Genomic DNA, 144,179 nt, shown 5'->3' with positions numbered 1-144,179 from the left:
TTTAATTTTCACTTAAAGGAAGAAATATTTATTGAAAATTTCATTTAGATGAGAATGAAGTTATTTACTTGACATCATTTGAGCCGTGTCATGACAAAACCAACATTGTGCGTTTGCGACCAGCATGGATCCAGATCAGCCTGCGCATCCACGCAGTCTGATCAGGATCCATGCTGTTTGCTGTCAGATTCTCTACATGTAATAAAGTTTGTAAGCGAACAGCATGGATCCTGATCAGACTGTGCCGATGCGCAGGCTGGTCTGGATCCATGCTGGTCGCAAACCCATTATGTTGGTTTTGTCATGACACAGCTCATTTTATTTGTTGATGCCATAGGACATGTTTCTTATCACTTCTTAAAGCATTCTTAACATTGATTGTATATAAATTAATGCTGTCATAGTCTTTATTAGACGGAGTTCTGGTAGTATATAATAAATATTTCTTCTGAAAAAGCATGAATTTTGATAGAGTATGATATTGTTTCCTTTTTTGTGATCAGCTGATTGAGATATTATTCTTTGTATAAAGTCATAAGTAACAAAATAACTTCAAGTAACAAATATGAGAATTCTATGGACACAACTTATTACTATGCATTATAACTGAGTTTTTTTTATATTTTACAGGATTGATTCTTGCTGGACAAGGTGTTAAACATATAATTTTGTGGATTTCCATGTGAATTGATACTGTGACATTAAACATTGTAGTTCTCTGGCAACTGATAAGGATGTGGAGTGTCAGTTGTGTGTTATTGGACTAAATCCAATCAGTGGCTCCAGTAACTTTGACTATTTATATAACTGACAGTATAACTTCACTTATTCCATAGGCCGTCCAGTAAGCTCAATAGGTAGAGCGCTGGACTGTGATTGGGCGACCCGTGTTCGATTCCCAGACGGTGCAGGTCACTTTCGTTGTGATTGTTCATGAAATCAAGGAACAATGCGGTGGCCGAACTGTGCTCTGGTAAATTCAAGGTGGCTAAAAATTTCTGCTGTGATCCGGAATGAAAACTACCAACACCACCACCACCTTCACTTATCCCAATGTTAGTGCGTGTTGTAGCATGTGGAGTGAAGCATGTTATTTGATGTGTTGCATGTAAAAAGAAAAATAGTTCCCATTTAGACATTGTTTATGGTTGGTATTGACCATCAGCTAGAGCAGTTTTATGAAATTTTATTGATTAAACATTATTGTTATTGGCCTTTTGGTAAAAAATAAGCTTTTGTGCACTGACTTGAAGACAATAATTTTGTTCTATCACATAGGGCTAACAAACTAATGGAATTGGGGCAAATACGAAAATGAAGCATTTTGATTGTTTTAGAAACAAGGCTGATGCGCATGCGCAATGTTTCTTTTTTTCTGAATGTGTAAGAAATTTAAAATTCTGTTTTTTGTTGTTGTTTTTTTTGTTTTGTCTTTTTTCATCAAAAATCTAACATTATAATCCGAGCACGATAAACAGAAGTTTCTTCATATTTATAGTACGGAACAGTCCGCGCTAATACCATATAGGTAAATTAATTGTTGTACATCCTATTGATTGAGCGCTTGACTGATAATTGTAAAAGTAAGTAACAAATGTCGCAATAGCTCAATCGGTAGAACGCTTAGTTCAGAAGGAACCTACTGAATGGCAGAAGGGTAGGTTTTGAACAGTATATTTCGTTTTTTATTTTTTTTTATTCCCCCCTTTATGTACAAACTACATAATGCGTTTTTATTTTGATTGATTCATTTAGGTAACTTTTTAATTGAAGTATCTTCATCTCATTTATTCCAGTTTCTTGCATATTAAACTGATGTTTCCGTTAGTTTTAATCATGCCGGCAATATTGTCTGGTGTGGCGTGCCAGATGAGTTGCGTGTTGTACAATGGCACGCTTTGGATGACGTAATTGCCGTTATGAATGAAGTTGTAGTTTTATACGCTGTTGTAAGAAAATAGTTACGAGTGTAATGACATAAATTTTAATAGAAAATTGTTTTTTTTAAGGTTAAGAGTTTAAAAATAATAGAATATGGTAGCATATGCAAGAAAGATATCTGATATATATGTTTGCGGTCCTGATCAGATTATCCGTTCCTTGGATTTCTTATTATTTATTTTTTAATTTCTTATTAATAATATATGAATACTTCAACAAATTTTAAGAGAGACAAAATACAGTATCTTTAAGTTCATATGGGTAATCAAATTTTATTTTGTCAGCAATTAAAAAAGTACTAGTAATTAAGAAAAAAAAAGAATAAAAACTTTAATAAATAAATGATACAGTTTCCCCCAGGTTTCGAACCCACTAGCTGAATTTACTTTTATTAGCTCACCTTGCACAAAGTGCAGGTGAGCTTTTAGGATGGCCAACCAAATGGCGTCTGTCGTCAGTCGTCCGTCCACATTTTAAATATTCTAAGGACATCTTCTATGATACCGCAAGGCCAATGTTAATGAAACTTGGCAGGAATACTCTTTGTATGAAGCTCTATCAAGATTGTTCAAAGAATTCCATTTCATGCAGAACTCTGGTTGCCATGGCAACCGAAAGAAAAATCTTTAAATATCTTCTTTTAAAGAACCGTAAGAGCTAGAGCTTAGATATTTGGCATGAAACATCTTCTAATGAGTGTCTACCAAGTTTGTTCAAATAAAAGCCCTAGGGTCAAAATTGGCCCCGCCCCAGGGGGTCATTGATTTTCCCTATATGCATATAGTAAAAACTTAAAAAATCTTCTTTTAAAGAACCCAAAGAGCTAGAGCTAAGATATTTAGCATGAAACATCTTCTAATGAGTGTCTACCAAGTTTGTTCAAATAAAAGCCCTGGGGTCAAAATTGGCCCTGCCCCAGGGGGTCATAGATTTTCCCTATATGCATATAGTAAAAACTTAAAAAATCTTCTTTTAAAGAACCGTAAGAGCTAGAGCTTAGATATTTGGCATGAAACATCATCTAGTCAATGTCTACCAAGTTTGTTCAAATAAAAGCCCTGGGGTCAAAATTGGGCCCGTCACAGGGGGTCATAGATTTTCCCTATATGCATATAGTAAAAACTTAAAAAATCTTCTTTTAAAGAACCCAAAGAGCTAGAGCTAAGATATTTAGCATGAAACATATTCTAATGAGTGTCTACCAAGTTTGTTCAAATAAAAGCCCTGGGGTCAAAATTGGCCCCGCCCCAGGGGGTCATTGATTTTCCCCTTTATGCATATAGTAAAAACTTAAAAAATCTTCTTTTAAAGAACTCAAAGAGCTAGAGCTAAGATATTTAGCATGAAACATGTTCTAATGGGTGTCTACCAAGTATGTTCAAATAAAAGCCCTGGGGTCAAAACTGGCCCCGCCCCAGGGGGTCATTGATTTTCCTTATATGTGTATAGCAAAAACTTAAAAATCTTCTTTGAAAAATCCCAAATAGCTTGAGTTTAGATATTATACATGAAACATTTTTAAGTAAATATCTACAAAGTTTGTTCAAATAAAAGCCCGGGGGTCAAAACTGGCCCTGCCCCAGGGGTGTCATTGTTTTTAACTATATGTGTATAGTAAAAACTTAAAAAATCTTCTTTTAAAAAACCCAATGAGCTAGAACTTAGATGTTTAGCATGAAACATCTTCTTATGGGTGTCTACCAAGTCTGTTCAAATAAAAGCCCTGGGGTAAAAATTGGCCCGGGGGGGGGGCTATATACAGGTGAGCGACCTCAGGGCCATCATGGCCCTCTTGTATTAATAGGCGGTCTTACTTACTGTGCTGTATAGTCAAATGAAGATAATATCTCTTAGTGCTCGCCAATTTTTTTAAGCCAATCACCGCTAAGAAATAATGCCATTTATCTAAATTTTAATTAAAATAATACAAATTGTGTATTTTAGAGCGACGAAATTCTGAATGCAATAAAAGACTTACTGGAGTTAGATTTGAATTCTCTATTGTAATACATTAGTACTGTACTGTACATGTAGATTTATTTGATGATTGCAAGAGCTTCCTGGTCGCTATAAAAATGAGTCCAAGAAACTACTCTTGACTAGATTTATACAAAAATAGTGTTTATCAAGTTCCACTGAGTGGAGGAGGAAAGTGGTAAAAGTAAAAAAAGTCTCAATCTGCAGGTGAGGTTGTGGGTTCCAATCTGAGCTACAGCTGGATTGCCCTTTGACCTCAGCATGACTTACAGGTGCCATTATTAGCTCGACTATACGAAGTATATGGAGAGCAGTGTCCTACTCGCCCCGGCGTCGGCGTCCGCGTTAAAGTTTTGGTGCAGTAAAATATTTTTCACTATAACTTTGTCATTTCCTTAAGGTATCAACTTCAAACTTCAAATATATGTTCCTTATCATCAACCCAATCTTATGTGACAAGGTTCATAACTCTAGCACCAATATTTTCAGATTTATCTCCCCTTGAACTAAGAATTTTCCTTAAAAAATACTATTTTTTACTGTAACTTCTTTATTTCTTAAGGGATCAACCTCATGCTTCAAATATATGTACCTTATCATCATCCCCATTTTATGTGACAAGATTCATAACTCTAGCACCAATATTTTCAGATTTATCTCCCCTTGAACTTAGAATTTTCCTTAAAAAATATTATTTTTTACTGTTACTTATTTATTTCTAAAGGGATCAATCTCATACTTCAAATATATGTACCTAATCATCATCCTCATCTTATGTGACAAGGTTCATAACTCCAGCACCAATATTGCAAGAATTATCTCCCCATAAACTTAGATTTTTTTACTAGAAAAATGTTATTTTTACTATAACTTTTTTAGTTTTAAAGGTATCTACCTGATTCTTCAAATACTTATTCCTTATCATCAATTACATTTTATGTGACAATGTTCATAACTCTTGAAGCAATATTTACAGATTAATCTCCCCTTTGAACTTATGATTTTTTTTAAAAGAAATATTTTAACTTCTTTACTTTTTAAGGTATCTACTTCAAACTTCAAACATATATTTCTTATCATTGCACACATGTTGTGTGACAAGGTTCATAACTCTAGCGTGACTATTTCTAGAATTATTCCCCTTGATCTTGGATTTTATGTTAACAAATGTTATTTTTTTACTATAACTTAATACATAATTATACATAATTGATTTTTCTTTCATAGTTTTGTCCTCCTTACTGCGTCCAGTATTTTATTAGTCGAGCTTCGCTGTCTCCCTTGACAGCTCTTGTTAGTTAAAGCCATCAATGAAAGTGCTGTTTCAAGAGAGCTGAAGGTAATTCAAGCATTTGAAGTTTTACGATATCTACATTATGTGGTGTTGGTATTCGCATTTCACCCTCTAGATCACGACAGGGAGCCACATTGAATTAACCAGAGCACAGTTCAGCTACCGCAATGATTCCTGGGTAAGCTGTCAGTACTAGTACTGTAATAGTTGCCTTCACTTACTTGAAGAACTGATAACTTCTGTACATCCTAGAGCAGAGGTACAGTGCTAATGACGATATACAGGATCAATTACAAATTTTATAGAGTAAATCTACACCGTCCAGGAATTAAATTGGGGTCACCCGATTCACAGTCCAACACTCTGCCTATTGACTTATCCTGACAGCTATAGTGTCTACATTAGTATAATGTATTAGAATTTAGATATAGAAAAAACAACGTTAAAAGATACAATAGAATCTACATGTATAGAATTAGCAGAGACCGAAAAGCCCAGGCCAATTCTGCAGATGTATGGCTCAATAAAGGGTTAAACGCTCGACCTATCCCTGAAATTATGACTTGATGGACTTTTTCCATAATATCCAAAAACTTTCATATCTTAAATTTAATGAATATGAGAGTTAAAATTGTTAATTGGAGCCTGAATCCCTTTTTAAAGCCGTGATGCCTCGAGGTTTTTTTTAAAGATCTGTGTATAGTTTTAGATTACATTAGTACTGTACTTCACATAAAAAAATTCTGTTTTGTTCTGTTAAAGCGACAGCTAGGCGGTTTGAATGTCAACATGAACTACAATTTACTGTGTATACATTTTTGCTTGGATATCTATCTCAATTTACTGCATACCAATTCTCTACTGACCAGCCGTATTAAGAAGATCGTCATGTACATGTATAAAATAAATGTAAGAAATGCTTAATGATAGACACATTTGTCCGACAAAAGGTCTTGGTCCGAATGTGGTTTCACGATAGTATCGGAGATACATATAAGATTTTATTACCTTCATAAATTCAAATCAGATTAATTTTTACAGGATTAAAAAATACATATCGCACAATTTGCGTTAACAAAAATAATTTATAAAGTATAACCATACATAATTATTACCAATCTGCGAAATTTGTTTAAAGACTTCTGCCACGAGTTGTTATTTAAAGACTCTTGCGGATATAAGCCCTTAATCAGACATTAAAACTGGATGCTTGATGTATCAAGTAAAAATTTACTATGATTTTACCAAGATCGCCTTATAAAAAAATCCCGAAATGCAGAGATCCCTTGTAGGCAATGAAAACAACAATATTATATGAGCCGCGTCACGACAAAACCAACATAATTGGTTTGCGACCAGCATGGATCCAGACCAGCCTGCGCATCCGCGCAGTCTGATCAGGATCCATGCTGTTCGCTTACAAACCATATAACAAGAAGAGAAACTGATAGCGAACAGCATGGATCCTGATCAGACTGCGCGGATGCGCAGGCTGGTCTGGATCCATGCTGGTCGCAAACGCATTATGTTGGTTTTGTCATGACACGGCTCATATGAAAATTGTAGGCTCAGTTTGATTGAGTCTGTTCATGTGAGATAATGTTAAATTGCAACATCTCTTACGTCCATAGAACCGGCAATCTCTGTAGACTGTAACGTGCTGAGATCAATGATCCCGAAGGACAAAAAAAAAATGACAACACTGAAAATGTTTTCTGCAAGTTTGCAATCCATCGAACAAAATGAAAATTGCAACATATCCGTTTACAGATTACTTTTCATGTAGTGATCTAGTTGTACGAAAAGTGACGTTCACGAGCATGTACGTATAATTTCTCTAAGTATCACTCGAGTACCACATCTTTGTGGAATTTTTGTTTCAGGTCTAACCACTATATATGTGGGCATTATTGTTAATGACACGTCAATGCATTTCTTTAAACATGCATATGATTGGTTATTGATGTACTTGGATGCAATGTATTTGAACAAGTTTCCATTAACATCCTTATGTTGACTTCTAATCAATTGCCTGCCCTACCGATACCACGTTAAAAGTTACCGAAAATTAACAAAAGGTAGGCAAGTTAAGGTTGCATTTTGGTCCACCAGTTGTTGGATGAAGGTTCATTAATCAAGAATGTCGGCACATGAATAAATGCACGGAAGGATACTAGAGTTCTTCCTGCACAAACAAATATTTGGGCTATTTAACATACTAAAAGATGTAATATAATCATATTTTCTTATTAGTTCTATTTATACAGGCTGTCGGGACTTACCCATATTGGCCTGAACGTAGACCTGTATCTTACCGGTCCAGTGCTGTTTTTCGTCGGCGGCTTATCATGCAGTCGATCTGCTGTCGTAATTTATTCTGCGTTCGTTGGCGGTATGTATAGACGATAACCCCATCTTCAGAACGTCCCTTTGTAGCGCCATTCTCCTGTGTGGGCCATAAATGTCAACCAATGATCCCTGGTACTAAGGTTGATTTGACACTTGCTTGCCGTGTGCTTTCTCCCCAATAATATAACGCCTCAAGAGGGATTTGGAGGTCATGTTCGAGGCACGCGTTAGGCACATTTGCCATGCCAATAATGGTCAAATTATAATAAAATAATCACCCCTTGATCATCATACTTTATATAAATGTTAACCGTGTCAGGTGAATACGCTGCGTCGAGTTACATGCCTTGAACATATTTTATATACTAGTAGTAAACGGGTGCTGGATAGTAATTTTGGTCTTAATGATTAAGGGGTGATTATTTTATGATAATTTGACCATTATTGGCATTGCAAATGTGGCGAACGCCCGAGGTTCGAGGGGACTATAATTAACCTCTTTGGGAAAGTGCTTCAATTTAAGATTAATGTACATGAGGATTAAACACCCATATGACGATATAGTAGTTTCGATATTTCCCCAATGATAGTGTACAATGTACAATTGCAGTGATTACACATGTATATGCATTCTGTATGAACTGCTGCAATTGATATTGTTCATAATTTGGCTTTTAAAAGTCGTAACTAGGATATATTAAGTCCCAAACAGGAATTACTGTATCATAAATTTTAGGCTTTTGTCCATTTAAAACGCGTTTCCATGCGAATTCAACAACATTAAAAATTTGAGTGCTACCGCAAACACGTTAATAAACGCATATGTTACTTGTATTCTTTGTTATAGTGCTGAAATAAGGCTTTTTCACCTGCAGATGTCATGGAACGTGTACACCGACAGTTCATAAAGCCATTCCTAAATGTGAAATTATCAACAAGTACCCATGGCATATACCGTGAAACGGGTATAGGCATCCACTATTTCTAAACATAAAAGTTCGAATTATGATTGTAAATTTTGGTTGAAACTATTACACAACGAACAACGGAACTGTATTGTCTGGAATGTATATGAGCCAATGTTGCAAACAGCTGAAAATGGACAGCAAAACTGCGCTGCCAACGTGAAGAAACTACTAGATGAATATGACTTTGGAGACGTATGGTTATATCCGCGTTCGGTAGATATTAACGCATTTATGTCAATGTTCAAACAAAGAGGTTTACGATGAATATGTGGATTGGCAGAATACTTAACATGGCTAGAAAATAAGTATATAGACATGTGATTACAGAAAAAAAGGTTGTCCTCTCATTGCATTGAAATTGAACACGGTAGGCATAGAAACATTCCTAGGAACGAGCGTTTGCGCAAATTATGCCTTCAACGAACAATGGAAGATGAATTCCATTTCATATCAGAATGCCCAGTGTATTATAACATAAGAATCCAACATATATCACAGGCCACATTTAATTATATTCACTGAGTTAATATCGTCCGGTGATGTGCATCTTTAATATAACCTGGCAAAATATTTAATCAAAACGTTTGAAGAAAGAAAAACTGTCTTAAATACAAACTAGACAATTAAGATACTGAATTCAAATATAGTGTTATATTGGATAACCATTACCATGTCTAACAGTTCCATAATCATAATTGTGTATGAATAGTTAGAATCTCTCAAATTTACCACATATATAGCTAGGCAATGTATATATCTAGGTCAATTCATTTCTTGTATATGCTCTCATTACATACTTTTAAGAGATACATGTAAACTCTTATTGTTTAATCAATGTGCTGTTCGCATACGATTTATTAATAAACATATGTTCTGTCACGTTATGTTAAAGTAAACTGCACTTAATAAACTAAACACGCTTCTGCGCACGTGCATGTCACGTTTTTGACAAAAAATATTAATATTCAAGGTAGGGGACATAGACCACGTTTTGCATGCACGATACATATAATCACATAACCAGGGTCACAAATTATGTTGTGTTTTTATTTTTAAGTTGGTCACGCATACATTAGCATGACTCCCTGCACACCATGTTACTTTTTTGAATCAAGTGCTCCACCGGGCACGTTTATGTCACACACCACCCAGTCTCGTTTTCTTGAGGTTGAAAGACCCCTGCTTAGTGCATATTCCGACTGAGAGACTGAACTTGCGGGCCGGGGTCTGAAAAATTGGCAAACTTAAGAAACTGGAAAAACAATACTAATTTGAAATACGCATAACTGATACAGACAGATCAAATCATACAGAACAATGTACATTCGTGTTCAGAAGATGATACAGTTCTGAAAAATCTTGTGTCAAACATTCATTTAGTCGTCTTAATCGGTAAATTTTCAAATGCTTACATTTGTGCCTAAAGATAAACTTATTACATTACTCTAAAATACCGTTACATGGTATAACATACGTTCTTTCGGAAAGTGGTAATGTTCACACATTATAATTCCCGGTGAGTTCATGCAAATACAAAGTGTTTTGGAATCAAGTAAATTCTTTTAGAAAATAGCAACAAACGAAGATAAGATGCATTCAAATTAGGTGATGCAGTCCCGAACATAAATATTTTCGTCCGGACCGCGCTTAAATTTTAATGTTAGGTTATAAGTTCGTCTTTTAATTTTCATGACTATATAAGTATTTCTGGTATTATACTCGTTGATATTATATACATGTAAATGACACATACATTTTGTTGGTTTGTGAGTAACAGTAAAAATATCATCCCGAGGAAAATACTGTTACCCGAGGAATGATAGTTTTCCTGTTACTGTTATTTTTTTATTATCCCAAACAAATATTTCATTGGGACACTGTTTCTATTGCTATAGGGTTTTATTTTTTCAGATTTTTAGTGTGATAAAGTACTGTTATCTATTTACTTACAAAAGCGATTATCTATGTAATTACAAAAAAATAGGGGTAATAACATTTTTATCAGTTCTTCAGATAATCAAAGGGAGACAAATCGAGTATGACAATAGTCATGACTTTAAATAGAACTAGTAGCCAACGTAATGATACTTTTTGTCTTTGTCTTTTAATCATTCACAAAAACCTTGGAAAAGGGTGATCCCTCGGAAGCAATGAAACAACATACATGTACATGTAATTACATGAAAACTACATCCAGACTCGCCTTGATCGATCATTTTCATGATACAATGCAAGAGTTAGTATAGGTAGCTGCTAAAGCCACCAAGATGAACAGAACTTCGGAAAGACAAAAAGGAAAAGAAAACCTACAAAGAAATAATATGACACCAAGCAAAGATATCAAATGGCCTTGATACATGCCATATACATGTAGATGACCAATAATTTTCAAGAAGTTTTCAACCAATTTATCACAACACTTTTATCAAAAGAAAAGAAAGTAAGCATACGTATAAATTTTAATGAAAGTTAATATATTTTTTTGAAATAACAGAAAACAAACAGGTAACAACACTGTTCACGTGAATAACGTGCATAATTTCATTGAAGTGAAGCGTAGATATATTTATTATCGTAAAATAACACAACAAAAACCACTTGTGGTATACGCTGTGCGCAACCCCTATCCCCTCAGCGATTCTTGTCTACGACAGGCATCTGAGACGTCAAATATGCACGTGAATTACAAATGTTGGCGAAAGTGTGACGTCACTCACAACACTGGTTATATATTATTAAATGCAATATTGACTTGCCAATGTAATCAGGCCATTCTGTAATTTGATACAGACTGACGGCACTATTCTGATTCTTATTTTAAACATTTAAAAATCCCGCCTCATTAACGACGAATATTTCCATATTCAAAGTACATGTACTAGTAAGGCACGTTTATCATGGTAATGATTTTTTTATATCCCTATTTCTGATCCTTTGTCGTATTTATAACAACTGGTTTCCGGGATGATAAATCAGTTATAAACTCTTTAGCCTCCAAATCCTCCTGTTTTTCTTCTAAAATTGTAACCGTTGATACGTTCATAGGTAATCTTTGGTGTGTCCGCCTGTGGCTCAATGAGGAGTTGAAAAACTGGGTCAAATTAAGTTTATTTCTCTTTGCTATTGATTCAAAAGTTTCATATTCCGTTTTCATGGATGCCATTTCCGGTCTCGGTGTCAACTGATGGACCCCGATCGGTTCTAAGTTCCTACTATATTTGTCCGTTGCAACGCGCGTGACAATTGGCGCCAATTTTCGAGGAGATGTGCGCGGAGCTATTTTTAGCCTCGGAATTCCGTGTTTGTCGTCATGAAATAAAGACGGTCTGTTCGGAAAAGGGGCGGGACCTTGATTCACTTGCGCCTCCTCCATGCGCGTGAGAGAATAAAGAGGGTACTTTCTACGGTATTTTGATTTATGTTCGCCTCGCATTTTGTCGATCGTAGATATGACGCGTTTGTCATTATGTTCGAGTCCTCGGCGGAGGTCGTAAATCCGTTTCAGGTACTCCTGTTGTTTTTGACTGACTTCTGTGTACTGGTCAAGCCACTCCGAGAGCTTCTCCGACATCTTTCTCTGTCTGAAAATAGAAAGTAAAATAAAAACATGACTATGAACCTGTTATAAACGATATTTGTCGGTCAAAGCTATACATAGCTTATACTGTTATATAGATGCCAAGAAAAAATAATTGACTTGACTTGATTTGACTTGCAAATGTTATGAAACAGATTGCACATACAGTATGAGTACGCAGAAATGACATACTAGTACTTGAACTCTTATAATTACTTTTCGCTTTATGTTTTGTACCATTGCTTAAGTAAGTGACAGAATTTGATAAATTTCTGGGTCTTAATAACAGTATATTAGAGATGTCGAGCTTCCAATGTTTGACAAAAGAATCTATAGATTCTAAAACAGTGAAAGGACAACATTTAAATACACCGTTTTCTTTCAAAAAGTTTAATATACCATTTCTTTTCGACAAAGCTGACCTTAAAGCTTAATTCGCCCTTTTTCCGACAGAGCATACTTTTCAGGTCAACTTACTGTACCTTATCCTTTTCCAAACAAAATATACTATCCTTAATTTGACAGAACAAAATTTTAAGTTAATGTAAACACAACCTTAAACAGAAATACTAAATATATATACTATGCCCATACAATATATACCTATAAGCGAAAGAAAAAGAAATAAGCAATTATCAAAATCAATCAATGATGCCACTTACATACCAGATGAGTTATATCAGAACTAAAATAAATATCCTTTAATTGAAAACTATCACATTTTTTTTTTTCAACAATACTTCCCAATATCATACATTTTGTTGAACTTTTTAGCTGTTTATCTTTTTAGAAAATCACTGTTCGGGTCACAGCTACACACGTAATAACTTTAAAAACACATATCATTTTTCACCAATAACGCGGTTAATTACACGCACGTTTTAGAAGTGAAATTACGATCAATTAGAATATGTTATTATGAAATTATCTTTAAAAGAGACATTCTTGCATGGAGTTTGTCTTAACCCTGATTGGTAACAATCGAATTATAAAACCTCGGATAACTCGAACAATAGAAATATATGGATTAGTAACAAATAACAAAAGAGGGAAATTGATTTAAATAATTGCTGGCTAGGTTAAATATCGTATTTCTAATTGCTGGACATGTGATAGTTGAATGATGATGCCAATACTTGACAACAGATAAAAATAACTTTGAGAAATTTGCTAGCATTTAATAACAAAGAACGCTCTATATAGGGAAATAACTAGATGCTATTTAAGTGCTTTATTGTGTATCAGTTTTAATGTATGGTTTGAAGTTAGGACAAACAATAATCCATTTAATTCATAATATGTGTCTGAATGATAAATTTAAAAAGCATCCGAACGACAAGTCGTGTACTATCAAACGGTTATGTATTAATAAGTTGTCATGGTTTGGAGTAAAAGATCCTGTATGCTGTAATTAAGGTTGTTTCCACACTTAAGTGAAATTTTATATATGTATATAATTATGCTTCAATTTTCAAACATCGAAGAATATGTAAAATATGTACTGCATATATTTGTCCGCATTATATGTAACCATTAAAATATATTTATTCATTTCTTATTGAAAAAAAAAATGACTTAAACTTTATAGAAAATAAAATTTAAATTTACCTCCCTTTATTAACATGCAATGTAAATGCGGTAATCTCTTTACATATAATGCTTTTTGGAACATACTGTATTGATAAATCTTCATTTGAGCCGCGTCACGACAAAACCAACATAATTGGTTTGCGACCAGCATGGATCCAGACCAGCCTGCGCATCCGCGCAGTCTGATCAGGATCCATGCTGTTCGCTTACAGACCCTATAACAAGTAAACAAACTGATAGCGAACAGCATGGATCCTGATCAGACTGCGCGGATGCGCAGGCTGGTCTGGATCCATGCTGGTCGCAAACCCATTATGTTGGTTTTGTCGTGGCACGGCTCAATTATGTTTCTCAATATAACAGTCGACAAAACTTAAATTAAATCAAAATACTTGAAACACACATGTGCTCTATTTATATGAACTAAGAGTTTAGCTACCAAAGCCATCTGATGTTACACATAGTTCTTTAAATTCTATATTATAGAAAGTTATTTTGTTGTTGCTTTTGTTCTGGAATATAAATGCGTTATGCTCGTTTAAAGCAGCATGCCTCCAGGTTCATGACAATTTTGAAAATGTATTTTAAAGTACACTATTGTGAAGTGAACACAGCTGTTAGTTTACACATTGCTAACGGCGCTTACAATCCACGTAAAATACCAGGTCAAAAATATGGAAAAAATAGCCCTTACTGCGTTAGTTACCCACTAGAAATATGGTGATAAATACTGCAAAATCAGTCATTAATCACACACAAAAGCTTTCAAATAGATATAACTTGGCTTTTATGCCACACCTAGAATCAAGAATAAAGCAAGAAAAATGAAATTCTGTTATTGTTTTTGTTTCTATAAATTCACTGAAAATTGATAAAAACTTTAATTAATTTTCTTAAATAGTTTCACATAAAAGTACACTTACTTTGCTTTTCTGAAAATCATGGTTAGAAATCTTACAAGTCGATTGTTATAATTTAAACTCCTAATAGAATAATGCTATCATGGTAAAGTTTATAAATATCTTGTAAATTGTCTGTTAAAATTTAACAACCAGGTTATGTAAGACTTCAAGAAAACCTACTACCGTTAAAATCCTAATAAAGTCGCGAATACATGTATACTGATATTGTAATGAATCCATAGAAACAATGTTTTTTTATACGTCAATGCAAGACCAAAGCCATAAAAAAACTATATATTTTGCACGATGAATAAGCGCTGCATTGGCCATTACCCGTGAGTAAATGCTTTAAACGCCCATAATGAACCAGTAATGATTTAATCTTTATTTCTTAAAAGCTGTTTTTGTTTGGTGTCCTATTATAGCTTTCAAAAAACTACTTATTGGCCAATTAAATTACCGTCTTGTTTTGTTGCGTTTTTTTTTGCAATTAGTACAGTTATAGTAACTAGGTACTATGTATGATCCAGTCAAAATACTACTTTGTTTATGTTTAGCTACTTTTATGACAAATAATTTTACATCTTGCGCTAATTTCTTCAGATGATAAGCACGTAACAAGCTCTAAAACTATTATTTTAACGTTATAAAACTCTAGTTTGCTTTTCGGAAGAAAGAAACCTTTATTCGTTTTTGAGGCATAATGTGCCTTTGGATGAAACGTTAATAATGACAAATGCTTATTTCACCATAATTATAGAGCCAGGTCAGCATACCCTTACACGCAGTCTGGCAAATTCTACACCCTAGATTAACAATACCACATTAAAATTAGAGGAATACTTAATATAAAACTAAATTGAGGTAAATAAGGTAATTCTTACATTTCTGACTTGTATTACAAAAGTGATTTATCTATCAAGCTAATGGTTTCATTTGAATTATAAATAGGACGATTTGTTCTCAGACGATATTATGTTTAAACATTCTCTTTTATGTATCTACTTGCAGAGAGCACCTTCTAAGGTGCTTTTAATTCTCAGATTTGCTTTTTCATGACAAAAAGGAAAACTTAAAGCTAATTCCTGCAAATATAAAGAAAGAACGAATTCCCGCTGCTGAACTTTTGAATCATATTAGAACCTTCAGGAGAAATGTCTTTTTGCAACTTTTTCATTTATTTGCCATAGAGGTTTTTATATACTGTTTAACACGAACATCGGTTATAACAATATCAACATAGTTGTTATATGGAGTTATTCGTTTTATCGATATATCGTAATAAGTGTAACTGTTGTATACGTTGTAAGTCGATTTTTAATTAGTCGAGAAAAAGCAACATATTTCCACGTTTGATTGCAGCAAAAAATTTAGCATAATTTTAGGTTCTTATCAATCGCAACTACTCGGCCCTTTCCTTCAGTCTTCGGATAAGGACCTCGAACACAATAGTATGAATACACAGAACGGATGTGGTATTTCGGTCTAACCTACGCTAAGAAACTAAACATGTAAACAAATAGTAATTTAATGCTGGGAGTTGTTGACAAGTTTATTTCCAATAAATGTAGTAAAAGTCCACCTAAAATAAGTGAATTCATAGGTACAAAAGCAAACAATACATTATTTATATATTTATTTTTATGGTTGTAGAAACCGAAAGTACAAAAAACAACCGTCGGATTTGTTTAAAATTGAACATCAGTGGGGCATATTTAAATTACAATTAAATTGTTGTCAGACTTATTTTCAAGCAAAAGAGTACCGGAACAGACATTAGATGTCAAATATATACATTCGTTTTACATTATCTCTGTTTCTGTTTACATCTGAAACCACGTGGTAGAACTACTTTCAATCCGTATTGTTTCCGAGGTTATGATAGATAATAGCCGAGGCAGTTCCGAATGGGTTCTTATATGAAAAAAGTAAAATAAAAATGGTACAAAAATCAGGGAAAATGTCAATTTGTCTATGTATGTTAAAAATAAGCCCATTCATTGGGCAATGACATATTGTCAATGTTCAATGTCTTTATAGCTTTATCCTATTAGTAAATATGATATCTTTATCAATATCTTTAACCAATCTATGAAAAACAGATCGTAGATTAAAGGTGAAAGGTATACGGAGATAAATGAAATCATTTATAAGAGAGATTTTCAATACAGTAATGCACTTGATTTAAAAGTATCCACTTTAATAAACTATCGTGTTAAATTGTCAATATTTTCGTAAACATTTATGGCTTTTTAAATACCGTATTTACCATAATTATGCTCATCGGCAATATCTTCATATACTCACATATCACATATACTCACATATCACATATACTCACATATCACGCTTACTTGAGCGAAAAATATTTTAAAACGTTTTAACCCGTACCCATTTGAATTTGTGTGCTTTGAAAGTAGAGCATAAACGAAATAATCTAAGAATTTGGCGTCAAAACCACCCGCCTTGCAACATACAGTATCGTGTCCGGTGTTAGTTATGCCGTTTTGTTTTTGCTTAGCTCTGAACAACAGTCATAGAATTATATGATCTCCGTTAGCTTCTTAACAGTTAACAAATTATTATATTAAAAACATTTGTCCTGTATGTAGTATAACTATTCTTTAATGTTTTAAATGGACTGTGCATGCTGAAAAGATAATTAGGCTCTATTTAAATATAAAGTAACTATTATTTAATTATTTGAAAAGGACTGAATAGATGTAAATCCAACGTTCGCGCCTAAATCGAAATATTTCATTTCTCAAATAAACCAAATAAGTGTCTCCATAACATAAAAAAATGTCAGCGCGTAGCATGTCTACAATGGATACAAGCTACGGAAATTGACGAAGAAAATGACGAAGTTGGCCGAATGTTTCTTAATTTAAATTTGGCAAATGCACGATGTGTGCACCTATATTCATATATATTTTTTTCAATGTGCATGTCATTTACCTGAAATGATTAATTTCTCTACGAAATGCACTTGAAATCATGCTAAGATTAGACATAAAATATGCGCAGTTAAACTATTTTGAATAGATTTATAGAATGTAATTGAATTTAAATTTCTGACACGAAGACCGCAAGAAAAAAATCGTTATTGAAGACTTGACATAAAAGGAAAACTTTAAATATCGTATCTTGGCATTTTAGAATGTTTAAAACAAAGACAAGGGTATATTTTATTAAGACATAATTTAAGTATGAACGTTAACGTTTGATAATATTGTCATTAAAGGAACTCCACTGAGGTCCAAACGCCTAGCTAAAACACAAAATTTGAATTTCTTACGTAGATCTGCTGGGGCACCTAAAACAGAAAACTAAGCAAAATGTAATTAAGAAATTCGTATTTCTGTGCCGCCGTTAGCTCGATTAAAGCGTTGCAACGCTTTTCAATTTTTGGTCATTTTTCACAATCAGTATGATAATTCTGGAAAAACGGAGCAAGCGAAGGAAATTTTGCATTCAAGTAATTGAGCCCAACCTACATCAAAAGGAACACTGTTCCTGAGAAAAATAAAAGTTAAGTTGAAAAGTTTCAAACATACTGTTTATTAAAACTATAAGTTTATAGTATATTGGATGCAACGAAAAAGAAACGCCACCAAGAAAACATCTAGATTAAGCCAATATCGATATCTAAGTTCATTTTAACTTTTCATCCCTAGCATAAGTACTGGAAAGTTTCGTAAGTCTGATTAAAGTCCGTAATAAATGTACAATGCATACAATTTATGTTATTACAAATTGATAAAAGTCTGTCAGTGTCAAAATCCACAATTATAATGGTTAATTCTGTTTTACATTTTAATTATTTGTTCTCGTATTATATTAAATTGCTAAATGTCATAAAAACTACACCTACCTAATCGTTATCATCTTTTATTTCCAAGCCTGATTCGCACTTAAAAAAAAACAAATTGTACAATTTCTCGCCCTTACTTCTCTTTATTTTAAATTAATATCCACGTTTCAACGGAATCAATACTTGGTCAACAGTTATTTTTGCAATCATTTTCGTTTCTGTTTGTCTTTATAATATTAATATGTTAAGTCTAATGTACCTTTACAGACGATAACCAATCTGCGCGTTCTTTTTCAAAATAATAAAAAAACCAACTTAAAATCAATAGAATATTTCCCATTTATTTTTTTCAGCCTATCTTTATATTAAATTCTAAAATATCTTTATCAGTAACAAAACCTGATAAAGATTTTATTGAAGTTTCAAGCATTCTTGTAATAAAAAAGGAAAACCATAAATATTTCACAATTCAATTTCTGACATTATAGCCCGGTATATTAACATTTAAATCAAACTGTTTTCTAAAGCAGTTGACTTCACTTTCAAGATACCAATATCGATTGACTGCAAATCAAAAGATAATGTATTCATCGATAGCAAGTTTAATATGTTAATATGTAATTTATTTGTTTATTATAAATAGACTGCTTAAAGTGGTATTTTCATATAGTTAGTAAGTAAAATTGTTTATTAAAATGATATGTGTTATTTACAATATAGATATAATACAAATATTTTAATTAAGGAATTAGAACACATGGCCCCATGGGCCTATAAGTCACTTTCGAATTTAATTTAGTATCTTTATACAGTTCTCAATTATTAAACACTTTAGTAGTACAAGTTCAAATACATGGACGATGTACATATTATACTATATTTTTACTTTCTTTATCAAGCAAGATATTAAAATTAAGCAAACAAATACATGGAATAATGGATCTAAAGATTAGTAATACACATATATATTTTCTTTGCAAATTGCCACGAGTATATGAAGTATATAAAGCTTGGCCTATGCACAATGTATTTTGCTCTTCTTTTTGAATTTTCATTTATTAAAAAAAACAACAACATATAATTGTAAATAAACGTTTCATCTTTATCTAACTTGCACAATTATATACCTCATTTTACTGAGTATTCAAGAGATACACGTATTTTATGAAATACTATTGTCCTTAATGGACCTTCAAGATGAATTAATGTTTATTATTTCTTCAATTAATTTTAATATGATGTAACTGCGTGCAATAGAGTTTATAGGTTAAAACAAATGGTTGTGAGGCAATGGAAGTACAGTGTTCTAGCTCTCAGCCTTTAAAACATTAATAATTGAATGCCATCACTTTATAAGTAGTTGTCAATTTTGAATTTTGGTGTAGAATTCTAACGAATAGCAAACTATGAAATCATATTTAAACAGTTTCATTTCTTTTTTTCTGGTTTATTTGATTTTGTTTTCGATTATGTTGCATCAGCACTTTTAATGCCGTATAGCAACTTTGCCAGGTGACTGAACACTCCATCTGCGGCGGTGCCGCTTTACTTAGCGACAGATGAATAATATTATATTATTTCAAAGGTTTGAGATCTAGCTTTAAAATTTTAACAAAATGTTTACACAATGATATGATCTGCAAACAAAATCTTTAAAGCTCTAATCTGCTAATTCTTTTCAAATCTAGTGAAAGTCAAGTCCTTTCTGAGTTATCAAACATGACTTAAATGCAGTTTTTCTTTTGTAAACAAGAACACACGATCTAAATCCCTGCTGGTTTTTGAAATTATATTTACATTTTTTATAAAAGCAAATGGCGGATATATTTGAATACACTTAGATGTTTTTTGTTTTCGTTTTATTTTTTTTAAATAGTTCTATTAGTATAACGTTCTATATACTCTCCAATTGATACTGAATTATTGATATTCAACCCATTTTGTTATTTAATGTGATTACAATGTGATGTTTTAAAATTAAAAATTTTACCAGATCATGTTATTCTGCTTAAGCCGGTGCTAGCGGGGGGGGGGGGGGGGGGGGGGGGGCATGGACGGTAGATTGCAATTACCACTTCCGTTCATAAACAGCCTTAATCAAACCGAGCTTGCTTCAATTTTCAATTTATTCGTGTTGTGCTTTCTTTAGGGATTCTGTTTATCTCTATTTTCTCATTGTACAAAAGTAAATATTTGTAAAATTCTAGACCTTTAAATTACAGTGATTAAAAAATGATTCCACAAGCATGTTTCAAACCTGTACACAGGACCTATGCACCAATATCTTAGTTCTGATATTAGCCACATTCAAATTACCTAATAATACTTTTACTTTGTAACTTGTGTCTATGGCCAATTTGTTAAATGAATACTTTAGCGAGAACAAGGATACTTCTTTTTAGGTTGATTACCATTGTTGCTTACGTTTTATTTTAACTTGCCTTTAATATTACAATGGTCGTTCCAAAAATAATAAAAATAGCCAGTTTTTTAAATAAACAAAAGTCATGAGATTTTTAAATAACATGAACTTTAATATGTTGATAGGAATGTCAATGGATGCATTTCCACTAAAGTACAATAATGCGGTCCAAACTTGATTTGGTCACTAGAGTTTCAAGACCGGTCAAGTATCTCTACCTTAACTATTACAGTATTTATAAGGTGTTCTTTATTTCTGCCTGTGGAATTGATTCGACCTATATATTCCCAAATATAGTTGCTATTGATTGCCATTCTTGGTATTATTTGCGTCATGTTGTTCAGTTTGTTTTATTTATTTCACTACAATTGCTTAACTTTCTTAAATCAATTTGTTCTCGACTCTGTGTCACTTTAGGGAATAATTTATGACCTTAAAACAATCAGTATATAATTTTACCTACCCTAATGTCTCCACAATTATTGACACATTATTGTTTAATTTTTTGTATAAATTATTGTGGAAAAATACATTAATAATACCACTCTACAGGGTATAATTTGATATTAAATGACACACAAAGAAATAAATAAAAATATTATAAAAAAATAAGAAATATATAAATAAAAATTATACAACACACATTTTAAAAAGTGCAAAATGATGGGACCTTTTTTTGAAGAAAGCTAGCTTGTCCCGATATAAAACTTTCGGCTCCGCAAGAATAAGAATTTAGTTGATGATTTGAAGAGACAGAAAGAAAAACTGTAGTATTCCAATTTGTCATATTATCTATGAGACGATAAAGACAGTCTGTAATTTGTATCCTCGATATGAAAAACGTTATTATAAATTGCTGGTGAATGATTACCATGAGTTCTAGACTTTTGAATATAACGGTCGGTTTCTAATGTTGTTTTACGTGTAATGCAAGTCAATTTCAACAATAAAAGTTTAATTACAAATTCGAACCACTACTAGTATATAAACTCATAGCAAGTCGATTTTGCTCGAAGTGACATCATGTTTATTTTGTCATTTTCCAGTTTACCTGAATTGACTATATATTTCAAATGATTGACTTTCACCTGTTCACTCATTATATTCCTTTAGATGGGCAAAATGTTAGGGTTAAAATTTTGATGATGGTATCTTAGTTATTTTCTAAGTTTCAGGCCTATTCATTTTTGCTTCTTCAATTCGGTCAATTCCTACGCATCAAAACTCCAAACCGGTGTTAAATACCGCTCAGACCGATATTATTCCTTAAATCTTTGCTTTTAAAAAATGCCTTCTATTTACGTATTTGATTTTAAACAATATTTTGGCACACATTTCAAATGTTGACCTTAATCTTCTGATACTGTATAGCCGGAGATTAATATTAGAAATCGGGTCTCAAAGTTCAAGTTTAATGTTTTCATTTAGATCACCATCAGATTAACGCGAATCCTGAACAAGAAAGGTAATGCCTGCCTTTCTTTGTGACTTTATGATCATAAGAGTGGCCTCCCTTTCTAAGAACAAATTCTCCGATTAGTTATACATAGAGTTCTTTTTCATACAGGAATAAAAAATATTGATTAACGGTCAATTTTCGTTTCATAGACTTGGCTATATTTTTTTTCATGATCATGAACAACAACATTGAGGAATATACGATTTTTTTATACAAATATAGAAACCAAATCACGATGATCTACGAGAAAACATATTAACAAAACACGTATGAAAGAATAATGACTGATCTTTTAAAGATTACAACGCTATTAATGTTCAGGACATGTACGTAAATTAAAATAAAACTTATTTATTGGGTTTGCCTAGACTGGTTATCAAAATTGGTCCAGTGATTGTGAGTGCCATTATCCTTGTAACTTGTATACAATAAAAACAAAAATACCCCCCCCCCCCCCCGCACAAAACAAAAGTTTAATGCAAATTTTATTTCCCTCCTCACTGTTGAGGCTTCTCGACTACTAGAATAACTATTTTTGTTGATACACGGTTAATTAGTCGCAATATCCCCCGTACCGAAATGAATTTGTAAATACTCTTAATGAATCCAAATAAGTAATACTATATTTGTGAGGTAATAACAAAGACAAATTCGTTTACTTCAACAAAAGCTTACGAGTACAAAAACATTTGATAACATGATTAACTAATCTCTTCAAAATCTGCAGATTAGTCTAAAAGAAATCAAATGTGCAATGACATTATGTTTAAGGTGTAACTACTTATTCTTTCATTATTGCGGTCAGTAATTGATCTGTTATTATATATTACGAAATATTTTTATTGTGTTTAATTTCAATTTTTACTTTTGATATATAACCTAAAACAGTCTTAAGCGCAATATGCTGAAAATGTTATTTTAAACACCGTCTTTAAAATGAGCCGCGTCACGACAAAACCAACATAGTGGGTTTGCGACCAGCATGGATCCAGACCAGCCTGCGCATCCGCGCAGTCTGATCAGGATCCATGCTGTTCGCTATCAGTTTCTCTACTTGTAATAGAGTTGGTAGCGAACAGCACAGATCCTGATCAGACTGGTCGCAAACCCACTATATTGGTTTTGTCGTGACGCCGCTTAAATACTAGTATCTTTATTTACATAGTCTCTGAGCTTTTATTGTATAAATTGATAAAGCGCAGTGATGTTTATTGTTGCTTTTTTATCTGTTAATTTAAACAATATTTTTTGTTAACTTTTATTTTACATACATGTAATAAATTACGTGAAAGTACATTTTACAGCTCCGTTGTATCTGTTAGCACGCATACCATTCTTCTTTTCCGTACATAAACATGCATATATCTTTTGTAGAAAATAAGAATACAGTGTTTGCATAATGCTTGCAATTTTAGTTTAATAATATTGTATTCCTTTTTTCTTTCTATACTGCTTGAATTTTAAGTTTGGCTGTGGTCATATACGAAAAAATAAAGCAAGTTTGAACAAGATGCACTAAAGTCTAGTTATATTTGTGTATTTCATTGAACGAAGGACGATGGAAAATGGCCAAGTGTATTTGTCCTCAAAACGAGAAAAAGAATTGATCTAACTAAATAAACGAAATGATCATTTTCACGTGTACGAAAATATCTTGAGAAGAAGTACCTTCTTATATGAATTTATTATTGATTTATCAATGCAACGGTAAGAACCATAGTGTTGTGGCACTTCCGATTACAGAATATCTCAATTTAATATATTTCAATTTGTAAAATGTCAGCCTATAACAAGTGAATGATTTCTTTGTAACGTCGCAGATTGCATCTGCATCTAAATCACTGATAAGCGAGTCATATATCCGATCAATTTTACCTTCAATACGGTCTTTCATATCTTACAAAAAAAAAATATATTGCAGTTACCTCCACAACATCCAACATTAGTCCATGAAGTTGGCAGAATAATAGCCTTTAAGGGACATTATGCGTCAGAAATCAATAACTTTTTAATTCTTTAGAAAAGTCAAATAAAAAAATATGTGTATAATAATGTTTTAATAATGAAGATAGAGAATAATGGATGTTAAACAACTGAAGAAAGTAGCACAAAAATGCAGTATTATAATATCTATACGGTTGCAGCAAGTTTATGAATTTCATTTTATATCTTTATTTAAAAAAGCAAATGCGCATTATGAGTACGTTTCAAAACATTTCACAAATAGAATAGTCTAGTATAAACGCATAGCTTGCTTTATCCGTTTATACTAGGCTATATTATCTGTCAACAATACTTACAATATACATGCATCATAAATTTTTAAACAGGGTTTTTAGTGCATGTTTTAATTAAGGTTGTTACCACACTTAAGTGAAATATTATATATGTATATCATTGTGCTTCTAAAACAATTTTCGAACATCGAAGAATATGTAAAATACGTACTGCAAAATATTTGTCCACATTATTATGTAATCATTAAAATACATGTATATCCACTCATTTCTGATACTGAAAAATTTGACATAGACTTTATAGAAAATATATTTCTAATTACCTCCCTTTATTAACATAAAATGTACATTCGGTAATATCTTTACAAATAATTCTTTTTGGAACTTACCAATTTGATAAATATTCATTTGAGCATTGTATTTATAATATAAAACCATAAAAATTGAGTTACAGGATCTTTAACCAAAATAACAAAATAAACAATAATGGCCAAACATGTTTTAAATTATGCTTATTTTTGGAGCGACTTCGATCACTAATTAACTTTGTCTGGTACCGGATGTTAAAATACGCATGTCTGGCGAGCGTCAATCGGAACATCCTCGGCTATTATTATAAATATAACTCCGAGGACTGACAGCAAGGGCCAAAAAATTGCAATTGGGTCGAGCGTTCAAGTTTTCGTTTATGTATTGTTTTGAAATATGGCGGCGATCAAACTAAATTCATAATAATGCGGAGCACACGTGTAACCTTTCGCCGCCATTTTTGAACCGGAAAAACGGTGGCTTCAGTCAAGTCCGACCATAGTTACCGAATGGCGCCACTATAGTCAAACTGAAGACAGTAATTTTTTAGTTTGACCAAGGATACCAAGGTAAGTGATTGAAGTCGCTCTTTAAAAGATTTATTTATATGACCTGTCTTACCCCTTTTCTTCCAGTCGTATCCGGTGTATTAGGTAGTTGTTGGGAGAGATCATTTTTCTTTTCAGTTTAATGATTCCCACTGGCTCAACCGACTTCGGTCCGCATAATTTTTCAAGCAGATTTTTCGATGGTGGTTGTCTAGGAACAAAGGCTCTTTCCCGCTTGTCCAGGTTTATCGACCAAGTGAATCCAAGCTGAGGGCAACTCTGTACTAGTTCAGGAGATTTTCCGTTAGGTGGATAATTTTTCCGAGGTGTTTTATCATAGAACACCGATCCCGTATCACTTAAAGGGGAGTTTCGTTTACTGTCGTGGATATCCGGTAAAGGCTTTCTGCGTTTGTTAAAATTTGCCCCATCATTGGTGTCTTTAAATGTTCCAACAGGCTCCATAACAGTTGGACTGACATATTGAACTTCGTCTTTCTTGTCGGGTGATACTGATTCAGATTTCTTTCCATCTAAACTGACTTCATTTATGGTGTATTGTGGGATAGTTGCACTAATTAACCATACGGATTGTTTAGGTACAGATGCACCGCTATCTGAAAAAATATAAATTGACATATACCTATTGACAATGTACTGTATAGGAAGAAAACTAGATCCATTAGCACAAAATGGATGCTTATCCAGTAATACATTGCAATAATCATTATCTAAGTAAAACATGCACAAGAATCTAAAGATGTGTGTTGTTGAGTACACTGCATTTGTAAGTAACTTCTTTATTGTACTTATATACTTCATTATCATTTTTAGGAAAACATTAGAACAAATTGGCAATATACAGCTTTTGGAATCTATGTTTTCTTCATTCAGTTCCGAATATTGCGCAAACAAGGTTTACTTCCTAAATTGTACATTCATCATAAGCAACACCGGGAAAAATGAATATTTGAAGCTCTTGCAAAGGAGAGTTTACTGTAAATATAAATGACACAATTGTGTACAACATATCTTTAATAAGCATTTTATTAAATCTTATAATACATTATATATAAATAATACTTTGAAAAATAGCTATAACATGTGTAAGAAAAAACCCCAGACGTTTCCCCCTTAATTCTATAAAGACGTATTACAAAAGAAAATCATGAACTTACCTTCGGAGCGGCGACCGCCATTTTCCCTTTACACTCCACAAATGATCTCAATTATGATATATTTATTGCGCCGTCCAATTATCTTCTCTCTATTCAAACATAATTTTAAACTTTTAAACAAATTTATTTTTCAGTGGCAGTTTAAAAAATCGAAGTATCGAGTGTCTAGTCCTTTATTAATCAGGATATTGTTTATTTTGTTTGCTCGGCATTGAAACTGGATTCAATTTTCACTGTTTAAAATAGAAAGCTTTTATCGCTTTTCAATACATGTTATTTATAATAGCGATATTTCACAGTTTGCCGTGATTGAATTTTTAATGACTTTTGTAGGTTATTAGTTCTTTGTTAATCCGCCGAACCGAGGTCAAAGTTAATTTTATATTATAAACGTTCATATAAACTGATTAAAATATTAAGAAAACAGCTTTTCCATGTTTAAGTTTCTTTCTTGTTATGTGTATTGAACTTTTGCTCTTTCTTCTGTCAATATTTCATAAACATGTAAGCTTTTAAAATAAACTATTAAATATTGTTATTTATATAATGTCGGCGTTCGATAATCTTAGGGAGCAATCAACAAAACTAATTCAAGATTTTGACTACAATGTATTACGTAACTGTGATGATATTATGTTATCAATGTGCAAAATTTAATTTAAAGGCCCATGCAGCCCCGCACAATTTTCAAAACTTTTTATTTTTTGGTGTCCTGTTACATTTCACGAAACGTATAGGCCATATTTATATATATAAATGTTTATGTTAACGTTTGCCTTTTCAATAAGTAGAGTTATAGTGCTTAAATATTTTGTATGGAAGTCAAAATATCTTAAAACAAATGCCGTCACTCGGTGTTCTGATAAGAGCGCAATTGGGTCGCGGTAAGGATGCCGTAGCAACCCAGTACCATCTACTACAACGCAACAGAAACGCCATGAAAACGCACACGGAATAGAATGGACATAGTGGTTTGTCACCATTGTATACACATAATATCAGTAAGACCGGTGTACACAATGATTTGTCACAGCGCCTGTACAGAGATTGTGCGGCGTCTCTGTCGCGCTTATACTGCGTGTATACGGCGCTTTTACGGAGCTTTACGGTTTCAGCGCGGTGTGAGCACCGCAAATGTTTCACATGAGCACCGTGAAAGCGCAGTGAAAACGCAGTCCTAGTGCAGACAATCGCCGATTAAAACGCCATAAGAACGCATTACAACGCCAAGGAAGCTCCAAGGCAACGTCATGATCGCCACGAGGACGCCGTGAAAACGCCGTGATGTTTCCATGTCTTCAAAAATATCAGATTTTCTTGCGATCTCGCGGCGCTTTGTTACATTTAAAAAGCCGTGCAAACGCAGTCAAAGCGCAGTCAAGTGTAACAATGCCTTAAAGGGAAACTGAATGGATATAGACGAGCGACAATTTTTAATGGTTCCAGTTAATAGGATAAGTGTAATATGAGATAGAAATGCGAACAATAGATAAAATACATTTTTCAGACTATTTCTTTTTATTACAATTAACGACATTTCAGATACACAACTATTGGTCGACTATCTTTAGTTTATAGTTTGATAAATAAAACCTGAATTTTTATGTCATTTAAAATCACTTTGATATCACATTGAAGCTACATATTGCTTTCCGTATTTACTACACAAACTATGACTGGGTAATATGACTTGACACCACTGTTTACACAATAGTCTACACGCAGACGATCTCATTAGGACATGATTGACTATACTGGCATGACCTTCCACCCGAACAATAACCGTCAGCCGGACATGGTTGGCATTGGTTACCACTTCCTCCGGTCACTGAAAATATACGAAATAAACTTAAGGTTTTAAAAACTCTAAAATTCCTTTGATCGATTGCTCAGGACAGCATATCAATGCTTTGCCTGTGTGGGTGACCCTTTATCATCTCTGCGTGCAGATACTTATACACATGAAAATAGAATCTATATTCTCTAGGTTGACATAGGAGCTCAAGTTTCACGCACTAAAATGATGTGAAAGGCACACGTTTAAATGTTATAATTCTAGAAATTATAACAATGACTTTCTCATATTCTGGACGACGCACTGTCATTCACATCAAGGCAAATATAGAAAAAAAATGTAGAAATGTATTTGCACGTTTGTTATATAGTATTTTTTTTATAAATACCAAAGAAAAGTTTTACGTAATTTAAAAGATTTGATCATTTCTTCTTACAGTTTTCCAGTCCGTCTTCGAATTAAACAAAATGAATAAATCATTAAACAAAATGAATAAATCGCATCAGCTCACTATTTCTGAACTACATAATAATCTTAAAGATAAGTTATCCAGAGTAACACGTAATGGAATGTTTTTGATACAACATGACAAAATAGGCATCACATAATTTTAGAAATACCTTGATTTACAGCGACGTTATTAGACCCTGTTTGAATTCGTTGATTGTTATTGCTGTTATGAATATTTATATGCTCTACTCTGTCACTTGATTGGTTATCTATAACAGCTGGGCGGCGTCCGTCTCCTACAAGGCCAGTAACCACGCCTCCTGTAGGGTAAACACCTCCTGCGTATGGAAGTACGCCATCCCCAATGTAAGGATCGGAATAAGGATCACCTATAATCCCGGATCCAAAGACAGATCCTCGAGAGAAAGGATCAACGAGATGACCATGTCCACCAGGGTATCTTGGGTAAAACGGCCGAGGTGCAATGAAACGTCTCATCCCGTACCCACCTTATTAATTGAAGAGAAAATCAACACATTTTAAAAATTGTTTTGAAAACCATATTGATGTCAAAAATAAGCGTTAAATGTAAACATATTATGAAAGTTGGTGAAAAATTGTAAACAATAATGAATTTCCCTAGTGCAATCTGTTACATGTTCGATGAACGTACATATTTTATACCTATCATGCGTACTCTTTTTGTAATCAGAATACTCCGCAGTTAACAATGACTTTACGTTAACACCATTTGCAAAAGGATTCTTGAAATTAGTTAAATATTACCTATTTATGTAAAATTAAATGTTTTGTTGCACAAGAAATGCTCTATTTCAGAACATCAGTATTCTAATCTAGCAGACGCATGAGATACAAGTAAGACGACATTTTGTTTAGCCCGATTTTGATATGTGAGATTAATGTTCAGTATATTGTGACATCTTAGATACTTTGAGTCATACAAATAAAGCCTAAATAAAACACTTACGTCCCATTCGACCGTATTGCGCATCTGTTGGCGCCAGTAATCCAAATACCACCTGTATGTACAATTAAGTGTATGAACAATTCAGTAAATAATTTGAGTATAGGAGAAACTACTAATGTTGTAAAATACTTTACTTTACTGAGTATCTTATTGACTATTCATGATAGCTGACTTGTGGGACCATTTGGCCGAGGTTCCTATTTATTTTATTTTGTGTTCAGTTTTATATCGCGCTCACACAATAGAGGTCACATGGCGACTTTCCAGTTTTTGTCAGTGTGTGTGTGTGTGTGTGTGTGTGTTTTATTCAGTTTTACGTCTCACCGACACACTTCGAGGTCATATGGCGACTTTCCAGCTTTATTGATAGAAGGAGACCTTAGGTGCCCCTCCTTGCATTGTTTCAGGCACAAGTGGACATAAGAGTAGAATCACAGACATTTCGTAAGTTAGTAGGATAGCTTCCTCACATTACATAATCCAAAGTGCATAATGGCGGGTTTCGAACCTACAGCGGTACCTATGTTGATAAAGTTAGATATTTGAAATGCAGCATATGCCATTAAAATGGGAAACGTTCTCAGTTTCTTTTCTGGAAATAGGGGACATAATGAAATAAATAAATAAATAAATAAATAATATAAAAATAGATAAATAAAAAAAAACGAATTAATTAGAATAAATAAAACAACATAAATAAATAAACAAATAAATAATAAATAAATAAATAAATAAATAAATAAATAAAATAAATAAATAAATAAATAAATAAATAAATAAATAAATAAATAAATAAATAAATAAGTAAATAGGATTAAAAGATTGGATGAAGAAGTACCCCTGTTTCCGCATTTTCATACGTTTACATATATTAGATATCATAGAAAAATGAAAGATTTTGCAATGCCCGATGGGAATTCAAAGTTCAGTTATATTATCAGTTGGATTTTATTAACAAGTCATTATCATTTTGGTTATGGAAATATAAGATGTAAAAACAAACTTACCAGCAATAATATGAAAAGTGCTCGCATATTTCCATCCATTATAAAATATAAATTCAAGGCGGTCTCTTCTTTCATTTATAATTAAAATGAAGTAGATTTGCACGCATTATTAATATATCAAAAATGTAAAATGAAGTGTCTTCTTTAAAAGTTTTTATTTTTGTAGATTTAAATAATCTGACTGATGAATAAATTACAATGAATTAACATGATTTAAAGTAAAAAAGGTTAATGTGCTCTTTCATTTATTTAAAACAACAAAAAAGAACCAACTGTGATCTGTTATCCGATGTTGTATCAAATACAAGACTTTCTAGGCTTTGCCATACATTTTGTCCGATTTTCATACAACGAATTTTGCAGGTACCAAGTTTCATTTAAGCAAGAGCTTTTCGCAGCTCGCCCCACTATTGTCAGTCCTTACAAAAAAGTAAAAAAGGAGGCATAACCCTGATTAACTGTTTGGCAGACATTTTGCCTTTATATTTAACAAGTATTTCAAGTTGGAAGTGAATATTTGTGATGGTTTTTAAGAAATAATAAAAAGGGAGATTATTGAGCTAGAATGCCTTTTATAGAGATCAGTACTTAAGAAATGCAGTGAACAAATATACCAAATCTTTAAGTGAATAACTGTGGTAGTTTCCTTTTTTTTAGAAATTAACCTGAACAAAAAGATAAATCGGGGAAAAAGAAACAAAGTGGGCATAGCTTACCGAATTATAACTTTGGAATTGGTCAATATTGACCCCACCCCGGGGGTCCCGTAGTCAATATAGTTTTTTTTATTTGTTTGGGCCGTCAGCTAGTATTTGTTCCGTCACTTGGGCCATTTAATGAATATAGTCTTGTATGAGAAAACATATTTTGTGAAACTACAATGCCTGGAGTTTAAATATTTGGCATGCAGCATTTCTTTGTTGACTTCTACAGAATTGGTGTCAACATTGGCTTAACCGCGGGGATCAAGTATTTTATATAGACTTCTAAAGGAAAACTTATATGGACATTCCGGGAGTCACTTTATTCATATAGACTTATATAGAAAAACAGCAAGATTTAAGTCTTATTGTTTGAAACTACAACGCCAAGAGCTAAGATATTTAGCATGTAGCATTATTTAAGGTAAACATCTGCAAAACTGATATAAATTATGCCCCTGGGACCAATATGTGCCTGTGTCGGAGTCATTCTTTTTATATAAACTTATACAGGAAAACACATTTAAGTAGTATTGAGTGAAACAACATACCAAAGGGCTTAGATATTTGGCATGCGGCGTCAGTTTGTTTATTTCTACAAACGTTATATTAATCATAACTGTGAGGTTAAAGTTGGCCCTGCTTCTGTAGTTACTTGTTTTATGTAGACTAGGGTATAGAAAACACGTCTTATCTTTTTTGTGGAAGAATACTATGCCTCTATATTTGGCAAATAGCACTGCCTAGTAGATGCCTACACCTTGATGTCGTGAAGTATCATAAAGTTAATTAAGACATAACATTTTTCAAGACAAGTTTCTTGATTTGGTCTCTATCCTAGTTGTATGATTGTTTTTGATTACTAAAACAAATTTACATTCGGGCGAATATTGCCCCACCTTTGCGATGCTCTTGTTTCTATATGTAAAATTTACTTACTCAGTATTCATTTTTTTTGTGCTCGTGCATGCTTTCTTCTTTTTCGAGAAGTTTTTTTAAACTCGCAAACACAGGTGTGAAATACTGTATGACATTTGTTACGCTTGTCCCGTACAGTATATATCTCAATATTGTGCAAGTTTTATACCCTACAGGATCATTGCTGCTTATATTGTTATTTACTTTTCATAAACAGACTATATCAAACCGATTCTTCAATGTTAACATTTATTTGTATATGTTTTCAATTTTACCGAAGGACTTCTACCTTCTATGAGTTTTTAGACATTAATAATTATGAAGTTTTTCTTCCGCAAGGGTCTGTAGGAAATATCAATACATGTATAACTGTATTAAAATTTAGTTTACTTAGATGTTGACTAAACTCATAGGAAACATACTTTGATAACATAACGGTAAAACATAACTGTCTGAAACCGCTTTTATTGTAATACACCTAACTTACAGAGTTTAAGAATGGTGAGTACTTTGAAACCATTATTTTACATTACGTTCTGATCAGCATTACCATTTTGTCTGTAATGCTTCCTAATTTGTGAGCTTGTCATATTTGATTTTATCTTGATATTTGCATTTCTGATTGAAATTTCTGCTACAGTCATTGTTTAATAAAATTCTATTGCAATCAAAATGTAATTAAGTTTTATACTGCAAAAAAGATTTTAGATTAAAAAATGAATGTTTTGTCAAACTTCTAAACTCTTTTCTGAGAAACAGATTCTTCTGAATCGTATAAAAAGAAACATTACGCGAAAAGTATATGAACTTTTTTGGCTACTGTCAAATCAAAAACAAAAAGTCGTTAAAGTCATAATTATAATTATTTTGGCGAAATATTTACGTAAATACGTTTATCCACATTTCGCGTTCAAGTCGTCCTCTTAATGACTTTGTTTTGATAACATTGTCAACTGAATGGGATATAAGGTTAGTTGATCACTGTACTAGATCATTTATCACAATCGATCATTTGTGCTTGTTCGCATAAGCTAGAAAACACTACGTCAAGCGATCGTTTAGACGGAAAAAAACCCAACAAACTAACAAACAATTTTGACCGATCACTCACACTGGTGCTTATGAAGCATAAGGTTATTAATAAAGTAGCAAACATCTGCTTTGAAAACCGATGACACCTTTAATTTTTAATAAATATGTGGTCAGGACAAAAACAAATAGAAATGGAAATATGAGCAATTGTGCCTCTTTAGAAAATGCTGGGTATTCATTTCGTTAAATGCCTCGGTTTCTATACACTGGCTTCTTGAAGTGTTTGGAGGTGAAGTAGAGAAAACCCCTGTTAAGAAATAGAGAAAAACAGAATCCTTTAAGAAAGCCAAACACGACAAAACTGAAAATGTTCCAGGCTCAATTTGTTTGAGCCTGTTCATGGACGGTAGTGGTAATAGCAAGCTACCGTCCACGCTCCATGGCACCGCAAAGAATCGTAGATCTTCTTGCAACTACGTACTGAGATTGTGTCTTATAAGTTTATATGTTCTTTAATATTGCAAAAATGTGTTTATGTTACTTCAAAAATGTCTTTCATATTTTGACGAAAGGGCAATGCATTTTGCATTTTGCTTTAATAATTGCACACTAAGTATTGCTTAAATGCAAAGCTGAAGATCTTTAAAAAGTATATAAAATAATATTGTGTTGATCTCTTATGCTATGAAAGAGAATTCCAATATTTCAAGAATTTAGACCAGTCTTATCTTTAAAAAGTACACAGCATTTAGCTCGGTTGTGAAGAAAACCTTGACTTTAACTGAAACACTCTCGGATTGGTACTCTAGAATTAATACACTTATGCTATCTTGTAAAAAGATAAATGAACGATTGCACATATTTACTCGTATATTATTAATCAAAATGCACTGTAATGTATTTTAGAGTAAAATTGTTATGATAAATTTCATTTTCAAAGGCAAATATTCTGAATGAATTCTTTTCTGCACAAGCTTCAATTAACAACCAAAACACTGGATATCCTAGAAACCTTTGCAAATCTCCAAAAAATAAACTAGAAATGCATATCCCCTCAAGATGTAGAAGACGCTCTAAGATCTTTAAAAAAACAAAGCTTCAGGACCTGATGGAATAAATAACAGAATACTACGAGAAACTGGATCTGTTCTTAAATATCCTCTGTGTTCTCTATTCAATCAATCTCTTCAGTGCAGTACGGTACCCCTAATGTGGAAAGATGCAAATGTATGTACAGTCTTTAAGAAATGTGACCCCTCATTACCGAACAATTATCGACCAATATCTTTACTTTGTTGTAAAGAAAAGGTACTTGAGTGTATTATATTTAAATATGTTTTTATCTTTTTTCTTGATAACAAATTTCTTTCTTCTGTACAGTCTGGCTTTACACCAGGAGACTCAACAGTTAATCAGCTTACTTATTTATACAATACCTTTTGTAAGGCTCTCGACGACGGATTAGAAGCAAGAACAGTATTCTTTGGTATAAGTAAAGCTTTCGACAAGGTATGGCATGATGGTCTTCTCTATCAATTAAAAAATGCTGGATTAAATGGAAAATTGCTGAACTGGTTCTCTGATTATCTTTCAAACAGACGTCAATGTGTCGTTCTTCCTGGAGCTCATTCTAATTGGTCTACTGTAAATGCAGGAGTTCCTCAAGGATCTATTCTTGGGCCTCTGTTGTTCCTGGTATACATTAATGATATTGTTGACGATTTAAACTCAAGCATACACCTCTTTGCCGATGATACTAGTTTGCACATAATTATTGACTATCCAATAGCTGCCGCGAAAACTCTTCAATCTGATATCGAAAACATTTCAAGTTGGGCTGATAAATGGCTTGTAACATTCAACCCTTCTAAATCGGAAATTATGATCATGTCACGCAAAACAAAAAAGCGTTATCATCCGCAACTTCTAATGCATGATCAGCCTATCTCCTCAGTAAATAGTCAAAAACATCTTGGTCTTTACTTTTCAGATGATTGCTCTTGGCATGTACATATTAATCCTATCAAAGAGAAGGCTTGGAAAAGAATTCATATCATGAGAAAACTTAAATTTACACTAGACAGAAGATCACTAGAAGTTATATATCTATCATTCGTAAGACCTCTCATTGAATATGCAAATGTAGTCTGGATCAATTGTACACAATATGAAAAACTTGAACTTGATAAAATTCAACACGAAGCCGCCCGTATAGTTTCAGGGGCCACTAAACTTGTATCTCTTCAGGAACTTCAAAGAGAAGTACTTTTGGAATCCCTCGAAAGCCGTAGACAGAATCACAAACTTATTTCGTTTAACGGTCTCACACCAGATAATTTATCGTCCTTAGTTCCACCATCAGATGGAGAAACGTCTAAGTACAATTTACGAAATGCTTCTGACATGCAAACAATACGTACAAGAACTTCTCTTTACCATAATGCATTTCTGCCATCTACTTTGAGAGATTGGAACTTACTATCAACAGAGGTACAAAACTCAATATCTTTGTCCTCTTTTAAAACGCAACTTAAAGGTAATATAAAAATGCCCCAAATACTATTACATAGGTGAAAGAAATAGGCAAGTCATGCACACACGGCTCCGAACAGAATGTAGCTTTTTAAACCATCACTTATTCAGAAAAAATATGTCCCCTCACCAAATTGTCAATGTGGACTCCTGGAAAGTAACCACCACTTCTTCTTTGAGTGTCACTTATATAATGATATCAGACTCAGACTATTTGATGCTGTTTCTAACATCTGTATTATAACACTTCATACCTTACTAAATGGAGACCAGAATCTTAGCCATGACATTAATTCTAAAATTGTTCAAGCAGTTCATGTATATATACGTGAAAGTAACCGATTTACATGAGCTTAGATTCACAAAACAATTTGCCAACTTGACCTTCTTTACCTTCTTTCTTATTCTTTTCAATTATTTATATTATTTAAAAAAAGATTTTTTGAACAACAGCTTAAATCTTCGATTTTTTTTTCGTTTCAAATATGTTAAAATTAACTTCATTGTTTCAAACAATATTGCAAACACTGTCATAATTTAACTGCATTGTACAAATATGTAGGAGAAGACCTTTTTAAGCTTTATAGCTTTCGGCTCTAATCCTTTTTCAATCGTGTATCTAGTTATTGTATTAACAACATGATGTACATGTATCATTGTTTGAAATAAACTATGTTAAAACTAACAAAACCTTGACTTTAACTGAAACACTCTCGGATTGGTACTCTAGAACTAACTACACTTATGCTATCTTGTAAAAAATAAATGAACGATTGCACATATTTACTTGTATATTTTTTAATTAATCAAAATGCATTGTAATGTATTTTAGAGTAAAATTGTTATGAAAGACTCATTTCAAATGACGACTTCATAAAACGTGCCAAGTTTTGTCATAATATTGTTGTCAGTTGTGGCCATATGAAACTGTAAAATAAGTCAGTTATTACAAAATGTAGATTGTTTGTTTATGCCTTGGTAATCTGCTAGTTAAAGCATTGTCAAAAGTTTCGTTTTATTAATGTTAAAGCAAGATAACATTCTTAGAGGCTAAAATAAAGCTAAAGTTTCATTTATTAATTAAATCACAAGAAAATGCGTTTGGGAATACACATAATCCCTAAGTTTTGAGATTTTATGATATGACTGAATTATGTAGCCACTTTACATTAATTTCTGATCTTTTATCTTATTTTCTTAAATTTGTTGCAGCCATAATTTTTTACAGTATATCATTTCAGTATATTGAATCTTTTTAGACATACAACTTCATTACGTAACTTTTCTTTTAACATTAGTCATGGGAAAAATAAATACCCATGTTTCCAACTGCGGCCTGATTTAAAGATACACTATGCATAATTTTGATATATAAGTTGCTACACAGTCTCTTTGCAAATATAAAATAAACATGTTTTGACTTTTACACCAAGTAGATATGTTATATTTAAAATTCTACTCACTAGAGGTGGTCATAATATAAATATATAGATTCATTAAAAAAAGAACTTGCCGATTTTTCAGAAAAGACCCCTTTTACTTGACCTGTAATAAGGAACGCAGCTTCCCATACATTGTTTATTCATTCTTGTATTCAAAGAAGACATAGTCAATAAGAATTTCAAGAAATAAGGCGTTATAAAATCAGACAAGGGATAATACACGAAAAAAAAATCATATTATTAAGAGAAAGGAGTATTTAGTTTTTACGTTCGCTCACTGGCATTTACGATTACGGTATAACAACCAGAATAGTTTGTGCATATGGCTATGATATAAAATCTAGTACTCAGCAATTTAATCATAGCAAAGGTCGCTGCTTGAAAAGAATATGATAAGTGCATTACGCTTCTTTAATGATGAAGCTATTATATGTTTAAAAGAATCTAAGTGAAAGTTAATTGTTAACTGTGATTTAGATTATATTTGACATTTAATAACCAGCCAGGTGTTTTTCATTTGCAACAAACAAGAATTCGTGAATGAAGTAAGGTAAAGCCAACAAGTGTGAGCGACAAATCATTCAACGCAGTCTACAGCACAATCATACTTAAGTTCAAATCTATTTAAGTTATTTTTTGCATGTAGATCTAATTGCCACCGTATTTGTTCCGCCTTTATGTGATTTGGATTTTCCGTGAAAGCTATTTTAATCCTTGCAACCAACCCGTCCTTTCCAGATTAGGTATTAGATAAAGTATTATAGAAAGTGACATCCTATTTGTGCCTATTAAATCCTAATGCGTAGCTTTAATTAGAAGCTGATTTTAATCAGATTGCCCAAAACAGTACGCAGCTACACAGTACCACCGTTAAGTCACCAAGCAGGGGAACAAACATAAAGGAGGGAACAGGAGAGCAAATCATTTATAACTAAAATTTACACTTGAATTAGGAATATTATATGACTTGTACGTTAAATTATTCAATTATTGAATTAATTTGATTAAACAAAACCAGTTGAAAAAAAGAAATATTTTCTTCATCTCTTCCGTTTCTCAAAACATTGCAGCTGGTACATTATCTAAAACTGCAATACTGAATAGAAAGCTATTGTGCAAAATTATTAATGCACATGCGTATTTGTTAAGCATTGATCTCTAAAAGTTTTTGACAGTTTAAGTCGTCATGGATATTTTAGGAAATTTTAAGGGTCAAGTGATCTTTTGATTATGAAATCCTTAAAGTTTTCATAGTCAAAGCATGGCAAATCGAATAAAACAATGGGGTAAATGGAAAGTACAATTGCGTTGATCACCAACAACCTTCGGTTTAATATAAACTAAAATGCCATTTATTAATATAATAACTGTTGCATATGACCTGTAACACATTATATATTGAGGTAACAAATGTACAGTTATATCATCATAATTCCTTGTCCGCTACCGCATATACCATTGCCTCCTGCACCTGAACAACTACTGTCCGGGATACACACTTGTGGGTAACATTGGTCAGGCATTCCAACATAGCAAGAACAACTTCTTCCGTTAGTTGAAACTGAAACAAAAACGGAATATGTATATGATATAACTATATGGTTTTGACTGATTTGGTTTAAAAAAAACAACAAAAAAACAAAACAAAAACAACAACAACAAAAAACAAAACAAACCGAAACAGAAATCTAAACCTAACCGATGGTTTTCGTGTTTTGTTTAAACGGCGATACTGACACATTGCTGGCCCCACCGCGACTAACACTATGATAAGTATACCTAAATGTGTTGGTGTAATCATGGTTATTATTAAAAAGTCCTGAAAATGGATGATCCCTCAGAAGCATTGAAACAACAATATTATATAAAAATTGCAGACTCAGTTTGATTGAGGAGAGATAATGGAAAATTGCATAATCCTAAAGCTTAGCAGTAGCAGCTTTAGAATCTTCAATACTAACGTGCTGAAAACAATGATCCCGAAGGACCAGAATAATAGAACATTGAAATGAAATAAGGGCCAAACTTTTACAGGTGCGACGCAACACTTGACATCTATGGTGAAGTATTAAAGTTTAATAAGCACAATTGACTTTATCGTTATAGTGTATTCAAGAATTGTAGAATTGTAGTTTTCACACATATTTCTTCCCGCATCTTAAGTCGTCCTTTAATATGATCTCATTAAGCTACAATCTCACTAACATCCTGGCAGAGCTCCGGTAGAGCCCCGGTAGACGTCCGGGGTGATCTGGGAACGACCGGGGTACGACCGGGAACAACCGGTGTACATCCGTTACTCTGCCGGCAACGTCCGGGATGATCCGGGAACAACAGGCATTCGACCCCGGATGGAAATCACCGCGATGATCCGGGAAGTATAGCTTTGCCGGCTTCATCCTTAGCTCTGCCGGGAACGACCGGGGTTACACCGGGGAAGTACCGAATCTCTGCCGGCACACACTGGGGATGATTCGGGGCATGATATAGCCGGTAGAGCTACGGTAGAGCCCCTGTGAATGCTGGCAGAGCCCTGGTGGATGCCGGCAGAGCCCCGGTGAATGCCGGCAGAGTCCCGGAAGATGACGATGGAGCTACGGTTGATCCCGGTAGAGCCCCGCAAAACCCGTTCATTTCAAAAAATATCACGACAATTTGCGATGATTTCACTTCTTTGTATTAAAATCCTTCCCATTTCCCTTTTATCCAGTCTTGCATAAGAATTTTTCAGAAAATCATCATGAAATACTGTTCCGGAACAATAGATATAATATTAAATTAAAATTATGTATCAATGTAATCATTTTCGCGCGTTTTAAATTTACCGGGGTTCTACAAGGACTCTGCCTTGATCGTCCTGGCCTCTGCCGGGGCTTTGCCTGGATCGACTGGGGCTCTGCCTAGGTCGACCAGGGCTCTTCCGGCGTCATCCGGGAACGACCGGAGAAACACCGGCATACACCGTAGCTTCATCTGGGATCTGCCTGGATGGTCGGGAGAGCATCCAGGGTGGTTAGCTGGGAATTACCGTAGTGCTGCCGGGTTAGTGTGACCGCAACAATAATTTCACCCCGGATCATCCCGGTAACTTACCGGGGTGGCCCTGGGCTCTGCCGGGAGTAAGTGAGACCGCAGCTTTACATGTATTGCATGTTTATATATACATGTAAAATATTTAGTATTAATTATCAGGGATTGTCATGTTACAACACTACTGCTGTCAAATATCCATGTTTGGTGCAAAAAGTATTTTTAAAAATCTTCATATAGATAAGGATTTTGAAGAAAATTATTTATATTTAAACATTTGATTACCTTGATTTATGACGACATTACCAGATCCTGTCTGAAAGCGATGATTATTATTTTTGTTTGATACATTTATAGTCTGAACGCTAGTACTTGACCGATCTCCGACAATCGATGGGTGACGTCTTCCATCAAAGATGCCGCCAAGCATACCGCCTACCGGGTAATTTTCTGCTGGGTAAACTGGTAACGCACTACCTCCAACAGGTATCATACCGCCTCCAACAGGTAAAACACCGCCCCCAACAGGCATCATACCGCCTCCAACTGGTAAAACACCGCCTCCCATGTACGGATCGGGGTAAGGATTACCGTAGGGATCGCCTGTGATTCTTCTACTGCTCATAACAGACCCTTGTGAGTATGAATCAACAAATGGACCCAGACCTAGAGGATGTCCAGGTGAAATTATTCTTCTACTTCCGTAAGACTCTGTAAAATGTAAAACATTACACGTTGTATATTTCTTTTAGCCATATATATTGTTTTTGTCGTCAATTTGGACAATGCCTTACATATATAAATTTCATTGAAATGTTAATATTTCAACATCTTCAAGAAAAGTGCATTTTTTCAATCTCCAGTACACACAAATCGTTCAGATATACTTCTAAAAGGTTTCAGCAGTGAACACAAACATAATGAAAACTATAAAAAGGAAACAACAGTTTGAAAATCCAAATAATCTAACTTAAAAAGACACGTTAGTAAACACATGTGTGGCAAAAGTCGTCACTAACGTCTTATCAGGGTCATATATAGCTGTGGAGTAAGTGACACATAATGATCTTTTTCCAAGAAAATATGTTTTATATATACAAAAGGGTCATACAAAGGTAGTTAAAAATATACCACTCTAGCAGCAAACATTGAATTTGCTAGCTTTAAGACTTTGACCATTTCCATTTAGGAACTAAAAGTGCATAAAATACAATAAATTGTAATATAAACATATAATATATTGCATTAAGTTTCATAATTCCTTAAAGTACATGACTGTCAAATGTAAACGCTTTTTTAATAGACTGCACACAATAAAAAGAGACTTCACATAGAATATTCAAATGAACAAATTGCATTTCAAAGTTGTCAGAAGGCGTCTGTGTTGACTCTGTGTAAAAGATTTGTTGATAAAAGCATTAGCTTATTCAAGACTTACCTTGTGCAATAATTTGTCCATTAGTAAGAATCAGCACACCAAAAACAATCTGAAGAAAACAAGAAAGAAAGAAAGAAAGTAAAGAACAAAATTTCACACAACTTTGAATAGGTACTGGATGTATAACATAATGGTCCGATTTCCAATGATTAAAGTAAATGAGATTAATACTAGTAGAACATCCGAAATGACTGTATTGAAACTGTTTCAGGCTCTGTTTGTTTTAGCAGTCTATCACTCACCCTTTCATTTTTAGCATCAGTAAGTCAACTTTATCAAATAAGAACAAATGCTATCAATATTATCAAGACAATTTTTAACTAAGATACATTATTAACTTACCAGAAATTGAAAGAAGTACGTTTTTCTATCCATTTCAAACTAGACCAACGCTTTTCAGTAATATAAAACAAATAAGGAAACGAAAGCAAATGTACACAAAAGTTACGTTTGAAAAACAATTTAAGACGTATTACTTTTAAGTTAATGAGATTTTAGTTCGTATATAATTAAAGAAAAAAAGACGAATAATTAACATGAATCACCATTACTTACGAATAAATAAACATATTAACGCACGTTTACCAGTTTACTTACGTATATAATAACGGCTATTTACATGGTTTTTGTTACTTATCATTTTTTTCACAATTTATTACTCGCCTTATGTTACTAGTTTTCACTTTATATTGAAATCGTCCTATAAAAAGCACTTTTATTTTGAGTATTAGTCTTCAAATTTTAATTTCTGCAATTATTTAATTTGAACGGAATATGGAATATGTATTTGGTTATTTAAAACGTATTAAACTTACAAACGACATTACAAGTAAAATGGTTTCCTGCGGTGAACATTTTAATGATATAAAGATATTTCATTTCACTATTTTCAACATTATTGGGGGGGGGGGATAAATAAACGTTTGTAACAGGAATATAGTTGACAATAATCGAACAATATAGAAGAAGGTCTTTGGAAACTGCATGTGACCGTTGAAGACCGGAGAAGGTCGAACATAAAACAATTATTTCTTTTTAAGAAAATGATTAAATAGGCCTACCATTTTATGAATAATTCCGAGCAAAAAATAAATAAAGTAAACACACTAGTTTACGCAGAATATATCTCTATTTATTATGGCAGATGCCACTACGAATATTTTAATTTTGTAGATTTTCAGTATAAACAATTTATTGTATGTAAAATTTGAGATATTTATTAAAGAAACATTGATAATTTTCAAACACATCATTCAAGTTTTTCCACCTTAAACGGTAAAATAATTATAGAAAATTAGAAATATCACGTAATAGATTTTTGTTCTCAATTAGGTGTAATTCGGACTAATTCCCTACAGGTAAATCCGTAACGTACCGGCAAACGGTATTTAGCTTGGTTTTCGAAAAGGTCAATTAACCAATCATATACGGTTTACAGATCACATGCTCCTCCATGTACCGAAAACATGCCACGTGCTCCTCCATGCCTCAAAAGTTAAACGCGTACCAATACCCTGCGGTCTCCAGACCGCAGGGAATGATATTAAAGTAAGTGACACTGCACACGTCACATAATAATTTTTACTGCGGTATGAATTGACCTTTTATTTTAAATGACTAAAAGTAACATACTATAATCTCTTGCACGGACACAAGAAAAGTTTACTTATCAGAAATGTTTAATTCGGATGACCATAATTCTGTGACTTGTGCAGTGTGAAGAAAAATGACCGACCCTTAGTTACACCTAAGTGATGTTCTTCTTATTGTCCCCTTTGATATATATAGCTATTAAAACTGTGTGTGATCAATTACGCCGGGTCTTATGAGCATCTACAAATATATATAAAACATATTTACTCATTCAGTAGATGCAATTGTCCTTATTTACTCTTATTTGATATTCATATATTTCACGATCATTTCGCAGGCATACTTAATTGTTCTTATATATTTTACTTTAACGTATTCTGTTGAACATTTCATGGTATTTTATTTAAAGTTTAAAAACAATTCATTTTTTTTTGTAATTGTCCTCGTTTATGTTCACTTGGAAAATTTATAAGCTAATTAATGCCATCCAAACTACATGTTGACGTTTGTTTAAACATGTTGATGGTGGCCACACAGTATTTTCTTAAGCGCTATTAATTTTGATTGAATACATTTTCATGCTTTGATGTGAAACATAAATTGCGAAAGAACAATAACATTTGACAGCTGATGAGGGAATATGGTCCTTATGTTGTTTATTTAGTAAGAAAATAATTTGATGAACGTTATTTTTGTTTTGCGTCTGTGGTTAAATCGAAGTTTACGTCAATGTCACTTACAGCCAATGGGGAAAGGGAACGAATACTTTATTCAGACCATTTAATTAACCCTGCTCAAATGCATATTCAGGTATCTTTAATAATGTGTCTATTCTTTAATTGTTAAAACCATAACCATGGCTTATTTGGCCTTATTTCATTTTATTTCAATTTTGTAAAGGCCTATTTCCCCAAGTTATTATTTTATTTTTATTCCTCAAAGGCATTTTGTTTTGGGGCTTCTGTTATAGTTAGTTTCCAAAAAGTTACTCATTGTCAATTATTATCAGTTGCTTCTGCTGCGTTTTGGCAATTAATACATTAATAGTGATTTAGCAGTTTGTATGTTAGTCAAAATACTCATTATTTTACATTTTGCTACTAAATAAAATCAAATTCAGTGCTACTTTTTTCCAGATGTTGAGCATTTAAAATACTCTTAACTCATTGTTTAAACGTTATTAAACTCGTGTTTCCCTTTTAAAGAAATAAAGAAAGAAAAAAAAGAAAGAAAGAAATAAAAATGTATTCATTTCTGATTCATAATGTGCCTTCAAATGACAGTTTTAGGAATTAAGAATGATTTTTTTTTGAAAAGAATAGCAATACAACTGCCGAAAAGTATCGAGCCTGGTCCCGTGTTCACTATGATACATGTACAAAAAGATTTGGATCACGATCAGGATCAAAATACAAATCACAAAAATTCCCCGTTATTAATTCTACTTGATTTACTATTTAATAATATAACAAATCATGGACTTTCACAGTTGATCAAAATAGTAATGGATAATTGATAATATTTGCATAGTAAAATATTAAATTAAACATAATAGACGTTTTCCGGAGGTTTTCCCAGCAAACTAACTTTTACCTTTATAGCTTCGCTTCCCTAAATACATGAATTCTTAATTCCGGAGTTAGTCTAAATTGCAAAATTAAAGTCATTTTGACTTTTATCTGTGCACTCACCAATAACACTTGGATGTGTATAGTGTCACTCTCGACCTAAAAAAAGATAAATTTCAGTTTCATACAGAAATGAACATAACATCAGGATCATTTGGATCCTGATCCAGATTTTTCTTAGTGAACACGGTACACGGGTCAGACTGTACGAAAATCAGCTAGTATTGACATTATACTTAGTAACATAGACCTATCATTAACGTTGATGGCTTACACTTTTAATATCTGTCATATGTTGCAGTTCGTCCCGGGGGACAGATATTCCATGTACTGTCTTTTTTTTTTGCATATTTAACCATATTCTATCTTATTAAAAATGCTTTTCACAATAAAACAATTTTTCAATAAAAATTGATGTCATTTCATTCTTAACTATTTTCCTATTTTCTCACAATAAGGTATACAGCGAAATGGCGGCATCTTAACTTGGTTCATTCATACTTAAACATGACGTAATTTATAGCAAGCGACACATCTGACATCTCTTTGGAAGATACACTTTTCGGCATGGGTAAAACGAACAAAAAAAACAACATCAAAAAACAGTCTGATATGCAAATCTTTGTACGTTTTTTCCTCAATACTTAATTCTTAGTTGTCAAAAGTAAAGCTTGTTTCTAAAGAAGCGACACTAATGATTTAGGATTTCTCAATAAACGTTATTGTTTGTTACATTATGTCATTACATTTCTTCTAAAATTGTCATGTTTTACAACTGGGCCTCCAATAATACACATACTTCCTGGAGGATAAAGATAGACCCCACCTTCAGGAGTATCAGTGTGATAAATTTGTATATTGTGCATGTCATAAACCTTAAATAAGATGAGGCTCTTAGGTATGCTGAAAACTAAGATATAAAGTAACTTTTGGTGAGTGCAACACTATAGTGTTCACAGAAGGTCGGTACCAATTCACAATTATGACATTGTTTTTTCATATTTGATTGTTTGATATATAAAGAGTAATGCCTCAGTGCACGATGCACATTAGCGGTATTTTTACATTGACAAATTTAAAGCTCGAAACTGTTACCTAATTTGCTGAAGTTTACGTCGCGCAAATAAAGTATAGGTCATATGGCGAATTTCAAACTTGAATTGTGGAAGTATAGCTCAAGTGGCCTTCCGTGCATTACTACATGCACGAACGGGCTCCTGAGTAGAACCACCGACGTTCCATTTTAAAAGCTAGCTGGAGGCTTCCTCATATGAAAGATTCTAAAGCCCTCGACGGGATTCGAACCTACCGCGGTGAAAAGTGTGTAATGTTACCGACCTATTGTCAACCTAGTACGTGGTGTCTTCATATACTTTGCATAACAAAAGAATCATAATTGGAACACATTTATAGAAAGTCACTTTCATCACCTTTCGAGATATCTACTAAAGAAAGTTAATGTCTTTGCTCTTTAAGTCATTCGAAAAATAGAAAAACAAATTAAAGCATAATTATACATTATTTTATTTAAAATATTATTTCATTTTAAGTCATTGTGCAAAGGTTTAGATAATTCTACACAGCAAATATTTTCCTAGGATTCAACGAGAAAAAAGAATAGTATTTAAAAAAGATTAAAGTCAGAGTGTTCTAATAATGTATTATTTTCTTACATATTTATTTTCCTTTCACTTAAACTAGAGAAAATAAGAATCCCTAAAGAAAGCCCAACACGGCAAAACTGAAAATGTTGCAGGCTCGGTTTGATTGAGCCTGTTCATGGACGGTACTGTCAAGTGCGAACTAACGTCCACACCCCCTAGCACCGGCTTAGGCAGAATTCAACATTAAAATGAACTGGTACAATTTTGAATTTTGAAACAACCGCAGATGTGTTCATATCACAGTTATCATGGAACCTTCAATGTGACACGTAAGTGCCATTCATGAAAACCGGCATATGGTCCCCAAGTAAAGAAATGCGTGTACCCTAAACGAGAAAGCAATGGGCGGAACTAAATAAACTGGAATTTCGAAAGGGGATCAGAGGTTATGAAGCCTGCATATCACAGATAAGACGTCAAAAGACAAATTTAAAAAGCAGGCCACATATCCTAAGGGTGATTCAACAGTATTCAAGTGAGGAATACTGGAACCACCCAACAAGAAAATAGCCGAATAGAAAGAACTAAATACGAATTGTTTTGTTTTCTTGACAACTGTCGCTTCCCAGAATTTACAAAACTTAATTTGTTAAAAGAAGAACAAATAAAAAAACCAGCAAAAACCTAAGTGATTATATCCATTTCAACCGGATGTGTATTCATATTCAGTAATTTTAATTACGTCTAATTTGCATAAACGTATGTTTACTAACAAAACTATTTTGTTATTTGCTTAAAAGAGTGAAAACAATAACAAATAAATAATTTAAACTGTTTTATTAAAAATAATTTATTGAAGTTATATACATTTGATACAGTTAAACAATCCTCATTCCACCATGACCATGACCATGTCCATCAACAAAACCACCAGGGCCTCCCATGATGGGACCGCCAACGACGGGACCACCCACAAATGGACCATCCATAAAACCACCGCCCATACCAGTGTCTCGACATACTCCGTTTCCTCCTCCGCCACTACATGAACTGTCTGACACACATTGTTGATATGGACCACATTGTCCTCCCATTATATGACCAGTTTGACACTCACAAGTCCTAGTGTTTGTAACTGGAAAAAAATACAAAGGAATTGTTTATTAGAACTCGAGTGATGCTGAATCTTAAAATCATAAGTAGTTATCGTGTTGGCTACCAGTAATTATTACGTAGGAAATAGATGATAGGAACTGATATATGCTGTCTGTGATTCAAAACAAAGTTCCGAAATAATTATTGAAATGGTTTTTTCAATGTTGTTAGAATTTCTGAAATGTTTTATACCAGTCATGCAAATGATGTTTCAATAGCTCTTTTGTACCAAACTTTTCAATCCAATATTTTAATGAGTTTATTATATACTAAATTTTACACATCTGATTTGCTTTAAAGTAAATAAATGACTTGATTAAATAAAACATACTTCTGATGATTAAAACTGACTGATGACTCTTTATTTTTACATCATTGCAACCTTTATAATAAGAATGATAATATTGGTAAAATAAGCGTTATAACACGGACACCATAAAGAATGCGGGCACCTACCTTGATTTACAACGACGTTATTTGAATCTGTACGAACTTCTCGATTAACATTATTGTTTGACACATTTATATCCTGAGCATTTCTTCTTGAACTGTCATCAACGACAACTGGGCGTCGTCGACCTCCAATAACGCCTATACCTCCTCCAGGATAGATTCCACCTCCAAGTGTATCAGTCCCAATGTATGGATCAACGTAAGGATCGCCTATAATAGATCCTCTAGAATATGGGTCAATCATACCACCACCCATAGGATATCTTGGGTACATTCTTCTCGGTATGATTCGTCTTCTCCCATATCCCCCTGAAATGCAAGGTTTAGTTATGAGACACAGCTCTACTCAAAAAAAGCGTATAACTTAGACCAATTGTAAGATTAATATGAATATTTATGCCCCAACCATGTTATGGTAGTTCCGTCATACCGTCATTCCGTATCATAAGTTTCCGTTCATTATCTTAGCAGAAATTATACTCATTTAACTCAAATTTGACATATCTATATATCATAACAAAATGCAGGTCAAGTTCGAATTTGGTCATGGTCCTTTGATTTTTAACAGAGATATGCCCCTTAGAGACATTCTCAGTTTGCGTTCATTATCTCTTTAACAGTTATGCATATTCAACTCAAGTATGATATATGAATACGTAAAAGGAATGTGCAGGTCAAGTTTGAATTTGGTCAGAACTTGATGTTTTTTTGCAGAGTTATGCCCCTTTTCTTTGCAAAGAATCAGAAATTTTCAGTTTCCTTTCAGTTTCTCTCCAAACTTTGTACACATTTAACTGACATTTTTTTTAACATATTGATACGTCAAATAAATGCGCAGATAACGTTCGAATTTTGTCATGGTTTGATGATTTTTGGCAGAGTTATGCCCCTTTTACTTTGAAAAAATAAGAAATTTTAAGTTAATTATCTCCCCAACAGTTGTATACATTCAACTTCAATCTATTATATGGATATGTCATAGGAATGCGCAGGTCAAGTTAATATTTGGCCATGGTTCGATGATTTTTGACCTCTTGAACTTTGAAAAATGTTCAGTTTCCGTTCAGTATCTTCCCATGTACACATCCAACTCATTTTGGACATATGGATATGTGATAGAAATGCGCAGGTCAAGTTTGTATTTGGTTATGGTTCGATGCTTTTTGCAAAGTTGTGTGTTTAATGGAGGAGGACAAAATCTTTGTTTTGAACTAATATAAATCTGCTGTAAAGAAAGATCATATTCATTTTAATTTGAATTTTAAAAGAATTTTACTAGATATATCTTGAATATATCACCTACCGAATTGTCCATTTGTTAATGCAAAGATTCCGAGTACAATCTGAAAAAAAGAGAGTTGAATATTTAAAACATTTTCTCGATAGTAGAATTAAACAGCAAAATATGACTTGCAAATATTTTTTTATTAAATGTGGATGCCCATTTTATGATTTAAATTTTTACTTATTTAATAAGTTGTTGATAAATGTTCTTATTGATTTATATGAACAACACGGTGCGTAATCGTTTCGGGCTGATTTGGAAAACTTCCCCGTTCCTGAACTGATTTGGATTTTTTCACCGGATTGACAGAGATAAATTAGATTTTGAGCTTGACTATAAGTCTTTGAATATTCTACTTGCACGGAACATTGCAATGTTTAAGGCAATAATATGTAACTTTATAAGGTTTGTTAACCCATTACTTCATATACACGCCTTTTAACGCCTTTTTCACCCCCCCCCCCCTTTTTGTTGTCTCAAATGATGAAAAAATGCCTTATTTAGGCCCCAAACACTTGTTTTTGTTTGAGAAATGTTGTTAAAAAAGTGACCTCTTTTTCGGCGCGGCCCCCCAACCAAAAGATACATCAGGGGGTTGCCAGAAGGGGGATGTGCCCCCTTCTGTTTGGGGGGTTTGAAGGGGGGCGGAGTCCCCCTCATCGCCAAGAAAATTTTGGACTTGTGAGAGGCTGTAAATGACCCCAGATTGATCATAAGGTAACGTGTAACCAACGCTGAAAAGCATTTGACTCTATCTCAATCCATTGAGAAGTTGCAGCACTTTGAAATCAATTTTGATGGAAAAAATCAACGCAAAATAGTGATTTTTGGCAATTTTGAGATGTCCCCTCGTTGCCATGGTTACAGAAAATTTAAGCCTGAGCATGTTGTTGCAAGGGCAATGGTCCAGTCAACATTTGTGCCAAGTTTGATTAGTGTTGAAGCAGTTTTTATAGTATTATAGCAGTTTGAACTTGTAACGGGAGACTTTTCAATGAAAACAGCCATTTTTCACAAAATGCTCATGAAGTAATGGGTTAACGGTCTTTTATCAGTTGGAATCGAAAAACAAATTTCACATGCCAGTGAAGTTGTAGTAAACACTAGTATAAAATTGCCAAAAAGTCATTATTATCTTTATTTTTTCAGGTATTTCATGATCATATTATAGAAAAATTCAATCCGCAATAATTAAATGGTTTAAGTAAAATGATTTGTCCGGTAATGAATTTGTATTACGTAAGCCTACAACTTACGAGGTTGTCATAAAAGTACATCCTAAAATTCATAACTGAACAAAACATTTTACAAAAAGCACTATATTTTGAGAAAATCAGTTCAGGAACAGGGAAGTATTCCAAATCAGCGTCAGCCAGAAACGATTACGCATCGTGAACAAAGTTGATATATTTTGTATTACATTTATCAATGATTGTTAAATAAATGAATAAAGAAAAAAAAGATGCTTAGTGGAAATAAAATCAAATTGTTGAATACTGACAAATTGTAATAAACATTTTTTTTTTAATTAGGGTGATATTATATGATTGTTTAAGTAAATTAAATAAAAAAAATTCGTTGCAGCAATTTGTCATTATATTACATATTGTTTACTACTAAAATCATTTTCAAAATGTCGTAAAATTTATTAACATTTATATTATCAATCTATTCACAAAAAGTAAAAATTAATACTTACCATAGCTCGGAAAAAATATATGCTAAAAGTTTCTTCCATTTTTTATTTTTAAAATGTATAATATTTACTGTAGTAAGGAAAAATGCTTAATGTTGAACGTTTCACAATACAGCTTTATATATGTATACTGTTTATACAACTTTTATAAGATGTATCGGTTTAATTAGGTTGAAATCGTGTTTTTACGCATAATTATAATCTTAACGAATAAATTACCACTCATTAACATGATTTAAAGGTAATAAACGGCCAACGTACTATAAAAAAGCATCTTAAGAATAAAATATGAATACATCAAGTTGATATACAGAAACCAAAATAAAAAATATGATTACGTATCTTAAATGGTTAGCTACGTAAGAGAATCATTCATGAAATGTATTATTTATAAACCACGCGAAACAAAAAATGCTGATTTCCGCCTGCGAAAATTGTATCTAAATTAAACGTAACCTCATATGATTTTTCCAAAAGAATGACCTCGTTGAAAATCACCTAAACAATTCACAATGATATCTATATTAAAGAATGATGAAGCTTATGTATTTTATAGATAGTTTAGATTATTTCCTTATTTTCTTCTTGATGATCTTTGCTTTTTTACGTAAAACATGGTCTCACCATTTATTCAATACTCTGGAAATTTCAAAGATAATTCCTTAATATGATATTTAATAATTGAAAACAATAGCACTTTATTATTTTCTAAACGCTATTTTTTTGTTAACTTGACATGGCGTTACAGAAGAGGAAATACCTTGAAAGTTAGGTTTTAATTCAATAGATAAAATATTTAGTTTATTAACTTTGATAGATTTTCTTTCTTTTACTTCCATACTTAAAAGTTATCGTTATATTGTAGAAACATATGACTTTCTGTAGACATAATAGGAACGTCATTCTCATTTACGATCACCCGGGATTTTCATAGTTTTGCCGGCTCGCCAAGGCGAGCCGGTATTACGTTAGGATTTTACTGCAAAACAACCTAAAACTCCGAATCCATCCAAAAATTTAATCGAAGCTTGGCTTCCAGCTTTCTACAGAATTTATCTATCAGGGCTAGGATCCAAAACTATTTAGCCAATCAAATTTAATCTTACATAGCGTCAAAAAACCTTCAATTTTCACGCCATTTTTAAAAAGCAGCAAGAATTATTTTGAGCGCAAAGATATAATGATGATTAAAATGTTTGTTTTCATGAATTCTTTAAAAAAAATCATATTCACACTGACTTTTTTTTAGCGATCTCACCTGTTTCTCTGTATTAAGTTTTCGTTTGGTTAATTAACATAAGTGTACATCTGGTTCTGTACATTTTTTCTTTTTCTTTTTTTCCGGTCATTTTATCCTTTATCGGTATTTAGTGTATATATTTACTGGCCGGGGTCCGGGAGGCTCTGACTGGCTGGGATCCGGGATCGTATAAGATATAGAGGAAAAACTAATAAACTATATTTGTGTTGATCGTAATGAAAGGACATTAAACGTTAAGTTTTTTTATTGTATGTAATGAACGTTAAATAAATCAAACTTAGGATAGTAATATATTTAGAGGTTTTTATTAACAAACTGAAAATGCGGAAATCCCATTACTTATAATATATATGCCTATTAATTGGAAAAATCAAAGACTACATTCTTGAATTGGTCAAATCCCGGGATCCATTTATGTTTTAATGCGATCCCAGCTTTTCTGAAAACTATATTCTTGAACTGGCCAATTCCTTGGATCTCTTTATATTTTAATTCTGAAAACTATATTCTTGAACTGGTCAATTCCCAGGATCCCTATATGTTTTAATAGGATCCCGGCTTATCTGAAAAACATCTTAGACTGGTCAAAATCCGGAATCCCTATATTTTTTTAATAGAATCCCGGCTTTTCTGACAACTTGTGTTTACTTTAGGACTTGTGTCTGTCACTCATTCCAATACTAAATAACATATTACAACTTAACTTCGTATAAAGAGACATCTTTATGAATTCTACCTATCTAAGATTTTTTTGGTCAAAGTCAACAGGCCATACAGTAAATGTGCATAGACATAGGGACTTCATTCTATCTGTTTACATGCATCTTCATATATACTCATATTCCTCTTTGTTAAACTTAGAGAACTGGCTTCCATAACTTTATTTCACTTTTACGTATTTTGATGTTCGCTGAAGTCTCTTAAGCTAACAGAACTATCATTTTTACATTTAAACGCGTCCCTGGAAAAAAATTACGAAGCGAGTCGCTACTAGCTTTTTTAAAAGATAACCTTGTATAGCACACGCACAGTTACAATTTGATCATCTCTTGGCTATTTTATCTGGTGTTACGCAATAAGTTTATTTTTTGACATTTATATAATATGGAAAGTAAGAATCATTTAAACTTCTGAATAATTTTCTATCGGCCTCCTCTCAAATCGGTGTAAAAAAGGATTTTTTAAGCAATATTGAAGATTTCTGACCGCTGTTTCATAACATCTGTTTCCCTTTTAAAATTCTATTTTAGTTTTGAGTTTTGCTATTTTTTGCTCGATTATGGTACACGCATACATGCTATTTGGGACCATATGCCGCTTCTAATGTATTGGCACAAACGTGTCACATTGAAGGTTCCATTATAACTACTGTATAAACACATTTGCGGGTGGTTCATAATTTCGTCATTTGATGTTTAAATTTTGAATTGTTCGTAAACCGTTCCTAGCGAAATAGGACGGTAAATGGCAAAATATCACTACCTTCAAAAACAGGCACAATCAGAGTCTGAAACAGTATTAACTTCCTCATTATATACGTTGCTTCAAAAGTGTTGTTCACTGTTCTCAAAACATATTAGAAATGAATATCACATTCTCTTAAGGAGGGTCCGTGGTGATGGCGGAGGTGAATTTGTGTATCAGTTACCTATCAAGCGGAAGTTGATCTATTCTTGTGGCTGCTGTGTTTCGCGTTATGTATCGCCGTCCTTTTTAATGCCCATGCATATCCTAACTATGCAGATTGATTCACTGACGTCGTCTGGAGAGGAAAAGGAATCTGGTTATATAACACGTACAAGGAAAATCGACGACACTATAATACCATAACATGACGGGTTGAAAATGAAAAGTGGAGACGATACACCGAAGCGATAGAATGATGCGCCAAAGCGACAGGACGATATGACGAAGCCACAGACCGATACGACTAAGCGAAATAGAATAGAGTAATAAAATGACGCGATGGAAAGATTTTTTCCCCGCAAAATTCGCATAGTACAGTCGTTTGGTCCGTGTTTTTGTCAATTCAGCCTATCACTATAATTATCACTTTGAAATATCGTTTGGTCGCTTTGGTGTCGTGTGTTTGTTTTCAATGAAAAAAAACCCTTTTATTATACGTTTGTGTTTGGGATCATTGAATTTTATTTTTAAATGTATAACATGGAAAGGTATAACAGAAACTGTACAAAATATAGATGTTTTGCTAATATGACATTATTAAGGACAAAATTGGTATATATTTAGAAACAAAGAGAGCATGAGGCTTATTCATAATAATAAGAACAGTCTGTCAACAAAATTCATATACCCGTAAGAAAAATGGGACACCGGAAAAATAAAGATATTGAAGTGATATATTCTGAAATTAAAGGTAGTTTTTTTGGTCATGGTCATTTTTCTAGCTCCAATTCTTCATTAAACTTAGATTAAGTCAATGTTTTCTTATTGTCTTAATATATTTATTTTAATATTTGTTTTGTTGTTTGGTATGTTTTTATTTCGAGTCTCACACTTTTTAGTTTCAAAATCTATTTTTGCTCTTGCTTTGGTTTATTGATTGTTATCATCGCATGAAAATCATCAATAGCATACCTTATTGTTTCTTCCAGTGATTTTGTATCAATTGATCCGTAGAAAAAAATCGATGACTTAAATGGGTATTTTTTACTTTTGAGTTTTAAATAAAACTGAATCATTTTAAATTGGTTTCACTCAATCATGTTTTTGACTAATTTTCATGTGTCTACCACTTGTATGTTTTGTGTTACAATGTTTTAGTTTAAACATATTTTATTCGAGAACATACAGAATCAAATCTTATAAAGTCGTTTTCCAAATTGATTTTAACTAGCAAATGGCATCGATTTTAAGGGCAATGTGTATGGTCAAATAAGGTTACATTAAAAAACATAAATATATTGAAATTAAATTTAAACAACATTGTTTATATCAAAATCGTTCTTATACAATGCTTATACAATGTTAGACACGTGCATTGGATTCATGTAACCATTCAAATTTGATTGAAATGGACTAATTTAATATCTTTATTAGACACAAAGCTAAATTCGAACTGAATTTGTTTATGTTGTTTAGGCAGGTATAATTGTATCTGTTTAAAGCATATTTTTGTTGGAGATAATTTGCTTTAATCTGTATGCCATTGTCAGTGTAATGATAGCCAATTTTTATTTCGCCATTGCTAATACTGTCAACTGCATGTGTACATTCCTTATGACGTTAAAAATATTCAGTATTAGGATTAAGGCTTGTTCAATATGGTGCATATTTGCAATTGTATTCGTAAACATTTATGCTAAGTAATTTTTTAAATCCTTCAAAGCATGGAAAAGTTACAGTCCGGACAAGAAAGTGTACTTTCAATTTCTAAGTGTAACATTGATCTTTTAGGTAGTGACATGTGCTTTAAGCGCAACGTGGATGGAGAAGACATTTGGACCAAGTTATTTACAAATCCTTAAATAGATGACAAATATACAGTCCGGAAACGAAAGTGTACCTTCAGACATTTCTTGTGTGTATGAGTATGAGTATCTTCAATCGATAAGTGTGACTTTGACCGTGGAGGTAGACAGTACAGGACGCGACAAGTCGTCTTGAAATGGTAGACATATATGCTAAGTTATTAAAATGTTTATCGTTTTACTTTAATTGTGAGAATGTGAAATTCCACATGCTGTAAGTGTTAAATTGATCTTTGAGGTAGGGACATGAGTCTTAGACGCTACACGTCGTCTTGATGTGTTAAACATTTGTACTATGTTATTTTAAAATCCTTCAAATCATGGCAAAGTAACTGTCCGGACACGAATGTTGTGTAAGTGGAGACGCACGGGCAGAAGGACAAACTTTTCATATGCCGCTCTACGGGGGCATAAACAATATAATAACTTAGTATGATTTACTACCAATAATTTTTGTCATTTAAGTTTTTCACTTTAAACTAGAACTTGTGGTTCACTTGTGGGAGATAAATCTTTTAGCACTTTTAGAATTATGCTCCTTTTCTATTTCGCTTTCGTTTTTTGTCAATCAATAAAAAAATTGGGTATGATGACCAGAGACATGTCTAATCAATTGTTAGCTGTATTACTTGTCTTAATTTGCTTATATAAAGTCTTAAATATGTGTAACCACTAAGTATCATGTTTCTACCTCCCCTGTGCAAACACTTTTCATTATTAAATGGTTCATAGTGTCACATGGAGTGTGTTACACGAAGATTCGTTTAACAAATATATAATATTCATCTTTTTGTATTTTATATATTTGTAATAAAATGTACTTTAACAGAAATAAACTGTCTTTGAAATACCTAGTGTTCATTAGGGACCGGACGACTGATATGGTCCATTATTTAAATTAGTTGTTCTTTCATTGTTTAAAGCCTTACATACATACGTACTCTTTGATTAAACACAAAGTCAAAATCAACATCAACATCAACAAAGGTAAATGGTTGTTTGAATCATTTGCACTTGAAACTGTGTATATGTCTTGGATCTTTGACGAACAAGTTAACCTTCTTCCTATTCAAATATATTTACTGGGGTCATTTACAAAGAGTAAATTAAAGTCATATTTCATGCATATGGCACCATTATAGGAATAATGAAATACAATGAACGTTTTGACATAAATATTTAATTGATATTTTCTACAAATTGTACAATTATACTATCACCATCCACCATGACCATGTCCATCAAAACCACCCATAACTGGGCCACCCATAACTGGACCACCCATCATGGGACCGCCAATGCCAGTGTCCCGACATACTCCATTACCTCCTCCGCCACTACATGAATCTGACACACATTGTTGATATGGACCACATTGTCCTCCCATTATATGACCCGTTTGACACTCACAAGTCCTAGTGTTTGTAACTGAAATAATTAATAGGAACAATGCTGAATTTGAATTCTGAAATGAATCCATGATTTAATGTTTGGTTAAATGTATGTTCATTAATGATATCCTAAGTAACATAGATAATGTTATAGTACATGAATTTTATCTTTACATTCCAACCATAACATAGGCTTTTACCAGACTGCTGTGTAGATGCTTTAGTTCGGAACTTAATTTGACGCGTTTTGTAAAATATTTGAATATCATGAATGTTTTTTTGTTTGTTTTACATTAACATACATCTGTACAGCTTTGATTATAAAATCTACAGTAACTATTAAGAAGGTGAATCACTTACCTTGGTTTACATGGACATTATCTGAACCTGTGCTACGTTCCACATTAACATTATTGTTTGATACATTTATATCCTGAGCATTTCTCCTCGAACTGTCATCTACGACAACTGGGCGTCGTCGACCTCCAATAACACCTATACCTCCTCCAGGATAGATGCCACCTCCAAGTGTATCAGTCCCAATATATGGATCAACGTAAGGATCGCCTATAATAGATCCTCTAGAATATGGGTCAATTAAACCACCGCCCATAGGATATCTTGGGTATATTCTCCTCGGTATAATTCGTCTTCTCCCATATCCCCCTGAAAAGCAAGGTAAGGTATGAGTCACAACTCTACTCAAAGAAATCGTTTAACTCAAACAATTTTAAAGTTAACATGAATATGTTTGAATATGTTTTATGAATTAGGAAAAAAGTCCGGACTTGAGCTATTGTAATCTGAAAGATGATATTCATTTTAATGTGCATGAAAACATACAAATATTAATTTTAAAGGAACTATTTTTAGAAATAAATCAAATATTTCACCTACCGAATTGTCCATTTGTTAATGCAAAGATTCCGAGTACAGTCTGTAATAGAGTATTGAATATTTTAAACATTTTCTCTACAATAGAAATTAGAAAGTAGAAAAATTTGACTTACAAGACATTTTTGTTTATTCCGAAATGAAGGTGTCCATTGAATGGTATAAGCTTTTGTATTGCATTTATCCGTAATTGTTAAATAAATAAATAAATAAATAAATAAATAAATAAATAAATAAATAACATTTTGTTTTAACTTAGGGTGATATTATATCATTGTTTCAGTAAAAAGGTTGTTTTCCAGATTGTTAAATAATAAACATTTTTTCTTGCAGAAATTTGTTATTACATTATTTATAGAATGACGAAATATTGATAAACATTTACATCATCAATCCATTCACAAAAAAGTTACAATTGATACTTACTAGAGCTCGGAAAAAATATGTGCTTAAAGTATCTTCCATTTTTTTTTAAATGTATTATATTTACTGTTATAAAGAAAAATGCTTAATGTTGACACTTTCCCAATACAGCTTTATATATGTGTACGTTTATACAGCCTTTATAAGATGTATCGTTTTAATAAGGTTGAAATCGTGTTTTTACGCCTAATTACAATATTAACGAATAAATTACCACTAATTAACATGATTAAATTTAAAGGTAATTACCGGCCAACATACTGTAAAACAGCTTTAGAATTTTTAAAAAATGAATACATCAAGTAAATAAACACAAACCAAAAATATGATTACGTATTTTAATAGTTTAGCTACGTAAGAGAAGAGAACCATTCATAAAATGTGTTATTTATAAATAACGCGAAACAAAATATGCTGATTTCCGCCTGCGAAAATTGTATTTAATTTAAACGTAACCTCATATGAGTTTCCAAAAGAATGACGTCGTTAAAGATCACAAAAAAAATCACAATGATCATTTTATAAAAGAATGATGAGGCTTATGAATTTTGAAAACAAATTTAGGTTATTTCTTTATTTTCTTCTTGGTGATCCATGCCATGTTTACGTTAAAGAGGGTCTCACAATCTATAATAATGTATACTTCAAAAATAATTACTTAAAAGAAAATTTAATCATTAAAACATAAGTACTTTAATATATTTTTGTATATTGTTACTTTTTTGTTAACTTGAGATTGGGTACAGAAGAGGAATTCCTTTGGGAGTTAGGTATCAGATCAATAGAAAAAATGTTTTTGTCAATCATCTTTATACACTGATGTCGAAAAGTAGCCGCGAAACATTTTCTCTGGTGTATAATTACGCAAAAAGTTAATTTTTCTTGTCCTGATATTGATACAATCCACCTTCTCCAAAATCGGTGCTAAAATGATTTTTCAAACAATATCAGAGATTTTGATCCCCTGTCTGTGACATGCAGGTTTCATCTTTCAAATTTTATATAGTTTTGCTATTGTTGTCTCGGTTATGATAAACTCATTCTGTTACTTTGGGGCCATATGCTGTTTCTAATGTGTCACATTGGAGGTTCCATATTCTAACACGACCCGCAGTTTTCCCTATTGAACATAGAAGAACCGAAAGTGTGTGTAATTATGCAAAGTCACTGTTGACGTTCTATATTTAGACTTGTGACGTAATCATTATATACATGTGACGTAACCACCAAAAAATGCGACGCGCTGAAAATAAGTACGGAAACAAATCAGGTGCAATTCAGCTTATTATCAGGTACGGCATCATTTATTGCTGATGTCGTGTTAGGATCGAAATAATATATCCAAATCGATCGTTCGGATGCGCATCATTATATCACTCGGGCTACGCCCTCGTGATATAATTCCTCGCATCCGAACTCCAGACAGTGATGTTATTGAGCGATAAAATGAATGTTTGGGCTAAATTATTTCTTAAATAACTGCCATAAAACAATCTGCAGATGATTTTAAATTTCGTCATTTCATGTTTAAATGTTGAATTGTTCTTAAGCCGGTCCTAGCGGACGTAAACGGAGTCTGAGACAGCTTTAATTTCTACGTTATAGACGTTGGTTGACTTCTTACTTTTTACTATTTATCATTGTACTCTTGAAAAATTAGAAATGATTATCACATTGACTAAAGGAGGGAGGGTGGTCGTGGTGGTACTGTCTTCATGTAGCAGTTACCTGTCAAGCTGAAGTTGATCTATGGCAAATAGACAACGATAAGTGAATTGTGCATTACAGTTGAAAGACGTTTGTTTTGAACGGTGTTCCTTCATGGCAAGTGTTTCTTCGCATCGATGCTCTGTTATATACCTAAACACATACGCACAACGATACGACGAAGCACGTATGCTAAAAAGATTGGGTGATTTAAACTCGCACAAAAATATTGTTCCATTGAATCGTTCCTTTATAATTATATCGCATCATCTAATACTAGTAGGTAGTCTCTTTTCATTCTTGTGGCTACGGCGTTTCGCAATTCGTATCACCGTCATTTTATATCCATGCATACATGGCATATCCGTAAGCAGATTGATGCAAATATGTTGTCTGAAGTGGAATTTGGTTACATGACATGTGTAAGGAAAAATTAGGGACACTATAATACCATGGCGGCCTGATACTGAAAAATGGAGACGATACGCCTATGCGATAGGACGTCTTGAATATATTCTCTTCTCGTGACTTTAGATCAAGTTAGTGCGATCCTATTATACGTATTTCACAAAGTGTTTACTGAACAATTTTATAATAATACAAAAGTATTACAAAAATTAACGTTTTACATCTACAATGCGAGTTTAATCTGTTAACAAGATCACACCTGACAATAACAAACTGTTATACATTCATAATATTAATGCCGACATCCGTTACAAAGCCTATAAAATATCTTGCGATTTTGTATGCATTTGAGCCTTTGGATAATTTGATTGTGTTTGTTCGAACTGTAGACACAAAAGCAAAAAAAAGCTTTGGTGAATTTCATTTTCTAGTACCGTTTTTTAATAGCCAGCTAGATGAAGTTATCGCTTGCTTATTGTCAACATTATTTTATGGGCTTTGTTGTTGCTGTTTTCTATCTACATTGCTTTCGTTAGATAGTCAGTTTCTTTAACTCTGTTATTTCAAAAGGTCAATATATATTCTTGCAGTTGCTTGTCTTGCATCATGAGTATACTTCATTGCTTTAACCGGACCTTTTGTCATTTCCTTTTATTTCAATATCAAATTATCTATGGTAAAATTTGTATTGTACTTTTGGGTTTCAAAGTGTAACTTAAACAATAAAAAAACCATTTTTGTTAATCACGAATTTGACCAATTTTCTTGTACCTTCCACTTGTTTTGTTTCATTATTCAATAAAATACAGAATAAAATTTTATAATGTTGTTCTCCAAATTGATTTTAAATAGCAGATAGCAATATGTATGGCTAAATAAGTTTACATTTAAAAACATTATCTCAAAGTAAAAGCTTAACAACGTTGCTTATATTAAAATGTTTTTTAAACAGTGTTTTATGCATGTTTTGATATATTGACACGTTCATTAGATTTCTTGAATATTTCTATGGTAAGATTTATAGTACCATTCATATGTGATTGAAATGGTCTAAGTTAAAAAGTTTCTTTATAAGACATATACCTGAATTCAAGCTGAATATGTTTATATTTTCTGGCAGGGCTTCTTGTGACTGTTTATAGTATATATTTTGTTGGAGGTTATTTTGTTTCAACTGTTTGCTAGTGTAAATAATTAAACTGATAGCCATTTCTCATTACAATTTTTTTAATTTGTCAATAATGTGTACATTTCTTATGACGTAGAAAATGGTCAGAGTAAAGATTAAAGCTTGTTTGATTTGGTGCATATTTGCATTTATACATAAATATATGTCTATATAGACTCATTCGCGACCGACCGCCTTCGTTTTAATTAGGTTGTGGTTCACACTCACTTTTTTGTTGGTTTATTAAAATTTGTTTATGTTTAACCTCATTTATGTGACAATCAACATAAAGAACCGTTGTCATGATCCTTTCGTCGTTGTTTGAAATATGATAAACAACATCATCAAGGAAAGGCGGCGTCCAATGAACACAGCCCCCAACCGACCCAGTAACAAGTCAGTGGCAAGGAGCCCAGGAGGACCCCAAACAAAAACAGGACAGGACACAAGACAGAGTACGGACAGGCCAATCACTTAAAGATAAATAATTTGTAACTGATAAGGAATTCAAAGAAAACAAACAATTCGTAAAGGTCATTTTTCTCAGATAATATTGCAGCTACTCATTTCATACTAGGTATATTTCTATTTTCATAAAATGTGTACAAAAAAACAAAGATAATCCTTAAGGTGACAACGGAGTCAATTATCACTGAAAATACCTTAAATGAGATTTTTTGCTAAGTAGATTTATCAACCTTTTCTGAACACATTCGTGATTTAATTTTGGAAGCAGTTAGTCCGAAAAATGTGTTTTTAAACGTTTTAAAACGGTACCTATTCTATTTGTATCTGCTTTCGCGTAACCTGTCGATTATCGATAACGCTCCGCCCCCTGTTGAGGCATCAATGAGGGAAATCGGTAGTTCCATATATCCGTGAATTACAGGTCCATACTGGTCCATACTTCTCGTAATACATGTATCGTACAACTACCGAACATCTTTAATGAATATCTCAACATTTAGCCTTTTTTAAAAATTAAGTAATTGTCGGCCAATGTACGTAACAAAATGTATGAAACATAAATAATTAAGCATAGCGGCAAATCGCACGACCACGGGGTTGATTAAAAATGTAGTTGCTTAAATATCCATAATGTGTGAAAATAATTTGTCTGTCCCGTTAATCTGATAGATATTACAAAGACACCAAAATGAAAGAATAAATACTATAGAAAATCAAGTACAAGACATGCATGAAACAAAAAAAAATTTAACAATGATGGGGCAAAAAGTATATAGCCTGAATGAAAGCATGCAACACCACACCAAACAAATCAATGAATATCAACATAGTATTGAAGTTGTTAGTGAATTATATGAAAACATCAATTATGAAAGGTCAGAAGACAGTAACAAAATCACCGCCCTGGAAAGACAGATGGCACACCTACAATCACAAATAACAGAAGTAAAAGATTACCAAAATGAACAAAATGAAACAATACTTGATCTACAGTGCAGAAGCATGCAAGACAACCTAATATTTTATAACATCAAGGAACCAGAGACACAAGGCCAGTATGAAAACACTGAAAACACCTTATGTGAATTTATCAAACATGAAATGAAGTTTGATGAAGATATAAATTTCCAGAGAGTTCATAGACTTGGTAAAAAAATGATAAACCAATTGAAGCCAAGACCAATTATTGCCAAATTCAGAGAACAAAAACAGAGAGATCTAATAAAATTTGCTGCTCCAGATATACTCAAAAGCACAAACTATGGTGTAAGAGAGCAATTTCCAAGAGAAATAGAAGAACGTAGAAAGACCCTATATCCAAAGATGAAAGAAGCCAAAGATGAAGGACAAAGAGTAAAACTTGTAAGAGACAAGTTATTCATAGAAAATGTAAGGTATTTACCAGACAGAAACACAATGGTGCAAAACTCAAACAGAAATAGTAAAATGAACAGTAACAATGGAAGTGCCCCTCAACGAACAACTCAACATGAATATAACAGTACAAAGGTATACTATGCAAAGACAACAAACAGATATAATAACCATTCAAAAGATAAAAACACAATTCAAAAAACAGCCACACCAATTTCAAATAGGTTTGCTTTACTCCTTTTTGGAGATTTTAATTCACGTGTTGGTGAAAAAAAGATTTTATCATATGTGACGAGTTTATTTTACACCAAAATGGAAATGATGATCTTATATATGACAGTAATTTTGTTTTGAACAAATTAAATGAGTGTAATATTGCTTTAGAAAGGAAAACAGCTGATAAAACCGTAAATGAATATGGTAATATGATGATTGATTTTTGTGCTAGCAATAACCTTTTTATCATAAATGGAAGAGTTGGAACTGATTATTTAAATACATGTACCACATGTAATGGATGTAGTACGGTAGACTATTTTGTGTGTACAGTAAAGCTTTTTGAAATAATTAAGAATATACATGTAGAGACTTTTTCTGATCTCTACTCAGATGTCCATAATCCAGTTGTCTTAACCTTTAGTCTTAGACAAAATGTGATTGATAAAACCAATACAGAAAGTACAAAATCAAATGACAGCTTTGCCAAACTATGGGATACTAATGTAAATACAGATGACTTTAATAAAAATATAGATCAAAATAAAATACAAAACATAATTGATAATCTTAATTCAATAAATGACTCAAAAATGGTCACTCAGAAAAATATAGATGTAGTTGTACAGGACATTAACTCCCTATTTTTGAACACATGTAAACTCACATTTGGATCACAGAAAATTTATAAGAAAAAGAATAAAAGGGGAATGTTTTCAAGCCTTGGTTTAACCAGGAATGTTTCAGGTGTAGGAACCAATACCATATTGCACGCAAATTGTATAATAGAAATAAAACAGAAAGAAATAAATCCATACTACGGAATGTAAGCAAGCAGTATAAATATAGAATAAATGCAACATATAAATCATTCAGAAATAACAAAATTGAACATTTAAGAAATATAAAGGGAAATAATCCAAAAGAATTTTGGAAAACAATAAACAATATCAATAAAAAAGATATTTAACAACAATCAAAAATAGAAGATCTTTACCAATATTTTAAATTTATAAATTGTCATGAAATTAATGAAGAAAATGATACCAGAGATGAAGAATTAAATAGGATAAATGAAATAAATGAAGATATAAATATCGCAATTACTGAAGAGGAAATACTTAAAACTGTCAAAACATTAAAGAATAACAAGAGCCCTGGTGTTGACAATGTTCTTTATGAGCATATTAAATGCAGCATAAAAACTATGCTACCTATTTATGTAAGGCTATTCAATTTGATTCTTGACAATGGTATAATACCTGAATGCTGGACTGAAGATAATATCATACCAATATATAAAAATTAAGGAGATGTAAAATCACCAGAAAATTATAGACCTATTACCCTACTAAGCTGCTTTGGAAAACTATTTACTGCAATAATCAATAATCGCTTAAATAAATTCTCAGATGAAAATGACCTGATAGGAAACTGTCAAGCTGGATTCAGAAAAACTCACTCTACAACTGATAATTTGTTTATTCTAAACTGCCTTATAGATTTACTATCTGAACAGAAAAAGAAATTATTTTGTGTATTCATAGACTTTAAGCAAGCATTTGATACAGTGTGGAGGCAGGGACTTTGGCAAAAATTATTGAAATATAATATTAATGGAAAATGTTTTACTGTTATCAAGAATATGTATCATAATATCAAATCAAGAATCAAATCAAATAATGAATATTCAGATTTTTTCCCCTGCATGAATGGAGTGAGGCAAGGAGAAAATCTCTCACCTTTATTGTTTGCAATTTATTTAAATGATCTTGAAAATTATCTCTGCAGTGAAAATGTAAAAGGTATTGAATGTAAAATAAGCCACAAAGAGTTTGGGATGTACTTTAAATTGTTTATTATTTTGTATGCTGATGACACTGTTCTACTGAGTGAAACTAGTGAAAATTTACAAGAAAATTTAAACATATTTGATAAATACTGTAAAGAATGGAAACTTCAAGTAATTACTCAAAAAACTAAAGTACTCATATTTGACTCAAGAAGCAAAAAATATAACAACTATTTTAAATTCAATGAAACCATATAAGAAACAACAAATGAGTATAAATATCTAGGTCTCTATCTTTCACGGACTAAAAGTTTAAAAAAAACTAAACAACATATAGCTGATCAAGCAAATAAAGCTATGTTTTCATTACAAAAAAAGATTAGGTCTCTTAACTTGACCATTGATTTACAAGTCAACCTCTTCAATAAAGCTATTAAACCCATCTTGTTGTATGGCTGTGAGATATGGGGATTTTCAGGCAGTAAAGAACTTGAAAAAATACAACTAAAATTCTTTAAAATGATACTCAATCTTAAAAAGACAACACCTTCATACATGATATATGGTGAATTAGGAGTAAAACCTCTTCAAATAGACATTAATAGTAGAATTATTAATTTTTGGTGTAAATTGACTGATATAACAAGCAACAAATTATCTAACAATATGTATTTAACTCTATATGGATTACATGATCAGGGTAAATTAAAATCAAAGTGGTTAATGCATATAAAAGACTTAGTTACAAAAAATGGATTTGGAAATATATGGCAGCAACAAATTCAAATGAATAGAAAATGGTTCCCTCTTGCCTTTAAACAAAAGATTAATGACCAGTACTTACAAGAATGGAATGATTTAGTTACCAAATCAACATGCAGTATTAATTATAAACTATTTAAAAATGAATTTGGCACAAATAAGTATCTTAATTTTCTTCCTAATTATTTTTGTAAAATTATCACAAGTTTTAGGACAAGAAATCATAGGCTCCCAGTGGAAGTAGGAAGATGGACAGGAGTACCATATACAGAAAGAAAATGTACATTATGTAATTTAAATGAAGTAGGGGATGAATTTCATTACATTTTCAATTGCAAATTCTTATGTGAAGAAAGAAAAAAATTTATTAAACCATATTATTACAGGAATCCAAATATTTTAAAATTCTCCCAACTCTTAAACATTGAAAATAAACAGGAATTAATAAGATTAGGCAAATTTATGGACTGTATCATGAAATTGTTTAGAAATTAATTGATAAATTTGTATATGTGTATATATGTTCACCATGTTAAATATATTTGTAGATATATGCCTGTATGCTTGATCTTTAAACTATTTTTGACTGGTATGTACCATGTTTTTGTGTTTGTTATTTAATATATTTCATATTACATTACCTACTTCTTCTTATGATGCACATTATTATTTTTAAAATTTAATGTCAAAATGTCAATATATTGTTAAAAGCTCCCACCCACCCCCCTTTTTTTTGGGGGGGGGGGGTGGGACATTTACAAGGCAAAGCAACCAAGCACTTATATCTTTTGATTAGGTTACACTTATTAATGCCTTTAGTGAGAATGAAATATCAATTATGTTCCAATAAAGATTAAAATATATCTATAAATAAATAAATTAAAAAAAAAATAATAAAAAGCAACCTAAATTTCATATATCAAATGCTCTTTTGATAATTTCGTTTCGCAAAAAAAAGAGCTCTGACATATAATGTATCCCTTTTATTATTTCCATTCATTATGCTTTTACAAAGTAATAAGTAAAAGCATGTGTCTACACATGGAAATAGATCTGTAAAGGCAATACAAAGCAAATGTACTACAACCAAATCAAAGATATTTTACCAGGATATATCTATATCCATGAACAGTGATGAAAAAAACAAAAACAAAAAACTACTATCTACAATAGGCCTACAACACTGCTTAAATCACAAAAGTAATTTAAAAAAAAAAAACTTACATTGCATGTTCAAAAGGTCACGCACCCACGTAAATCCACAAACAGAATAATATCACTTCTGTTCAATATAGATAAGTCAGATATCAAACTGACAAACACTTAAACACCAACTGAATGACACACTCTTTTGCTTTTTTCCATCTTAATTAAATTCCAACATTGAAACTCATAGATTTTTGGCATTTTATATTTTTAAACATCCAACATAAATCAATAAAATAAACATTTTTTTCTTAACGACAACTGCACACTTCTATTGTTACTTCACGTGCCGTCCACACCTGTCCGAACCTAATGACCCGATTTAATCATGCGACAAATCTATTTATAGGCATTCTCAGTTACTTAATTACTAGGGTACTGTTGCACTGAATTAAAATGTAGGTAAAAAAGGGCAAAAAAAAAAACAACATTATTTTTTCTATACTGCAGTATGTGTCTGAATTGTTTAATTTTCGTTAATAATTCTTATGAATGAACTGTATTAGAACTTTGTGTTGCTCTCTGCTATGCATGTGACTATTTGTATGTAAAATAATTGACATGTATTTTCTCTTGTATTTGTATGTATGCAAACAGAGAATATGTAAATAAAACTTGAAACATTGAGTTGATAGACTTATGTACGGATTCAAGGGCTTACTTTACATTCAACCTCGTTTTCTAACAATGTCAAGTAAAACAACAACAAAAACAGACAACATTTTTTATGTGGACGCCTATATGACTTGTGGTAAGGTGTTCCTGACAAATTTCTAAACCATTTTAGATTATCTAAGGATGATTATTTCTCTATGAATAAAAAAAAGATATTAAAATATATCCTCAGTGAAAATAAATTGTTCGCCAGTAAATCGGACACAGTACTAATAAATCTGGGACAAAGTATGTAATTTATTGTCTATCCCGGTAGAAACTAGATCTCTATGCCGTGCATAGATGATATTCATGATAATAGAAGTCAAGAAGGCCAGATCATAATGATCGAGTAATACCTTTTATTTCTATTAAATTATGTGAAGCATTATCAATTTGGTGGAAAAAATATATAATTTCCCGTTCTTATTTGTACATCTACCATGGACTTTAAAAGACTGTCAGTAGTTCAGTTTGTTGTTATTTTATTTTATATTTTAACGGAATTTCATACACGAATACACAGGCAGAGGGACACTGGTATAATACAATAATAATGCTGCTGATAATAATAATACACTTCAAAAAGGAAACAATTAAATACCCCGCTAGCGGTGCGCAAATGCGTTCCATTTCTCCCCACTGAGTGCCTCAAATTTTACCGATAGTCACGTGACATGTGCGAAAGATGCCAGACGAACAGTAAATCACATTAAGAATTGAAGAAATTTCGGCTATAAACTGATATTAAACAGCAGCTTTTTAATTGGTCATATGTCACTGGGTCATAAAATGTTGTTAGAGTATGTTACCGCAACTTGTGACCCTCTCTGGTGCGATATTTGTGTATTATGCAATTATTTAGCGTGAAACGTGGGGGTCCGAGAGAGAACAGCCGATTTATGACACTTCGTTTGATGCGTGTCGGACTAACTTTGAATCGGCATAACTTTTTTAATAATCAAGCAATTAACATGCGGTTTAAAGCACATGAAAGGAAATTTATTTACGGAGGGAACCGTGTCAGGGATTTTTGTTTGCTCAATCAGCGACTTAATTATCTTTAATAACGTAATATGTATGGTGAAAAAAGTCGCATAAAATGTTTGACGTTATGTAATATTTTTTTGAGAAAAGATAGAAAAAATTGAGACACGGTTCCCTAGATAATATAAGTATGGTTATTTTCCAAACGTTTGATGACAAAAAAATAAAAATTGACTTTGATATGACGATTTAAAATTTTAGAATTTTTATTCAAAATCAATCATTTACAAAGGCATGTTTTTCAAATATGTTATTTTTTATGATGATCAACGACATTTAATGCACAAAGATTAAATAAATAACAATTATTACTAAAATAACTTGGTTTAAATGACATTTATGTGAGTACCACGGAAAGTGTCTGTTGTCACCTTAAATCATTCTTGCAAAGTTATGTTCCTTCTCTAATTAAAAATCTTTGACCTTGTTCAACTTTTAAAAAATGTCAAAGAAGAACTGCCTCAAAAAGTATCTTATGTACAAGACGCGACGTCTTGATGTTAACAATTATACAAATTTGTTATAGAATCCTTCCTTGCATGATATAGATACAGCCCGGAAACGAATGTGTACCTTCAAACTTTTTTGTGAGTATGGGAAACTTTAAACTATAAGGGTGACATTGATCTTGGAGTTAAGGATGTATTGGACAACACACTTCGTGTTGAAATGGTAGACATATATGCTATGTTATGTTAAACTTCCTCAATGCATGTTAAACTCTAATTGTGAGAATGTGAACTTGTAAATTTGTCTTTTGGCGTCTTTGCTGTGATATGCAGGTTTCATAACCTCTGATCCCCTTTCAAAATTCCATTTTATTTAATTCCGCCGATCTTTTCCTCGTTTAGGGCACACGCATTTTTGTACTTGGGGACCATATGTCGCTTTTCATGGAATTGCACTTACGTGTCACATTGAAGATTCCATGATAACCGCAATATGAACACATCTGCGGATGTTTAAAAATTGTATCAGTTCATGTTAAATGTTGAATTCTGCTCAAGCCGGCCGGTGCTAGGGGGCGAAGGCTGTGTTTGCACTTGACAGTACTGTCCATAAACAGGCTCAATCAGACCGAACCTAAAACATTTTCAATATTGCCGTGTTGGGCTTTCTTAAGCGATTCTTATTTTCTCTATTTTCAAGCTGTAAGTGTTAAATTGACCTTTGAGGTAGAGACATAGGTCTAATCTGGATGTGGTAGACATGTATGCTAAGTTATTTAAAAATATTTCAATACATGGCACAGTTACAATCTGGACACGAATTTTGTGTAAGTGGAGACGCACAGACCATCGGACAGTGTGATTTTAATATGCCGCTCTTCGGGGACATAATTATGTAATAACTAATTATTATTAACTTCCAATGGCAATTTGCATCTTAGTTTTTCACTTGAAACTATTAATTTTAGTTCACTATCAAAGGCATAAAGATTTTTGAGCACTTAAATCATTGTGCTCCTTTCATTTTTTGCTTTCGTCAATCACTGAGAAAATTAGAGCATGCTGTCAGACAGACATGTTTTATAAACCTTTAGCTCTATAATTTGTCATTATTTGTTTTAGGTCTAAATTAACCACTAAGTATTATGTTTCTACCACCACTGTACAAACACCTTTCTTTATTCAATGGTAAAACGTGTCACATAGAGTGTGTTTCTTTACACTCAGGTTCGTTTAACAAAACAATTAAAATATTATTATTTTCATGTATTTTATTTTTTCGTTATTATTTGTACTTAAACAGAAATAAACTGTCTCTGACATGCATTGTTAGTGTTCATTAGAGAGTCGACGAATGATATGGTCCATTATTTCAAAAAGTTGTTCTTTCATTGTTTATAGCCTTACAAACATACGTTCTCGAACTCGTTATTCATCAGCATCAACAAATGTAAATGGCTGTTTGCATCATTTCCATGTGAGACTTCATACTTGTGTTGAAATTTGACGAACAAATTAACATTCTTTCTATTTCGATACTTTTTCATATATATTTACTTGGATCATTTACAAAGAGTATATTAAAATCATATTTCATGCACATGGCACCATTAAAGGAATAATAAAATGCAATACAGTTTTGACATAAATATTTTATTATCTAAAAATTGTACAATTATACTATCACCATCCACCATGACCATGTCCATCAAAACCACCCATAACTGGACCACCCATAATTGGGCCACCCATCATGGGACCATCCATGATGGGACCGCCAATGCCAGTGTCCCGACATACGCCGTTTCCTCCTCCGCCACTACATGAACTGTCTGATACACATTGTTGATATAGACCACATTGTCCTCCCATTATATGACCAGTTTGACACTCACAAGTCCTAGTGTTTGTAACTGAAATAATTGATAGGAAGTAAAATAATTTGTCATATGTATGCACGTTAATGATACCCGAAGCATCAGAGACAATGTTATTTTACGTAGGTTATATCCTAACACTCCAACCATGAAAATAGGCTTTTCACTGAATGATTTGCAGATTCTTTAGTTCGGAACTTATATTCAATTTAATTAAATGCGTTTTGTAAGATATTTTGTAATGAATTGTTTTTCTTTATATTAACATTTGTAATACTATTATTATAAAATCTATAGAAACTGTTCCAGAAGTGAATAACTTACCTTGATTTACATGGACATTATTTGAACCTGTGTGACGTTCCACATTTACATTATTATTTGATACATTTATATCCTGAGCATCTCTTCTTGAATTGTCATCTACGATAACTGGGCGTCGCCGACCACCAATAACACCTATACCTCCTGCAGGGTACACTCCACCTCCAAGTGTATCAGTCCCAATGTATGGATCAACGTAAGGATCGCTTATAATAGATCCTCCAGGATATGGGTCAATTATACCACCACCAATAGGATGTCTTGGGTATATTCTCTTCGGTATGATTCGTCTTCTTCCGTATCCTGGTAACAGGAAATATAAAACTTTACAAATGTTTATGAAACAACAATAAATTACGATCATAATCTTAAGATTGAAGCATGATAGGACGAATAAGCATTTGTTTTATTTATGTTGTTATTAATTCTCTGACAACAACCTTAAGTCAAGTAAATGTCAATAACAGGGAGTTAGCTCGTCATAATTAAATAATACAATGTGTTTTAAAAAACTTTCCGAATATTAAACGCTGACATTAACATTAATGTGTATAAAATTGTATGAGCACTAAACATTGTACATTTATGATAGAAATAAAACTAGGTCAACAAAAAGTAACACATACCCGGTTGTCCATTTGTTAGTGCCAATATTGCGAATGCAATCTGCAAAAGAATATAATAACTAAATTTATATAATACAAACATTTACACTCTATGTATGTAGCAGCAAGAGCAGGTAAGAAATCTATGAAGATCTGACAATTAAAGCATAAATTAATATAAAAAAAAACAACAAACAAAACAAAAAACAAAATCAAAAACAAAGAAACAAACAAAAAACGATATATAATTATGATAATAATAATTATATAAAAATAATAAGTCTAAGTGTGAATCTGTAATGTGATGTGATGTTTTCACTTTTTTCGCACCAAATATCACTTATTTGTCAGTTTTAAAGTAAATATTGAGAACAAAAAGGTATCACAACTAATAACAACACAAATAACCGTTTATATAATTTGTATAGTTAATGTTTTTAGTTTACCACATAGAAAATTTTATGAAGTTGTTAGCTAAATGAACATATGTTGATAACATATAATTGTGAAAGTAAACACGACAACTTTAGGAGACAAACATACAACAATAAGTTCCGTTCAGCCTTCTCTAAAACCATTGATGCTAATTCAAAAGTTAGTGATTACAAACACAGTATAAACTGATTAAGTACTTAATCTTGTTCAGGCTACACGCAAGCAAAATGTAAATGTATACTTACAATAGCTTGAAAGAAATACAAGTATAAACTCTTCTCCATATTTTATTTTTAATGTGTTATATCGACAGCAGTTAAAATATTATAAAATGCTGAAACGTTCATAGCACAGCTTTATATATATCTCATGTACGAACATTTTGTAAGATGAATCGCTTTAATTAGGTTGCAAAATCTGCTGCTTATTTACTTAATTAGAATCAAAACGAATAAATTACTACTAATTAGCATGGTTTAACGGTAATAAAAGGCTGACGGGCATTAAATAAAGCGCTTAAGAATAAAATATTAATCTATCATGTTAGCAAAAATACACAAAAATTTTACGAAGCTCAAAAGGTTGGTGACGTTAGAGAATTGTTTATAGATGCCTTGTTTATAAACCACACAAAATGACTTTATACGTAACCACATAATTTCCGCCAAAGTATGACGTTATTCAATAAATAATTGAATTGTCTTTAGGAATTAGACAATAAAACTTAATAAAAGCGTGATAAAATTTTAGTACTGTTTTGATTATTTCCTCATTTTTGTTTATTCTGTTTAACTTTGTCGTGACTTTTATCACTGTCAAATCCCTATGTTGATTAAATTAATTGAATTTCTTTTGCTAAGTGTTTTCTATCCAAACAATGTTTTCTATGCTATAGGCAGATTTATGCACCTTAAGTTACCCTTTCGTATCAAGATTCAATCACATCGAGTCTGTAAAATTTTAAATAATATCTTATTCTAAATTCATCCCGAGATTTCTCACAGTTTTTTAAGTAATTTAACAACTGTACCCATCGTATGAAAGTGATTACCCTAATTGTTTTCCTTTCTTCATTGACATGACGTTTAACATGTCAATATACTTTAAACACTTTATAGGTCGTAAGAATTGTGGATACTTTCGTACATGTCAATAAACTTTTACTTTTTGGTTCTCATTTTGACGAATTGTTTGCTAGTTATTGACGAGAAAACAAAACATCGACCGCACAATCAAAGTGGGAAAAGAAAACAGCAAACGTAATCAGTTAAAATACCAAAACATAATAATAAAAAGGAGTATCCTGTTTCGCGCAAAATAATAATAATAAAAATAATAGTAACAAAAAATCTTTCTTACACTTTCATTGCATGGATTTTTATGTACATACCGAAAAAATAGATATTTGATAATAATTTTCAATTTTTTATCAGTGTAAAATGTGCAAACCTTACAGGTATTCTTTACAAAGTTCCATTCGATTTGCTACTGAATTTACATTAAATGCTACACATTATTAAATTATTGACTCTTTTGTGGGATCTTACAGCATCAGATTGATGTTTCCAAAACGATTTCGTATAATGGAGTAGTTTCAGGATGATTCACATAAATTTTAGAACGTTTTTTTGTGTAACCCATATATACACATAGGTTTATATAAAACGTATTTTCTCCTAATGCTTTATTGAGGGGTGAACTTCAAAGTGTATTCAATCTAGAATAAAACGCACCCAGTTACTATATTTTACTGCACCGATTTGCAAACTTTTTTCTTTTCAGCTTTTCAGATTTTCATACATGATGTGATTGTAAAATACCCCAAAGAAAGAACAAAAAAAAACAAACATATTAATATTCACATTCGAATATAGGAAAAAATGAAAACAACTGTCATGGTCATATTTCCATTACAATTAAAGGTATACTATAAGTATACTCTAGAAAACCAATAACCAAACCAATGCAACACATGCAAAAGGTGCATCTCTCGGGATTGATGAAAGGTGAAAATAAATGGTTAATTATAAAAACTCGGTTTCACGACATTCAATTAAAAATATTTAGAATAAGTTACCTTCTCTGAGTGTTAAGCTATAGAATGTGTGCGTTTAGATTTGTTTTCGAAAAGAACTTGACGGGACGAACCCCGTCCGTGCTGTGACTTGTGCTCTGTCCTGTTTTTGTTTTGGTGTGTTCCTGGGCTTCTTGCCGGTGGTAGTCCTGTGTTGCTGGATCGTGTGGGGTTGTGTGCATGTAGCTGCCCTTCCTTGATGATCTTGTTTTTTCCTTTTTTTTTAAATTGCTATATTGAAGTCGAACACACTGCCAGTGTTTTTGAAAGATTTGGAACGATTATTGAGATATGAAAACTGTAGCAGGATTAATAGGAGTTATGGTAGATATTTAGTTTAAACAATATTTTATTTATAAACCACACATTTACATAATAAATTACATAAAATAAAATTTACGGATTGAGTAGGAAGCTTGAAAAGCTTTTTTGAAAACTCTCTCCGTAATCAGTATTTAACAAATTTCAAAAAATGGTAACAAAATATAAATATCTAAACTAAACTATACATATCATATCGACTTGTTCTTGCTTTCTTACTATACATACTATGTTTATGTCAAGTATTCATGAACTAATTTTAAGATACATTGCTGTTAGATTAGAGGTATAAGCACGAGTATGAATTCATTTTTAAAGGGATATATTGCTTAGTTTAGTGATTGGTTAATTAAACTAATATGTTGAGAACTTTAATTATTAAAACATGTACATTGGAGGAGAAGTAATAATAGAAGAGAAGAAGAGATAAGGAACAAGAGAAAGAGAGTCACTTTACTACTATGGAGTTGGAGGACCTTTTTCTTTTCAAACGAATATTATTATGTATCAAATCTTTTTGTTTTTTGTATGTATTTATGTATATGTGATATAATTGTTTCGTTTTGAGCACCGGTAAGTGAATTATCGCCGTATAGTAAATTATTCAATGTAACAGTTGTGATTTGACTTAAATTGTTTATAAGGATAGTGCGGTCATCTTGATACATGGGGCAGCGGAGGAAATAGTGTTCTGTATTTTCTATTTCACCACATATACAAAAAGGGCTATCTATTATGTTTTTTGAAAACAGATGTTCTTTCAGAGAGCTGCAATGTGTTCTTAATCGTGTATGTATTATTTGATATCTTCTTTCACCTATATAATAGTGAGCTGGAACTTTTTGGACATCTTCATTTAGTCTTTTTTTGAAAATTGCAAGCGATGGTGCATTTCTTAGTTCGACAGGGAGATCATTCCAGTCTTTAATCGAAGATGGTAAGAATGAATTTGAATAAAGTTGAGTTTGACAGAAAATATTTCTAGTGTTACTTGCATTTCGTAAGTTGTATACTGAAGTTTGTCCTACTGTGTTTGGAACTATGGAAGATAAATATTGTGGAGATAGGTGATTGAACATTTTATATAGCAGAATTAGTTTGTGTTTATAGCGTCTTACTTTTAGGGGTTGAAAACATGTGTCTTCATACAGATTTGAGAAAGAAACAAGTTTCGTTGTACCAGTTATAATTCTGCAGGCTTCAAGTTGGATTTTTTCTAACTCGAATTCATCTTGTTGAGTAATATTATCCCAGACTACATCTGAGTATTCAAGAAGAGGCCGGATGAAAGAAAGATATATAGTTTCGAGTGATCTACGATCAGTGATGAATTTTAAAGACCTCATAATATTAAGTCGTTGCCATGCCTTTTGTGATATATTCATTATATGGGTATGCCAAGTTCCTTCAGATGAAAAAGTTACTCCAAGATGTTTGTGAGTGGTCACCTCATTTATTTGTATTCCGTTCATACTAAGGGGAGGATGAACAGGTTTATTAACCTTACGGGAAAAAATGACAGATTCAGTTTTATTTGGATTGAAAGTGACAAGCCATCTGTTTGCCCATACAGTAATTTTCTCGAGATCTAAGTTAAGTGTTGCAGCAGCGGTAGCAGGATTGTCAACGATAATATACAAACTTGTATCATCTGCAAAGAGTCTGATATATGAATTTATGTCAAGGACAATATCTTTGATATGGTAGATATTTGATAAGATTATTAAAGATTGACGGACAGACAGAGCACACATTTGTTTAAACAATGTTTTGTTGCTGAGTATTATGATTGCAGAATTGTCAGAAGCACCTACATTTTGTGGCTTATGACTCAATCAAACCGAGTCTGCAATTCTTATGTTATTTTGTTGAGATTAATGCTTCCGAGGGATCACTTTGTTTCCAGAATTTTGTACTTCACAACAGCAGGTGTCAAGTGCCGTGTGGCAGCCGTAAAAAGTTGCCCCGTACTTCACTTCAGTGTTGTTATATTTTCTGGTCCTTCGGGATCATTGATGCAAACACTATAAAGTGTTGAGAATTGAGTACCGCTCAAGCCGGTGCTAGGGGGCGTGAGGGATGTTGCACTTAATCATTATTCCTCATGTACAGACTCAATCAAACCGAGTCTGCAATTCTTATGTTATTTTGTTGTGATTAATGCTTCCGAGGGATCACTTTGTTTCCAGAAGTTTGTACTTCACAACAGCAGGTGTCAAGTGCCGTGTGGCAGCCGTAAAAAGTTGCCCCGTACTTCACTTCAGTGTTGTTATATTTTCTGGTCCTTCGGGATCATTGATGCCAACACTATAAAGTGTTGAGAATTGAGTACCGCTCAAGCCGGTGCTAGGGGGCGTGAGGGATGTTGCACTTAATCATTATCCCTCATGTACAGACTCAATCAAACCGAGTCTGCAATTCTTATGTTATTTTGTTGTGATTAATGCTTCCGAGGGATCACTTTGTTTCCAGAATTTTGTACTTCACAACAGCAGGTGTCAAGTGCCGTGTGGCAGCCGTAAAAAGTTGCCCCGTACTTCACTTCAGTGTTGTTATATTTTCTGGTCCTTCGGGATCATTGATGCCAACACTATAAAGTGTTGAGAATTGAGTACCGCTCAAGCCGGTGCTAGGGGGCGTGAGGGATGTTGCACTTAATCATTATCCCTCATGTACAGACTCAATCAAACCGAGTCTGCAATTCTTATGTTATTTTGTTGTGATTAATGCTTCCGAGGGATCACTTTGTTTCCAGAATTTTGGAAATGTTCCTTTATTCGAAATTTCACCATTTCCTGTTTAAATCAAGCGAGTCTGCAACATTTTTAATCTTGCTGTTTTGGTTGTAATTTAGGGATCTCGATTTTTTTCTTATTGTCGAAATATTAGTTATAACAAATAAACATGTTAATATTTTTATGAGTATACACGTACAAAAGATCTTAAGGTATGTCGTTTATAGTCCATTTTATACAAATTCTTAAATGACTTGTCGAAATAAGTCAATCCACTTTTAAAAATCGATAATCAATTTGTCAACAGCATTAAATATTCACTGAAACATTTGCAACTTCATTAACTTAAACTGAAATGCATGTTGTTCATCTATATCGCTTAGTTTAAACATATTTTATTGCATTAAATACATGTTTACAAACATATTATACAAATAATGAGTATATATCAAAATGTAAATGGGTTGGACAACAAGTTCTTACAACATTAGATTAAGCCCTTCCTAGATCAATATTGCTTGTGAAGTTTATGCCATATCTACAGGTTTTCTTTAAAATAAATTAGTTCACAGTGAGCACGTTTTACATAGGTAATTCAAATATTGATCTAAACAATAGAATATGTTTCACTTGGATATTCTTATAAAAAACATTTCTTGAAAAAAAAGATAGACATTTAAGTTGTTTAGTATGGATATTTATAATAATAATAATAATAATAATAATAATAATAATAATAATAATAATAAATAAAAACTCGTTTCCTGTTGTCACAATAAGAAACCCCAGACAAATGTAACCAAGAATGAGCATGAGCATCTGAATATGATATTTCTGTCGCTTTCCCTTTCCCTGCCGTCACAATAAGTAAACCCCAGGAAAAATGAGCCAATCAATGGGCATGCTCTGGAGTGCGGGTAACAAATACCTGCACTCCAGTTAACGCACTGTGCATGTATATGTAATGTATACGATTTAACTCTGACACATTTTCAACAGAAATGTCCCCAAACTATGATACAATAAATATAATGATGATAATGATGATGATAATGATGATGGTGATGATGATGATGAAAATACTATTTTGTTCTTGAACAAGCTATTATCTGATAAAAAACAAATGCCTAATCGGGTCATGTAGCATACACTAACCAGCAATATCAATATACGATCCATAAACAATTACATGTATATCGTGATTTGTTATAACGTATAATAGCTCAACAAATTACTCTAATTGTTGATGTTTTCTTGGCTTAATGAGTGTGCATCAACCTTAACAGATAAGTAGCAGAACTCTATCGGATACGGGGACACGTCACCGTCGTACCCTTCAATGTTAACTGGTGATAATGCACCTCAATGTGAACAAGAACTGCATTTTAGGTCAAGCTGTAGGTCACTTAAACCGTCCATGTAATCTAATTTCTAATTTAATCTGATAGAGGCCTATATGTCCCTGTACCAGTTCCAAGTGTATTTAATGCCTCTCCTCGCTATGAGTCAGAATATCGCCAGCTCATCGAATTCATTGAATTAGAATAAGGTTTCAGTTGAGTGTACGGGAGCATTTTATACCAACTTTTACTGTATCATCTGACAGGTTACTCTCTGCAAAAGTGCACCGAATGAACTTAAGGAGAAATAGACACATTTATGAAATGCCTTGAAGCCAAAAGCTCCACTTTTTGCTTTTGAGAAAATGTTGTGAGACTCTTTTGAGACAGAAAATGTTATCTATTGTCAAATAGATAAATACAGAATCCCTAAAGAAAGCCCAACACGGCAAAATTGAAAATGTTGCAGGCTCGGTTTGATTGAGCCTGTTCATGAACGGTATTGGAAAGTGCAAGTTACCGTCCACGCCCCCTAGCACGATTAACATTTTTAACAGGACTAGGGCTGTGAATTTTTGTTATATATCACACTGAATCGGAAAGCAATACCTATAAAAAATCTAATTTGCTTGTCCGTAAAAGCGACTTTGAAAACCATGATATGCGCCGCATTTCATTAAAAGCATAACTTTTTCATTTGTTTATGTTTTTTGTTCATGTTTCATTTATGGTCAAGTCCGGTTATTTTTATCATCCCTAGTAGTCTTTATTCCGCTTGGAACTAATTTACTTCTATTTCTTTCAATTTGTTGGTTCCAGTATTCCTTCTTGAATACTGAATATTCATCCTTAGAGTATTTTGCCGTTTTTTTCTTTTCTTTTTTTTTCTTTTTTTTTTGGTTTTGAAAGCTTATCTGTAATATACAGTTTCATAACCTCTTGTCCCCTTTCAAAATCATATTGTTTTCTCGTTACGGGTACACGGATTTATTACTTGGGAACTATACACAGCTTTTCCTTGAATATGACTAACGTGTACCATTAACTGTTCTAAACTTATCGGATGTTTATTAGGTAAAATCTTTAACATTTAATGTTAATTTTGAAATCTGCTCAAGCCGGCACTAGGGGACGTGAATGGTGGCTTGTACTTGACAGTACGGTATATGATCAGACATATTTAAAATAATTAGAACAGATATCAACAATGCAAAGCCAACAATCATAGGACTGAGCAAACCAGACCTGCAACACCTTTTATTTTTGCTAATATTGATGTTCTTAAGGGATTCCTTTTTTTACATTTTGAGCTCTACAAACACACACTGTTAAAAACTGGAGGTCAACTATTAATTTTCAACGTGTGTGAAACTGTTTTTGTTCAAATTTTTGTTCAATAGAGTCGGATAGCTACTTGTAGATTTATTAAGTTTTGTTTAAGTGCAAAAGCTGCGTTCAAGATGTTTTAGACTCAATGTTTTAGATGTACAGACTCAATCAAACCGAGTCTGCAATTTTCTTGTAAGTTTGTCGTGATTAATGCTTCCGATGGATCACTTTGTTTCGAGATTTTTAGAAATGGAAAAGGTTGCTTAACTTGCCAGTCTAATTCTTCCGTCAAACCTTAAGCCAGCTTCTTTCCGAGTCGACAACCTTTTTAGTTTATGTTTATATTTTTCACTAGTTTATTTATTATAATATCAATATAAGAAGAGTATTTTAAATCGTAATTAAATATTAAGAAAAAAGAAAAGCATTTATCAAGGGAAGGACTTAACAGACTAACAGAGGTTATGGCTTATTTGGGATTAGAAACTTCATTCTTCCATCATCGGAACAAACTTCAGATCTTTTTTTTAGTCACAACGTGAGAAACGTTCGCCAGTTTTAAATGATTAAGACGTTTTGCTAGAGGAATGAACCAAATGTCTGTACATTGATATTGCAACAGAATGTAATATCAAAACTGCAAAACAGGATGAAGCTCGACATATTTCGAAATTACGATAGATTGTTGATAGTTAATTGTGTGATTAATTATTATCAATCATAGGTTAATGTCAGGTGCAAACAGATTTTGTGTTGCAATGACATGCATTTTCATGCTTTCAATCAGCAGTGTACTATCATTCTTCTTTATAGTTACAAAAAAATGTTGTTGATTAGCATGCAACTTCTATACAATGAGAAAAAACATGAGGGGGGGGGGGGTGGAGTGGAAAGAAAATGGATTGAAATATACTACATTCATTTAAACACAATCCGCAAAGTTGCACCATTGAGCATCATACTAAGCTATCTTGCATTTTTCACAATAACATTAACCTAAAAGATCAAAAAGTGAATTTGCTGTCATCAGAGAAAAATTATTGACTTTTCTTAATAGTCTGCCCTTTTATATCCCTTTTTCTGTACTTATAACATTGTCTTTTTATGGGCATATTTTGTATTTTTTATATCAATGATATAAGAAATGCATACACATGTTTTAAATATATAAAATTTTATTTGACAACTTTCTGATATGGTACAATTAAATCATCATTCCGCCATGGCCCCCACCAAAACCAGCGTCTTGACACACGCCGTTACCTGCTCCTCCGGTACAAGTACTGTCTCGAACACATCGTTGATATGGTCCACATTGCTGCATAAACGGATCTGCGTGACAGTCACATCTTCTCGTTCTGGAGTTTGTTACTGAAATGATATTGTTTGTTTATAAGTGTGTATGCATTAATGGAATCTAGTACAAAGCTATTTAAAAACAACTTAACAAGGTACAAGTAACTTTATCATAGAAACAAATCTTTAACATTTTATCTTATAATAATATTATAACTGTAATGATCATTTCAAAAATACTGACAAACCTATCTGGTTTTATTTCATACTTACAAGATGTGTGTTAAAGTGATATCAGTCTGGAAAAAATATGATAATCATTACAGTTCAAATAGTCTTAACTGAGTACATGCTAATTACAAAAGACAAGAGTCATTTCCTTAGCCTATGTAGCTGGCAGAAACTGAGCGTACTCATATTTTTGCCCGATAAGCCTTTTTAGCTGATGGCAGCACATATTGTTGGCTCGCTATATTGATATTCCCGCACGAAACACGCATGTTTCTTACATTTAGTATTTAAGGTAATAGGAGAAGGTCATCAGTGCTAAGATGTTATTATGAGTCTTATATAAATTACTTACCCTGATTTACGTTGACGTTACCAGAACCATGGTTTTCTCGAATATTTTCGTTATTATTGCTTATATTTATATTCTGTCTGCGAGCATCGGATCTGTCACTAACAACAGCTGGACGTCGAACTACTGGGAGGATTGATGGTTCATAAATGCCTGTATCAGGATATATTATTCTTCGGGGGTACGGCCTTATCGGCGGAATTCTAGGATACATTCCTCTTCGAAACCCTCCTCTACGGGGATAAACTGTAAAGAAAAATCAGATACAGATATAAACCATTTACAAAATTGTTTGTTTTACTTTCTGTATGAATGTCAACAAAGAGACCATAGCGTTTAAACAGAATACCATGTTTATGATTGAAATTTTGACATTATCAAATATAATTTTTACGTATAAAATAATCTGTTTAGCTGTGTTCTAATAACTACTACTTTATGAATTCAGTGTTACAGTATCTTTATTTTTTATAATAATCTAAACGACAATATGAAATAAAATCAAAAAGAAACTTACACGGGTCTCCCATCATGTGTTGTGCTTCCGAGAAATTTGGACCATAGAACAGTGCCTGTATAAAAATTATATTTAAACTTACTGAATTTCTTTATGCACATACAATAACTGAGTTAATCACAGAAATATTTGTAAAAAACGGAGTTCTTAGGCAGCATAAAAACGAAAATTGTAGATTCTGATAATTTGTCTGTTTAGCAACATCCCACACCTATGCTTTACAAATTCAATATTTTTGCAAAAGGCACATAATATACGCACAGTTAAAAGTGAATAAGTGAATAGAATAAATTATTATAAAAAAGCTTCTGATAACGTAACATATATCTATATTTTACTGTTACAGAGACTTTGAACAGATGCCTTTATTAAATGTAGAATATTTTTGAAGGAGAAGTTAAGTTGTAGCATTAAATGTGTATGGAAATCAATAAGTATACTAACCAAACAAACAAAACAGCCGAAATATTTGATAATATCCATTTCTGTTAGTCCTTACAAACGAGTTTAAGATTACGAATGATTTGTTTCTTTTTTGTACACTAAAATAGTCTCATCTGTTAGAACAACGTTGCGTGATTAACGTATAATTTATACATAAAACGTCACTGTCCGCGTTTTTTAAACAGTTAATTGTGTCAGTTTGAAAGATTGTTATTTGACTGTTTTACATCGATCATAAAAACTTCAAACGTTGTTTATAATGTGGATGGTTTATTTATGAATTAATTTACTTAGTATCGTTGTGACGCTAAAGTACTAACTACCATTCTATAAACTTGTATATTCACACTGGTTGATTAACCCTATGATTACATGAAAAATGAAAGATAAAAGCATAAACATTATAAATGATTGAGTATATAGGGACAATATCTCTAACATTATTTCTACTTTCATGAAAATCTGTTATACCGAGTTTTGAGGATTACTGTCACTAATTAGTTTGTATTCAAGACAACATATTGAAATCTTATCAAATAATGACGTCAAAGTGAAAAATACATCGTCTCTTTTGACAAAAATATACTAACAATAGGTGTCCGAAAACTGTCGTAAGAAAGCGGTAGTGGCTTTGTATTATCACGATACTTTCAGTCATTAGCCGAGGTGAAACAATAAGGGTTGATGTGGCGGCATGGCTGGGTTGTTATCGTGTCGTATGTGGCGGCAAGGTCGAGTGGTTAACGCGTCGGACTAGTTATCTAATGATCGCTAGCCGCATGGGTTCAAAGCCCGTTAGAGGCAAGTCGATGTTTCCTTAGCCAAGAAACTTTACACTCATTGCTCACTGGTTGGTTCCAGGAACAGATTAGAAAGTGTGTCTATAAGCTTATAGGTTCCTACACAATCAACCTAAAATAAATTCTGTATAAACCAAACGATAAGGGTTCGCAAGCCGTAAAATTAACGTATTAAGCATTACGTAATTTTGAATGTTTTTTTATTATACAGACATACTATCTTTTTTGTCCCGGTATGCTTGTACTCAAATTAAGATATTTGTTCACCTTGTGATTGAGGGATTGCCTTTCAAAGTTGAGGCATTGAAACTGCAGCCACCGTTTATCTCTGCGTGATCTCTGCATAATCGAATTTCTATAAACCCTTTAACTTCATCAGATAAGGTAGTTATGACCCTTGGTGTTTGCTTTAAGTTTGTAACGCCTGGGTTAGCCAAAAATTATCTCTTCTGTTTTGGCCCCATATGACTCTAATTGTGTTGGTGCGCCATAAAAGCAAACAAAACAAACATTATGGTTAACATACTTCAGCAAATATTGTCAAGCGAATGTCATTATCCTTAAGAAAATGGTTTTGTTTATATTAAAATACTTCAGGTCATTGATAGTTTACATGAAGGGTGATGTACTTTTAAAAACCTTATTTTCATTCCCCTAAAACATGTATGTATATTAATCTAAAATCGTGGGATAAAAATGATTATTTTTCATCTCTAAATAAATTTGTTGCAAGGCATTCTTAACTGGATTGATTTGTTTTTAATTTTATGATATAAAAAAGGAATTTAAGGTAAAATAATTAAGGTATATGACTAGTTAAATATATGCTTAATTGCGTTGTCGCTACTTCCGGGCTAACTCATGTCACCGAAAATAAGTGTCAACCAAGGTTTAGTGTTGTTTTATAATATATTGTTTGTAAACTCTGCATCAATAAATTGAGAAATGTTATACTATGTAGATCTGATAAAAGTTTCAAGGGAACGTAAAATTGTCGAATTTATGTTTGAACTGTAACTTTGGTGGCGTTATTTACTATTCAGCAAATTTAGCATCAAAATGGACTGTTTCAACATGAAAGCATTGCCATAGACTCATATTTCCATCAGGTGAAAAACGAATATTGTAAAGTAGATGTTTTGTCAAGAGTGCAATTAAAATGTAAACGATCGTGAAGAAGGTAGTCATGAAGTTTACGTGTATCCAAAGGTTTTATTGCAAAACTCGTTTTCTTTGAATTAGAAAATGCAACATATTTGCGTTTTCTTAAAATAAAAGTATTGCAGCAATTGAACTGTTGTCAGTATCAAATATTTTAACATAAAGTTTGCAAGAAATGTCAAACCATTTAGTTTCTTTAATGAAAATTACTACTTATACATCATTATTCGTCCTTCTTGAGAAATGAAATCAAAATAATACCTCGACTATAAGTTGTAATTTCGAAATTTTATTGTAAAACTCCCTTTTATTGTAAAACTCGTTTTTATTGCGAGAAATTGCAAACAAATTTATGTCATTTCAACGAGTTTTGCAATTAATTGTCAACATTTCTTTTTTGGCAAATTTAAAGTAGTTGTTGGTATCGGCATCATAACATATTCAAGAAAACATATTTAATAACTTGAAAAGTTGTTGATAAAAATGGTGAGCTTGCACTGCATTATTAAACATATATTTGACAATGCAATATACATGTACTTTTTGTAAAATGAAAATAAGTGTTGAAATGTATACATGTATGTTTGCTGAAGGTAATTTATTGCTAGTATTCTTGTAATTTTGGAAAAGAGAGATTACTCTAGACCAACGAGAATAAAAACCAGATAGTTGAAACATATCATCTCAAAAGACACGATAGTTATATACATTCATATGCTGATCTTTCTCTGGTAAAACATTATTTAGAAATTTAAATCACGGTGATAAAATGAGTTATGACACTAAAACATTTTATATTAATGTATTATTTTATTGTATAAAAATATATGAAAACAATTAACATCTATATCATAAACAATCCAGGGTTCCGGCAAATTCCACTTCCTCCTGTACATGTTCCCTCACTAACACATCGTTCAGGATACGGACACTGATCAAATCTACCAATTTGGCAATTACACATTGCATTATTTGATGTAACTAAAAATAAGAAAATTTTTGGTATAAATTTCTACCATGAATGAATTTCAATTGCTCAACTATGTATTTCTTTTAAAACTTATCATTAAAGGCATATAATGTCTCAAAAATCAATATTTTTCAATTCTTTAGAAATGCCAAACAGGAGTTATATAGTTTATTAATAATGGATTTAGAACTTATTCGATGTTACACAATTAAAGAATGTAATGTTGAACATACAGTTGTGTGCAACAAAGGTAGCAAAATGTAAACAAAATAGTATTTTGACTTCAAAACAAAATACTAATTAATTATAATTAGTCCAATGGCCAACAGAGCTATAGTTGCAAAAGATAGTCCATGTATACGGCAAATGAGTTTTATTTTGAAACTATAACAATATAACCAACAATTGAAAGTTTTTGAGAAATAAAATTGGTAGTACATGTATTTCTGAGGCATAACGGACCTTTAAGTAAAAGAAATAAGTAAATCTATGAGATAAAATACTTTGACTATTTTGGCTAGATAACATAGTGTTTCTTATAAAACAGAATGTGAATGGCTAATACACTGCCACAAACGATAAAAACGCTACGAATGCTATATTTAACCATTCAGTATTATACGGATATTTCTTATACATGTATTAAAAAAAACATACACACACAAAACAACCCAATCGCCATAAGTATTACTTTATAAAAACGCCAGCAAAAATACTGTCTTTGTCTACCTTACCTTGATTTACGACAACGTTTCCGGAACCAACTTCTTCACGAATATTTTGGTTGTTGTTGGATATATTTATGTGTTCTACAGTTCTGTCTGACCTATCGCTTACAACGGCAGGACGATGGATAAGATCCCCGCCTATAATTGGTCGTCCTCGTTCAAGATAAGGGTCATACATGTCCATACCGGGATATATGACTCCTGATGGATACATGTCGGCTGGTGGGTATATTGCTGGTGATGGATATCCAGGATATCCAGGGTACATGACTCCTCCTCGCATCGCTCCAAATGCTGTAAGACAAAATATACTTTTCTTTGTTTCTTATAGATGTTTGTTTGTCTTATACAGGACTTTCGTTTATTTTACTATCCTAACAGATGAATAAAAAAAACGTTAGTGAACTCCCCTAGCATGATTTAATCAAAGTATAATTCATTATCTATAGCTTGTTGTGTTCCAATTGCGCGACCTCAATGAGAACCTTATGCTACAGTAAATTGAGGGGACTTCATTGCGTGTATGTTGTGCCCCATTGTTAATCTTTATTGACATACGATTTGACTCTATTATAAAGTTTGTAAGTGAATTATAGATTAAATTTAAATTTATTAACATGTCTGCAAAAGGTCACTCTTAATTATAATTAATCTTAATCGTTCAGTTATCTAAACATAGTTTAGTTTTCACATCATGTAAGTAACCTACCTGATGAAAGGTATTGGGCAACTGTAAAATCTGGCAAAAAGCAAACCACCTGGAAAATAACAAAAACAATGATTAGCTCTAGATGTAGTTAAAGACAACATTATTCATACTTATATAACTATCACTAAACATTAAAGATTAATAGGCTGTTAGTCAATGAAAAGTTAAATATCGTTCACATCATGTTGTTAACATAAGTGCTTTGCGTAAGAATGTTAAAAAGAGTATTGCATGTATATCCCAACAGCCGAAAGAAAAGTTTACACAAGCGATAGAAATGTTATATTATTAATGCTAATCATTATGAAAAAACTTTCAATATAAAAAAGGATGAAATACTTACCAGACACAGACAGCAGCAAGCAAGTGATTTTAAAGCACCCATTATTGCAATCCTTTGCAAAGGCAGTACTAAATGTATGTTTAGCCAAAGTGTCAATTGAACATCTTTTTATATGAGCTGTCCGCTCATCAGTTAAATAATAACACGTTTTAAGATAAAAATAAATACAAAATAAATAATCAACAAAGTACGTCAATGTTTTTAATGGTGAGGACATGACAAATAAAATTGATTGGTCCTTTGAAATAAATTTGCATCAATTAGTATAAATTTATTTTATATTCATTGAGGGGTAAAACTATTCACATAACGTCTTAACTAAATAAGCGGAGTGAGCATGTTAAAGAACGATTGTGACAGGTTAAATCTATATATTTGGAGTATCATAATTAAAAAGCATGAGATGTTTAAATTAACCATTGAATTTCTTTAGTATTTTAAAACATTAGGCTGACACAGGTTGAAAATATTAATGTCTTTTTGCCGCTCTATGACAATGTATGAAATATCCGTTCCTTTAAATTCCCTTTGATGAAAATATTTCGCTCGCCGTTGCAGTATGTTATTGCAAGCTTTAATCAACTTGAACTTACGCCAGTGTCCATTTCCCATAGTCTGGTAGGGTGTTATTTGATATTATTTCATCACAGCAGTCCTACACGGCTAATGTTTCGACTTAATGTCGAAGTTGGGTCTAACAGTATAGTCTTGCAGGGCAAGCATTGTGGAAGAAGGAAAACAATCTTTTGTTGTCAGAGTTGTCTAGTTTCGTTTCTGGTCTACAAGATGACTGTCTTATTGGCGCGATTTTAGGTGTTCTTTATGCAGGCGTCACACTGTCCCGAATTTGGCATCAGATGGACACACGAATAAGGAAATGCTCAAATTCGGATCTGATCGTAATAACATCGTGCCATTCGTGAGGGCATCTTTTGTCATCGTATGATCCCCGGCTGAATATTACCAGCTCCGGCAGCAACTTCGTGAGCGGTTCCAAAATCTTTGGCATGCCAAACAATTGCCCGAAGACATTGCGAAGGTTCATTTTCGTGTTGAATTCGTATGTCAATTTTGCCCTTCGCAAGGCCATCGTGAAGCCATCTTGTCAAATCGTGTGGTCTTCGTCTTTTCTTTGTGTGATCATCGATGCAATCTGGCATTTTTAGCCTCAAGAAGACAATACGAAGTAAACACGAAGATTCCCGATAGTCTTAAAAAGGGAACACGACTACGTGAAGCCCTCGCAATACCGTCGTGTCACCATCGTATTTTGGTACGATGTCATCGAGATGGGACCACGATGAGGCCGAAGAAAGCATTTTTAGTGGCTCAACCGTTGCATGTTTATCATGGTGGACATAAAAACGGCTAAACCATCTTCCTCATCTGTCACTCTTGCACATGTCTACAGAGACATCAAAAGCTTCCATTATTTGCAATTAATTTACAATAATTTTCAGTAAATTTCCCACAGAATTCCTTGCTTTGATGATGAGTCAACCGAGAAAAAGAAGGCAGCAGCACAGAAAACATGATAAGGCCCACAGGCCCACCTTGGGTAGCATGATAAAGTTTTATCAAATATGATAAACAAGATCAACAAGGAAAGGTAGCGTTTAATGAACGCAACCCCAACGACCCAGCAACTAGAACCAAGTAACACAAGAGGACCCTCAGAAAAACGGAAAGGGCGCAAGGTAAAGCACTGATAGGCTTATCACTTAAATGACACATAAGACGAATTAATGGTAAACGACAAGGAAATCAAGGAAAACAAATAAATGATTGATTTATTAAATACATAAAACTAGGGGCAAAAGGGAAAATACTTACCGTAGATGAGAAAACAACAAGGGACACTGACACAAGTGTCACCAAAACAGTATGAAATAACAAAGACATGCATCTGAGGAACAAAGAGGGGCGCCGCCTTAGTCCGGTCAGCAGCATAAGTACTACTGGGCAGTTAAAACCGGTTAATGGTGCACCAAACCTCACTGTTAGCCCATCATGTTCCTATAAACGAGACGGTGTAAATAAAATGAATCCCCGCCAAGTAGAGGTAAATTTATAACAGTTGTTATGGTAAAACACCGAAACGATCATGTACAATGAATAAAGGAATACACATATGATCATAACAAAAGTACTCAATATTTTAAAGGAAGACAGAGTAACAAAAAATCACCTACAAGGGCCCGACGAAGCAAGGCAGAAGACGAACATTAAGGCAATTCAGTCCCAAAGGGCATTAAGAACTGTCCATCATAGAGTATATCACTTGGTCCGTCGAGGAAAGGACCAATTGTTAAAGTGTTGAACACTAAGCATGCGGTATATCTAAAAAAGTAGGGTCAAAACCTCTTTTGGTTAAACGTTTAATAATTTTAGTAAAGGCAACAGAAAAATTACAATGACCAAAGATCTTGCGAAGTTTGTAAATAACATCTCCATTAAAATCATTTTTGAATCACTACTGAATTTTGAGATTAAATCAAAGTTACGATTGTAAAATTTTGTAAAATATTTACGTAATTTATAATAGCGGTAGCCCTGTTTGAGTAGCTTACTAGTAATGAAAATATTTAGCTTGTTAAAATCCTTCACGTTGCTAAAAGCTCTAGCGAATCTTATTTACTGAGATACATATACCCCGTCAGATGTTGCATGCGGTACGTCTCCATCTAAATGTGGATAGTTTACTATACCATAATCAAAGTCATCACTTTTATCATAGATTTTTGTGTGAATAGAATTGTTTTTGATAGTAATATGAAGAGCCAAAATAAAGTTTAAACGTAGTTTAATTAGCTCCCAATACTATCTGCAACTGAAATTTGCCGCGGTTGGCCGTGGGTTGTATACCACCCGGAGGTGAAGGTCACTTGACGCCTTCGTAACCACGTACGAAGGCATCGTACTCAAAATACGACGTCGTGTACCTATCCTGTGACCTTCGCGTGTCCTGCTGGTAAACTACTTGGTACAAAATTGCATCTTTGAGGTGACTTCGTGTGTGTATCGGATGCCATCGCGTGACCTTCGGTAGGAATCGTGTGTGGCTCGGATGCGATCGCGTGACCTTCTGTAGGAATCGTACTTGTTTCGGCTGTTGAGAGACTGTCGACCAATTTCGGGGCTATCTTCGCACGAAATTAAGAATTTCATATTCGTATGCCCATCTGGTGTCAATTTCGAGACAGTGTGACGCCTGCATTAGCGGTTTCGTTCTATCTTATTTTTATATCTGATGCTCCGTACGTCATTTCAGTTTTTTTTTGTTATATATTCTGTCCTTCGGGATAATTGATTTCAGAACCGTATTTTCTCGCATATCAGACATGATTATCTACCGTTACAGTTTAAGCCCCCATGTAAGACAAGTTACGTGCTTAAAATGTCGTCATTGCCGCGCGTCTTTTATAAATAAATTACGTTCTTAATATGACGTCATTTTACCGTTATGAATGAAGTTGTAAGTTCATACGTTAATATAAGAAAAAAGTGCGTAATGAGAATATCTGTTTCCGTAATTTCTGTTCTGAAAAGAGCCTCGTTACCGCCGTAAACAGTTACCCTCGACCTAGATATTCCAGTCTGTACCGGCAGGCAGTGTAAGATTCTTATAGTATTAAACATTGAGTTCTGCTTATTCTGTTACTAAGAGGCGGGATAATTGGTGCGAAAAAATAATAGAGACAAACTAAATTCCTTTAGAAAGCACAAAACGACAAAATTGAAAATGTTGCAGACTCGGTTTGATTGAGCTTGTTCATATACGGTACTGAAAAGTGCAAGTTACCGTCCATGCTCCTTAGCACCGCATAAGCATTTAAGCAAAGCAAGTTCCGTTTTCTCTCATCAATAGATTCACCCAAACCGAGTCTGCAATTTTCACTTTCTAACCTGGTTGTCAGTGCTCCCGGGAGATCTATTCTTTTTCGAGATTTATTTTTTAACTAATTACGTACGATGCCATCGACTCTTCATAGACGGCTATCGTTTAAAATATGCTTACAGACGCTAAGCAAAACTTATTAGTTTTATTATATACTTTTAAATAAAATATTGAGAAATATTGATGAAATAAAATGTGTATTTTCATTTTCCGTATTTTCACTGTAAAAATTTATTTTTCACTGCAGTAAAACATATTTTCCGTATTTTCAATGGTGTCTTGCCGGACTACTTTCTTTTAAATTCTGCCAGTACTCAAAATTTAAGGGAAAGTCTTTCAAATTTTAATGTCAAGAAAGAGAAAAATGTCTATAATAAACAGAAAATTCAAGTTTTTTCTATAAAAACATGATTTATTTTCATCTTGTGGCATGAAAATTACCATATTTCACTCGTGGCTACCGCCACTCATGAAATATTTATTTTCATACCACTCGATGAAAATAAATCATGTATTTATAGAAAAAACTTGAATATCCTCTATATCTTTTTTCCCCTCAGCATCACAAGTTTGTCTTCAGCTTATAATAACGTTTAAAAATATTCGCTTAACTTAACACTTTTTGCATGAATGACCTCTTTGAATTAATAAAATAAAGTTTTTATCGTGAATTCGCTTTATTTACTTCAAATGGCATAAAAGAAGATACTGTTTATTTGAGGTTTTTTTAATTAGGCCAAGACATTAAAAACAGTGCATCAAAAATACATTTTTTAAATAAAATGAAGTTTTTATCATGAATTTCATATATATACATCCGGTATAACCATAGTGATATTTTGTTGAAAATTACTTTTTATCTTCAAGCGTGTCAGAAATACATTTTAGATCAGTGATTAAAAATTTCTAATAAGCTTGGTTTAAATTTCCATTTTCCTCTTATTTGTTGTTTAGGTTGCGTTCAACAAGAATCACGTGCACATTCCACACTTTTCATTCTAAAATAGGGTATATTTTTGAATAAATGCAACACGTAGATTGGGTTGAACATTCATATATGTTATTCTGCAAATATATAAAAAAGCTCTCAAAAACACAATGAACAGACGTGAATTTTTGCCTTCATTTCTCATTTTCAAAGTATTTAATATAACCGGTTCTTTCCTTAAATATATTCATCTTTTTAAACTGAAATGATTTGTTCAAACTTGCGTGTTAATAATTTGTTTTAAGAAAATAGATCATATTGGTTGTAGAATTCTGCGTATCCTTTTGTTGTTGCCGTTTATTAATTGCTATATTTGCGTATTTCAAATTTTACTCTATTTCGGATTGCAATATTTCATTTAAAAAATAGAAGCATTTAAGAGTGTCAAATATTTCATAAGATGATGCTGTTTTTACATGTTATCTTTAAACTCTGTTAACCTCGGAACAATTATACGAGTTCCAAAAGTTTCAAATGTAATACATTGTTAAAAGTTGTAATTCCATATGTTAAGTCATATTGAAGTAAGGTGACATAAAATGATATGCTCGATAAATCTATTAAACTACTTCAGGTTCATCATGTGCAATTTACAGTAAATAATCTTTGTTATTTAACAAAGAAGTTTTGATTATTTTCCCAATTAATTTTGTGTCCTTTCTTTGCTTGTTTTGTCCCTTGGATTAATCAACCAGTAATTGACCGACACGACATTTCCATTCCTGGGCAGGAGGAAGTAAAAACACAATGTTGTTGTCCCGGACATATTCCATTTGGACATGCTTGACACTGATCTGGTGACACTGCAATAAACAAAATGAGCCGCGCCATGACAAAACCAACATAGTGCGTTTGCAACCAGCATGGATCCAGACCACCCTGTGCATCCGCGCAGTCTGATCAGGATCCAAGCTGTCGCTATCAGTTTCTCTTTTTTGTAATAGGGCTGGTAAGCGAACAGCATGGATGCTGATCAGACTGCGCGGATGGACAGGCTGTTCTGGATCCATGCTGGTCGCAAACGCACTATGTTGGTTTTGTCGTGACGCAGTTCAAATAGTATTGGCATGTTACGATTGAATTCAATGCAGACAGTAACACTCAAGAAATTCGTAAAAACATTAGTTTTAGAAAGTTTATAAAATATAATTATTCTGCACTGTTTAAGAAATCAACATTTTGCATTTATCTTGACGAAATTAAAAGAAAAAAATAGACAACATATAACTAGTCTTTCATTATGACACTATTTTATAGCTTTTATATATTACTAACTCACCCTATACATGTATATGCTTTTTCAAGAGAAGACATTTTATCATACATTTATGAAATAATTTTTCAGATTCTGAGCTTTACTGGACATCACGATCACCTACAGTGAACATCATATAAACTTTATCAAATTCCTCTTTTCCTTTCTATTTTAATTTTCAAATATTTATTTCTTATTGTTATATTCTTATAGAATATAGGTGCTCTTAACATTAACTCACATTCTGCGTTCACTTGGCTGACTGCAACATTTCCTGAATCGGCTTGATTAATTTGATTGTTGTTGTCATTGTTGATATTGATATGAAGTTGTAAGCGTTCTGACAGATCTAATAATCTTGACCGTCCGTGTAGAGATTCTCCTAATCCTGTACCTGGACCTGTGGCACCTCCACTAAGAGCTCTTTGTAATAATTCAGCCTCCTGTGCGGCTATTTAGAAGAACAATAAATCTTTAATATAGTAGTTATTGTCTAACTGATCTTTTTAGTAGCTTATAGTTATAATCTTATCGGACTAAAGGTAAAACAGAAGTAAAAGTCATTTACACAATATACATATAAAAGTGTAAAAATACAGGGAAGAGCCGAAAAAATAAAAAAAAGTCATATGGAGTCAAAATGTACTTCAAAATAGGAATCCTGTACCTAATGCAAAAATGCGATAATTATCAAATTGTCAATCCTGACTTTACTTACTAAATACATTTTACCAAAACATGTAATTCGTTAAATGATAATATATTAAATTTAATATAAAATCGATTAAATTCTGTTGAAAAGTTAACTATGAAAAAAAAAAATAAGTTCAAAGGGCCTTTTTACGTATTTAGGAGGAGATGGTTCATTTCGGTCTTTGTAGAAAATTACATAATAGACAGTCATAAATCAAAGTACATGATTGCGTGGAATTATATCAGTAGAATGTGTGTAAAAAAATAAATCATAAACGGTGTTACTTACATAGACAATCGTACCTTGCACGACCAAAACCATGCCTTACAACAGTACAAGAGCGACCGTGACATACCCGGTATCTATACCAATTCTGTAAATATTTAAGTACTAACTCAATGAAAATGGACTTACGTAACTTAAAATGTTCTCTCTTATGTTTAGTTGTTCTATGTAACATTTGAGTATAAGCCTGTAGAAGGAGTATTATTTTAGCTGCCCTTCTCGGTTGCAGTCTATTTGGGCGTTTCGTTAACGGAATCCCTTGTGGTTCTTTTTTATTCATATTTTAAATATTAACCAACTTTTTACATAAAAAATCAATTAATCATAACCTTATAATCCAATAAAAGTAAATGTAGGAAATAAAGTCTTATAGGAGTTGAAAATTAAGATCTTGATATAATAATTCAATTTACTATTTCTTCCGGCATGCACAGAATGTATCACTCTCGACACTCTTTTTCTTCAATATTTACTAATCAAATTACCAATTGCATCCACGATTGAGCAGAAATCTTTAAGCTTATATGAAACATGTGTCACTCTTACATAGGGTAAAGTAAGCATTAATAAAATTCATCTTTCCGTCGAGACGCACTTGCGCGACAGATGTATTGGGAACAATGTTGATTGTACAAAGACAAAACAGCTTTGTGGCTGAAATTATGTTTTGAAATTTTACACAGCATGATACGCTGATAATATCATATAATATCAAATGATAAGTTGTTGTTGAGTAAATGTTTCCAAGAATTTGAAAAAAGAACGCTTAAATTTGACAATATATTTTTTTTCAACCACTAAATATATCAAACACAAATTTTGAATAAAAATGCTCGACTTAAAAAGTAAGTAATTGAGAAATTGAGCACTATTATTTATCCATATAATGTATTGTATTACTAGTTTCTTTGAAATGACTAAGTAAATACTTACCGGACAGGGGATAGCATCAACTGTATGGCTAATACATATGACCAGCAACTTTAAAGAAATAATGTACAATATAAGACTAAGCAGGTCATACAAATTAAACAACAGAGAGAGAGGTTTTAAGGTAATTTTAACATTTACTTTTAGTTATTTTATATTTTTTAAAGATTACAATGTATTTTTTGCATGTAGAACTGAATCTGATTATTGCAAAATAATATCCATATGAAAACAGAATGAACAAAATTTTACATTAAGTAAGTATTATTTTTGACATGTTTTAAGGTCAAAACTTTAATGATAATGGATAAATTAGCAAGCAACCAATACTTTATGACCATGAAACTGCTTGTCTGCACGACTATCTAACACGATTATATAAATTATTTTAAGGAATTAATAAGACTGTCAGGTTGTTTTATTCGATAGCATAATGTTTAAATCCGCATTCAAAGTTTTGTTGCAATAAAGTAAACATTTCTTACCAAAAAATAAATGACCATTTTCGATTTTTCCGTATCCATTTTGAACATATTAAACTAATGACTTGACAAGTACATACAAAGTATATATCATTCAATATAAGTTGATAAACATACATTTACTTAACAATACTGTTACGTCAAACGAACGATGTCAATCGACAGTGATAGGAATTTAAAAGAGGGCCGATTCAAAACCCATTTTATTTCTAGTTCTTTAAAACCAAGAACAAGAATAAAATAATAATTACTCATATTTACTAAGTCAAGACCTTTTTCAGCTGGGGACTGAGGACATGGACGTTACATGTTACGTTTACGCATACGTCCAATCAAACCGAGCGTGTAGCATGTTGAAAACTGCCCTGTATGACATTCTATTTTAAGGTTTAGTTTATTCAATTTTAGTCTTTATTATTAAAATACAATATTTGCCAGTAACACAAATACAATTCTAAATACTTTATACTTTACACATAGTTATTTCAAACAAGTATACACATTTACAATTTACAAATAGAACTTTACAACGCATGAAATGAATGAAAAGGGATCAGAACCGAAAGTTGATGCTTATATAGGTCTTATCCTAGTTTTTATTTGCTAAATATTGTATGTACATGGGTAAATAAATACTTTGGAATAAAGCAAGCGAAACATATAGTTCCAAGCTATGGGAAGTTTTTGCTATTGGTATTTATGTATATCGACTGTCTTATTTTAAGAAAGAATAAAAAAAAATTTGAATGTGATCGACATGTTTTGTAACACCCAAAAGATGTAAAACAAATATTGATGGCGCATAAACAACCGATCATTCACCTCGAGTGATTAATGAGGCAAATAAAAGTATCGATCAGTGCTGTACTGAGACTTACCACTAACGCAGTTAATGTATTTTTTCAGAATAATAAAGTACATATTTTATATTCTTATAAATTCTCAATAGAAACAGATAATGTCAAGTTTTGTAACCTGGTTACCATACATCGACACGTTTATTTTTATGTAAAATTTGTGGTAAATACATATAAATATATAGAGGATATTCAATATTGAGAAACATTGATGAAATAAAATGCGTATTTTCATTTTCCGTATTTGCACTGTAAAATTAATTTTTCACCGCAGTAAAACATATTCCATATTGTCACTGATGTCTAGCCGGACTTCTTTCTTCTATATTCAGCAAAGACTCAACATTTAAGGGGAAGTCTTTGAAAAACAGTTTGTAATGTCATGAAAGTAAACGTTGTATATTATAAACAGAAAATTTAAGTTTTTTCTATAAATTCACGACTTATTTTCATCTTGTCGTACGAAACTTATCATTTTTTCCTCACGGCTACCGCCTCTCACTAACTATTTATTTTCATACCACTCAATGAAAATAAAAATTGTACGAGATATTTATAGAAATCCTCGTATTTATAGAAAAAAAACTTGAATATCCTCTATATATTTATGTGTATTTACAATATATATTTATACATACAAATTAACGTGTCAATGTACGGTCAGAGAACTTGACTTCATCTTTTTCTATTTGTCAATTTGTGACATAAAATGATATGATTTAGGACAATGTCCATGTTTAGTACACAATTATGAAGTTTCTTGAAACTAACGATTTGTTTCTATTATGTAAAGTATAAGGATTTGATTGATTGGAATACGAGTGAATCGAATCACAAGTGTTAAGATAGATTTTTTTTGTGAAGAAAGACCACTGGCGGCCCATCAACTCTCCATGGAAAGATTATTAACGTATTTAATGTATGAACTTAATATTGAATGCCAAACTAAGTGCCTCGAATCCAGAGATATAAGGTTACAGTTTTGACAGATGGATTTATCATTGATATTGTCGGTTAACATCTGAAGCAAGTTTTCAGAAAATCCATTTGAAGGTACAGTATATATAAAACGAACATGAAGTCGCTTGACATGTGACTTTGAAGTGATACATAAATCTGTAGCCAATAATTCTCCATTGTTCACTGTGAGATTGCCTTGTTCATGTAGACATTTTTGTACAGTTTTAAGAAGTCTCTTCAAAGGAATAGGGGTAAAATGTTTCCACACGGTACCAGAAGTTTCAGAAGGAAAACACAAAAGAAGACTTAATTAGGCAATCATATTGAGGGCAATGCAGTAAATGATAACGAAAACATAGATATTTTTTCTTTATTGTCATAAGTGTTTATTTTATATTTTTACCGAGGAGTAAAACAAATATATATTAAAAAACACATTGCAAAGTACATATAACATTTTTTTCCAACGAATTGCATGTGATCCAACAATAAATACTACCAAAACAACAAAAGCTTTAATATTGCATTCTTCCCTCTGGTAAGTAAACGGTTCTCCGACAAATGTCGACATCCTTAAATATTGTACAGCGAAAATGTCTTGAAAATTTTAATCACTTGTAAGTAATGAAAATTGCTTACTATATCTGTGGCCTTCACTTATATTCACTAAGAAAAGATCAGGATCAGGATCAAGTGATCCTGGTTTTATTTTCTTTGTTTTTTATAACTAATATTGATCGTTTTTTGCTAGAATAAAATGGTCCATATTCAAAATGTACAAATAATTTAATTTGCAAAGAAACAAACCTATTTGGGATAAAATCTATGAATAATAAAACAAATACAAAAAATAATCAGATCAGAATAAGGATCAATTTTAGGATCAAGATCAATATTTGGATCAACTGTGAAATACCCATATCTTAAAGAAAAAACGATAAATTTATTCTAAAATTTCATAAACATGCTATTTCAAGTCAAGTTTTATCATGTTAATATTAGATATTTAATCTATGAGGATAAACAATGGAGAATATTTGAGTTTTAAGATTTGATCCTGATCTTGATCCTGATTCTTAAATCTTTGTGAACACGGGGCCAGAAATCAACCTTTTGCAGAATTTGATATCACAATGCACTATGTGGCTTTTTAAGGTAAATGATATGTTTGTTAAAGATTAAATGACTCTGTGTATTTTGCAGGTCGTTTTTATTGTGTTTGCTTTATATTCTGAAGCCTTATGTTAGGTTTATATTCTTTAATAGAACATTCTTTCAATACATGTAGCAAGTGGATAATCTGGTGCTCATTTGCTACTATAAAACTTGCATTGTCATTATGCTTAGGCAATAAAACATTATAAACGTTTATTTGGATTGATATATGAACATAATACTATATCAAGATATGATTATGAAATAAGAGACTTTATCATAACAAGTGGGATGTATTCATGTGTTTTTATATATATGTATATGCAATATGGCAAATAATATTAACATTAAAACTGGTGTTTTCTGTTTATAGGTATTTCCAATTTGTGTCCAGTAGTCCTTGTTTTGAGTGTTATCTACCGACGATTGAGCGACATGACATTTTCATTCCTGGGCAATCAGCAGTAAATATGCAATGTTGATTTCCAGGGCATCTCCCGTTTGAGCACCTTTGGCACTGGTCAGGTGACACTGAAATAAAAAAGGAAATATAATAAAAATAACTTAAATAGTTATACAATGTATTTTGCAGGGCGGAAAAATGTATTTGTAAATGAGATTACAGTATTTATTGAATGAGTGTTTTTCGGTTTCTTCTATTTAATATTTTGTCTAAATCTATTGTGCTCGGGGTGAGAGGTGATGCACATAACATTTTCTCTCATGAACAGCCTCAATGAAACAGACTTTTAAATTGTCACTATTTGCTTTGTGTTCGTTTCTCTCGTATTCGTACTTTCTTTGCTCAGGTTATTTTCTTATTGTTCACTTTATATATACAGACACCGGCAATTGATATGAAATAACAATATTTGCTTCATCTAATTACCACAAAATTAGATTCGGAAATATTGTTAAAAAATACAGGTGTATTTTAAAGAGTTCCTTTATAATTTCATTTCGCAGATTCTTCCGTTTTTTAACATAAGAGTTTTGTTGTTTTTAACCGTATCATTTCATGTAAATAACGTAAATTTTCTGATAATAGTTCCGAATACATTTTATTTCTTTTTTGTCTTATTAAATGAGTTTAACTTACATTGAGCATTGACTTGGCTTACTGCAACATTTCCCGAATCCGTTTGTTGTATTTGATTATCATTTGTATTGTTTATATTGATGTGAAGTTGTAAGACATCCGAAAGATCTGTAATACTTGGCCTCAGAGATTCTCCTATTCCAGTACCTGGACCGGTGGCGCCACCATTTAAAGCTCTTTGTAATAATCTATACTCCTCCCAACCTGGATGCAAAAACATAAATAAATACTAAATAAATCTCTCATTTTAACTTTCAATACTTATTTATAAATGGATTTAAAAATCAAAGCTTTACCAATTGATACGAAACTTTGCTTTTTGTAATAAATTGCTATAATCATATGCTCATTTATCAACATAAAATTAAAGATTATACTGGCTTATCGTTTGAAGTAAGAATATTTTTAAAAAATGAAACAGAAAATTTCAATGAAATCCATGAAATTCTTATTTGCGAATTTCTTTAAAAGGAATGAATAAATCTCGTATGGAAGCCATTCCCTGATTAAAATAAATATTGGCATTCTTTTTTTTTTAGACAAAGTCTTATATAATGTACACAACTATTATTTCATATTGTGTCCACCGTAGTGGATAATATATTATATTTGTAAAGTCAAAAACATGTTTACTTTCATATTATACAAAGACTACTTTTAGCAATTACATGTCTTCCTTTTATCAAATTTGAGAGATATATTTTGAATTTCTCGTATACCAAATACTTTGAAAAATGAAAGTGAAATGTTCTAGAAATTGTCAAGATTTGTAAATAATCACGAGGCAGTATATCTTCGCACCAAATCCATATTAAAAAAATACTTGCAAGGTCGATATAAACATCACGATATCTATACCATGCCTGAAGATAAAAATAAATACAAAAACTTACAAAACGACGAGCATCATTTACTTTAAATTTAAATTATGTTCGTGATTGTTCTCACAGAGAAGCACGATAGTATATCTATAGTTTATAGTACAAATCACACCATTCTGCTTAGAATACTGCCGCATTTCTTTGAAAATTATGAAATCATTTAGATCTATCGAACAATACCAATACCTTTGAAAATAATTTGAACATATATAGTTATCTTAGTTATCACTAAAATAATCACAAGAAGGTCCAATCCACGAAAACCATAAAAAATATCCTGGTCCTAGTAAGACGTCGTAAATAAGCCTTAGATTGTGATTTTTTTTCTAGACGAGTACAGTAATACTATGATGAGCATTTGAACTTTGATTAGCAAAGCAGAATTTGAAGCAAATACAACAATTGCAGCTAAGATGTATTTTATAAGCAGAGAGAACATATATTATATGGAATATATATATAAGTCTATATATAAGCGTATTTACTAAAAGGATTAAGTCGTGAGTTCAAGGAAAGTTGAGATTACAACATAAACTTACCGGACAAGGGATAGCATCAATGGTATAGCTTACACATATAGCCAGCAACTGTAAATACAAAAATGTAAACCATTTCTAAAAAAGTGTGCACATGGCAAAGCAGTGCGTAAAAACGGACAACAAAAGTTTCAACTGAAACATATTAAGATATCTTTTTCAAATTTAGAACTGAAGTTTGTTTATCTGATGGATTTCACTCTACTGGATTAAATAAGGATATGATCAAACTCAAATGTTTTGGTTTGGTGCCTAGTCTGACACTGATGGCTTAAACCAGTCGCCATTACCACTGAATCTCAATTTGGGACCGTAAAATATGACAACAAATACAGAAAGACGCTAATAACTGCTACATGGTAAGACTCCAATTTGTTAGTCATTCATATAACGTCCAAAGGTTAATGTTAAATCTTCGAAAAATAAACTTTTAATGTTGCAGTTTTATCATAATGCTCTATCATGTATCGTTAACTCACAATTCATTTATTGTATCATTTCTATTGTTAAAGAAAAGAAAATTATTCTTACCAAAACATATATGAAGTTTCTGTGTATTTCCGTATCCATTTTGAAGTCACTAAATAAATGAATTGAAGAGTGCTTACTTGATATATATCGTTTACTTAATTTGCATTTGGTGATCTAACGCGCCAATCATTAACATTGCCTTTACGTCAAACAAATCAATGTCAATCAAGGATGACAGGAATTTAAAGAAGGGCCCATCCAAAAGATCGCACGATTCAAACCACTATTACAATGCAATCCTTTATTTGACCCCGTTATAATTATTCAATTATAGAATGGTTAATGTATTGTTAAAGGATTTTTATTTGGGATTACAGCCCTAGTTTTTTATCATTTTGTCAGTGATAATATTTATTCAGAGTCGCTGCCTCACTTGAAAAATCTAGGGATAATGAATAAGCAAAGCATACTTTGTAACATCCATCTAATGCAAAACAAAAATTGATATAATGCACTTACAAACGACCATTCACCCTGGCTGATTGATAAGGCAAACATTTTTATTGGCCAGTGTTTTACTGTATCAATGATATAGAAACCTCAAATAAATATATCTTTATTGGTTATTAACATATAGACTGATTTGAATTGCAAAATAGCCAAATTGTTCATTAATTGGTCTATTTAAAATCGAAATTATCGTTAACAGTAAAAGTTTAACTCGAGCTTTGTCTTTATTTAGAATTCTTTTAATTTACATATTGCAATAAAGTCAGGTTAACATATTTGCTTTAATTACATGCAGAAGTTTTTGCAAGCTTGATTTCAGGTTGTATGTTTTTATTTTTTTATACCTTTATCAGGTTAATTCATAATGTTCCCTTTGTAGAAACGAAATCACTGTATCATTTGCAGAAACCCTACGCAATTCAATGTATATATGCGTTAATGTGTTTACAAGCAACTTTTATTTTCAATCACTGTATCATGTATTGCAAGCTGATAAAATTCAAATTGTGTATCATCAAAGGAAGCAGAAGTTTTTCTTCACAATATTGTTTTTGTATGTGTGAACTATGTTAGTGAACTTTATGTGATACAACTCAACACTTCAATTTTCCCATAGCCTCCGAATGCTGTAGTCTGTGGAGATATATATGACAGACAGACACCAGTTATGTATGTATGTCTCTTGGAAGTCTAAACAAAATGTGTAGATTTACTTGTATCGTAAGGCACAAAACAATATGCCTTAATATTTGGAAACCACAATTTATATTAGTGGTGAGTATATATTTGATCATTTTCTGAGGACATGTGTAACTGAGATATCATAAGTCTGGAATGTATAAAGGGAATTGATTAAATAATTGATCTCAGCTGCTAAAAGAAAGCTATTATAAACGATTTTTATCAGGTAATCTATTATTTAGATTAACAGCATACATGAAAAATTTCACGTTTGCAGGCAAACGGTGTCATAAGGCATAGTCACGTATGCTGAAGCAAAATAATAAATAAACAAACAAACAAACAGCAACCAACTGTTTCAACGCAACCTGCTCATTCTAGTATCAGTCTGGAAGAGGATTGATTCCTGATAAGCAGTAAAACAATAATGTATGCGAATTGCAGACTCGGGCGTATTGAGTCTGTTCAACAGAGATAATATAGATTTAAGCGCAACATCTCCCAATCACCCCATCTCCAGCTTTGAAGGTAATCAATATCTTCAACAATAACGTGCTGCAGGAATCACTGCTCAAAAGACCAGAACAATACAACAATACTGAAGTGAAGTTTGAGGCAACTTTTAGCAGCTGCCACACAGCACTGGACACCTGTTGTTGTGAAGTAAAAACCAATCAGGAAATTAGGTGAAAAAACGGAATCCCTAAAGAACGCCCAAAGCGTCAAAATTAAAAATGTCACAGGCTTTGTTTTATTGAGCCTGTTCATGGATGATAGTGGACAATGTATGTTACCGTCCAATCCCCTTTAACACTTGAAATGTTAAATAAATTACGGTAGCAACGAAAATTATAAGTGGTGTAATCCAGTAAGTGACGTTGCGTGTTACAGTTACCTCATATATACAAAAATCTCCTAAAAATCAGACTTTACTATAAGACATAAGATCAGTTCATCATTATATGAAATCATATACAATGTAATATACTAGTAATTGACGGTAATAGACATTTGTAATATCCTCGCTAAAATCATAAAGTAAGAAAATATTTAAAAGTTATTCATGCAATAGTTTCACATTTACTCATTTTGTGAACATAATTTTACTAAATTCATTCCTTTGACGTCAAAAAATAATTAAAACAAGAAAATGGAACACATTATAGATTTTCTTTTATTGCAAAGCAAATCGCTTAAGAACATATACAACGATTATAAAAAGCTATCTAAATACAAAAGCAAAACATACTGCGAAACAAACTAGCAAATTGTCGCTTTATGTTATTTTCACAACTATTATACTCTCTTCTTTTGCATTTTTGTAATAAAGTAAGATAATGACAAAATACAAAATATGATGAAAAAGAACAACAAGGAAAGGCGGCGTTCAAAGAAAACTAGATCATTTGATTCCTTTTTGTGAGATGTTTTGCTTTTATATAAAACAATATAAATAAATCGTCCTCTAAACAACACGTGGTTTTGCAAATCCAAGAGGGATACCTTGATTTCCATGTCCAGCTACTGGTTCTACAAATCCAAGAGGGATACCTTGGTTACCATGTCCAGCCACTGGTTGTACAAATCCAAGAGGGATACCTTGGTTACCATGCCCAGCCACTGGTTCTACAGGTAGATCAACTTCTGGATGTGTGATTTTCGGATGAATTCCTGGACCAAGAACATCATGGATGTCAACTGGAACAAGAGGACCAGGATGTTTTGGATGCATGGGATCAACAGGAGGCGTAGGTGTAGCAGATTGTGATGCAACTTGGTTCACATCCACATTTCCTGACCCGTTTTGCGTGAGAACATTCTTATTGTTATTATCGACGGTCACATTATGACGTTTTAATCCAGTCATGTCATTAACAACACTTGGACGTGGGCCAATTTTATGAGCGTGAAAACCGGGCAATTCCGTTGGAACATACCCACCGAAAGTTTGAACTTGGCGTCCAAACACGGAAGGATATCTGGTTATACCGATCGGATATCTAGATCTGCCTGTCCTTAGATTCCAATTATCTCTTACATAGGGGTCTCGGAAGCCAAGATATGGGCGTCCAAAATATCCAGAATGATATCGGGATCCTCGATAACGATTAAATCCGAAATGATCTGCTCTTGTATATGGACTTGCTGGTCTGCCTCCCATAGCCTGATGTAATAAAGCGGCCTCCTCACCTCCCGAGTCTTAAATAAATGTTATAAACATGTATACCCGATTGGTAATATCTGTCAAATATAATGTTTTACATCAAAATATCCGTCCCTAGGGTACCTGTCTACTGGGCGGTAACATGGTTTGCCCATAGGTATGTACCTGCAGGACGGATATTCTGATCCGAACGGCACATGTCAGTGTTTTCCTTGCGAACGCATGTGATATGAAATGCTTTATCTCAATTACGTTGAAATTAATTTCATTTTCTTCGTATCTTTTTTTCTTATAGTATTGTATGATTTTACAACTACTTTTATAAAAACAAACGGCGGAACGAATTGACATAAATACACCTGTACATGTATCTATGACAATGAAATTGGCATTTTTTCATGATGAGTTGTTAAGAGTTAAATTATATTTAGTAATACACATATTTGTATGATGAATTTTTCAAACTGAGCACAAAAAGACACCTTATAGCTGAACCTTTTACTGTATGCTCGCACATAACTCTTAACATTTTTGAAAAGTATAGCATTTAACACTCACTGATACATTCTGGACGTGCTGGACCGTAGTCCTGTCTAGCCATTGCACAAATTTGGCCAACAGGACAATCGAAGCCGACCTGAAAAAAGTCAATAAGTTTCAAGTTGAAATTGCATACCTTTTTCGCAAACCTCTTTTAAACTACATGACTTAACGTCCCATGTATTAAGTATACAGATTTTTGACGGGTTATATAGCCATATATAAACGATTGTTTGCAAATACATGTATAACCAAAGTCACATGCTGTTTACAAATGTGGTTTAAGAAATGGTATAGGTACAGAATAATCAAACTAAATAATTTAACGAATACAAAAATACGATTGCAATCTTGACAAAATTTCAATTGGAAATGATATAAATTGCAAATATTTCGTCTAACATAAACCTAATGTTGTTGTTTTGGTTCCACTACGTAGCATTTTGTTAGACCATTTGCTATTATTAATAGAATACATAAAAGACTATGTTACAAATACAAGTTAATAAAAATACACTTACCGGACACTGACCAATCGCAATGCTCAATACAAAAGAGAGAACCTTTAAAAAATAATATTAAATTTAAGAACTGAACATTTTCAGTGAATGAAGATTTGGTTATCAAGTAATACAATTACAATATGTATTAGCATTACATAATTCTTAATTATAATAACTGCTTTAGTCATATGCAGGACACATTACATTGGGCAACAGTTGCAGTTGGACTAGCAATTTAAGAGATTTTCGTCAAGATCTTTTTAAAAAAACATTATATCATTAACCAATATTGGCGACCAGATGAGGTTCAAACAATTCATGTCATTCAAATATGTTTTGTGAGTTGAGGATTTATTTATACGCCAAACGTGTAAAAATATTTTGTCTTGTGATCTATCTTCGCCCATTTTTGCATCGCACATGTTTTTCGAGGAAATGCTTTAAAAATAACAGTGGCTGATATATACGCTATATCCTCATAAAGATCGACACGTGGTAAATTTTGTAGTGCGCTATGGCTTTGTTTGGTTTACAATTAAACTTCAATTATATTACGTAACAGTGACAAAGTTAATATGTTGCATGTTTAATACAATTGACCTTTTCAGTATAACAAGTACATGTACTACATATACAATACAGATATTCGTACAATATCGATATTGAAGAAGATAACAGTTGGTAAATAATCAAACTACGGTCAACCATTTCGTTTGCCATTTTAAACCATGATGATTTTAATAAGAATATCAAATATGCCTAGAAATTAACTCAGCATGAATGCTATAGATTGACAAAGTAACATTAGTAACTTATGTGCTTAATTAGTTGAATCAAATAACTAAATAATTCTGTTCTTGCATCTCTATTACATGTTAACCTTATCCGTCTGAAAAAAGCTATGTAAAAAAAAGAAAGATCACATAAAACAAGTTTAAACTTACCAAAAGTTTAATGATTACAAGTATTTCTTCATCCATTTTGGAAAGAAAACAAATGACAAGTACAAAGACAGTTATGTGAATTATTTACCTAATTAAACTGGTTTGTCATTATTTAGCAAGTATAATGAACTGTGTTAAACATTAGATAGATCTATTGTGTTTGTTCACCGAAAACAAATGAAAATGTGAAACGCAAAGGTGAAACGATAGCTAGATATTCATACAGTAAAGAAATATATTTGTTGCTATAAGCTTGAAAATGGTGGCAGATTAGATCCTTTCAGATCAATAGAAGTTGAAAGATGTAAATGTTTGTATAATTCAGAGATATTCTAAATAGTTTAAAATCGCGCCCACAACCAATAGACCGGCTCAGAAGTACAAGTGATTGCGAAGGAGTCCGCCCGAAAAGAATCGGATTAGTTATACAGGCGCCGCTGATTCCGTCCTCAAAGGAGGCGTTATTCGTCAATTTATCTCGAACGTTGGGTTAAGTTGTCGTTTGTCTGTCACATCTGATTCAAAAATCATTTCTGATTTGCAGTTGGTCACTTGTGAAAATTTGTTGAGAAATTGTTAATGACTTGTTTGCTATCAAGGAAAGCCGGTTTGATAGCTCGCCGAAATATGACCTAAAATTTTTAAAATCAGCATGAAAACGGCTAAATTAACACAGAATTGCAAAGCTCCATATCAAGTACTTGGCATTGTTTAACAAATTACAACAGCAATTAACACCTTGTGATGGGACTTAAAAACTGGTAAATTAGTAATGAACAGTTGAGAGAATTTGAAATAAATGGGGTGACCCAGTTGGGGCCTGAAAAAAAAAAAAAAAAAAAAAAAAGTAATGAACAGTTGAAATTGCTGACTGGATTTGACTTTGTTCATTGAAGATTTGTTCTTAAACAATTGGTTCAACATCTTTCACGCTTTAGCAGTATTCAATTGTCACCACAGTAAAAAAATTGAACCAATGATCATGAAGGACCAGAAAGATATTGCAACACAATGAAAGACGAAGTATGCTCAAGTACAGATGCCTTTCAGAAATTAAATCATCAAAAGAACGGCAAATATAAAGAGTCTGTTTCTATGTTTCCAGATTGCTAGATTTCAGTTATTTAGAGAAATTTATTTGAAGCGTAATGCAGTTAGAAATAAACTTTTGAAAGTATTTATATGGTCATACTTAACTCTGCCAGATAACTTAAATTAATTATAGCTTGTTATAAATGCATCAAATCGTATCAGCACATATATATAATTTTATAATACTGCACGTTTGTAACGTCGCTTTTCATTGGATAATCGTGACGTTTATATAGTTTTATATACACGGCTGTTGTCGATTCATGAAGAAATCTTACTTTTTTCTCTAAAAATGATGTTTGCTGTATTATAAATTCGTTATAAAGATTGTTGATAGGTTATATGGCCGTATATAAACGGCTGTTTGCAATATAACCCTCGCCTAGCGGCTCGGATTATATTTACAAACAGCCGTTATATAGGGCCATATAACATGTCAACAATCTTTATAACTAATAATATATCATTAAATAGATCTTTATTATTCAAATAGATAGCTCATATTTGTCTTCTCACTCTCATTGAACTAATTGAGTCGTCTCGAATGACTGTAATGGGTGATACTGGTGTTTTATAAATATCCTATACGACAATATACCATACTTCTCAACATGGTCAGTCATTGTATTTGACTTATATTTTCATGTTTTTATTAGTAAATATTTGATTTCTGTATGCTTCAACTACTGGAAACAAAGAGCATAGATCATTAAAGTAATCATAAAATAATTAAACGGACCAGTTTAAAGCAAAACATTATATACTAGTTTCTTTTTTATTTATTTTTCTTCAGTAATATCTGCATCATAAATGTATAAATTGGTTCTTGAGAAGTGACTTAACATTATTTAAAACTTCACAATCTTACAATAGCATCCTCTAAGATTTTATAGAAAAATTTACGTAGATTTTGTATCCATTTCACAGGCATTTCCCATGTTTTATAAATCATAAACATGTATTAATTACATGAGTGTTTCATGTTACAAGATTTTAATCGTTTTATACAAATTGTTGTAAATGCTGGCTTATTAACAATAGAACATTTTATTCTGTTGATATGCGATGAATTCAATTACTTTTCAATTTGATTTGAACTTATCTTATCTAACAATATATTAAATTGAGGAAAAACATTTGACATTTATTACTACAACTTAAAATAATAAGACATGCACAAAAAGCTTATACTGGGAAGCAACTCTTAACCTGTATTTATAAAAGTGATTCTTGAATTGTCTGTATTTTATTATAGATATAATGCAAAGCGCTGTAGGATACTGATATTTTAAGCGTTTCTTAATTTGGTGCGTTGTAAGGGACACAGATTGATTCAAACTCAGAAATACTACCTTTGATATTGTTTATTCACATACCTATAGGTCTACGCACACATCTCATTAATAAAATGAAAGTTTTATGACACAAAATTGCTTTGAGAAATATCATTTCAGATATCAAACAAAGACTGCCAGTGTTTAATTAACTAAATTGTTATTGTGCCGAGAAAGGAAGTTATGGAAATAAATATTGCATGTACTAGTAAAATTGTTTTAAAGCTATGATTCATTTAAGCTTCTGCTTTTGCGGTGCATTCATGTTGACCCCAGTTGAATTAATGAACATTATTATTTGAATGTACATTTTATGACTGAAAAATAATACCTTATAAAATGATTAACTATAGTATAATCATAATCAATAATTAGAAAATCAATATCAAATTCATTTTTATTCCATAGATATTTTGAATTAACTTTATTTATGCCGATACTTCAGCTTAAGGACTGTCTTAATCATATTTATTATTTCGCTAGGTTTTAATTCATACATACTTTATACAAGTGAATTGCTTCACTGGTAAGGAAATACCTAAGATTCTGCTAGACATTCATTATCGGCCAAACTTAATTGCTTCACTGGCGAAGAAATACTTTAGATTATGCTAGACATTCAATCCTCAATCAAAGTTTATTGCTTTACTGGTTAAGAAATAGCTTTGATATTAAACCGATATTAAATCATCAATCAAAGTAAATTTCTTCACTGGTGAAGAAATACTTTAGATTCAGCTAGACATTCATTATCAATCATAATAAATTGCTTCACTGGTGAAGAAATACTTTAGATTCAGCTGGACATTCATTATCAATCATAATAAATTGCTTCACTGGTGAAGAAATACTTTAGATTCAGCTAGACATTCATTATCAATCATAATAAATTGCTTCACTGGTGAAAAAATACTTTAGATTCAGCTAGACATTCATTATCAATCATAATAAATTGCTTCACTGGTGAAGAAATACTTTAGATTCAGCTAGACATCATTCATTATCAATCATAGTAAATTGCTCCACTGGTGAAGAAATACTTAAGATTCAGCTAGACATTCATTATCAATCATAATAAATTGCTTCACTGGTGAAGAAATACTTTAGATTCAGCTAGACATTCATTATCAATCATAATAAATTGCTTCACTGGTGAAGAAATACTTTAGATTCAGCTGGACATTCATTATCAATCATAATAAATTGCTTCACTGGTGAAGAAATACTTTAGATTCAGCTAGACATTCATTATCAATCATAATAAATTGCTTCACTGGTGAAGAAATACTTTAGATTCAGCTAGACATTCATTATCAATCATAATAAATTGCTTCACTGGTGAAGAAATACTTTAGATTCAGCTAGACATTCATTATCAATCATAATAAATTGCTTCACTGGTGAAGAAATACTTTAGATTCAGCTGGACATTCATTATCAATCATAATAAATTGCTTCACTGGTGAAGAAATACTTTAGATTCAGCTGGACATTCATTATCAATCATAATAAATTGCTTCACTAGTGAAGAAATACTTTAGATTCAGCTGGACATTCATTATCAATCATAATAAATTGCTTCACTGGTGAAAAAATACTTTAGATTCAGCTAGACATTCATTATCAATCATAATAAATTGCTTTACTGGTGAAGAAATACTTTAGATTCAGCTGGACATTCATTATCAATCATAATAAATTGCTTCACTGGCGAAGAAATACTTTAGATTCAGCTGGACATTCATTATCAATCATAATAAATTGCTTCACTGGTGAAGAAATACTTTAGTTTCAGCTAGACATAATTCATAATCAATCATAGATTCATTGCGTTTGTTTTTCATGTGGCAATATCATTTACTTTTATAGAGGCTGAGACTCACTGTGCTTGCAAAACAGTGTTGCGACTTTAAATAAAGTCGTTATTTTTATTAGTATTATTAGTATTATTATGGATATGTTCAAGTTCCTTTAAGCTAGTAGAACAATTGACCTTATACCACTTATCTCTGTAGCATTCTTACATTCAATAATGGCGGAAGTCACAACAGTCCAACATGGAGATATGGACTACAATATTACATGCTAAGCTTTAATATGATAACAATATAACAGTTATGTTCATTTTATTTCCATAAAAAGTAGCCAGAATGAAAAGCATTTCAAGCTTTACAAATATTTGTGTCAAACTAAAAATAACAACATGGATTATTTTTTCAAGCAATCAAGGATACTGATACTGATAAAAATACAATGCATTCATATAAATTCATAGAAACATGAACTATTGCCATCTGTAATAAGTCCAATAGTTCAATGCCATTTCTTGCAAATATTATGTCGTTTTTCATAATAAAAATTGTATGCACACTGAAAGCAATCTATAAAATACATATGTCAAGTGACTTTAAAACACACTTTCCCAGTACACGGTGTTTTGTTTATGCAATATGTAAATATGTCATTACAATCAGCGTGATTTGTACACGGTTTACATTCCTGTGTATTAATTGGCAAACGAGTTGTATCATTCCGACGCGTTGTTGTTGAATTAAATACTCCAAACGGTGATGCTGCTGTAGAAATAAGCATATTGTCTTGGTTTCTATTACTGGGAACAGGTGTCCTTTGAAAGGCGTGGTTTCTAGTCAAAGGTTGTCTCTGTACACCATTCTTTTTCAAAAGGCCAGGCCTTATTCCATCTCTTGCTTCAAGTGACTGTTCCCTGATGATATCATCTAATGTTACCGTGCGGCGTCCCACATTTCCTGAGCTAGGAATATCGTTGTCCTGTACAACCTGTGGTATCCATGACAAAGGTATCTGGGGCTCCGGATTATTACGATTTATTGTTGGTATATCTAAGTGATCGCTTGGTGAATTTGACCCAGGTAAATTTGAGGATGAAGGTCTTGTTCTAGGTAACCTTCTTCCAGACCCGATATTGTGCAATCCAGAAAGCATTGTTGACGGTCTGACGGACGACCTTTGTCGCTGTTGTACTATATAAAGAAGTTTAAAATAACAAATAAGGTAGATTGAAAAGTACAATGCTTAAAGATTCTCATACAGATTAATACTTGCCATACAGCTAAAATAACATTTGCTTCTATTACATATATGTTATAGGTATCTTTGTTTTGTATGGAACTCAAAATATCATTTGATAACGTTTTCCTACTTCTACATTTAATACAAGTTAATTCACATTTAGCGCTATCCTCTTCAAATTATATTTTTTTCTAATGCTTTGAACTCAGTTTAAAACTTTATAAACATACTTTCTAAAGAAAAATGTATTTTTTCTATTTGCGATCTAATGCGCCTTTAAACAGATGAAACAAAATATGAATATGCAGTGCAAACCATAAACCAGCAACTAAAGCTTACAGAAGTGAATAATTATATCAAAATAATTTGAAATAGATACCTCAAGACCAACGTACATATGTAGGTCAAAAATTACAGACCATTTCTTGACACAATTTAGTTTCTGATAAAAAATGACGCATGCAACATTCAAGCTCTAGCACCCTAACACCGTCTCTATATGATTTGAATGTCCTGTATAAAAGTGCAGACATTTAATTAAAATCAAATAAATCAGAGAGGAGAAAATAAGTTTGAAGCCACATTGAAGAAGCAGTTCGATATCAAAAATTGATACTTTTAAACGTTTTAAATCTTCAAAAAAAATAAGACATTATTAATTGATCACTTATATCTGTTTGATTGATAATATCATAGCATAAATGATATCTCTATGGGTAAATCCATTTCAAGCACCAGTTTTGCTATTTTGAAATGTCAAATTTTATAGAAAGACGTGAGATCTTTCATCTAATAATGTTTCAAAAAATGCTTACGAGGATTAAAATAACTATATTCCTATATTAAAAACTTTATAACAGGAAAATGATGCCATTTTAAAATGGGCTTAAATAACGTCTTTTAGAGCACGAAACTTATCTGGTCCACCATGCAATATGAAATGTCCAGCATGGGTAAAACATAACGGAAACACCAAAATCATATGAAATAAAGTTTTATATAGAACATTTTCTTTGAATCTCAATATAAAGCAAAGAATAGGTGTGGCTTTCTGCTAAAATTCCTGACAAATATGCTTTACCCGATTACCACATGATGGCATGAATAAACATGAAAACATACGTTTCACACTTACGGACACAACTATCTTCGAATTGACCTGGTGTTTCCGTTGGTAGACGTTGACAGACATATCCAACCGGACACCAAGGGTTTCTATTTAAACAAGCTGCAAAAAGCAAAATCAAACACAATTATTTTGATTAGCTTTAAGTATTTCAACTTTGAATGATTAATGTAGACAAATACCACGAAGCTTTCGATAATTTAGTGTGAATAACTTGATATACAAATTACTGTTTTAACGAACTGCATGTACTCATATTGACATTATGTTATCATTCGCCACTGAACAGAAATATTTGCGTACGGAATTTGAAAAAGATGTTGTCTTACAAAAAATAGAAATGTAACATTCCGTAGATTTTTTTTATAATTGTTCGTTTTCAAAAGAAATGAAAAGTAAGCACAGTTTCATATCAGGATAAACTATGTAAGAGTTGACCTTTTACAGTCTAATTTTTGCATAGATGAAATATTTGAACTATGATCTTTGCAAATTAGTTGTTTACGATCAAAAGGGTATTGAACTACATGGTTCACTGTTTACATTGTTTACATTATTAATTGATTGACACGAATGCCCCTGTAACTTAAAAATAATTCAATCATTCTTAATGTTATAAGAGATCTGAATCTTCATGTTGACAGAAAAACTTGCATGATATTGTTGACAAAAAATAACGTTATCAGACAGCTTGTATAGCTTATCTACAAAGATAACTAAAAGGAAGTTTTTGTCTCATGAATAAAATGAAAATAAAATAAATCATTTTTTATTCCTTTTAATGTCAACAAATGACAATAAAATTATCGCTATAAGTTTATGTTTAAATTATGGTACGAGCGCTAAAGTATAAAAAACATGATTTTATTTTACAACAATCAAAATACGTATTACAGCACTTTCCCAATTCAAAGTTTTTATCTTATTTCCCTTCTTAAAATCAAATAGTTTAAGCCTTACACTACATTCTAATGGAAATCAAATAAAACACATTAAAACATAAAAACCCAAGAAACAACATTGTATGTTTTACAAGCAGTTAAAATAATAAATATGAATAAACAAACAGTTAATATTTATAAACTTTTTGTACATATGTGCTAATGTACTTTTACATTTTGTGAATTTTGATGAAAACTTAACAGGCAAGTAAACATAATCTACAAGCAAATCTTGGTTAGTTTTAAGCAACATTTCAAGATTACAAATGTGTCCTGAACAAACATATGTGTGCTCTGTGATAGGTTAACAATATTACAAAGGCTGACATATTTGAATTGCGCATGCGTAAGAAAAGTAACAGTATTGTCCACTTGGGCAACTTTCTGTTGCCTCGCAACCTTTACAGTTTGTTTCAATTCTTGCGACGTTTGAACCTGTGAATAAAACCATAATACAAGGTGATAGATTTTTGCAGTATAGAGCTGTGTGAAAATAGATTTTGCAGTATAGAGCTGTGTGAAAAGTGCATAAATATATTAAGATAACTAAAATAAAAAGCATTGCAGATTATTTCATGTGCAGTCTGTAAAAAGTTTACAGTTAAATTCAAGCATACAATAAAATTCTTTAAAAGGGAAAAAGAACAAGTTAATGGAGAGTCAGTCAGACCTCGAATTTAGAAATGTTTGATTGGGGGGCGGGGGGGGGGGGGGGGGGGGGGTGTCGGGGGAATAAAGATGGAAATATAAAATAAATACAGAAAAGAAATTGGCATGTTTTATTCATCAACTTTATAATCTGACAAAATGTACACAAGCAAAATAAATCAAATAAAAACATAAAATTCGGAATCCAAGAAAACAAGGAAAATAACATTGTGTGATGTATTAATTCTAGTATTAATAGATGTTAAATGAACTCTTTGTTTGATCTATTTCGATCTTACCTTATTTTCTTACATATGCGTTATTTATGTATCTTTAATGCATAAGTACTTTTTCATCTCTTAAAGTTAATTACCAGAGCTTGGTATGTTTTTAAACGTACTTGTGTAATATGAAAAATGAAACTTTAAGGCACACACGTATATTAATTGATATCTGTTGCATTTTTTTGTTGATGTTATATTAATAGCATGTAGCTATTTAGTTTGTACTCAATGAATATAGGATGCCAACAGAAATGGAAGACTGTTCATTATGCACAGAAACTACAATCGTTATTTAATAGGTTCATTAGATAGCACTCAACTATATAGCGAGAGTCTAAAATTTAAATTTGCTGAACAAAAGAGTCCAGTGAAAAGCTTTAAAATATTATTAAACATTTTTGATACTACTGAACATGGAATTGATATAACGTGTTATATGTTACATTGTGTTGTTTCCTTTTTCTGATATTTAAACATGTCATGGTAATTTAGACAATAAATCATCGTTATGGACTGATAAACACTTGAGAAAATGTAATAGCTTAGATATATTTTACGCGCATATAATAACGTCCTAACAGAAATATAATTTTCTCAAATATTTGAAAGTTATATTTAAGGTATATTCACATACTATGTTCTTCTATAACATGAATATGAACACAAGTAATGATCGTTCAGAGATATTTTACCTAATATCTATACTGTTGATATGTCTTTACTGTCGAATAATAATAACAACAGGAGAAAGTCTTTCTATAAATATATTAAAGATTAACTAAAATCCTTTTCCCTATTAAAATGACCTCTGTTTTATATTGATACAACACAGTATAGGTCATGTATCGACTTTCCAGCTTTTATGGTGGAGGAAGACCTCAGTTACCAATCTGTGCATTATTTACGGCTCGATCTCTTGTTTATAAAAATGGGTAATAATGACTAAGTATTATCAAATCATTCAAGTCATCTAACGACATGCATTACGACATCTCGAGATTTGCCAAGAGCATACACGTTTCGTTTACAAATGCAATTGTAAGTTCTTTTTTCCTCCTTTTAAGTTAGAGTTCATTATCTAGCAACACGAATACCTATCCATTATTTACAAAGCCGCATAAAATAAACACGGAAATACATGGTTGCTAAACGTTGATGAATGAATTGTGGTTTCTTTGGTCTACATGATTTATTTTTTTAACAAATCATACACGATTCAAAACATACTAAAATAGACTATGGTCACTATCATGTTAAGTATGGAATGTGATATTACTTATATTTATCTTTTTAAATATTATCAAACATTTAAATGATAACATTTAAATGTTTAGGAATTTAAGGTATACCGGTATAAGGTTTTGATATGTTAATGAATTAATTTTAATTATTTAAATATCTCGCTGTAGGTAAAGGTTCCCGAATAAATCTAATACCGGTATTTATGATATAGAATAAATGATGAAACACGTTAGATCAAGTATTGCAAACACTGAAAATAATTACTAAATTCAACATTTATAACTATATTTATTAATTCAACTCAATGACCGGTGTCAAAGAGGTTAATCTATTTTAGTTTTTTAAATCAAAGCAAGTCTGAACAGTGTCAGTTATAAAGTTCACGAAGTCGAACACACATTACGTCAATATCACCACAAAAACGTATGAAGAGTTACTATATACAATTTATTGCACTTATTCTGTACGAACCATGTCGTGATAAAGGATGTCACAAAATATATCATTGTCAATTAACACTATGCATATTTTATTATCTCCGAGCCACCTGCCTACAAACCATGGTTTGTCCACAATAAGCACTTGTCGTACAAAATTGATCCTGTGAATTGCAATCCATGTGAGAGTTACAAGGTCGACACATTGCTTCTACGGCTGTAAATATGGGGAAAACATAATTATGAAACATAGTGAAAGAGGAAATAATAAGAAAACAATGTAGTTTAACCAAATGACAAAAAATAACTGTTCAACGTAATTATCATGTTAAATGTAAAATGTTTTAGATAATGTTTTTGCATTATATAGTAAATTATATAGAAATAGGAATTTAGAATAAATGTGCAATAAATGAAGCACTTTGTATTACTATGATTTACAAAACGTATGGTAAAAATGTTTTTGGCAGAATTTGGTATATAATTCTTTGTAAGAAATAAAAACAATGAAAAATAAAATATAGCTTGTAATACAATGTATATTTAATATAGAAAATGATGAATTATTATTTTATTGTTAAGTGCTACATGTGGCGATATTTAAAAGATTAATTTTACTACTTTATTATTGGTCATTTAAAAATGAGATCATGCATCAACTAAAACTATGGGGGAATTATTGCTGTTTTCAACAGGAAATAGAATCATGCAATTTAAATTTTATTACGGAAAGGATTATACACAAGCATACTGGAGCAAACAAGAGTAATTGTTGTGATGAAGATGTTTTGAAAAGGTTGATTTAGACACGATTCTAACATGCTTATTACGGTAAATTTCCTATGTATGGTAAGTTAAGTGTGACTTCATGCAATAAAACACCAGTAAATATTTAAAGGATATAAAGATTGCGGGCCATTTTGAACGGTAAAGAAAGATACATTCATTGATGAACAAAACAACGATGTTTTGTCATTGTGGCTTACCAGAATAAGTGGACTTTGTTCTGAAATTTATACCAATTGTTATGAAACGCCATTGCAAATGCTTGTATAAGTATTATTATAATTATTATACGAAAGTGGGCATAAATGAACGCGTTAACAATTAAACTGAATTTTAGCAAAAAATAGACCATAAAACACACATTTTCCCAATTGTTATTTTATACGTAAATCAGTATGTAGTGGCGATTGTCATTAATGATGATTTATACCATTATTTTTGTATGCTGTTACCTACAAGAATAAACTTTTTGACCTGTTGACCTTACATACAATTTCATGTGAAACATTATTATTTATGAAGATAAAAGTACAAACGAGACCAAACTACCGTCAGTACGTCTATATTACTTATAACATTATAGTTCAGCACTTTTTCCAGACAATAGTTATGACTGAAGTACTTTTAAACTTGTATTACAATGATAAATCATTTTGTAATTATGTTTAGCTTATGTATATTTCTATTATTTATTGATGATTCCTTAAATTTATTCTTCTGCTGATGTGTAACACGAAATGACAAAAGCATTAGTATTTTCTTATATGAAGGGAAATCTAATTATGTTTCCATTCTGCATTTAAATATATGTAAGTATTGTTTACAGAGGCGCTTCTACGCTTAAAATTGACAGCTTAACATCATTGAACAAGGTGAACTTGTTAAAATTGAAAACAAAGATAATGATAGCAAAAAGGATGAAAAAGAAATATATAGTAACTACATAAATGTCTTAATGATGAAACTTAAAATATGATTGATAATGTTCCTAAGGTTTGTAATAAAGTGACATAATGAAGACCGTTAGAGATACTGGTTCAATGAATTTTGTTGGCGGGACTCTTTTTACTCCGAGTTGTAATTCATCCTAACTGCAGCGTGTTTTTAACATTTCTTTTATCTGATTGTATATACGAGTATGTCTTACAAATTTTCTTTTTTATGTTTTACTTCTGAAACAAATAAAAGATTTAAAATTAAAAAGAAATCTAAAACATGAATATTTGAATACGCAAGATGTTAACAGTATGTTAAGTGCATATTATTTTGTATGTTTGGAACGTAAACGTGAAAAGTGTCCATTGTTTTGATAAATTGTTCATCTTATCTAACCCTTTTCGAACTTTTAAATGTAAAAAGACAGATATTGCAAAAAAATGTTAAATTTACATATTTGTTAAAAACTTACCTGAAATATTGCTAAATTCGGCGTCTTGTTGACGTGAATTAAGGTCCTGAACTGCTAAATTAGGTTTTCGACATCTAAGAGAACATCCACTTGGACAGCATTTTTGTTCAAGTGGACACTTCTCATCAGAATAGCAGCTATTCATGCACGTGCTCCTATCGCGTGTCATTGAATCACGTGGACAAAATCCGTCCTTCGTAATGTTAACTCTAAACCCTGCACCATTAATCTGCGGATAAAACACATAGTGTAACCCAGCAGAATCTTCTTTAATGGAAGAAACTTTACTTTGTTCAACAGAATGTTCTCCCACAGAAGCTGTCTTTACACCGTCTAATTTTACTAACATTGGAGCATTATTTATATTTGATTGTGGTTCTGTAGAACCCACACGTGTACCCAAAGGAATTTGATTAGCTGAACCGGCACGGTTCAGTAAACCTTGTTCAGGTAAAGTCAATATTGGAGGGGTATTAACAAATGTTTCAAAATTAGTTTGTTGCGAATCTTGTCCTACAAAACCATCAGGTATGTCTTGTACGTTTTCTTGGACAGGGGGTCTTGGGTCAGTGTGTGGAACAAAGTCAGTGTGAAACTGCTCACCTTGAAATCTACTGTTTCTTTGAGGAAAATTGTTGTCACTTCCATGCGATATATGACTTTTGTCACCGTCTACATGTGGTTGTGGATCAAACTGGCCAGCAGTTTGATCGGGAACACTCGACATTGAACCAAACCCTCCGGTGGATTGTCTAGACCTGTCAAATTGTGAATGACTACCCTCATGACTAACGTGTGAAAAATCATTACTTATTTGGTTATTCATATCTCTGTTGTGAGGAACAGATGGAGTTGGAGCAATACTTAGATCAACCACTTGTGGATTAAATCCTACTGATGGAATTTCTATTCCAGCAGCGCCAAACTGGTTAGAATTCGGATCGAATGTGTCGGTCCTTGGCTGCAACCCAAAACGACCTTGGCGTGTACCAAATGTACCTGGTCGTTCAACGAAATTACGAGGTAATTGGCCTAACTGACCGATCCGAATAGGGGTTTGATCGACTGCATCAGTTATTTGCTGAAAAGAACCTGCACGATTATCAGATAGACCGGGTCTTGGGAAACTACCACCACCACGGCTAAAGTCATGCCAAGCTATGTTAGTGTTATCTCTAATACCAGATGCAGAGGAAGAAATATTTTGCCCACCGTCAACTTGGGGATTGAATCCCATTGGCCCTCCAGGGCCAAACTGACCTGCACTTGGACCAAACTGACCCGGGGGTGGCCCACCAAACTGACCGGGATTTGGACCGAATTGACCAGCGTTTGGACCAAACTGACCAGCGTTTGGTCCAAATTGACCAGCATTTGGACCAAACTGTCCACCGGAAGGTCCAAGGAATTGACCAGGAGCTTGACCTGCAAACTGGCCTGCAGTTGGATCAAGAAAAGCTGGTCCAGACATCCCTGTTGGTACCTGTGGTCGTCCGAATTGTCCATTTACTTGACCAGGGGGTCCAAATCCAAAGTTGCGTTGTTGTCCACCTAAACCTAGTGCAAATCTTTGTTCAAAACCCGGTTCCCTTGGATCAGTACTACCAAGAAAATTCATGCCTGGGATAGTCCCTCCAGCTCCTTGTGGAAAAGGTGGAATTGGGTCTCCTGGTCGTGGTGCCTGTGGAAAGCCCGGGGTTTGCTGTTGGATACCAACACCAACTTGATTATTTATACCAGATCCTGGACCACTGGGACCACCATTTATTGCTTGGTGCAGTAGAATTGCCTCCTGCATTGCTGTTAATATATAAAAAGCCTATACAAATCAATTCTCAACCTTATTTTCATAAATGTAATTGGAAATTTTTTAATATCTTAAAAATTTCGATTTAATTTTTAACGTAAGAGTTCCTGTAGATGTTTTAAATATCCTAATATAAGATCAGTTAATTGTATCTGTATTTCTTAACGATTGATTGAATGTATAAAATATAAAATATCGAATGTATGGATGTTGCTATTATTTTAAACATGACGTCAATAAGAGCTGGCACTTACATATACAACCAGGCGCTGAAGGTTGTGTCCCATGTCTAACCATTGCACATGTGTAGCCGATGTCACATGGTGTCTGAAAAAGTTCAGTCACAAAATACTTTGATCTCATAAAAGCAAAATTATTTCAAAATAGACACAATTTGAACTGTCAACTTTGTAGCTTTCAAGGTGAATCGTTCGTGTTACTCTAGTTAAAGCAGTGTACGGTCCCTGTGTAAACGATCGGTGTGCGTTTAGCTATCATGATTTAGTATATTTGTTATTGTTTAATTTTCAAACTGAGAGGAATAATACAAGTCAAGAGTTAAAATTATTGGCCATATTACATTTTTCTAGGTCACATTGAACAGAACACCTCTCCAGAATTCGATAAAAATGTGTATTTCAAAATTCTCATCGTCATACAAGAAGTATTGGAAATACTAAATATATCTAAACAAGACGCTGAAGAATATTAAAATTGACAAACATTATTGATTGTTATAGAATAACTGAATTTTTCTAATGCACTTGATGCATTTTGGGGAACAAATACTGTACTTTTCGCTGGCAATGTTTCTGTTATCACTATCTAAGGTAATGCAAAGTATTAAATAGAATTCTACCAAACTGTCTTTATTATGTCTGCATGTCTTACTGTACAACATGTTACTGTAGTATTCCCTTTAAAGTTTTAATGAGAAATTTGGGTCGTTTTAATCAATCAGTCTTGTATAGTTAGTTATGTTACAGCCGCTATGCGAAGGTTATATTGCAAATAACGTTTATATGCGGTCATATAACCTGTCAAGAATCTTTATAACGAATTTATAATTAAGCAAACTTTGATTTTTAGAGAGAGAAAAAGAGATTTCTTCAAAAATTGACAACAGCCGTGTATATTATTAGTTATAAAGATCGTTGACAGGTTATATGGCCCTTTATAAACAGCTTTCTATGGTTATATTGCAAACAGCCGTTTATGTTCGGCCATATAACCTGTCAACGATCTTTATAACGAATTAATAATACAGCAAGCGTCATTTTTAGAGAAAAAAGATTTCTTCATGAATCGACAACAGCCGTGTATATTAAACACTATATAAACGTCACGGTTATTCAATGAAACATGCAGTATTATAATTATTTAAGAGTAAATATAGATACATCGGTTACTTACCGGGCATGTTATACGCTGTGTGTACAATATATTTGGGAATATGCATAATATCTGAAATAAACAGAGGATAGTATTTTTTATTTATCATATGATATTAAGGATATATGACAGTTCTCTTTCCCAATCGGATAAATAAATTCTGCAAAAATAGTATGGAAAGTCCGAAAACATATTGAAAAGAAATTAAAGACACTCTTTCTCGAATTTTAACTTGAATCATTACAAATAATATATATATAGAATGTATATTAAAATATTTCAAGTGACATTTTAACCAGATATTTTATTCCTTTTTATTAAACCAACTGCCAAAATCAAATGATAAAAATTCAATTATTCAATCCACTTCTGCAATTGATCCCTTAATTTCAGTAGTGTAAGAAAAACTTATCGCCATGCATCAAGGCTGAAATGTAAATGCTTTGGTTTTTCTTTTCAATAAAAAACCGCAGATGTAAATTACACTGAATAAAATGAAGTAAACCTTATCAATACTTCAAATACCTTAACTTTACTCAATCTTTAAAATACACGTGATAATAAAGTTACAACAAAATCAAACATAAAATAATTTACCTACCAAAGAGAATATGTTAATGATATAATTTTGTGAATCCATGTTGATGTTGGTATGCACTGATTGTAAATATTCTCACATAAAATAAACATAGATATACTGTGTAAAGATTACAATGCAATATTCAATTAACGACCTTTTTTACGTCAAAGATATAACCTGTCAATCATTTCTGACATGACATATATGAGGGTTGGTTCAAAATTTGTCATAGGTCACGGTTTACTGAACTTGTCATCAGACATACTGTTTAGAGAAATGAACGATTTTGTTCGTTATGTAATCAGAAACAGATTGAATCTGAATATCATTTTTTATTGATTTGTCCGAAATCATATAATATAAGAAAGGAATTGCTTTAAAAATATTAAACATCTTGGCCTTAATTTAATTAATGTGTTACACTAATAAATAAATATAGTAAAACTATTCAAGTAATAATAGCGACATATATTAAAGATTCTTTTAAAGTAAGAACCCTTTCTATATTGAAAAAATAATTTTGCACAGGCAAACAATGTTTCATATCATTACAGTCAAATTGATGATATATGTTAATTTATTCATTTTGTATAGCAAAGTTTATGTGTAATGTGTTTGTTAAACCGTTTTAATTATTATAATATATAGAGTCCTCGGCTATGTTCTGTAAATATTAACTTGTAAATGGCCAAAGGCATATTCATGCCGATTGCTGAATAAGGATTGATTGATGTTGTTGTACACATTTAATATAAATATAACATTGTTATTGTCATGAATTGTTTACATTACATGTAAAAAAATACTCTCCCTCTTTTGACATCATCAAATTGCATAGTTATTTGTGGGTATTAAATATCTTGTTTTTAGTATCGATTACTTTTTTACACTTATATATTTTTGGGGTTATTGTATTAATCTGGAAACATTTCATAATAAGAGGTTTAGCGGGAAATCATTTTTTGTCTTTTTTGCTAAATCAAAGGAATTATAATTTGTTTTGTCAGTAGTTAATGCAGGTATATACATTTAGTCGATATAAACATGCCATTCCGGCGACTCTTTTGCATTTTTTGTTATATATTTTAATGGATACTCCAAGATAAAAATATTTCTTAAATTCAGAAGGGCCAGAAAAGCATTTAAGTGTATAAAGCTATATATCTGCAGCAAAAAAATATTCTTTGAATTTTAAAAAAGAATGCTTCCAAAATGGTTGTATGAGAGAAATATGGTAGGATATGGTATTAAAAGCAAATTGTGCATGCACAAAAGCATTGCTTGATGGTTAAAACCATACTTAAAATAGCAAAATAATATTTTGGTCCCGAACATTTTATTTTGTTTATGTATAATATCCATGTGTGTTTGATAACAGAAGCAATATATAATGCTACAATTTTTCAAGAATCAAAAACAATACAATTTTACTGCTGATAAATTATATAAAAATATTTCGTACGATATAGCTTTATACCCTTTAAGCTTGCATAAATGCAAAAGATCGATACTCGGGGCCTTTGTTAAACAAAAGATAGAAGATATTCGAGTGTTTTCTATAAAAACAGGATTCTTTTTCATTGACTGGTATGAATATAAGTATTAATGAGTGGCGGTAGCAATTTTCATACCGTAAGATAAAAATAAATCCTGTTAAAAAAGCGACTTTCCAAAGATTTTCTGTTTATTATAATATATATTTAACTTCCCGTTAATTTTTTTATAAAGAAAGTAGTCCGACAAGACACCTTTGAAAATACGGAAAATATATTTTACTGCTGCAGTGAAAAATATTTGTTTACATTGAAAATACGGGAAAAAGCATGAAAATGCGCATTATTTATTTCATCAAGTATATGATAAATAACATCACAATACCTCTGTTTTTTTTAACAACCCTCAGTGAAGAAATAGCTGTATAATCGTAGGTGATCCTTTACTGGCTAAAGCGTGTATGTTATAATTATCGCTTTCTACGTATATGCTGTAAACGTTTACTTATGAATTGTCAAAAATATACGTACTGTAATTACAATGATACCTTTTTAACACCCGTGTGTCTCAAAATAACGTAATAGTCGTAGAAGATCACTACTGGCTAATACATGTGCGTTTTTATTATCGCTTTTGGCACATGAATTGACAAATAAAAACAAAACGATATCTTAATTGAATGTGTCATTAAAAGACAAGTGACATATATAACTAACAACTATTGCATAATCAAAAGTTATATTTATAATATAATGGCTGACTAAATTGAAATAAATTTTCAAAAAAAAAATAAGTAAAAATTCGGTTGTTTTTAAGTTGTTTGTTTATTATCAATTAAAGTATTAAAGTTACTATTAATAAATTCGATATCAATCATCAAGCATAATGATATCAATTTTGTAAAAAACATTATAACGGTCTAAGAAATTTTAGTGATTTTTAACCATGAATTCAAAAGTTGTTTTCGTGACGGTTTTAAATACCTTGTTTATCGACCAAGCTCATTAATCATAATATGTATATATAAAATATTTGTTCAGCCTACACGCTCTTCTAAATGTAACCTTATTCAATCACGTGATGTTGAAGAGTAGACATTAAAGTGGTTCTGATCAGCATGTGAATACTAATTGTGTTCAAATAATTTATAAATAACTTGTTTTAACAATATAATTGACAGTTGTTGCTTTGTGGCTTACGTACTTAATTGATTACATGTATATCATCTTCATGTATCATATCATTTAGATATAATATAATGAATTTTGATATTGTGTTTTAGTTTTCCATTATATCAAATGATAATACAATAATACTATGATTAAAAAGTAATGAATGTGATACAGCCACTTGCACTATCTCTTACGTGCTTTACAACAAAACCCCCACTATATTATTATTCATTCAGAAACATCTTATACACTTCTTTTTTCAATTCGGTTCTAATAAAAGTATATCTAAATTAGTTATTACTGAAAGCTCATTACCTTTTTATATTGTATCATCTTAATTAAGTCAAAGTGACAAAAAGAACAAACAATTAAGAAAATATATTAAGAAAAGCAATATAAAGATTATGCAACATTTATAAGCATTTTTAAAACGACGTGTACTGATGTAAAAGTATCGCTTTAGAGATTTAATCACTCTGGAAATACCAGCAGTCTGTCCCAGATACCTTACATTTGTCTGTTTAATTGTAAAAATGTTAAGAATGATAATGACCTTGATATAAGAGAGGTTTAAGAATGACTCCATCATCAAAAAGAAAGGATAAAAAATCCATACAAGTATAAATATCTAAATATTCAATCATATAAATATTTAAAAAAAAAGATGAATGTCTTACTAAATCATAAATATTTTCATGTTATCAAGACAAGATATCTCATTGAAAACATGACCACTCGAAACATTGAAATCATGTCTCAAAAATGATCATCATTCATCAATTGATTCAGAAAATGATTTTAGTAAAACGAATTAAACCATTGAACAACAGCTCTAATTTGCCAGAGTTTACATTTTTACCTTGCTCTTGCTGGGAACAAATTGCGAAAAATTGCCATTTTTAAAATGCTTATTGGAGCATTGGTCTCTTTTAATGAAATAAATAGTGGTAAGATGTTCATTCAGACTAAACCTAAGTTGGATAGAATTACACTGACAGTTGGCAGCGTTTGAAACAAACAAGCTTTGGATATGCTTTGACTTGTACTTCTATAATTTGAAGTTAGAGTGATGTTATTTTTATTTCTAAGAGTCATAAAGAGATAATAATAGTGCGCTGTATCAAAATATAAATGATAAATGTTTGTTTTATCGTCCTGGCCATGATAGAGCTATTTCGCAACACGAGGAAGTATGATAGCTGTTTAATTGCACGTCAATGACTACTAACTACTGTCATATTTATGGCAAGTAGCGCCCAGTATATACACCACACTTTGTGACGTAAAATACGTACGAGGATGTAAATAAATAGCCTTAGATGATTCGCTCGTTCATGATACAGGGAAAACTTGTGCCAAAAATAAAACCAACGCCTAACTATAATGGCCTTTGTAGTATACAGTTATTGCATGATGATAAAATGAATGTCCAAGTCTATTGACCATGCTTAAATCAATTTTCTAATTATTAATTGAAGATGAAGGTCAATGTGAATATCAAATTAGCGAGGTCCTTCGACTTGACTATTTACCGAAACGTTGCACTGACCATGTTCATGAATTTTTTTATAAAGTAATGCTGAAATCCTCCTGTAACAAAATCTGAACATTTGATTATATCTTTTGACCATGACATTGCACAAATAGATCTTGATTAAGCGTGTCACGGTCAGTCTTATAATAATGAAAGTTATTGTTAAAGTCCTTTATAAAATGATGATGTATACACACGTACTGAAGTGTTGATATGTTTATAAGTTTATGTCAATTTTTACAGACATAGCGCCATACTACGTTAGTAACAAAATTAAATATGGGTAAACAAATGGCATAGCAGATCAGTAAGAATCCAAAGTGAAAATTGGATTATGAATATACTTTTCATTTCATAAAGTACTTAATATATACTCGTATTGTCCTTATTTGAGAATATTTTTGAAAATTTGTTTGCACATATGTTACATTTCATTTCAAGCACCAACTCATTTCTGATTAGCTTTTGAAAGTGAACTCAAACATCAGCACAAATTGCTTCAATCAAAATAATTAGTAATTTAACAAATTCAAAAGTAAAACACGAGAATATGTTTGTTTATTCAATAATTTAATTGGAATTCATTACAGATATTTATAAATAGATTTAAATAAACCCACACGACTTTTTTAAAACTGCATGAAAGTTATTGTCAGAGAGGTTGACATGTTCGCCTGGCACATGTTGCAGAGTAGTAACAGTAATTGCCGTCCGTGCAATCTGAATTGCTGTCACATACTGTACAGGTGGCACTTTTATCTGGAAAGAGTTTATATTTAACAACGGATTATTAGAAAACAGAAAATAATAATATTTCTGAGATAAAATTTCTAGTGTTTCCTTGCAGTCAAATTTTACTTATAATTTGCAGTGAGTATGAAAAGGAAAATAGTCGCAGCAAAATGTATATGAAAATATGAATGTTTTACCTTGCGCTGCGTTTGAATTTATGGCCGGTGGCGTTGTTCGTTCACTATTGACAGTCGGTTGGTTCCCTTGTTTATCGTCTGTTAGTTTTATTTTAGAATCTCGCCGTCCAAATGACGTAATATTTCTACTGTTTTGTGATAATGGCACCTGTCTATTTCTACCAATTTTATGCAGAAGAGTGTGGGCTATTGCTGAGAAATAAACATATGAAAAGAAATTATACGAAACACAAAAATGAAAGTTATTAACTGGTTTACGCCGATAATTTCTGATCGCTAGAATTTTCGTATCTGAACATTTCAACCATTTCAACCAACGCTGAGTCTGTTTAGAACATATATATGGTCATGGTATAACAGGATAAAAGATTACAGAATAATTACAGTTTAATTAAGAAGTAGGCCGATAAATTCAAAGGTATTTCATTGGAATTAATTTTAACATACAAAGTGCTTCTAGTTACTATTATCAAATGAGATGTTTTAATTATACTTTTTTGACTAGAACACAACAGTTTTTTCAAGTTATTTACTATCATTTCAACTAGTACCTTGTCCAATTCGGCTATTGTGTAGATCTTGTTCCGATCTGTGTCTTGTTATAACATCAGTTTGTTGTTCATGGTTCAATACTGTAGTTGGCTGCGAACCTGATAAGTCGAGTGGTTGAGGTACTATAACATGATTGTTAGCCGATAATTGCCTATCCGAAAGCATTTCGTTTGGATAAACAAATCCTAGATTATTTCGTCTCGTTATTACAAATGTGTTTTCATGTGATGCTAGGTTTTCTGCATTGGCTATATCTAAAACAATATAATGTTGTTTTTCATCTTTTTCAAATTGTTTTAAGCTATATCATTTTCAAGATTTTCAAAAAAATTATGTAATCTATCGACTACCTAACATAATTTGTGATTCTTGCCAGAGTTTTAACAAAGCACGTATCTGAACATTATAAATAATTAATATTAATTCTTGAAAGAGCTGAAACATGAGATATATCTGTTTTCTATAACTAATTGATATTAATTCTTGTAAGAGTTGTAACAAAGAAAGTATCTGATATTTATTTACTAATGAATATTGCGCGGTAAAAGGGAGCAAAGCATGACGTTTGATTATTTTACTATGGTTTTCACCATTTATCACTTTTTGTTCTTAAAGTGTAAAAAGCTATATCCTTGCTGCTTGCATTTTATTAAAGTTTTGATATATTTGATATTAAGTGTATGAAACTATAAATATGCTGCTTGTAATTACAAAATTTTGTTAGAAATTTAAGAAAGAATAATTCCAAAATTCCTACATTCAAGAAATTTGTTGGTATATATCCTTTTGAGAGAATCACGCACGCACAAAATCATTTTTCAACAGTTAAAAAACCTATTCAAAATAGCAGAATTATATTTTGTTTCGGATCTTTTTTGCATAATTTTATCGTTTTTAAATTCTATAAAACTATTTCATCTGAAATAGTGTTATACATTTTTAAGAAATACTCAAACATATTTATTTTATATAGATATTTTGAAATCATTCTTTCTTAAATTTCTAACAAAATTTTGCCCGTGTGCCCTGTCCTGTTTGGTATTCTACTGGGCTCCTTGCCGCAGGTCCTGAGTTGGGGGGGGGGGGACTTGTGTTCATTGAACGCCGCCCTACTTTGTTAATCATGTGTTTTGATATTTGTAAACTACAGGCAGTAGATTTATAGTTTTATACACTTAAAGAACTACAAACAGATGGCTTTCCATGTTGTTTACAATGCAATCAGATTTCCAACAATTGTTGTTTTTGTATCGCCTAATTGGTACTTACGATCACACCTTTGTTCTATTCCCCTAACAATGCATGCAAGATACCCTCCACATCTTCTCTGTAAAAGAAATATAAATATGTTACCAATTACTTTTCTTACCGTATCAATTAAATAAAAAATTATAAACATTTTTTTCTTATACATATACTACCATTTTTTTAAATGTGTCGATTGTATCAAAAACAATTCTGATATGTCTTATTTAAGGTAATGTAAAGACGGGAATCAAAATTATTGTTTTCAAAACAATTAGCTTAATATATATGCAATTATTACAAAAAGTAAAAGCAATCAATTATCTAACCGCATACATGTATGTTTATTTCTATTTATGAATATTTTATTGCTGGACATGTAAACCAACAACAAAAAAGCCATAAAAACAAAGAACGTATTCATCAAACCAAATATAGAAACAAAACACAAAGCTTAAAAACGCTTAATCATTTATTGTTAAGTTAACATTGTTGTTGCCTACACAATAAGTCAAGTCTAAAAGACCATAATAGTCTATCAAATATAAAACAAAGACACTTCAATTGAAAAAAACAAATTAATCATATTGTGTAACTTTATCAAATATAAGATGTTAAAAGACAATGCCGCATAACAGGTCTACAACTCTGTTTGGCATAAGCAAAAAGATATCTTTTAACATGTTTCCTCTCTCTTATTAGATAATTGTTCACTTTCACAAATAAAAGGCAGTTACTTGTAACACGTATATTTATGTATGGGTATTGATGTTATAAGTAACATGTTTTGTTTCGTGGATGTTGCTCTCCCATGTAAATTTATTGACATAATTTTAATTTGATTTTAAAAGGACATTTTTATGTAAACAAATGCTGATTTGTATAACGTCTTACTTAGCCTACACCTTTGCAGATATTGTTTAGTTTTAAATCAGACTCACGTTACATATATTCCGGTGTAGTTGAAACGTTCCAACCCGGTGAGAAAGGGACAAGACCACCATTTCTTGAAAAATGATCTGAAGAAAGAAAAATTTAATAAATGAATAAATAAATAAAATATGCATGCAATCGATAACAAATGCATGCAATTTAAAAGTAGATTAAAAGCAAATGAAATTGGACTTTATGTATGCCATTATCAATGAAATCATTGCCTGTTGCACAGAAAAATATGCATTTGTCTGTAAGCTTATTGAAAGAACCTATTGAAGAAATAAATGATTTGATGAAATGCAGATCGACGTGCAACAGTTTCGGTCCGATATCACAGTGAACAGGGATCACATACCTCTGCCTCTGTTATTCAATTTTTTTGTTATGTTTGGAAATTAACACACACTGACTAAGGAGCAAGATTCGTGTGGATTACTTTATTCAATAGTTGTCAAACATATATTATCAGTTCTTGATAAAGATCTGCTTCTGTGTAGGAACAATAAACAGAGGAGATCATTGACCTACACCATACTATTTCTGATGTCTCAAGTAACATAAACAACAACATCATGTGTTTATATCTTATAATTGACAAGTATATCAATTATATTTTATCATACTTTTTCTATAACTAAAATAAGTAAAATTACCTACCAGTGTTATCACAATATGGCGGTAGAAACAAAAGTTGTTCATAACTATATCCAAATGGAAAAAGATATTATCAATTTCAAACGTTGCAAATATTATTGCAGAATTGCAAATAAACAAGTCTTATAAACCATCACTTGATCAATCATATCTAAACAAAGACATATGTCTCACACTAAAACCCAGAGATTTGTTCACCTTGTACATTTATTGTTTTCCCTATTTTTAACTGAAAGCGGATAAGTAACAATCAAAACAATCCTTTATCATTGATGATTAATTAGCATTTAAAATGACCACAAATATTAAGTAGTTTCATTGAAACAATGAAATTAAAGTTGCACACATTATTCAGAATTTTATTGCTGAAATATGCTTGTCATTTTACAATGATATATGCATTGTATCATATTAAATCCTGTATTTACGTGATAGGCTAACGAAACACAAGCGATAACTCTTAATGGTGCAACAAATCTGCAAATTACTACACAGTTCCGATATTACATTAATAAGTACTTTTATTTGTTTCACATGTAGTTTCGTTATTTTGGGGGATTTTAATATTATTACTAATACTCACCCAAGACATTGATGTCATATTATCATTATTGTCCGGATTTCAATGTTTCCTTTATAGGTGTCGCCGTCTTTATCACGTGTGCACAAAAAATCAAAGCACGGACTAGATTTTAATATTACTGACTTTGTTGTTATTGAATGGTCGAACATTCAGTCAAGATTAAAACTGTTGTGTACAATTTTATTGTAATGAACTATGCATACATCTATTTGTATAAATCTCAATATTGTAAAACAATGAACACAAGATTGCGAAATTTAAATTGAAATATATTTTTTAAAGTACGTCTGTCTTACAAAAATCATGAAGCAAGATAATATTCTGTAAAGCTGTCATTGATGCGTCATCCATATATTTGTTTCAAGTTTTATGGTTTATTGATTCTTAATATTAACAGAGTTCTTCAAAGGACGGAAAGTGCGTTACAGCTACATGCCTCTTCCCCTCGATACGTGCACGTCGTTGAGAAGGCACATAACATCGCGTTCGGCAGATGATTGAATACCGACTGCGACATGTAAGACACCAAGTTTGCATGATCTATACAGTTCGGCACAACATATTTTGTATGAAGTTAGCTACCGGTATCCTGATTAAAGCCGAGGGTGCGTGAGCCCCTAGAGCAGAGATAGTAACGGCTTGAAAGGCAGGTCCATAATCATAACAGCCTTTTTCAGCGCTTCCTCATTTTCAAACTGTCTCAGGTTACTGTACATTAAGAACTCCGTGAAAATAGAATGGAGGTTAATTATCAGCACGTTGTTCTTTAAAATTAACCCTTAAAGGACAAGACTGGTGATATCTCCGAGGTCTGTACCCGACCGAGAAAACTGTTTTTGTGTCTTAACGGGTAAATGGATTCACATTAAATATATAATACACTCATACAAACATGTTAACATAATTTCTCCGTCCGGGTTCAGTAGGCGTAAGAGGCATTGAACCTTTTATGAACTCTCATTATCAGGTTTTAACAAGCTAGAGTATTATATTTGTGTGTTTCATTGTTCTCGACAAATCTCCCTTTCTAGAAAGCTTCAATGTGTGTTTGGGAACCAAATATACAATATTTGAAGAAAGGAAACAAATATCGTGGGAACAACAATTCGTTTTTATGACTCCGGTAACATTAACAATATAATGAACAAATTAAGAAAAGAAAAATTATTGTAATGTTTATGTCAATAATATTTGAACAAAACACTGGAATTTATTTGTTAATAATGATTTATTACGAACAAAATAATTAAAATAAGCAAGATGTAGATAAACATAATTTGATATTCACAAACATGAGATCGCCCTGAATTAATTCAATGGCTGACATATTTGTCTGGCGCAGGTAGGTGAATAAAAACAATATTGCATTTCTGGGCATCTTTGATCCGGAACGCAGGGTGTACATGTTGCATTTGTATCTAAAAATAATAGTTGTGTAACAATTTGTATTATTAAATTAAGAAACCTCAAAATCACCTAACAAAGAAATAGGTAAATATATTAAATAGTAAAGCGATATGAGTTGGTGGTAAATAAGAAAAGACGTTTAGCAATAAAATAACAATTAAGTTATTTATATTAAAAAAGTTCTACAAGAAATATATCAAACAGTTAAGAATTTGTTGTACATACAAAATCTCTCCTTATTGGGGAATAACAGTATGTATGTCGGCGTAAGATCCATAAGATCCATTTAAAAGTATAATGTATTACTTACGTTCAGCTGATTTCTTCTTCTCAAGAGTTTGTGGAGGTATCGGTTTTTGACTAGTATGACCCTTTTCAAAATTTGAAGAGTCTGAAACATTTCTGTTTTCAATAGATATAATTTCCACATTCAGACCTTGACTTGATGATTGGTGGTGTGGAGAAGCACCGATGCGTCGGAAAACAACACCGCCGTCGGCGTTCCTTACAAGTGTTAAACCTTCAAATTTTGATCGTTTTCTTTCGTTACCTTTGTTATGTTCTGGTGAAGGAAGGTTCTTGAAAAGAGGAAAATCGTTTACATTTTTAGCAAAGGTAGCAGGGTTAAATAGCTGAGGTCTGTTATCAATAGATCCTAATTCGTTTTTGAAATCTTGCCTTATGGAATCAGCGAAGGTTGTAATGCTATTCAGTAAACCTTCTGGATTGGATATGATGGCGTCTTTTGCAGTAGCCGTTTCTACACCAATGTCTGGTAATGGTTTTATTAATGATCCGAAATCGACGATGTTCTTTTCATAAGCAGTATTTTGACTAACTAAGGTCAAATCGTTTAAAGGTCTGTTTAGAGCTGGAGCAGAAACTATGAAGGTGCCATCTAAAACGACTTTATGGGGATCGATTCCTAAAATAAACAGATTTATCTTTTAATTTCCACCAGTGATGTTAACATAGTCACCTTGTGACATTCGTGATATTTACAATTCTCCGATTATATATTATTATCGTGCCTTAAAACATTCAAATAAATCTTCTGATGTTTCTATCTCAGTCGGTGTATTATGGTAATGCTCTTGTCCGTCTGTTATATCGATGTCCGGTAAATTTCTTCCAATTTATCAAGGATAGGTTGCTTCACAAATTAATGTTTTATTTGATTTGTGGCAGTTTCTCTTTACTTTTATCGTAGAGAAAAGTTTGGATGAAACATGTTTCGGAAATTTTTCATGAATGTGTCTCTTTTGTAATTAAAAGATAATATGATAAATGTATATTAAATTTGTATTCGTGCTTAAGTTTTTTTTATTTATGATTATTATAATATTTGCAGGTAGAACTTAAACTTTAAAATATAGTAAACACAAAATGGACAGGTTTAGCTTTTATTATGAGATGTGTTATAAATTTCACATCCACTATTTCTACATAAAATGTTTATTATCCTGTCACTTGTATCAATTTCGGCCCGATAACAAGGTGCCGTATATTTTTACTGATCTACGGCACTTGATCATGTGGTATGCATGAATGAGCACCTCTTTGCCGGACTACTTTTCAAGATTTACAGGCCGTTCCAGTGGTATGAAAAAAACTGTCGTTAAATCTTCTGTGTGTAGAATAACGAATTTTGGAAACGTTGATAAAACTTTGTTTGTTTATTTTATTTCACTCTATAATTTTTCAAGCGAAATAAAAATTATTAAAAGTGAAATAAATGTAAAACTTAACTAGTTTGCGACATTAAAATAGCGTACTTGATTTGATTGTTTTGCACGTGCTGTTTGGCGCTACATTGTGACGTCACGTAAACAATACTTTAAACGTCTGTACAGAATCAACGACTGAATAAAAGATAGTCAATTTGGTGTTCGAATTCATTTTCTTAGACCATTTTCTTTCATTCTAGATAGTTTTCACAACAAAATTCGACAAAAAATTGCTTTTATTTATCACATTTTTCAACAAAATGGCGCCCTCAATGTGAAAATACACAGGGAGATAATAAGAACGGAGAGTGCATTGTTGTAGAATAATGCACGCTTCGGGCCTTCTTTCTTTATATAGAAACATTTCCGATAGTGTGATTAAAGGTAGTTTGCCTAATAAAATTCTTTAAAAAAAAAACGGTGACAGGATAAATAGAATAATAGATTGGTGCCGTGGATGGAGAAAGTTTATCTGGCTCTGCTCCACGGCACTAACCTATTATTCTCTATGTATAGATATTTTTTAAAGTAAATGTGTTAAACCAAACTACTTACGTTTACATGTTACATGAGCATTGCCGTCATTTCCCCTATACACAACACATGTTTTTCCTGACTGACAACGAGGCTGAAACATATCAATGGTGAATAAATTTACAGGTTATTTTAAACGATTCGACATTTAAAAATATGACAATGATATTTACAACATAACCTATATAATGGACTTGCTTTTTGACTTACTGACTTATCAAAATAAATCCAACTTCATGTAGAGAAATATATTCACAAGATTTGTGAATGCAATAAATAAAATTCAATACACCCTTATTGCAATATGGTGTCATATAAAGTGTTAGCTTTTAGGCCCCTTTTAGTTCTAATCATTTTACTAAGTACATGTCCCTCCCCTCTTTTCGCCGCCCTTTTGTACTCTATCGGTTTAGTTTGGTGCCTTCTAGGTGCCCTGCTGTTGTGGCTGGATTTTGTCGGGTGGCGTTTTGTGAACGTTGCATTTGCCTTGTTGATCTTTGTTCTCAGTTTTTAATATATTTTAGTATAAGTTACTCTGTGCTTCATCTTTTTATTACTTTTGACAAATATTGTTTTAATTTTGATGGATATTTCCTTCCCAATACGTTATAAACTCATCACAACACTTTGACATGCCAACAGTTTACCGTCATTTCGTACTTCATCTCAATGTTGGTATTCGTCATTCGGGTATTTTCATTCCATTGTGATAGAAAATTGTTTAAGTCAGTTCCTAAGGACTTGAGAAATGGTTTAACCAATTTTTTACTTTTTCTTATGAACCAAGTGCGAATATTTTGCCCAATGTCCTTTCCAATACTCCGATATACCTAACGCCCGTTGTGGCTGACTGTCACGGGTTGATACATTAGAGTTGCAGCCATCGTTTAACCCTGCGTAATCATAAGAGGCAACTGAAGTGTATGCACATTTTAGCTCCAGCAGCTGAGGTGGATATGGCCCATGACATTGTCTAAAGTTTGTAACCCCCCGAGTTAGTAAGCCAATTTAATTTTTCTGTTTCGGCCCAAAATGACCTAAATTGTGCTGGTGCGCCATAAAACCAAACCAAACATGTCTGATATTTTCAAGAAATTTTGAATATCCGTAATATTTTATACTATAAACATATTCTTAACATTTTGTTTATTTTATTTTAATTGTTTGCTTTAAAAGATTTGCTCTTCATTGTATGCATCATAATAAAGTGTAAGTGAAAAAAGAAACAATTCCCATCTTTGTAAGTAAACATTAGGAAAATATATTGGTACTTTAGTTTCAAGCATGATCCCTTAATTATTACATTAAAGCTACTAAATCATCGACGAGTTGTACAAAACTTTGGTATTTCCAACATTATAACTTTATTAATATGTTTATGAACACAACTTACCTGACATGAATTGCTTAGATGGAAACCTTTGGGTAAGACATGTGCATTACCAATCCAAACCATACCCAGGCATATGAGGAGCTACAAAACAAACATTAATTCGGTTACGACTTTTGAAATATTTATTGAAAGTAACTAAAAGAACGTCCATATACATGTAATTTATATTTTCATTTCTTGAAAACTGCTTGACTTTTCTAACTGAATATGCATCTAAACATGTCAATATCACGGTACCAATATCACGTGACTATTTGATATACGTGGGACAAAAACAGATATAAAAAGAAGGTTGAGGTGGTTTTGAGTAGTTCCTTTTTTAACATTTTATATGTTTTATTGAATAAAGTGCAGAACCCTTTCACACTAGTGAGTAACACAAACAAATGTTTTCTTAGTCAAAAATCAGTATATAGGTGAAATAGCTTGTTAGAATATTCAGAAATTCACGCGCTTTCACTTGACTGACATTGTATGTATGCGTAACTAAGAAGAAGAAGAAGAAGCGGGCACCATGATATTAAACATTTATTTAACCTCATTATAAATGGTCAAATGTGGTGGAGTGGTTAAGTCATCGGACTAGTAATCTAAGGATTGCTAGCCGCTTAGGTTCAAACCCTGTCAGCGGCAAGCCGTTGTTTCCTTGAGCAAGACAATTTACACTCATTGCATCGTACTAGTTTGTTCCAGGACCGGTTTTGAGAGTGTTTAAATTAGCTTACAGCTTCCAACACAATCGAACTAAAATAAATTAGTATTAACTTATTATCAAATGCGGCATCAATGATCCATCCATTTTTAACAAACGAATGAAAACTTTTGCCATATTATTTCTCCGATTAAAGTATTCCGCTTATCTAATTTAAACGTTTCATTTCAAAAATCAATTTGATGTAAACATTTCAATCAAACAGACCGTAAAATATTGCATAATATTACGAAAGAAAAAATAACTAAAGACTTTATGAATTAGAAAATCTGCAGTTACAAATAATAAATATTCAGAATTAAACACAACTAAATCATAATTAAGCCTAGACTAGTGTTTTTCATGTTTATGCGTGTAAGAAATGTTAATTTATACATCAGGATCAAACAATCCTTTACAAAACTTACGAATATGTAAAATGACAATCCCAAAATCATTTTGAATCACAATTCAAATGTATGTTGTACATACATCAACTGAACTTCCTTAAATTAATAAGATAGTCTTTAAATGCTTATAATTGACACATCAATGACCATGACGCTCATTAATTGCTGTGATGCTTGTGATATAGATACTGCTTTTATAAACAAATGTTGCTTTGTCCTTTTCCTTGGATGAATCACATGTTTATGATATGTTGAATTCATGACAAGCGTTTAAATCAGCTTCTTATTGCTAGGGCACATCAATCATTCTAACGACTTTGCTTCCGAGTTCATGATGAATTTAATACCACCTTCCTCCGTGTCTGTTGTATCTGTGCACGTAGACCTTGAAATGCAGACATTTTACACATATTGCTTGGTTTATAAAGAATTTATTTTAATTCGATTGTGTTGAAAGCTATAAGCTTATAGACAAACTTTCGAATCCGTTCGAAACCCAACCAATATAGAGCAGTGAGTGTATTTTTGTTTTGCTTACGAAAACAACGACCTGCCCCTGACGGGATTTGAACTCAAGCGGCTAACGATCGTGACATTACTAGTGCGACGCGCGTTAACTACTCGGTCATGTCGCTGCTTTTATATTGCTTCAGATATGTCACAAAGTACGAATTATCAGGCTCAACATTTCAATTTTCACTATACTATGTTCAAGATGACTAAAATTCAAGAACGGGCACGGCCAACAATATGATATTCAAAATGACAATCATCATTACATTTCGGTAACCTGTTCATGTGTAAACTATTTGCAACTGTTCAAGATTGTTAAAATTGAAGTTTAACTAGAGACTGCTCATTCCCTATTTCATTTGAAAATGTCTTTAACATTCTGTAGATAAAACAGGTCATTTAGAAATGAAATATTCAAAATATGGTCACTACAACTTTTAATTATAAAGTTAACTTTGTTCTATAATCATCTTTTTAAAATATTCGCATGAATTAAAAAGGAAATTAAAAAAACAAAACATAAAAAACAGACGGTACCCAAATTGTTCCCTGCTAAATAATATATATACGTATGATGTTTTGTATAAAATTTTGTTTGCTTACATATTAAACATCAATTATGTTTTTAAATTACAATGTATACTGTTTTGGTAGAATATCAAATATGCGGAAATTGTCGTCAAGTGTTTTTCTCCTTCAAAAATTATGCTTATTCAAAATAAACGGACATTTATCTGCTTTTTAACATGAAAATAACTTTAAAGGGGCAAACAAATAAAAAATAAGTGGCATTTTTTTGTAACAGATTAACCACTTTGTCATAAAATTACATACACGCATCCATTTTTATAAAACAACAGCACAAAAAAATTTAAGTTTGTTGTCACGCATTGTTATCTACATACTGACCATATTGAATCTGACCTTTTAGCTTAATTTCCTGATAAACATGCCTTTTTATAATTTTGTCATTTCAGTGAACTCTCCACATGCTTTCATTTTTATTTTGGTACAAACATTTTAAACAATGTCAAAAAAGACACGAACAAAATGATGTAAACGAGTGAAAAACTTTGAAACGACCGGGACTATTTGAAATGTACAAGCGCAATTTAAAAAGTGTAACTATACATAAGTCATTTAAGTATTTGCACAAGTTGTGCTTATACATTTAAACTCGTTAAAACCATATTTTTGTTAAATCATTACATGACATTTAAATCCAAGTTACGTTATGTTTCAGATAATCAATAGAAATATGAAAATATGATAAGAATATATTCACATTAATTCTAAATCATTTTCGTCATTTGAAATTCGAAAATTTGATTTGACCTAAACGAGTATTTATATGCATTTGATACATGTGTTCTTAATCAAATATCAAACAAACCTAATGTTTGTATTTATACAAGATAAACACTTAAAAATAATATTTCTGTTTGGTCAAGAATTATTTAACAATATGTAAACCAAACACATGTTGTTTCTTTTTAAATTAAATCTGTACATTTTATGTCAGTCTAGTTAATTTTAAACTACTGGTTATGAGCAATTTCATGCTTTGTTACTTGCTCGTGCCGGATTCGCAAAGGAGTGACCCTGATGTCTTCCTCCAGCAGTAAAGCAAGCTGAAACGTCGCAATATGACCTATACTGTGTCGGCGAGCCTTAATATCCGACATTTAAAATTTCCAATCACACCCGCGTCTTTTCAAAATAGTGTTTACTATGTTTATATGTCATAAGCATAAAATTTTGATTCGAAAATAAAATAACTTAATTTAGTGAACATAAAGGGTAAAAACTTAATTTTAATGAAAACATAAAGGTTAAAAAATAGTTCATACATTTTTAAAATAACAATTAAAAAATAAAACAACATGTTTGTTTGCAACAACAAGTAAACAATGAATATGTTTGCAACGTTTGATAAAATCACGATGCTAGAAACAAATTTAGAATCTTTGCGTTTTTGTACGTGTTTATCATCCTAAAATATATTTACAATGATGATGAATCGTTTACTGTTATTAAGTGTGCAATAAATGCCACATACCCAAATGCTTACAATCAGTGTAAAGCATAACGTAAACACGTATCAAAAGTTTTGCTATAATGTAATATAAGATGCAGACATTATCGCATGACCGCCACAACTTTCCTTTGAAGATCGGTGTTCTCTAAATTTAAGTACAAAACATTTTGATTATATGAAACTGAATACGCTGATCGACAAATCAGAATACAGAATTGAGAAACTGAAATTATTTGCACAAATTAAGACTTGCAGAATTGAATCAAACGAAGCATCGCTATTGCCAAAATGTTGCATTATCAATACGGTTCCAACCATGTTTGCTGTGTAATAAAATAATTTTAAGAGGACCACTTCAAGCTTTATCTAGTTTTTCCCTTTAACATGTTGTTTTAATGTATTTGAATTAAAACTTCCATTTTGCCCTGGGCTTTATGTTTGTAACTTTCCATTATAAATAGGTAACTATTGCAAGGAAAGGGAATGCGTCGTAACAATCTGGACTCGGAAGCATTAATCACAACAAAAATATGTAAGAATTGCAGACTCGGTTTGATTGAGTCTGTAAATGAAGGATACTGAATAAGTGCAACCTCCCTCACGTCCCCTAGCACCGGCTTGAACGGTACTCAATTCTCAACACTTAAAAGTGCTGGCATCAATGATCCCGAAGGACCAGAAAAATGTTACAACACTGAAGTGAAGTACGGGGCAACTTTTAACAGCTGCCACACAGCACTTGACACCAGCTGTTGTGAAGTATAAAAATCTGGAAATAAAGTGATCCCTCGGAAGCCCATTTAAAAACAAACCAAGTCGTGTAACCCAAATTGGGAAATAATTAATTTTTGGAAGCCGGGACCAAAACAATGTACAAATGAAGTGAAGTACAACTTTTGAACAGCTGCCCCAAGACTTCCCCGATTTAATAAAAATTGGTTAAACATAGAGCATTTAAAAAAGTGTGTTACTAAACTATTTACCAATGTTCAAAAAGGTTAATTTGCAAGCACTCAAAACTTCCATTTTCAAATTATAGAAATAAGTTTTTTTTGAGTGATTCAATATTCAATCACATTTATTTGTTTTTTTAGTTCCTTATCAATACTAATTATTTATTCTTATGTAGTGATTTGCCTGCCCGTGCTCTGCCTTATGCCCTGTCCTATTTTTGTTTGGGGTCTTCCCGGGCTCCTTGCCAATGACGCTTGTTACTGGGTCGGGTGGGGGCTGCGTTCATTAAATGCCGCCTCTCCTTGTCGATCTTGTTTATCATATTTTCGGTACATACACAAGTTTTACGAAGAAATCTGTAACGTTTTCAATAACTCCGTTACAGTTAAAACAAAGAAATATCGTGAATTGATAATAATAACCTTAATTTTGACTACAATTTAAAACTTACAAAACAAACTAAACATTTGTGACTAGACTTGATAATATAATTTTGTGACTAGAAGGGACACACACTTGTAACGAGGAACATTTATTGTATGTTTTTGAGTGGGTTACTGATTTATCCGTCAAAATAACATTTAATAATTTCGCAGTGAAAATTATCAAAATATAATTTCACTTTTCACTGACAAGACTACTTTTAAAGAGTTTTCCCATGTGGTACCTCAATTTATTTTTGCTGACAACTATGACATTTTCAGGGCTGTGTAGAGAAAAGCAAAGCTGAAATAATTTGATAAATAACTTAAATTTCAAAAGTTAACAAAAATTACTTCAATTCATTCATATTACAAATCACCAAAGATCGTGCCTAAACTTTTTGTTTCATTTTTACAGT

General features: G+C 32.1%; 13 protein-coding genes and 1 long non-coding RNA gene across 16 annotated transcripts; all 14 read right to left on the bottom strand.

Annotated features, from left to right (window-relative positions):
* Positions 1 to 11,045: 11,045 nt before the first annotated feature.
* LOC132733980 (uncharacterized) lies at positions 11,046 to 26,724 on the bottom strand. Its single transcript, XM_060720680.1, has 3 exons — positions 26,566 to 26,724; positions 25,461 to 26,004; positions 11,046 to 12,110 (listed from the first exon to the last, which is right to left on the bottom strand). The coding sequence occupies exons 2-3, from the start codon at positions 25,850 to 25,852 to the stop codon at positions 11,450 to 11,452; spliced, it is 1,053 nt and encodes a 350-aa protein (XP_060576663.1). The 5' UTR covers positions 25,853 to 26,004; positions 26,566 to 26,724; the 3' UTR covers positions 11,046 to 11,449.
* Positions 26,725 to 28,113: 1,389 nt separating this feature from the next.
* On the bottom strand, positions 28,114 to 29,884 carry LOC132733989 (uncharacterized). Its single transcript, XM_060720690.1, has 3 exons — positions 29,799 to 29,884; positions 28,981 to 29,319; positions 28,114 to 28,393 (listed from the first exon to the last, which is right to left on the bottom strand). Exons 1-3 carry the CDS (start codon positions 29,803 to 29,805, stop codon positions 28,281 to 28,283), a joined length of 459 nt encoding a protein of 152 aa, XP_060576673.1. The 5' UTR covers positions 29,806 to 29,884; the 3' UTR covers positions 28,114 to 28,280.
* An 8,923-nt stretch (positions 29,885 to 38,807) lies between these two features.
* LOC132733979 (uncharacterized) lies at positions 38,808 to 42,387 on the bottom strand. Its single transcript, XM_060720679.1, has 4 exons — positions 42,241 to 42,387; positions 41,899 to 41,947; positions 40,746 to 41,171; positions 38,808 to 38,991 (listed from the first exon to the last, which is right to left on the bottom strand). Exons 1-4 carry the CDS (start codon positions 42,271 to 42,273, stop codon positions 38,849 to 38,851), a joined length of 651 nt encoding a protein of 216 aa, XP_060576662.1. The 5' UTR covers positions 42,274 to 42,387; the 3' UTR covers positions 38,808 to 38,848.
* Positions 42,388 to 47,545: 5,158 nt separating this feature from the next.
* On the bottom strand, positions 47,546 to 51,433 carry LOC132733977 (uncharacterized). Its single transcript, XM_060720676.1, has 4 exons — positions 51,316 to 51,433; positions 49,635 to 49,674; positions 48,335 to 48,640; positions 47,546 to 47,858 (listed from the first exon to the last, which is right to left on the bottom strand). Exons 1-4 carry the CDS (start codon positions 51,352 to 51,354, stop codon positions 47,602 to 47,604), a joined length of 642 nt encoding a protein of 213 aa, XP_060576659.1. The 5' UTR covers positions 51,355 to 51,433; the 3' UTR covers positions 47,546 to 47,601.
* Positions 51,434 to 57,227: 5,794 nt separating this feature from the next.
* Positions 57,228 to 58,894, bottom strand: LOC132733978 (uncharacterized). The gene is made up of 4 exons (XM_060720677.1): positions 58,776 to 58,894; positions 58,353 to 58,392; positions 57,816 to 58,121; positions 57,228 to 57,492 (listed from the first exon to the last, which is right to left on the bottom strand). Exons 1-4 carry the CDS (start codon positions 58,812 to 58,814, stop codon positions 57,281 to 57,283), a joined length of 597 nt encoding a protein of 198 aa, XP_060576660.1. The 5' UTR covers positions 58,815 to 58,894; the 3' UTR covers positions 57,228 to 57,280.
* Positions 58,895 to 71,657: 12,763 nt separating this feature from the next.
* On the bottom strand, positions 71,658 to 73,664 carry LOC132733976 (uncharacterized). The gene is made up of 4 exons (XM_060720675.1): positions 73,510 to 73,664; positions 72,851 to 72,890; positions 72,225 to 72,527; positions 71,658 to 71,936 (listed from the first exon to the last, which is right to left on the bottom strand). The coding sequence occupies exons 1-4, from the start codon at positions 73,546 to 73,548 to the stop codon at positions 71,707 to 71,709; spliced, it is 612 nt and encodes a 203-aa protein (XP_060576658.1). The 5' UTR covers positions 73,549 to 73,664; the 3' UTR covers positions 71,658 to 71,706.
* An 8,552-nt stretch (positions 73,665 to 82,216) lies between these two features.
* Positions 82,217 to 84,055, bottom strand: LOC132733973 (uncharacterized). The gene is made up of 4 exons (XM_060720670.1): positions 83,901 to 84,055; positions 83,457 to 83,511; positions 82,943 to 83,185; positions 82,217 to 82,434 (listed from the first exon to the last, which is right to left on the bottom strand). Exons 1-4 carry the CDS (start codon positions 83,937 to 83,939, stop codon positions 82,268 to 82,270), a joined length of 504 nt encoding a protein of 167 aa, XP_060576653.1. The 5' UTR covers positions 83,940 to 84,055; the 3' UTR covers positions 82,217 to 82,267.
* Positions 84,056 to 86,651: 2,596 nt separating this feature from the next.
* On the bottom strand, positions 86,652 to 88,764 carry LOC132733972 (uncharacterized). The gene is made up of 4 exons (XM_060720669.1): positions 88,612 to 88,764; positions 88,269 to 88,317; positions 87,566 to 87,853; positions 86,652 to 86,842 (listed from the first exon to the last, which is right to left on the bottom strand). The coding sequence occupies exons 1-4, from the start codon at positions 88,651 to 88,653 to the stop codon at positions 86,706 to 86,708; spliced, it is 516 nt and encodes a 171-aa protein (XP_060576652.1). The 5' UTR covers positions 88,654 to 88,764; the 3' UTR covers positions 86,652 to 86,705.
* A 4,462-nt stretch (positions 88,765 to 93,226) lies between these two features.
* On the bottom strand, positions 93,227 to 97,269 carry LOC132733988 (uncharacterized). The gene is made up of 5 exons (XM_060720688.1): positions 97,147 to 97,269; positions 96,665 to 96,712; positions 95,735 to 95,819; positions 94,994 to 95,203; positions 93,227 to 94,300 (listed from the first exon to the last, which is right to left on the bottom strand). Exons 1-5 carry the CDS (start codon positions 97,192 to 97,194, stop codon positions 94,185 to 94,187), a joined length of 507 nt encoding a protein of 168 aa, XP_060576671.1. The 5' UTR covers positions 97,195 to 97,269; the 3' UTR covers positions 93,227 to 94,184.
* A 4,780-nt stretch (positions 97,270 to 102,049) lies between these two features.
* LOC132733984 (uncharacterized) lies at positions 102,050 to 103,750 on the bottom strand. The gene is made up of 3 exons (XR_009626237.1): positions 103,163 to 103,750; positions 102,635 to 102,682; positions 102,050 to 102,077 (listed from the first exon to the last, which is right to left on the bottom strand). It is a non-coding gene; the product is annotated as an uncharacterized LOC132733984 (long non-coding RNA).
* Positions 103,751 to 105,476: 1,726 nt separating this feature from the next.
* LOC132733982 (uncharacterized) lies at positions 105,477 to 108,605 on the bottom strand. Its single transcript, XM_060720684.1, has 4 exons — positions 108,445 to 108,605; positions 107,519 to 107,560; positions 107,016 to 107,094; positions 105,477 to 106,492 (listed from the first exon to the last, which is right to left on the bottom strand). Exons 1-4 carry the CDS (start codon positions 108,478 to 108,480, stop codon positions 105,759 to 105,761), a joined length of 891 nt encoding a protein of 296 aa, XP_060576667.1. The 5' UTR covers positions 108,481 to 108,605; the 3' UTR covers positions 105,477 to 105,758.
* A 4,384-nt stretch (positions 108,606 to 112,989) lies between these two features.
* Positions 112,990 to 124,795, bottom strand: LOC132733981 (decreased expression in renal and prostate cancer protein-like). 3 transcript variants are annotated; one of them, XM_060720682.1, is made up of 6 exons: positions 124,594 to 124,795; positions 124,014 to 124,064; positions 122,855 to 122,927; positions 121,397 to 122,593; positions 115,057 to 115,149; positions 112,990 to 113,872 (listed from the first exon to the last, which is right to left on the bottom strand). In XM_060720682.1, the coding sequence occupies exons 1-6, from the start codon at positions 124,630 to 124,632 to the stop codon at positions 113,268 to 113,270; spliced, it is 2,058 nt and encodes a 685-aa protein (XP_060576665.1). In that variant the 5' UTR covers positions 124,633 to 124,795; the 3' UTR covers positions 112,990 to 113,267. The 3 variants fall into 3 exon arrangements, with proteins under 3 accessions (XP_060576665.1, XP_060576666.1, XP_060576664.1); XM_060720683.1 differs by lacking the exons at positions 112,990 to 113,872; positions 115,057 to 115,149 and adding an exon at positions 116,095 to 116,423 and having other exon boundaries at positions 124,594 to 124,788; XM_060720681.1 differs by lacking the exons at positions 112,990 to 113,872; positions 115,057 to 115,149 and adding an exon at positions 116,842 to 118,816 and having other exon boundaries at positions 120,794 to 122,593; positions 124,594 to 124,786.
* Positions 124,796 to 129,325: 4,530 nt separating this feature from the next.
* Positions 129,326 to 133,598, bottom strand: LOC132733987 (uncharacterized). The gene is made up of 6 exons (XM_060720687.1): positions 133,092 to 133,598; positions 132,440 to 132,517; positions 131,523 to 131,580; positions 130,253 to 130,507; positions 129,702 to 129,893; positions 129,326 to 129,531 (listed from the first exon to the last, which is right to left on the bottom strand). The coding sequence occupies exons 1-6, from the start codon at positions 133,131 to 133,133 to the stop codon at positions 129,425 to 129,427; spliced, it is 732 nt and encodes a 243-aa protein (XP_060576670.1). The 5' UTR covers positions 133,134 to 133,598; the 3' UTR covers positions 129,326 to 129,424.
* Positions 133,599 to 135,224: 1,626 nt separating this feature from the next.
* On the bottom strand, positions 135,225 to 140,032 carry LOC132733986 (uncharacterized). The gene is made up of 4 exons (XM_060720686.1): positions 139,852 to 140,032; positions 138,733 to 138,813; positions 137,361 to 137,433; positions 135,225 to 136,003 (listed from the first exon to the last, which is right to left on the bottom strand). Exons 1-4 carry the CDS (start codon positions 139,879 to 139,881, stop codon positions 135,381 to 135,383), a joined length of 807 nt encoding a protein of 268 aa, XP_060576669.1. The 5' UTR covers positions 139,882 to 140,032; the 3' UTR covers positions 135,225 to 135,380.
* Between the last annotated feature and the right edge of the window lie 4,147 nt (positions 140,033 to 144,179).

This window comes from Ruditapes philippinarum, unplaced genomic scaffold (assembly GCF_026571515.1).
Source record: "Ruditapes philippinarum isolate M1 unplaced genomic scaffold, ASM2657151v2 ctg979_1_1_1_1, whole genome shotgun sequence".
Classification (NCBI taxonomy): Eukaryota; Metazoa; Mollusca; class Bivalvia; order Venerida; family Veneridae; genus Ruditapes; species Ruditapes philippinarum.
This window is presented reverse-complemented; position numbering and strand designations above follow the sequence as displayed.

What these genes read in the sequence shown, in the direction of transcription:
- LOC132733980 (XM_060720680.1), bottom strand. Translation starts at nt 25,852, where the DNA reads ATGGAGCCTGTTGGAACATTTAAAGACACCAATGATGGGGCAAATTTT. An exon ending in ATACGACTGGAAGAAAAGGG is followed by an intron (nt 12,111 to 25,460) that starts GTAAGACAGGTC and finishes TTCTATTTTCAG; the next exon opens with ACAGAGAAAGATGTCGGAGA.
- LOC132733989 (XM_060720690.1), bottom strand. An exon ending in TAACGTCGCTGTAAATCAAG is followed by an intron (nt 28,394 to 28,980) that starts GTATTTCTAAAA and finishes GTATATTTTCAG; the next exon opens with TGACCGGAGGAAGTGGTAAC.
- LOC132733979 (XM_060720679.1), bottom strand. Translation starts at nt 42,273, where the DNA reads ATGGATAGAAAAACGTACTTCTTTCAATTTCTG. An exon ending in TGGACAAATTATTGCACAAG is followed by an intron (nt 41,172 to 41,898) that starts GTAAGTCTTGAA and finishes TACATTTTACAG; the next exon opens with AGTCTTACGGAAGTAGAAGA. An exon ending in TAATGTCGTCATAAATCAAG is followed by an intron (nt 38,992 to 40,745) that starts GTAATCAAATGT and finishes TTTTTGTTTCAG; the next exon opens with TTTCAACTAACGGAAGAAGT.
- LOC132733977 (XM_060720676.1), bottom strand. Translation starts at nt 51,354, where the DNA reads ATGGAAGAAACTTTTAGCATATATTTTTTCCGAGCTATG. An exon ending in TATATTTTTTCCGAGCTATG is followed by an intron (nt 49,675 to 51,315) that starts GTAAGTATTAAT and finishes TCTTTTTTTCAG; the next exon opens with ATTGTACTCGGAATCTTTGC. An exon ending in TAACGTCGTTGTAAATCAAG is followed by an intron (nt 47,859 to 48,334) that starts GTAGGTGCCCGC and finishes ATTTTTTTCCAG; the next exon opens with TTACAAACACTAGGACTTGT.
- LOC132733978 (XM_060720677.1), bottom strand. Translation starts at nt 58,814, where the DNA reads ATGGAAGATACTTTAAGCACATATTTTTTCCGAGCTCTA. An exon ending in CATATTTTTTCCGAGCTCTA is followed by an intron (nt 58,393 to 58,775) that starts GTAAGTATCAAT and finishes ACTCTATTACAG; the next exon opens with ACTGTACTCGGAATCTTTGC. An exon ending in ATTAACAAATGGACAATTCG is followed by an intron (nt 58,122 to 58,352) that starts GTAGGTGAAATA and finishes CTTGCTTTTCAG; the next exon opens with GGGGATATGGGAGAAGACGA.
- LOC132733976 (XM_060720675.1), bottom strand. Translation starts at nt 73,548, where the DNA reads ATGGAGAAGAGTTTATACTTGTATTTCTTTCAAGCTATT. An exon ending in TGTATTTCTTTCAAGCTATT is followed by an intron (nt 72,891 to 73,509) that starts GTAAGTATACAT and finishes ATTCTTTTGCAG; the next exon opens with ATTGCATTCGCAATATTGGC. An exon ending in ACTAACAAATGGACAACCGG is followed by an intron (nt 72,528 to 72,850) that starts GTATGTGTTACT and finishes TCCTGTTACCAG; the next exon opens with GATACGGAAGAAGACGAATC.
- LOC132733973 (XM_060720670.1), bottom strand. Translation starts at nt 83,939, where the DNA reads ATGGATATTATCAAATATTTCGGCTGTTTTGTTTGTTTG. An exon ending in ACACATGATGGGAGACCCGT is followed by an intron (nt 83,186 to 83,456) that starts GTAAGTTTCTTT and finishes TTTTCTTTACAG; the next exon opens with TTTATCCCCGTAGAGGAGGG. An exon ending in TAACGTCAACGTAAATCAGG is followed by an intron (nt 82,435 to 82,942) that starts GTAAGTAATTTA and finishes ATATCATTTCAG; the next exon opens with TAACAAACTCCAGAACGAGA.
- LOC132733972 (XM_060720669.1), bottom strand. Translation starts at nt 88,653, where the DNA reads ATGGGTGCTTTAAAATCACTTGCTTGCTGCTGTCTGTGTCTG. An exon ending in CTTGCTGCTGTCTGTGTCTG is followed by an intron (nt 88,318 to 88,611) that starts GTAAGTATTTCA and finishes GTTATTTTCCAG; the next exon opens with GTGGTTTGCTTTTTGCCAGA. An exon ending in TGCCCAATACCTTTCATCAG is followed by an intron (nt 87,854 to 88,268) that starts GTAGGTTACTTA and finishes TTTGTCTTACAG; the next exon opens with CATTTGGAGCGATGCGAGGA.
- LOC132733988 (XM_060720688.1), bottom strand. Translation starts at nt 97,194, where the DNA reads ATGTTCAAAATGGATACGGAAAAATCGAAAATGGTCATTTATTTTTTG. An exon ending in TTGATGCTATCCCCTGTCCG is followed by an intron (nt 95,820 to 96,664) that starts GTAAGTATTTAC and finishes AAATATTTACAG; the next exon opens with AATTGGTATAGATACCGGGT. An exon ending in CAGCCAAGTGAACGCAGAAT is followed by an intron (nt 94,301 to 94,993) that starts GTGAGTTAATGT and finishes TGTTTATTGCAG; the next exon opens with TGTCACCAGATCAGTGTCAA.
- LOC132733982 (XM_060720684.1), bottom strand. Translation starts at nt 108,480, where the DNA reads ATGGATGAAGAAATACTTGTAATCATTAAACTTTTG. An exon ending in TTGCGATTGGTCAGTGTCCG is followed by an intron (nt 107,095 to 107,518) that starts GTAAGTGTATTT and finishes GACTTTTTTCAG; the next exon opens with GTCGGCTTCGATTGTCCTGT. An exon ending in AGCACGTCCAGAATGTATCA is followed by an intron (nt 106,493 to 107,015) that starts GTGAGTGTTAAA and finishes CATTTATTTAAG; the next exon opens with ACTCGGGAGGTGAGGAGGCC.
- LOC132733981 (XM_060720681.1), bottom strand. Translation starts at nt 124,632, where the DNA reads ATGGATTCACAAAATTATATCATTAACATATTCTCTTTG. An exon ending in CACAGCGTATAACATGCCCG is followed by an intron (nt 122,928 to 124,013) that starts GTAAGTAACCGA and finishes GAACTTTTTCAG; the next exon opens with ACACCATGTGACATCGGCTA. An exon ending in CGAATTTAGCAATATTTCAG is followed by an intron (nt 118,817 to 120,793) that starts GTAAGTTTTTAA and finishes CCATATTTACAG; the next exon opens with CCGTAGAAGCAATGTGTCGA.
- LOC132733987 (XM_060720687.1), bottom strand. Translation starts at nt 133,133, where the DNA reads ATGAACAACTTTTGTTTCTACCGCCATATTGTGATAACACTG. An exon ending in GCCATATTGTGATAACACTG is followed by an intron (nt 132,518 to 133,091) that starts GTAGGTAATTTT and finishes TTCTTTCTTCAG; the next exon opens with ATCATTTTTCAAGAAATGGT. An exon ending in TACACCGGAATATATGTAAC is followed by an intron (nt 131,581 to 132,439) that starts GTGAGTCTGATT and finishes TTTCTTTTACAG; the next exon opens with AGAAGATGTGGAGGGTATCT.
- LOC132733986 (XM_060720686.1), bottom strand. Translation starts at nt 139,881, where the DNA reads ATGATTTTGGGATTGTCATTTTACATATTC. An exon ending in GATTGTCATTTTACATATTC is followed by an intron (nt 138,814 to 139,851) that starts GTAAGTTTTGTA and finishes TTTGTTTTGTAG; the next exon opens with CTCCTCATATGCCTGGGTAT. An exon ending in TGCTCATGTAACATGTAAAC is followed by an intron (nt 136,004 to 137,360) that starts GTAAGTAGTTTG and finishes TGTTTATTTTAG; the next exon opens with GAATCGATCCCCATAAAGTC.